The following is a 131594-nucleotide window of genomic DNA, read 5'->3' as shown; positions in this document are numbered from 1 at the left end:
CACAGTTCTGAAACTGTAGGCTGAATCTTTGGGAGATTTTTCTACTTGCATACACTTGCGTGTTCCTGGCTTCCTGCCATCAAACAGTATCTGTCAGTGCAAAGTTATGACAGTAGTCAGTGTTCTTACATAGCTGAGATCAAATCTGTCAAATATTTTGGCAAAATGTGGTTTCTTTGACTATCTCAGTAGCTGTTTCTCTCTATTGTTCCTAAAGTGTTTAAAATAAGCTTAATTCAGATCTGTATATGCTAAGATATAAAAAGCCAATCTGATTTTTTTTTTTTTGGCCAGTCCTGGGCCTTGGACTCAGGGCCTGAGCACTGTCCCTGGCTTCTTCCCGCTCAAGGCTAGCACTCTGCCACTTGAGCCACAGCGCCGCTTCTGGCCGTTTTCTGTATATGTGGTGCTGGGGAATCGAACCTAGGGCCTCGTGTATCCGAGGCAGGCACTCTTGCCACTAGGCTATATCCCCAGCCCCCCAATCTGATTTTTTAAAAATCATCAGTTTGCTATGCTTCTTGGTGTCCCGTTCCTCCTTAAGGCAGTTCCTAATGTGTAGCTACAGTGTCTCATATTACACTGGACTTTGCTTTGATTGGTTGCTAAATGGTAAGCAGTTGCATATCATGCATAATTTTTATGTAGTACGGATAAAAATTACTTAAAGTATAACATTAAAGTACATTTAGGGAAGTATATAATTTTAAAAAGCATCTAATAAATGCAGTTATAATACATTTTTCCTACAGTTTTAGCAAAACAATGAATTTATACTTCTAGGAGTCATTTAAATATATATATATATACATATATATATATTAGAATTTATCCAGATCGCAATATGTTGGTGCACCCTGGCCCTCAGCTCTCACACAAAAGACAGAGTTCATTGAACTGTTCCTCAAGTGAGCATTTAAATGTCCTTGAAGCCAGTTAAATAACTGTACATTCCATTCTCATCTGCTGATCAGAATGAAAGATCATACAGTAGTCAAAGCCACAGACTTGAGAGGCAGGTGACCCAAGAGCAAATTCATGAATATCTGTGAGTCCCTAGTTGGGAGTATGTTGCTAATGCACAAGAATAAATTAGGGCTGAGGATATGGCCTAGTGGCAAGAGTGCTTGCCTTGCATACATGAAGCCCTGGGTTCGATTCCCCAGTACCACATATACAGAAAACAGCCAGAAGTGGGTCTGTGGCTCAAGTGGCAGAGTGCTAGCCTTGAGCAAAAAGGAAGCCAGGCACAGTGCTCAGGCCCTGAGTCCAAGGCCCAGGACAGGCAAAAAAAAAAAAAGGAATAAATTATATGAGACAAAAATAATATGACTTTGTGGAATCACTGTTTCAAAAAACAATTGCCTCTGATCTGGCGAAAGGAACTAAACAACACGTCAAGCTTATGGTAAAATGCCGAAGACAACAGGATCTGTACTTACAACTGTCCCAAGATGGAGGGCGTTAGGTAGCTGACAGAAGGGGCTGTTCTCCTGGTTGGCCTTATGGACGGGGAAGGTAAGAATAGCGTCCAGCACTACTGAACACCTGAAATCACTCCCTCCCTCCCCTTGCTTAGGATATCAAAGAGGAATACTGGTTTGCTTTTCAGTAAGAGTCTTGGGTTTGAAAATCATACCTTGATACGTGTTTTATTTTCTGTTAAGAAATTTGACCTGGAGATCATTGAAGAGGTGATGTAATGACACAGCAAAATGTATGATTCTAAGTGACAGTGACATTGGCGTGAAACATTTAAAGGCTTGATGCAAACTGCAGGCCTGCTGAGAAGAACAAAACCAATGGTATTGTATCAGGCATTTCCCGGGTTACCTTAGCCAGCGATCCTAGCTGCAACTGCAAAATGCATTATGCCTGAATAAAGAAGTTCTACAAACCATCCTGAGTTTATGGGTGTCCCGGAGGGGAAGGAAACAGTTTGGAAGTCACATGGCTGAGAACCATATTGCCAGACATGCCATTTACTGGTTGAGTAGAAAAGCCTTTGCTTGCTCTGCAGACAGCAGTCCCTGAAGATACCCAGAATAAAAGTGACCAAAGCGGTTGGCAGGTGGTGGTGACTGCTTTCTTGTGCCAGCCTCCAGTTTGTGATCGCACAGATCTATCCGTTGCATTAGACTGGATCTAAACAGAGAACTCGGTTTCTCTGTTCCGTGCCATCTCTTTATGTTTGTTTGTCTTTTGTTTTTGCTGGTCCTGGGACTTGAACTCAGGACCTGGACACTGTCCTTGAACTTTATGCTCAAGGCTAGCACACTTGAGCCACAGCTCCACTTCCTTTATGTCATTTTTGAGTATTACAGCAAGATGACACAGAATTCTTAAGCATGCTTAATACTTATGAAGAGGCAAGTCCTCTACCACTTGAGTTGCACTCCCAGCCTTTTTGCTTATGTTTTGTTTATGGGATGGGGTCTTGCTACCTTTTCCCCATCATCAACAAAGGCTTTGTGCCCATTCAGCGTGGCTAGGCATGAAGACCCAGGGGTTTGGCCCCCGCTCTGCCTGTTTCAGCCCTGTATACCTTCTCTAGAACTCTCTGGACATCTACTTCCCCATTTCTAAGTTAAAAGAGCTGGGGCTGGGAATATGGCTTAGTGGCAAGAGTGCTCCCCTTGTATGCATGAAGCCCTGGGTTCGATTCCTCAGCACCACATATATAGAAAACGGCCAAAAGTGGCGCTGTGGCTCAAGTGGCAGAGTGCTAGCTTTGAGCAAAAAGAAGCCAGGGACAGTGCTCAGGCCCTGAGTTCAAGGTCCAGGACTGGCCAAAAAAAAAAAAACAAAAAACTGAACGACATGAGGAGTCACAGGCTCAAAAATTGGCAATTCATAAAAAGGAGTAAAATCATCTCCTATCTTGTCTCTGGTGGTCAATGGCCTCTTCTCCATCCTAGTGCAGCTGGGCCCGTATCTACATCATACCAGAAATCTAGACTTTCAAGGGAAAATGTTCAAATCTTAAATTAAAAAAAAAACAAAACCTGACATGTGAAATCACAGCATGACAATTACGTGGTTGTTGGGTCAACGCTTGTTGACTTGGGAATCAGAGAAGCCCTGAAATCCTTTAGAGAATTCTACAGAGAGAAGAAATGGTCCCTTTGGGCACGGAGCATACCTTCGATCTCACACTGCGAAACGACACTCAAAGCTGCTCGTCGGTTCATCTTCCCTGAGCTTTGGAAGGTCACCCTGGGAGAGTGGCCCATCCTAGTACCTGTCCAATACCCGTACGTACAGTATGATCCAGAGACCAAAGCACCCGGTGCCTCCCTGTTCCCATCATCTGCCATCGGAGCACCATGCTAGCTCCTAGCAGTTCAGAATGCCTACCATTTTCTCTCACCATTGCTTAACTCAAGCAACTCTCTAATGATAACTATGATATCCTTGAAAACAATGAATATTGCTTTTATGTGTCCTACCATGAAGAAAACTGGGGAAACCACTGAAAGGATTCAACGTTCTCAGCTTCTTTCGATCTTCATTACACCGTGTTCAGTCAGCTAAGACAATGCCATGGTGAATGTGATTTGGCCAGACTCCTAACTTGGAAGGTATCAACTTATCTTTCCTCTCTATCTTGGCTTGGCAGAAGTTCAATAGCAATTGGAAGCGATTCTGTCAAAGAGGGTACATTTCAATTAACATTCAGGTTAACCTTGTTTGAATTCTCTCACAAGATTTTTGTTGTGTTTTTTTTTTTTTGCCAGAGAGTTGTAATAAAATATACTTATTTGAGCCAATTACAACAAAAGAAAGCAAAAGAAATGTATTTGAGGGGGAAGAGAGGAATAATATTGGAAAATATTTTATCCCTATTTTGTCCTTTCAACCTTACATGACAATATATCTCTTTTTCTCCTTCCCTGAATTCAATATAATTAGCAAACAATATATTCTAAATAAGCAGGTGGCCAAGAAGAATAAATGAATGTAGTCTTTGGATGATGTGCCAGTCAAGATAAAGAATATTTGAAGGTTAGATCTTTCGAGGTTAGTAGCAAGTGTTCAAGTCCAGGCTCTGCCTTGTTCATGTTTATGGTGGCCTTGTCGAAGGCTCAGCGCTGAGAAACTCTTATGGTTCTTCTGTCATGAAACCTGAGGTTGGTGAGAAGTGCTCGAGTCTCCTTTTCCCAGGTCTAATATGCAAGTGATTCATAAAAATCTCCAGCTATTTACTCTCCCACTAGAGAGATTACTGACATCTCTGCATATGCTAAATCCTGAAACTGAAAACTTGCTCTTCCACTCTGTTAAAATGACATGTCTTCTTTTTATAGGTAAAGAATTTGTGGATACATGTCCTACAAAAATTCCAGAGCATGTTGTTTATTGAGATGCTTTACAACAATTTATTTATGTAATGTTGACCTAGGGCTATTCTTATGAGATTGTATTTAATTACAAAATAAAACTTGAGAGATATTCTAAAAAAGAGGAAAATGGAAGTAAATAATTTCAAAATCTACCACCCACAATTAACCACCATTTAATTTAATTTTTGTCCGAGACCGGGACCTGAACTCAGTATCTGATATGTTTGTTCATTGGTTGGTGTTCTACCCTCTGAGCCAAGCCTCCAACTACACAATGTTTATACGTTTGTTATAATGCCTAACCTAATACTTGGGAGATAGTAAGAACTCAAGAAGTATTAGTTAGTTGGCTTTGTCATTGTGCATTTAAACCATTTTATTTATACATGTCTTTTAAATGTCAATCACCACAGGCAAGCTGTTTCACAATCTGCCTTGAAACACATACCTCAAAATAAAAAAGTCAAAATGGGATTTGTGTTTCAAAACAATGTCCTTAGGATTCTTTCCATGACAAACATCCTGGGGGTCGGCTCCTCAGCACCAGCATGAATCGCCCGTGCATTTGAGGTGTCATTCTCTGCGAGTCAGACTCTGAGAAGATTTGAGAGCAACGAGTTTGTCGGGTGCACTCAGGACCATCACTCCAAGATGGGAGGCAGAAGAACCATGACTGGTGGAGAACAGGAGCAACTCTTCAGTCACACTATGTCATTGGAGGCCCAGCAGTGCTTCAATGGCCTTCCCACTTCATCTCCTTAAGGCACTGACAAGGGGTTACTCTTACGTAAGGGAGGAGGTCTGATTTCGAGTGAAATGGGTCTCCTCCACCCAGATTCTGTTATTATAGATTAGCAAGTAGGGTCTGAGCCGGTTAGTACTTTTTTCTGTTTTTCCTTCAAATTAAAAGCCTCCTTACCTTCTGTTGGTCACTGTACTCAAACTGTTACTTGTTCTTTCACATATCCTTTGTGGACCTATCCCTGTCCGTTGTATTTTTATTAGCACGTGTGATATTTGTACAGAGGCGTTTCATTGTAAAGTGACCACTCATTGACTCCATGTGACTAGTCCAAATTCACCCTCTCTATTATGCTTTTGTACTCCTCTCTCCATCTTAAAATTATGTGAATGGGGTTCATTATTCTATTTTTGTGCATGCATGTGTTGTATTTAAGACATATTAACGCCACCACTAATCACCCTCTCCTTTCTCAACATTCTGGATGGGGGCACTCTTTTTTTCCTCTCTCACTTTTGCTGATATCAGAGTTTGAACTTAGGGCCTCACAATGGCTTGGAGTGTGTGTGTGTGTGTATGTGTGTGTGTGTCTATGTCTGTGTGTCTGTGTGTGTTGGTCCTAGTGCATGAACTCAAAGCCTGGGCACTGTCCCTGAGCTTTTTTGTTCAGGGCTACCACTCTACCAATTGAGCCACGGCTCCACTACTGGCTTTTTTCTTCTTTGGGTAGTTAATTGGAGATAAGAGTCTGATGGACTTTCTTGCCCAGGCTGGCTTTGAACTGTGATTCTCAGATCTCAGTCTTCTGAAGAGCTAGGATTACAGGTGTGAGCCACTAATGGCAGGCAGTATCTTGAATTTTTGCTTGTTATTTTGGAGATGGAGTCTTAATGACTTTTCTGCATAGAATGGCTCCTAACCATTTTGGACCCAGCTATTCAGAAAAATGAGGCTTGAACACCCATAGAAGGGTGGTTTCCAAAGTTTCCATTCCTGGGCTGGGAATATGGCCTATTGGCAAGAGTGCTTGCCTCCTACACATGAAGCCCTCGGTTCGATTCCCCAGCACCACATATATGGAAAACGGCCAGAAGGTGCGCTGTGGCTCAGGTGGCAGAGTGCTAGCCTTGAGCGGGAAGAAGCCAGGGATGGTGCTCAGGCCCTGAGTCCAAGGCCCAGGAGTGGCCAAAAAAAAAAAAAAGTTTCCATTCCTGCACTCCACTTTTTCCTAGGGGTGCAATTGTTCTGATTTCATGTACATCAGAGTGACTGATTTTTTCTTTGTTTTGTTTTCCTGTAGAGTTAACACCAAAGGGAAAAAAAACTTCAAAAGAAAAATGAGGTGTCATTCTGAAAGATTATGAACATTGACCCTAAGGGCCAAAACTCTGAATCCTAGTGAAATGCTAAGAAAGAAAGTCTAGAAATCTTCCTAGTAGGATAAAGTATCACTAACGCGAATGAGATTGGAACCAGAGACCTGTAGTCACACTGTCTATTTAAACAGATAATGGTCATCATTTAAACAGACTTGAGAAACTGTATACTTTATCAACCTTAGTTTAGATGAATACTTGGGCCTGCCCATGCAAACCTGCTTGCTTCTCATGGTTGCTGAGCTTATCTTTTATACTTTCTCTTTATATTGGATTTTTCTCTTGGTAGATATGAAATAAAAATATGTTCAGAGGGCCAGGAAAGTGGCTTAGTGGCAGAGTGCTTGCCTAGCATGCATGAAGCCCTGGGTTTGATTCCTCAGCACCGCATAAACAGAAAAAGCCGGAAGTGGCGCTGTGCCTCAAGTGGCAGAGTGCTAGCCTTGAGCAAAAAGAAGCTCAGGGACCGTGCTCAGGCCCTGAGTTCAAGCCCCAGGACTGGCAAAAAAAAAAAAAAAATCCAGAGAAAACTAAGCTTACAGAGAACTCAGTTGAGTGAGGAAATATGATGAGCGTGTTGCAATGTGGTAATAACTCCAGGATTTGGTAACACTCTAGGATGAATAGCCTCTCCTTTGGCTCTGATCCCAGCAAGAGGCCCCCCTTTGTATGAGATGAAGCACTCATCCTCCAACAGTAAGATATACACACCCACTAATTAGGCAATCCCTGATGGACAGCAAGACATCATTTCCAGAAGCCTGGAGAAAATTCTTTCATAACCCCACTGGAAATTACCTAGATCTTCTTTAGGCACATTAATCATTTTATTCCTTCATTTCATTTCTGCTCTGACAATAAATAAACCTTTATGAAATTTACCAATCAGTCATTTTAGGAAGATTATTCAGTTTCTATTCCTTCTTGGCTCGAAGTTAAAATATCATGAGTGGTCACACAGCAATGGAAATACAACAGCCCTTCAAAGAGGTGAGGAAAAATGGCATCTTTGATGATTCTTTGGATGCTGAGGGCTCTGAAAAGTCCTTCCTCTGGGACTGATTCCGAGTGCACATTTGGATGATCCTCGCAGTAGCAGGGCAAGCGTACATTTGGTAGAATTCCATTTTATTTGATGAATTGCATAGTCCACACAGAAATCTGATTCTTAAGCGATGTTTATTCCCCAGTGAAGACTTATTCTTTTTGCTATCAATCAGGGGTATCATTTCTTGTGTTGCTAAATCCCAAACATAGTTATTAGGAAAAAAAATTGAAAGAATTTGGAGAAGCTCAAAGGAGAAATATTACTCATAGTTTCTCTACCCATAATTTGCTATATTTCCTTCTGACTACTTTTCATTGTAGAAAAAATAGTAAACTAGCAGCTTACACACAAACAACAACAAAAAAACCCACAGAAATTTGTAACGTAAAAACAGTCTAGAAGTTCATGATGAAAATTGTGCTGTGCATGTGTTTTGCAAATGGCACTGCTGCATTCTTTTCATGGCCAAATAGTATTCATTGTGTAAATATATATTTTCTTTCTTTTATTTTTTTTCAGGAACCCAGGGACTTGCTACTTGTGTCAAACCCACAGTCTTTTTGTCCCCATGACACTGAGGTTTGAACTCAGGACCTAGCACCTGCTAGAGAGATGCACTACCATTTCAGCTCCCTCCACAGCTTTTTTGCTTTAGTTCTTTTCAAATAAGGTCTCATTTTGCCTGGACTGACATGGTTGATGATCCTCCTATTTATGTTTCTCACATAGCTGGAATACAGGTGCACACCACCACACCAAGCTTTTTATTGGTTGAGATGGAGTGCCACAATTCTCCCAATCTCAGCCTCCCCAGTAGCCGTGATTACATTCTTGTTACTCATCCTAACAACCAAAAACCATTGCCCAGGATAAGCACATTATTTAGCTGCGTCTCTTAACAGTATAAGCAAATCCTATGTTCCTGTACCACAATGTTTGCTTCTTCTGAACTTTATATAAACAGAATCATATCACATGTATTCTTGTATTTGGCTACTTTTGCCCAGTATGCTTGTAAACTTTATTCCTGTAGTAACTGCCTCACTCTTATCACCATATAATATCTCATTGTGTGACTGCATCATAATTTGTGCATCTGTTCTGTTGGTGGAAATTTGAATGATCCAGTTGGTAAGTTAGTAGTAGATTCCTAACAACAACAAAATCATACATTGTAATAATTGCGGAAAGGTGTACCGATAACGATAAGTGACAGTAGTTGACAGGTTCATAAGCTAATGAGGACTGCTGGTACATTCTCATACAGGCCTCCTGGTGAGTATGCGTGTACATTTTTACAACACCTGTGTAAGGTATTGATTGCTCAGCCATCAATCATAGGGTATGCGAGAAGTCCTGTGACTCCACATCTTTGTCGATAGTTTGGCGTTGTCCATCTTTCCCAATTAGCCAGCCTGGTGGGTGGCGTGGAGATGATGCATTGTGGCTTTCTGTTCACTTGTCTTCCACATTCAAATGATGTCTCTGCTTCCTGCTGCTTTACAGAGTACTGTAGGAGCCAGCTTAGCTCTCTTCCTCTCTCAGAATGAGGGGAAAAGGACACAGTTGTCCCCAACGCTCTCTTTGTGTTCTTCACTCACCTCACATTGAACATCTTCTACTCCTGTTCCTTTTTCTCTAATTTTTCCTTTTTGTATTCTTTCCTCTCAGATTTGATCCTTTCTCTGTGCTGTTCTCCCTGGCAGCAACTCTATTCCCAGGTACCTAATGACTTACATATTCACCCCTCAGGACTCAGCCTAGACGCTGCCTCTCCCAGGAAGTGTCTCCTGACCGTTATCCTGTGCTAACACGGCACCTTTGCTTGTTAGCTTGCACCATTTCTCCTCAGGCCAAGACAATGTATGTGGTGACATCACAGATTAACAGCAGGATGAATGAATGAATGAGTGAATGAATGAATGAATGAACCCATCAGTCCGCTAATGTGAGATATTCAGAAATGTGAGCAAATTTGGAACATCCATGGGGAATTTTTGATGATGAAGAAACACCCTGGGTCTCCCGTAGCTCCATTAGCTTTAGCAGGGTTGACTCAGGAAAGCCTACCACCCATTTTTCATTTAGGACATTGAGTGTTCTAGGCTTATGCAAAAGCCATTTCCTTTCATGACAGCAGCAACTACTCATAGGACTTAGGGAAACTGACAGCAGCTGATGAATCACTGCAGTTTTTCATGAGAATGTTTGAACTCTGCCTTGAAGGCTTAGGGGGCAGAGTGGTTCCCCATCCTGGCCATTGTCTTCCCGCTAAAACCTGTTCAGTACACGTTTGGTTGCTTGGTATTTCACTCTGGGTTTCCTAAAGGGGGAAGTTCTTGTCATCCAAGAGGAGGCCACCATAGGTCACTGGATTTATCATTAAATGTCAGGCCCTGACTCACATGGAAGAATAATACACTGGCTCAGATTCAGAAGGATCGACGATGATTTACAAAGCTAGGGTCCAAAGCACCAGACACCAGTGTTGCTGGGCCAACCAGAAAGAGCCAAGCCTTCAGGAAAACTGGCTTCTCTGAATAAGAGGTCAACCAACAATTAGCTTCTGAACTAAAATGCTGAACTCTCCCCTGTCCTGGAATCCTAGACGCCAGGCCACTAACGACCTAATTTCTTGGAAGAAAGTGCTCTCTTTACTCTGAAGAATTCCAAGCTAGCATATAATGTCCCCGGCATTTTAAATATGGGCTTCAAAAGTTCAGCTGACGACTTTCTCCTAAAGCACTTGAGCAAGCGTGTGGCCGGGCCAGAACTCTGTCGTGGCTCCACGAGAGTCCACTACACTGACCGGGTGACCTTTGCAACTAGAGAAGAAAAGGAAGACAAGCATCGTTTCCATCCTGAGTGATGGCTCAGGAAAAGGGATCATAAAGATGGAAGCCAGACAAATGCAGACAAAAAATTGATGTGAAGCCCACCGAGTTCCAAGACAGCTTCTACTGTCATCTCACTTTCTTCACCCCATCCCTGACAGCATGTGTGTGTACACACTCAGACACATATACAATCACATACATACAGTCACACATACAACACTCCTATACATACAAAAATAAATACACGTACTACTGCCCTTCTACACTCCCACACTCCCATGTACACAATGAATGCACACTCAAGAAGCTTGGATTCAGGGGTAGTTACTTGTTTTTATTCTCAAATGTTTGTTTCTTGGAAACACCACTAAATAAACAACAAACAGGAGTTGATCACATGGGTTGATAGTCTAAGGAGTCTGAGATTGTAGGGGTCTCTAAGTCAATGTGTTTAGAGATTTGTCGGACTTTTTGGTTGGATTAGGGTGGGTTTTTTTTCAATGCAAAAGCATGGTTCCGTTTGGGTAATGATCATGAGAATTATTTAGGAATGGTGGCTACAGTAAGTTAGGGGTTCTCAGACCAAGGCTTGGAAGAAATCTGGGGTATAAACAGCCATCTGATGCTATCTATGGAAATATTCAATTGTTTCATGCTCATTTAAATCAGTTTCGGCTTCATATTCATTTAAATAGGTTTCTCAAGAAGTTCCTTGATAAGAAATGTACTCACCGCCTTATATATGAAACTGTAACCCCTCTGTACATCACTTTGACAATAAATAAATTAATTAATTAAAAAGAAAAATAAACAAAAAAAGTTCCTGGTGTGAACAATGAGCTCTTTGAGCAAGAGAATTTTCTTCTCCCCAATACAGAAAGTCATGAAACTGAAGTAACTACTGAATTTGATTTTGCCGCTCCACAATCTTTTTTTTTTTTTTTTTTTTTTTTGGCCAGTCCTGGGCCTTTGGACTCAGGGCCTGAGCACTGTCCCTGGCTTCTTTTTTGCTCAAGGCTAGCACTCTGCCACTTGAGCCACAGCGCCACTTCTGGCCATTTTCTGTATATGTGGTGCTGGGGAATCGAACCCTCATGTATACGAGGCAAGCACTCTTGCCACTAGGCCATATTCCCAGCCCCCCGCTCCACAATCTTGAAGCCTAGCTTGGTGATTGTTAACATTAATAAAGAACTCATTGCATTGCCAAGCAATCTTGATTTTACTGAGCGTTTTCAAGGGATGCAGGGGGAACAAAAACTTTATCTTATAGAATAAAACATGAGTGAAGATGGCGAGTGCTGGGGTAGAGGTAGACAGTCTTGAGGACAGGGAGCGGTGGAAGTGGATGGCGCTGGCTGTCACCATCAAGCTTGCCTTGGTTACAAATGGCAGAAAACACAACTCAAGCTGGGCTGTCAGAAAGATGGATTCTGATAGCCCACAATGTGCCAAGGAATCCTAGCTTAACTTCACTTTGCTGGGACTGATGCTAATACACCATGTGTTGTGGATATCTGACTGGAGAAAAATACATCCCTATAAAGTAGCATCTCTCTCCCTCTCTCACATCTACTGTCCTCTCTGCTGGCCCTTTCCTCGGGCCAACACTCCTTACCCATGGAAAACAGGAAAAATAATAGTGGGTGCTCTCATTTCAGGCAGAGAGACTGAGAAAGTCTTCTAGCAAGAGGTGTGTATGTAAGCAGCCCTATGAATACGTAAGGAACCCTTTCTTGGGAGGGAAAGTGGGGTGCAGATCCCTTCAGTCATATGGTGAGAGGGTGGGAAAATTGCAAGTAGGTCAGTGTGTCGGAAATTAGGCGAGCAAAGCAGAGAAATGAGATTAAAACGTAGGAATTGAGGGCTGAATGTAGTGGTACAGGCTGGTCATACAAGGTACTTAGGATACAGAGATAGGGTTGTGGCCTAAGGCTGTGTGTGTGTGTGTGTGTGTGTGTGTGTGTGTGTGTGTGTGTGACAGAGATGTTATCTGAAAAACAAACCAAAGCAAAAAGGACTGGGGGCATGGCTCAATTGTTAGAGTGCTAGAAAGCAGGCCATCCTAAACAAGAACACCAGTACCCAATCCCCTCAAAGCAAAGAAGGTTATGAATAAGAAATGAAAGCGGGCCCGCATCTTGAGAACTGGAGTGTGCAAGGCAGCAACACGACGACCGTGGCCACAGCAATGGCGGCGTCCAGGAGAGGCCTGGCTCAGAAGACCCGGGAGCTGGCCAACGACATGCAGGAAGCCCAGAGCGTCGACGAGATCTACAAATACAACAAGAAGCAGCAGCAGGAGATCCTGGCGGCCAAGCCCTGGACTGAGGAAAAATGAGCAAATACATCAAGAAGCTCACCTCATGATCACAGTGAACTCTTGAATGAGCAAGAAATGTAAGATGGAACAGCTGCCACTGAACTAGTTGATTGAGCTTAGGAAGCTACATTATCTGCCTTCATGTAACTGTAAAACAAAAGTAGACCTACCAGCTGGTGTTGCCGTTAGGAGCCACCATTACTTTAAGTACTGCAGAATTTCAGCCTTGGCTCTACTGAAAATGGTGATGCACGCCAGATCTGGAGGCAACCTTTGATGTTCAGAAAGGAGGCCGGTGAGACCATGATCATCACGGACAGCTTTGCTTTGCCTGTAGAGGGCACTGAAACGCCAGTGAATGCTCAGGCCCCCTACATAGAAAACGCCAAGCAGGTTGGCCACCTTGAAAATGCAATTGGCGGGTATCACAGCCACCCTGGCTATGGCTGCTGGCTTTCTGGGATTGACGTTAGTACACAGATGCTTAACCAGCAGTCCCAGGAACCATTTGTAGCAGTGGTGATTGATCCAACCAGAACAATTTTCTGCAGGAAAAGTGAATCTTGGAGCCTTTAGGACGTACCCAAAGGGCTACAAACTGCCTGATGAAGGACCTTCTGAATACCAGACTACCCCACTTAATAAAATAGAAGACGTCGATGGACACTGCAAACAATACTACGCCTTAGAAGTCTCATATTTCAAATCCTTTTTTGGATCGCAAATACGGGGTGAATACACTGAGTTCATCTAGCTTGCTTACTACTGCAGACTATACCACTGGTCAGGTATTTGACTGTCTGAAAAGCTAGAGCAATCAGAAGCCCAGCTAGGACGAGGGAGTTTCATGCTGGGTTTAGAAACGCATGACCAAAAGTCAGAAGACAAACTCGCCTAAGCTCCAAGAGACAGCTGTAAGACTACCATAGAAGCCATCCATGGAGTGACATCTCAGATCATTAAGGATAAACTATTTAATAAGATTAACATCTCTTAAATAACCACTGAGTGGTGCTTTTGCCTGAAAATTCATATGTGAAGAATACTCAACCCTCTTAAAACCGGTTACCAAAAATCTGATTAGCAGTACAAGGTGCTCTAAAGTGTCCTGGATATTACCATTCTGTAATAAAGCTCTATAAAATGAAAAAAAAAAAGAAATGAAAGCAGGACATCAGACAGGAGTTTATAGGTGATGACAAGGAAGTTGGGTTTTATTCCATGTGTAACAAGGAGACTTTGGATTGTATTTGGCAGTAAAATAATAGATACATTTTGTGTTTAAGAAATAATCAACAATAAATATATTTTTCAAAATAACACTGCTAGGTAAGAAAATTGGTCATAAAAGAACGGAAACAGGAAGTTCATGTAGAAACCACTCATTGGTGAGGGGCTTTGAACACAGAAGCTGCCGAACTTGCTAATCCATCAAATACAAAGATGAAGAAAACAAAGAGATGAAAGATGAGTCCTAGATAGCTGTATATTTATGAGGGAAGTTCACTCAGAGAGGAACAGGTTAAGAGTCAAAAACTCTGGGTGCATTTACTCTGAAATGCCTTCTAGACACCCAAAGCATGTACATGAAATAGGCCCTTGGATCTGTGAGTCAGAACTTAAGAGAGACTAAGCTGATTTTTTTTTTTCTTTTTGGAGGCAAAAGTGCAGGTGACTAGAGTATGGTTCAGAGGAGTGATCTCTAAGACATTCTGACGTATAAAGGTTGAAAAGGAGACAAAAAGTGATGGAGAAGGTAGAGACTAACCGAGTATATGGTAACTGGTTTTAGTATTAAGAGCAATGGGGAGGAATGCTGGACAATGCTGGACAATGATAACATGGATGAGGATACATTGTACTCATAAACTGACAGATTGAATTGCAGACCCTTTGTACAACTACTTGAAGATAATTTTTTTAAAGTATTTTTAAAATCAAGGGTGTAAACCGAGTCTGAGAGTTGACCCATAGAAATAAGTACTGTAAAAAGGCGAACCAATGCAACAGCAATACTTACAAGATGATGTGCTGTAAACCAAATGTACAATTGTGGGGTGTGTGTGTGTGGAGGTAGGGGAACTGGGGAGAAGGGAAGCTGGAAGAAAAATGAGGGAGGAGGTGACAAGTTTGATAAGAAATGTACCTTACATATGTAACTGTAACCCCCTCTGACACTTTGACAATTAAAACAATAAGTACTGCGCAGTTTAGATAATCAAAAACCATTTTCTGTAAATTACTGGCTTTGTGTTCTAAAGTCAATTTTCCTGTTAATTATTGCGAAAGAACACAGGATTTATTTCCTTTTTGAGGGTTTTAATTTGGGATGAACTCACTCTATCTGGGTCAAATAGTAGTTTCACAGAGAAATGTCTCATCAGGGCTTTTTCTTATGGTGCTGAGATTTGAACTTAGGGCCTCCCTCATGCTTGCCTTGCTTACTAGGCAGATGCTCTACCCCTTGAGCATGCCTTGTAAGGGAGAGCTCTACCTCAGTGCAAAGGAGGCCATTAGAAAACCACCCCTAAAGTGGATGGACCTAGAACAAATTATGTTCAGCGAGGTAAGACAAACTCAGAGAGACAAATGGTGCATGTTTTCTCTCATATACAGAAGCGAGATCTAAAATATACCAAGACATGATAAATGACACAGGACTCTAGGCATTCACATATAGTGCGACCAAATGAGGATACCATTAGGAGAGAAACAGAAAGGCACAGTTAATGCCTGTGTGCGGCTGATCATACAAAATAACATTTATCAAAATGAACTGCAGGAAATGGGAACAAGGGTTGTTTTTCTTTTTTTTTGGTGTTTTGCTTTCTCTTCTTTTGTCTGCTCGTTCATTTATATGTCCTTGGGAGTATAACAGGAGGCAGAGAAACTGAGGGACAAAGGGTGGAACAGATTCAGTAATGATACTCACTGGACAGTATGTTGAAAATGAGCTATACAACTTGTGGGTAGTGATGGGAAGGAAAAACTGGGAGAGAATGAGGGAAGGGTGGTCATCTTCTCCCAAAGAAATGTACTCTTTTCCTGACTGATGTCACTGTAACCCCCCTCTATACATCACCCTTACAATACCGACAAAGAATCCATCAACGTAAGGAAGGAATTTTAAATCAGAAAAGGGAATTTAAATTAAACTTGGGGAGGGAAACCATTAGCAAACCTGTGGGCCTCAGAATTACTGTAAGGGAGAAGGGATGAAAGCCACCAGCCACCGTGGGCCAGGGCCTCAGCCTAGGGGGTGTGAGGCATTAGATGAGGGCCAGTGTCTCCCATCTTGGTTCCTCCTGCCACACCCATGAGCGACTGTGATTCACTCTTTCACAAGCTAGAGGCCCAGCCCTGCAGAATCCAGGGGAAAGATGCCAACTGTTTTCTTTTCTTCTTCTTCATTTTTTTTTTTTTGATCTACTTTTGGCTTCTCAGGGACATCGACGTGGCACAGTCATAAGCAAATTTGTTAATAGTCACCAGCAAGAATCAACACGCAGGTGACTATCGCGAATGGATGTCTTCATCAGGGAAGTGGCTGCTAGCTGGTGTTTCTCCCTTGGGGGTGGAAGATTTGTCCACCCTGGCCAAAGGCGAAGGAGAAGAAGCAACAAAATTCCTTTCATCTTCTTTTTTCCTAGTCCTGGGGCTTGAACTCAAGGCCTATATGTTGTCTCTGAGTTTCTTTTACTCAAGGCTAGCACTCTGCCACTTCTGGCTTTCTCTGCGTGGTTTACTGGAGATAAGGGTCTCACAGACTTTTCTACTCAGGCTGGCTTTGAACCGTGATCCTCAGATCTCAGCCTCCTGACTAGCTAGGATGACAGGCGTGAGCCACTAGCACCTGGCTTTCTTCCAACTTTTGTGTGTGTGTGTGTGTGTGTGTGTGTGTGCAATATTTAGTATTTAAGTCACATAAATACATTTTATTATCTAATCTTTTCACTTAAAAATGTACACAGGAGCATATAAAAATTGAAAAAGCAAAAACAGATGGTATATAATGTAAAAAGATAAAACTCCTACTTCACTTTTCCTCTGTGGCAAAAGTTACTGTTATCAACATTTTATGTTTTTTTCCAGAAATATGTTATACATTTATAAACATATTATATAGACAGGTTCCTATTTTTCTTGTACAAAGGAGGCCATCTTTTACACACTATTTTTTTCACACCAGTCTCCCATTCATAGTTGCATGGCTTGAAGGAACAAGTATGATTTATCTTGCTTCTTCCCTCATAGTGTTCTTTTAGGTTGTTTCTAGATTTTTGATCATGCAAACACTGCCACAATTAATCATGCATCAAAGTGATTTCTCACATATCCAGCTCTATTTGAGGGCAAATAGATTTGCTGGATTACATGGCTTGTTCATTTGAAATTCTGGTTACAGATTGCCAAGTCACACAATGGTAGTAACTACGCAACCAACCACAGAGCGGGACAGGGCCTGTTTCACAACACTGTCTTTTGTACCATTCTTAAGCAATTACTCTCAACTTGGCCTCTGATTTGGGAGGTGCCACCTCCCCGGGATCCAAGCTTTAAGAGTGTAGGGAAAGAGTACTAGTCTAACATTCAAACATTCTGCTGTTGGGATCCTGGCTCTTTAGTTCCCTAGAACACTAAACAAATAACTTCTCCTATGGGGGACTTGTTTCCTCATTGGATGAGAAGGTGTTTGAGCTAGACAAATGCTCAGTCTGCAGTTCCAGATTTGTGGCATTACAAGCAGTTGGATCAGAATCTTTGCTCCAGTCATCAGGTGCTGAGTTCTGTTTTAAGTGCTCTTACAGACCCCCCAAACTAGTGACAGCATCTACCTTTTTTAATGTTTGAAAGGCACTTTAATAAGAGCCTTATTATAAATGTCTATTCGTGTCAAAAAATTCCAAGGAGAAAAGTGAGAAGGCTCTCCCTAGTCCTGATAAAGCATCTCCCTTGTTGAGGAAGAGGCGGGACAGAATTGACAGAGCAAGTGAACCACAAATGGCCGGCGTATTGGCCTGTCATATCAAGTGACACGTTCAGTGCAGGGAGGTGTGACAGTAGACACTGCCTGCCATCCAGAGGGTTCATAAAAGCAGAGCACTTACCTAAGAGGGGAAAGGTAAGTAGAAATACACACCCCACCCGATCGCGGTGGGAGAAAGGAAGCCAGGGGAACACAGGACCGGAGAAGGCAGAGCAGAGAGATGTCAAGATTGAATTAGCATCACAGAACAGAGTACAGGGGAAGGGGAAGAATCTCACCGGCGGACGACTAGTGCCCTCCCAATTGCTGAGAACAACACTGGGTTCTAAGTCCCAGTCGACAACATTCTTCCCTCCTATTTCCTGTCTCACGCCATGCCAGCTCATTTCTTTCACTGTGGTCCAACCTTCAAGCCCCCTTTGACTCTTCTTTCTTGGCCATGCCCCCTCCATCACCAAACCCCCATGGACTCCGGCTCCACAGTATACACAAGCCCAAGGTCCTCTCTCCCTTTCTCCAGAGCTCACTTGCACCGCCATCTCTCAAACAGGTACCTGGGAATATCCATTTCCACCCAGGGCCTTCCATGCTATTCCAATCATAGCATACAACTGGTGGGTCTTGGGAAGCGGGGCCACCTCTCCGGAGAGCTCTCACGTTGCCAGAGTGAGAGCCAGCATTTATAATGACCAACCAGGTCCTACAGACCTTGCCCTGCCCCAGCTGCACTGTAACCTCGTTCTTCTACCTTTCTTTCTCCTCTTGGCCACCCATCTTCTTTCCAGCCTTCGAGTCATTTCACTGAGCTCACATCCTCTGTGCTCACGGGGAGAACCCTATTTCATATTGCAACTTGCTCTGTTCTCCTCTAATTCATCTCTCCCCACTCCTGTGCTCTTCCCTTTGTGTTCTGATGTTCAGGTGTTTACCATTTATCACCATCTTCCTCCCTCTGGTGGATTGCCAGCCGCCCGAAGGCAGAGATGCTGGTCTGAGTGTTACCCTGCCTTGGAGCAAGGCTCAAACCATATTTGTTGAATGAATACATAAATAAGTGGGAGGAGGGGGTGGTTGTTGTTTTGACAGGAGGCTATGGAACAAAGTACACTGGACAGTCATTACTAAAATGGAGTGCCCTAGTTTGACTTCCGTCTGATGTTAACCAGTCCATTACGGATTAAGGGAGAGGGAAAGACACTCTAGTTCTATCCATGGTGTGGCTTCCTGAGGTCATCTACCAACTGCATCAACCTCTGCTAGCTAGGAATTACACAAAACCCTCTGGAGAGGGGAACTAAGATAATAACTTAATGGTAGCTTGTCTGCCATTTTAGACATCACCTGTGTCAAAGTCAGATAAAGGAAGCTCAGGGTCTCCTTGGGTGGGGTGGATGGCAGTCACCCCTTGGAGTCTTTGGCCATGACACCTCTCTCCAACGGTCTCCACATCATAATGGGCTCATCTTCCTCGGCAGGATGGGTTTGTGTCTCCTGCAGTCATCTCTCCTGTGACAGCTTTTGCCATCTGAGAGGGATGGGGAGTTGAGTATTGGAAGAGAGAGAGAGAGAGAGAGAGAGAGAGAGAGAGAGAGGAGGGGGAGGGAGGGCGGGAGGGAGAGAGGGAGGAAGAGGGGGAGGGAGAAGGGAGAAAGAAGGAAGGGAAAGAAAAAAGAAGTTAGAAATAAAGGAAGAAAACGAAAGAAAAGCAAAATAAAAAAGGAGGAAAAAAGAAGGAGAGGTAGGAAGGAAGGAAGGGTGAGAGGGAGGGAGGAAGGAAGAAAAAAGAGAGGGAAGGGGAGGGGAGGGGAGGGGAGGGGAGGGGAGGGGAGGGGAGGGAAGGGAGGTGCAGGCTCCAGTGAGCCCCAGCAGGTGGAGGAGGTGGGGGCTCCGCCCTGCCTGGGGAAGCTGGAGCCAGGCACCTGCCTGGGCTGCGGGGCCGCGCTGATTGGCCCGGCGCGCATGGGGCGACGTGGGGCGGGCGGCCCCGCAGCGGGAGGGGCCGGGCGGGGCCTGCGGCGTGGGGCAGCCTCACCTGTAGGGCAGCCCTGCCCAGTTCCCTTCTCCCCGGAGTGATTATTAAGCAAAGGCGTGATTAACCCAGTCCTGGCAGCTGCCAAGAGCTTGAGAAGTCCCCGGAGGAGGTGGGGAGGAGGATGGAGAAAGTGGATTTACAAAGCGTGATGGAAGGTGAGGGTCCCCTTCCCAGGGCCGCTCCTGCCTGCCTCCCCCAGCAACCCGAAGAGGGGGTGTCCTTTGACTACCTCCTAGGCGCCAGACCCCAGGTGGCGCCCTGTGTGCAATCCCACAACCACCCCGCTGTGCAGTAAGGTTGCTTGACTTCCCCTCTCTGTAGATGAGGAGACCGAGGCCTTGAGAGATGAAGCTCCATCCTCTCGCCAGACAGTAAGAGGCGACAGGACGCATCCCGGCCTATCCCTTTATCTGTGGGGGGTGGGGGGAGATGAACTTCCTGCCCTCTACTTATTTATATTCATTAAGAGGATGTAAGCTGTGATGCTTAGCTAGCAGATCTCAAGTTCCCGGCCAGCCTGGGATACATCTGAGTCCCTATCTCAAAAACAAGTTACAACCACCACCACCACCACCACCACAACAAGCTCCAGGGTGGTGGCTCACACCTGGGATCCAAACCACTCAGGAGGCTGAAATCTGAGGATAGGGGTTCAAAGCCAACACAGATGGGGAAATCTGTGAGACTCTTTATCTTTTGAGTAACCACCAAAAAAACCCACAAGGGGAGCTGTGGCTCAAGAGATAAGAGTGCTGGCTTTGAGCAAAGAAAAGCCAAGTTCAAGCCTGAGAGTTCAAGCCTCAGGACCAGCACAACACACACACACACACACACACACACACACACACACACACACACACACACACACACACACACACCTCTTAATTATCCCAGATGTCCTTGAGGACTTTAAGCCAATTTTCTTCATTGTGGGTCCACAGGAGCCCCCACGGACCCCACCTCGCCTTCTGGAAGCCTCTCCCCTCGACCACAGAGATCTCAAACACGTGGAAATGAGAACTGTGAAAACCGCGTGTGAGGTGTGGCTACTTACATGTGCCATATTGGAATTAAACCCCAAAACGTAAGACGATCCTTTAAAAACAACAGTAAACCCATTACATAGTCACAGAAACCATTTCATGTAAAGGAACTATACTTCTCATAATGAAGCGCAGTTAGAAAAATGGCTTTGCTTTACATTTTTGCGAATGGAAGCCAGCCAGATTCCTTATCTGTGTTCAGTCTGCCAAGCTCCTCCGTGATTGATTAACCTAGATAAGGCATACAAAGGTTCTAGGTTTCAAATAGTAAAAGAACATAGGTGACTCCCTAATCGAAACAAAATGGAGCCGGTACAAATATTTTTTCTGATTGTGTGCTGGTGGTTCACAGCTGTAATCTTAGCTCTATAGGAAGCTAGGATCTGAGGATCAAGGTTTGAAGCTAGCTGGGGCAGAAAAGTCCCTACGACTCTTATCTCCAATTAACTACCAAAAAGCCAGAAGAGGAGGTATAGCTCATAGAGAGAATATGAAGCCCTAAGTTCAAGCCCTAATACTAGCACAACACAAAATGCCTCTTATGCTATGCCAATTTCTCTCCTAACAGTAATAATGCTAAGAAAAAATGTGACTACTCATAATCTCATCTGCATGTATATAGAATATATCATAGATCTAGGCTAGCAGATCATAGATCTAGGCGAGCACTCAGTAGCAGAAGAGACCTTGTTGGATGGGGTTCAGGTTCAGAATCTTGATGTGGGGAAGATGTAGGAAGCGTTTTCCCAGCTGTGGGCAGAGGGCAGGGTGAGGAAAGAAGACATAACGCTGGCAACTCAGGAACCTGGACTTCCTCCAGGGCAGTAGAAAAAGCAAGTTGGGGAATTCTTCCCAAAAGGAGTTCTGTTCTTTGATAGCTTTGTCTTCACAGGTTTCACAGCACTGAGAACTATGCTGGACTTCTGGGGGACAGTACCATTCACCCCTGCCCCCCCCCCAGGTAGCCTTTGTCTACACTAGGAGCCTAGAAAGCCCAGGGGGTAACCCGCCCCCACCCCCTCCGTACTGACGCTTGCTTTCCTTCGAGATTCCTTTTGCAGTACCCAAGACTCCGGAATTCATGACCGAAGCCCTCTACCAGCCTGTATGGCCTCATTTTCTGGGCTGATCCTCGAGGGGACCCGCCATATTGCTGGTGTGTACAGCCCCTAATGCCTGCTGATAGCACCAGAATGGGTGTGAGCAGGACTTGCGTGTGAAATCTGGGGTGTTTTCACACATGCACACGAGACTGCACATGGTGTGGGGAGTTGAGGGTCAGAAGAGCAGGGGTCAGGCAAAGTGGAGTACTGGGATGCAGAGCAGAGTTGTTCCTCCTCATCTGCTTTTGTCCCTCCAGCTTAGAACTCTACAGAATCCAAGAATCTCACCCCTAAAGGCTTTAGAAACGTATATTGGTTAAGAGAAGAGAGAACATATTTCATAATAGGTTCTAAATGCTTCAATACAGAGGACTTGCAACTCCATTTGTATTGAGATCAACCTGGCATGTGCTTGAGATTCTTTCGTTTTCCTGTCCATCAAATACTTTCACACATGCGTATAAACACATTATTTTCTTTGCATTTCATTCTGACCATATTATAACTCAATTTGCTTCAGGAAGACATTTGCTTCAGCTTTGAGGGAGGGAATTCAGGACAACCGTGTTCTAAAACAGGCCTCTGTGGTACATAGATACTTGGAGTTCAAGGCACTTTGAATGTAGTAGCTTTGATTAAAAACAATCTGACTGCCTTTCACATGAAATTCCCACATGGAAGATGTTCTTATGCCCGAAGGGAAAATGGTGCTCTCATCCTCCAGGATAAGATGTTGAGGGCCAAGGGAAATCTGTACATACCAACCTTGTTTAACTAACCTTTATCTCCCTGATTACTTCTCCACCCAACTAATTACGCCAGCCCAAACCCCCTCAGTCTTGTCACATTTTTTCTACTTGTCACAATTAACTACGGTTGCACAATTCATTCTAGGTACTTGTGTGTTCTTTCCCCTGAAGATTTTCATGCCACCTAAAACATGCTTTAACTAAATCCATCAGTCTCTCTCGATGTCAGCTTATGTCTCAGACTCAACTGGAAAACTCCAAGAAAATTGAAGTCAATTTTTATTCTTTCAGTCCACGAGGCATTTAGGTGATTTCAAACCAGGTCTCTGAAGCACTTTCAGGTTATTTTAACTAATCTCTGTATTGGACATTTAGATGGTTCCATCTTTTGTCTTGCACGATTTTTATTTTTTTCAGTTCACACCAAACAGGTGGCAACAAGCTAAACAGTGACTGAAGAATAAATAGCAACATAGGACAAATCCCTTTTCTTCCAGCCTGAAAAATTCTGCAATGTGCTAAGATGCTCAAAGTCTGCTGTCAGAGAATTTTAATGACACGGAACAAATGATAGGTATGTACTGGACAAATCATGACCTGACCCTTTGTGACTTTTGCAGATCCTTGTCCCAGCCACTTTGTGACTTTAGCAAATCCTTGTCTTAGCCAGGCAGCCTTGTCAGTTCACTGTTTTTCCAACGGATTAGCTTTGGCCCAAACCCTAGAGCCAGAGTAAACAAGAACCACTGATAACACTGCAACCCCCCTTCTTGAAAATCGGTTGCTGTTGAACCTGGGCGTGAGGAACCAGAAGGAAGTTGGACCTTGTAGGGTTGCTCTTTATATTACTTTCTTCCCTCGTCCTTTCAACCGTGTGGATGCCAAAAACAGGATCATAGTGGAGGGAGGGAAGGGGACCAGCCCCAGGTCACATGGTTAGTAATGGACTAGAATGTCATGGGGGGAGAGGAAGCTGTCTGCGTCCCAAACCTGTGTCCTAACACATAGGCTGTGTGCTCCGACCTAAAGCCTGGCACTTATTTAGTAGGACCTCAGTGAATGGTTTCTAAAAGGACAGAAACCTTTAGGCTTTCTGTGGTCACACAGCATGTTAGCAGCAAGGTTGAGAAGAGAACCAGGCTTTCTGACTCCAAACCAAGGAGCTGAGGACACTAGCGAAGAACAATGAACCACAGAACAAAAGGAGTGCAATTGCATCCAACTCCAGCCTCTCGAATATGCTTTGCGAAGGTGAGTGCAGAGGGAACTCCCGCATGACTTAGGCCGCTAAATGTTAAAACAAAGCCATAGCAGCCACTGGATTCTGACTGCAGAAAACAAACAAACAACAACCCTTAATTAGGAAACACTGGTGACAAACTGATAGGTCCGACACTAAAGCAATAGAAAACAGAATAAAACATTGGTGGGACTAGAGAATGTCTGTTGCAGGGCTACGCTGCAAACTCTCTTCGGATGAGCAGCCATGCGGGTTTTTGGTTTCATAGAATCTGCCAGCTGGAGCTAGACTCTGCTGTTTGGAAAGGTTTAGCGGCTTTTGCTTGATTCCAGCAGTGTGACTGATAAAGCTTATTTCAGGTAAAAATCATTGACATATTGCCATCCCCAGTCCACTAACCTTGACCACATGAGCCGTTCAGTGTAGGTTAAGGAATCATGCTTTTGTATTCTGATGGGTCTTCTTTCAGATCCCAGCGCTGTTGTTTGTGAGCCATACTATCTTCCTTCAGCTTTGCTTGCCCCACCTGTAAAATGAGGGAAGGAAAGAACTTAAAATTATATGACACTTAATAATGCTAGTAAAAGCATTGCAACAAGTTTTCAACATGCTAGGAGAAAAGTTAAGATCCACATCCCTCAAATCATCAAGGTAGATAATAACATGTGAGACACATGTTCTGTGGACTGTTGAATGCATGCTCTGGGCCTTCACTGTAAACATAAATATCCTTATTTGCATCACCAGGTTGACATACTGTTGTATCTCTTTGGAATTCATTTCACCTAATAAAATGGGGTTGTGCCTAATCTGGTTTCAAATGCTCTTACAAATGGGGCCAGATTAAATATGTTAGGTCTTTATGTTCCTCACCCTGTGCTAGATTATCTTACTTTAAGGAAGCTAGGGGGGTTTTGTGGAAAGAGAAACCTTCACTACAAAGTCAGAGCACATGGGAAACTTTGCTCTTCTGGCTCTTTTAGGATTGATCAACTTGTTCATTACCCAGCTTTCTGCCTTGGCTCTTACTTTGATGCTGCTAATCCCAATGAGGCAGAAATTTCAGGAGTCCAATGATTCAGATTAGTCAAAGACCTTTCCTCCAGTGTAGATTTAGTTACTATTTAGGTTTGTTGGGACCACTGGACCAAGACATGTCTACCAGGTAGGGAAAAAAAAACCAGCTTGTTTTTGTTTTGTTTTGTTTTGTTTTTTGCCAGTCGGGGGGCTTGGATTCAGGGTCTGAGCACTGTCCCTGGCTTTGTTTTGCTCCAGGCTAGCACTCTACCTCTTGAGCCACAGTGCCACGTCCAGCCTTTTCTGTTTATGTGGTGCTGAGGAATCAGACCCAGGGCAAGCACTCTACCACTAAGCCATGTTTTGGTGAATTTATAGGCCAGAAAATCAACAAAGCCTTCAATGGTCATTCCCCCAAATATCTTCCATGGTGCATTTTCTTGCCATTATTGATTTCCATTTGTAAGAAGCACTATCAACATTGTAGTTACATTGAATTCATGACCTAATATGGGCCACCAAGTAATTCGACATATACTGTCTCAATTGTTCCATGAAGCATTCTGAAAGGGGAAAATTTTTATTGGTCACTAATATTCCCCGAGTGCCTAGAACAGCAGATGGCACACCAGGTGGAAGCAGTAAAGAGTAATCAAACCTATTCCCATTTTACAGATAAGTGGGAGTTTGACTTTCTCCCTCAAGCAACTTCTTAAGTCGAATTTGTCTATTGATGGTGTTAAATTCTAAATATCCAGAGACTATACAGTAACTGAATTCACATCTGAATAGCTACTAAACATCTACAGCTTGATGTCTTATAAGCAGCATAAACTCATCTCAAATAATACTCCTTAATCACCTTTGTCTAAACGTCTCTAAACTTGTGTGTGCACACGTGCACACACACACACACGTATTATCTCGGGTGATCTAACAAAAATGTATCTAGTTATTTAAATAGTCATAGCTCTTGTCATCACTGAAGTCTATTCATTTCTTCTTCCCCCTTCTTCTCCATTCTTTCTTCTCCCTTCCTCCTCCTTCTTTCTTTTCTCTTCCTTCTCCTCCCCCCTCCTTCTCCTCTTTCTTCTCCTCTTCCTCCTTCTCCTTCTCCTCCTTTTCCTTCTCTTCCTCCTTCTCCTCCTCCTCCTCCTCCTCGTCTTCCTCCTCCTCCTCCTCTTCCTCCTTTTCCTCCTCCTCCTTCTCCTCCTCCTCTTCTTCCTCCTCTTCCTCCTCTTCCTCCTCCTCTTCCTCCTCTTCCTCTTCCCCTCTCCTCCCTCTTCTTCCTCTTGTCATCTTCAACATTTATAGCATTCAATGTGTTTTCTATGACAATGAGCAATGGGCTGACAAGGTCTAGTTTCTATATGACCTTCTAGGTTCTTTTATTGCTCTTTTTTCTCCCCTGTACAATGGGGCCAGGCACCAGTGCACCCTGAGGAGGGTCTATGAGATAAGGCCGTCAGTGCCCACCCAAGCACTCTGTGCCTACTGGTGTTCTCTTCACCTCCTCCTCTGCTTTGCTACCACAGCTGCAGCACACGTGGGCCCCGCAAAGAGCTCCTGCTCTACCTAAACAAGTCCAGCCACTCACAGGAAGCCCCAGAAAGACCTGGCAGCCTTGTTCACTAGAAGCTGTCAAGCTTACTCAAGTTTCTTTTTATCTCTCAGAGTGAAGAGAGTCATATTTCAGTTCTGTGCATAGGTATTTACACAGTACCCCCACAGAAAGGCAGGGGAGCATTTGTCTCCTGTGGTGTTTCCCTTGTGCTTTTAAGCTCTGATCCGAATGGACAGAAAAGCTACAAGACCCTAGTCTGCCTCTCAATGCTTCCTCAGTGAAGCCCTTTGAAGTTGATATTGTTGAGGGCAGGCATTTCTGTATAGGAATTCCCCATAAACCCCTGGGATCCCATCCAAGAGAACACAGAATGGCATATCATGGGCCCACTCTAAACGCCCAGTGCCAGTTTGATGTGCTCGCCTTTTAGAAGTTAGCTATTTAACAAAAATAAAAATAATAATAATAGTAATAATCAATGAATGCTGGTTTGGACCGTACAAAATTTCTGGTCAAAAAGGTGTTGGTGATTTCATGTGGTTAGCCTAGGACAAAGCACAATAAGCAAATTTGCCAAATAGGAAGGGTCCAGAGCTTTCTTCCCCCATGACAGTCTTCTGCCTTCCTTGTCCTTGAGGAGTGAAGAAATAATGTGATACCGTTGGAGAAATGTTTTAAGATACATATTAATTTGTAAACACATGGAAGGCATGGTGAGTACATCATACTTCTAAATGGTGGTTCCCAATCTTTACCCATTTTCAGTTACATCTCTTAGAAATCATCCCAACTCACTCATTTGTGGGCCTTTGTTTTTCACCATTACCTATGGACATATTTGTTGTTCCCTATCTTTGGATATTATTAAACAATGTCTCACTGAATATCCTTACCCACACCCTGGGTTGTGCAAATACAGTGAGGCATAAGTCTCTGAAAGGAATTGTGTTGTTCAACTGTGAGAACTACTGACAGATTCTTCTTAAAATGGACTGTCCTAACTGGTATTTTCTCTGACTGTGTCTTCTGATCTCCACTCATCCTGCCCTGAAGTCCTACAGATCTTTTTGTGTTTGTTTGTTTTAAATCCCTGGTAGCTCATTAATTAACTAAGGCAGGTATGCTCAGAGTACTGTTGTTTGGTGTCTAACTCTCAGATTATCCCTCTTCCCCAATGACCCCTCCCCTACTTTGCTGTTTGTAGAGGCAAAGGAAGAGATAGACTAAAACTCATTTCCCAGGCTCCTTTGCCTTCTGGTTTCTAATGAGGCTTGGTCATTGGGAGCAGGGACAGAGGGGAGGCCAAGACATGGTTTCTCTCTATTTCGGGTGGCATTTCCAGATCCCTCAGGAGGTTGCTTCCTCCAAGGCCTCCCTTGCTGCAACAGTTCTGCTTTGGTTCACAGGCTCCAAGAGAATGTCCGAGACCTTGTGCTCTGGTGAATTCTACCTCTTCCCAGCCCTTGACCTGCTTACAGTGAAGCTTCTAGCTACCCATCACTTCCCTGGCCCTGTTTGCTCTTTTAGCTTTGCCACGTCGTCATGACTGGTTCTTTAATGATTTCTGTTGAGTTGTCTGATTCAGCTTTGTTTGGACCCTCTACCCTTTGAAGGCTCACCCAGGCCGGTAAGTGGGGAGACATGGAAGTGTCGTGGGCATGGGAATGGAAACTGTCGCAATGTCTTTTGGCAGGCAGTTGGTGATATGTGCCAAGAGCTTTACACATGAGTGTACCCTTGCCTTATCTTTTGGAGATGTTGAAATATTTATGAATGAAATGATCTGCTGTCTGGGATTTGCTTCCAAACCACCTAGTGGGTGGGAATAAGATGAGCCAAGAGAGTAGCAGATGCCCAAACGCTCAAGTGTTTGAACTTCTCAATCGTAAGAAGTGTTTTGCCAAAGCAAAATCTTGGACATTTTAGTCTACCTCGCAGTACCCTTAAGAAAAATGATGCACAGAAATTTTTAAAAGAGATTTGTCTTTGAAGATGTTTCTTCGCAGCTATGTTTATTACTGCTAATTTGTTAGCAATCATCTAAGTTTCTAATGGTAGGACAGCCTTTAAAAAAAATTAACATCAGGTAGGGTGGTTGTACAATGGGTTCATTTTTAAATGTCCGTTTATGTATACAGTGCATCTTGATCATGCTCTCTCTTCTACCAGTCTCCCTCCTCCACTTCCCAAAGCATTCTCAAATGTCCTTGTTACTTTTTCACACATGCACATAAAAACTATTTTGATGACATGCACCCGTCTTCCTTTTCTCCATTTGCCTGTTTCTTTCCCACTACAATCTATGTCCCCAACGTTTCCATTTTTTGCAGGACACTCATCACAATTTGACTTCAAAGAGATGGAGTTATGCTCTTTTTTCCTCGATGCTGTTTGTGCCACCTGGGTGGTTTGTTCCTCTGTAGTCATGCATGAACGCTACTTTTGAAATGCTGGCGGGGGGGGGGAGGGCAGGGGCGTATGCATTCTTTCTTGCCTGTTTCCCTTTTCAAAGACTCCTAAAAAGATGACCCACCCTCCAATAGATGAATGGATGAAAACTGTGGTACCTATACACAATGGGATTTACATGGCCATTAGAAAGAATAATATTATGCCACTTGCAGGGAAATGGATGGACTTAGAAGCCAATGGAAGGCATATGAAGTAGGTCTCAAAGTCCACCTGCAAGATCCAGCTTTGTCTCCACTTTCCTCCTGTGTCAGGAAAACTGCTCTGTTCAGGCCGGATGGGCGCAGCTCCCATGAGCCTTCGGGCAGAGGCGATTAGGGACAATCAGGCTCTGTGTTCCCATCCAGCTCCTTGGCATGGCCTATCTTGAGTCTTGTGCAGGTTTCTTAGAAAATCACTTCCTCATCTCCTCTTTTTTTTTTTTTTTTTTGGCCAGTCCTGGGCCTTGAACTCAGGGCCTGAGCACTGTCCCTGGCTTCTTTTTGCTCAAGGCTAGCACTCTGCCACTTGAGCCACAGTGCCACTTCTGGCCTTTTCTGTGTATGTGGTGCTGGGGAATCGAACCCAGGGCTTCATGCATGCTAGGCAAGTACTCTACCACTAAGTCATATTCCCAGCCCCTCCTTGTTTCCTCTCTCAGTGAATCCATCCAAGTTTTCCTTAAAGAGAGTGGGACTGGACACATGCTCCTAGACCCATTTTGTAGAGAGCAAGGTAAGTTTATAAAATAACTCATTCTGAATCACACAATTAGAAACTGAAGTCCAGCCTTGTTTTGTTCTAAAACCCATAATTTTTGCCCCCACACGATCTCTCTGCTCTTTGATTTACTCACTCATTATGTATAGAAGGGGCTCATGTGTCGGCGCTGTGGTGATGGAAGGGTAGGTTCAGCTCTGCTGTGTTATTATCCACATTTCCAGATACCTTGTGAACACTCTCCCTAGATCATCTAGCTTAAACCCTCCAGCTCTAAAACCAACCATCTCTTTTCTAGAATCTCCTCCCCACTCCAACTTCTGGACCACTCACTTAGAGAAAGCCTAATCAGTACTTTCTTGTATATTGTCACAGGCCATATTTTTTAAGAAGACATTTCAAGGTGAATGATGTATATGAGGCATTATGAAAATCCCAGGACATGGGGTTGAATTTCAGGGGATGGCTGAACTTGTACTTGGAACTGTCAACCTCAGCACTTTGATATATTGTGCTTGTTTTGCCTGAAGCAATTTAGGAGGCAGGGTGGGAAAGACGGTAGATAGGAAGGAGCCCAGGTGAGGAGTTCTGGATTCCAGCTATTCAAGCCTGCACTGGTAGAGTTGTCCGTTACCACAGGAGCAAGTGGTGCCTGAGGGAGAAGGGCCTCCTTCTGCTGAGTTGTGGATCTGGAAAGGCGGAGCGAGGTTCCCACCTCAGAGGAGCCTCAGGGAAGGTAGACGTGGTATCTTTTGGTGCCTCTTGCCTTCCTAAAAACTTTCCATCTTTTGCAATCAAGGGGAATCATACTTCAAAGAGCGTGTGTGCGTGTGCACGCACACACACACACACACACTCAAAAGTTAGCTCCTGTGTATCAAAAAGGTTCTCATGGAGAATAGTAGATAGGGGGCCAATGAGACAGATGCCAATAGAAAGTCTGCCGTGTCATCCCTCACTTTGCACTGATCTGAAAGCAGCCCTCTCCCATCTCCCAGGTGGGATTATGGTAGAAAGCTGAGCACAAATGGAAGTATCAGCTTCAAGAACTTCCTCTCTGTAAGGGTGTGCATGGGACCGATGGATCCTGTTCACAGTCAGATTTGGGCCACACAGGTCAACCCCCAATGTCTCTCTCCTCTCAGCAAGTGAGGAGTCCCTACCTTCTCAGGTGAGGGAATTTGTGAGCCACCGGATGAAGGAATCACTCTGCAGGCTCTGCCACCATGGCTTCAACATCTTGTCAAGTTCCTCAGTTAGAAAACTCCTTCTAGACAGCATTGTTGAGGGGATTCAATGAGAGAAGGGAGGGTGAGGTCATTGCCACTCAGTAGGTGGTCAGTAGATACCTGGGCACGTATTGCATTATGACAGACAAAAACACTCCTCCAGTTAAAGAATTTTCACTAGGAAAATTTTCACTTCCCTCCACAACCCACTCTTATACTGTGGATTTCAAACGGTCACCGTTGACCACCAACTATGCCTAAGGGCAGTAACATGGGGCTTTAGATTTTGACCTATTAGTCTTCCAGGAAACTAAGGCTTATCACTCCCATTGTCCCGATGTGATGACCTGTGGTCAGAAGATCCATTAATTGATCCGTAGGTTGGTTAAGGGATACTCACAGGTCAACCTCTCCCTCACATGCAGAGGACTTTACTACATTGGACAGCAAAGCTCTCCCCATTTCTGCCAGTGACTAAATCTCAAGGGAACTGGAACCAGCCGCCTCAAGGGCTAGACAGGATCTGAAGAAGCTTCCAGTAGATTTGGTGTTCCAATGTGCTTCCTCACCCCACACCAACTTTATTCAGTGACCCCAGAAGAGTTTCATCATTTCCTGTCTCCGGGATCTGCTGTGTTGAATTATAGCTGAACCTGAAGCAAGGGGATACCTCCTGGTGGCAGGGAGTCTGCAAGGTTTGTCAGCTTTCTGTCGCTGTAACACATGCATGAGTTCCACGATTTAAAAATGGGCAAGGTTTCTCTTGGCTCAGGGTGTGAGAGGTGTCAGTGGTCCCTTTGGGCCTGTGGTGGCACAGCAAGCTACGGTGACAGTGGGTGGCGGAGGAGAATGGCTCATCTCATGGCAGCCGTGAGGCAGAAAAAGCAAGAGGAAGGCTTCCTTCCCAATACTGCGAGAATTTTTAAAAACAAATTATTTTGCTGCTACTTCTTGCTTTTCAATGATGGGCTGTCCAACGCTAATATTAGGGAAATTTTTTTTAAGTTAACTGTGATGCCAGGGCATTTGCTCTGACACGTCCCTGGATGTTAAAACATTTTTACACATAAACTCACTTCTTCTGTTTTGATCTACCCTCAAAATTAATATGTAGAGAGAAAGTTCCCCAGGCCAACCCATCAGAAAGTCCTTCCGTCCTACCCTCGTATCTCCTCCTTTCTTGACTCTGCCTCTCTGCCTCTTGTAGAATTATATTTATTATCATTTTCTCCATCAGGAAGGACAGACCATCCCTTTCTGATGTGTTGTTGTGTGTCCAACACACATCCCAAGAGGAATCTGAGCTCCATAACCCATATGAATAAATGAGGAAATAATAGGCAGATGCATAGTCCATGGAAAGAACTTGACACACAGCGAGCTCAGCACCTAGTATTTCCCAACAGGCAGAGCATATCCAAGCTGAAACAGGAGTCCCAGTTAATACACCTCCATAAACACCACAGGGAAATGGGTGAAGTGTAAAGAGAAAATCTAGAGCAGGTTCTATTAGGGAACCACTGGGGAAGTCAAAGTGGGAATTATTCTTAGACATTTCCTCCACTCCTGCATGGGGGCTTGTAGGAGGAGCCACGAATTCTTTTGAAACTCAAGAGGTAGAGAAAACAAACAATGGTTAAACATATTTCTGAGAACACCCAGAGCTTTATTATCTTTGCTAGGGCAAAATAAATTTTTTTCCCCTGCTAGGGCAGGGGAAAAAAATTGTCTTGCTCTGAAATCACTCTGGTTTGTTCTGCTGGAAGACAGGTCTTGACTGCTCATGGGCTCACAGCTCTGTGGGCCACGGAAGCACACGTCGAGGTAAACATGTCCAAGCACTTGTATATAAGGTAAATTGCGTACCATAAAAACAAAAAAACTATAAAATTGTTTAAATATTTAACTGCACTTCTATAGCCCCAAAGTTTATATCTCGTGAGGAATGTGAAGAGCTTTACAACAGGCGGAGTGACAGGTGACTTTGCTTCTCTTAGCGTGGGGTGGGGGAGGGGGGGGTTCTCCGACCTCATTAGCAGGATGTGGCCTGAAACATGGTGAGGAAGAATGAACAGAAGGAGCTCCACGATTCCCCGCAGAACTCCAGGGCGATCCTCTTCTGGTTTGCCACATCCGGGTCCTCCACACACTCAGAATTTTTGATGGTCATGGTTGGGGTCACCGCTGGGCTAGAGGGGTCCCCTTTGACCTTTTCTGGCTCCCTAGGGGAGAGCTCTGCTTCCTCCTTCCTAGGCTTCACGTTACCAAGCGGGGCAGGGGATATGAGCTTGAGATTCGATTCTGGAAACTTCTTTTTGCATACCCTGGTCTTCAGGACGCTCTTGGCGTTCCCACAGATGTTTTTCTCTTTGCGCAGTGTCCTAGAAATTTGTTTCCAGTAGACTTTCTCTTTGTTGTGCCTCAAGCATTCAGTGGGGTTGCCAGCAAAGACACAAGAAAATTCCTTGTTTGTCCTAGTACATTCCACCTTCATGGTGATGCCCTGCTCTTGCTCAGACACGGCCCACCTGCAGGTGGATTGGTCTTTGGTGACAAATTTGCCGTTGGTCATAGACTTGGATGTCCTGCTCCTCTGCTTATGCTGGGCCTTTTCCAGAGGGGCTGATTGTCCCCTGTTAGACATGCTGTGCTGTGTGCTTTCGGCTCCATGTTTGCCTTTTTCTGAGAGCACCTGAGCAGCCAGGAAGAGGATGGAGAGCAGGGTGAGGCCGTGGACCCTCATGACACAGCTGGGCAACACCTGTTTGAGGAAAGGCAGAGGAATCAGGCCGACAGCATCAATGTGCCAGGCTGAAGTCTGTCATCCTTCCGATCTAAAACAAACCTACCTGTTTTAGCAGACTGAGCGTCTGGCTGGCTCCTGGAATCCCTAGCGCAGCAGACTTTCCATGCCCATTTCCATTTGATCTGAGTCTTGAGGATCTCAAAAGCCGTCCCCCTTCATCTTTTCCTTTGCCACACCCAGAGCCTTGTGAAACCCTCAGTGCGTCCAGTTACTCCTTCTCCTGCTCACTTACCCAATCTGCATTCATGCATGCAATAAGCATTAGCTGAGCACCTATCACAGGCCACCTACTAGCCTCGCTATGATGAATGAGAAAGCTGAATTGCTTAGAGGCATCTGAATAGCATTGACAAAACGGTTTGTCTGGTCTCTGCTCTCAGTTTGATCTTGAACTGGTTAGACTCCATCTCTGTTAATCAAACTCTTGGCTGAATTAATCATGAAACCCTTCAGCCTCTAAGGCTGGATTTCTTACACACACACACACACACACACACACACACACACACACACACGAAGGGAAGAGATGTTGTAAGAGTCATGAAATGTCATGAAAACCAGTGTTGACTCAGAGGTTGAATAGACACAGGGTTTGACATGCTGAGCTGGGTGCAGCTGAGGGGTGGAGAGAACATTGCAGTAGGAAGCGCTCCAGAGAAGCAAGGAGGGGAGGCTACCTTACTCGACAGAGCAAAGCAAAGCTGGGTGGGGAGGGTGCATTTCAGCTAGATCAGTCCACGGGTTAGCAGCAAGGACTGTGCCTAATTGACTGCTGGTGCTCTGGGGTGGTACAGTGCTGGGCATATAGAAAACTTTTTAAAAAATGAATTATTGAATCAAGTGGATAACACTTAAACAAACAGATCTTTTTAGGGGAAGAGGAAGAAAACCATATTTAAGAGGGGCAAGATGCCGGGCCCTGGTGACTCATGTCTATAATCCTAGCTACTCAAGAAGCTGAGATCTGAGGATCGCAGTTCAAAGCTAGCCCAAGCAGGAAAGTCTGTGATACTTCTATCTCCAACAAACTACTCAGAAAATACCAGAAATGGAGCTGTGGCTCAAGTGGAAGAGTGCTTGCCTTGAGCACAAAGAGACTCAGGCACAGTGCTCAGACCCTGAGTCCAAGCTCAGGACTGGCAAGGTGGAGGTGGGGAGATGGCCAAGAAGCCTTTTTCTACTTGACTTCTACCAGGTACATCAAATGCTGGTCCAGCATTCAATTCTTAACTTGCTTAATCATCTCTTGTGCCCCCAATCCTGTCACATAGCTATCCATATACCACCCCCAGGAAACAGATACGTAGATTGCACAAGGTTCTTGAGTGGGTAGTGACAAATGCTATGGATAACTGACCATGCTTTTCTTTATATCTCTCCTGATCACATCTTACTTCTCACCTTTACTCTTTCCTTTGGGGGCAAGTAATGAGAAAGCTATGAACTGTTGAATGTTTAGTTTGGCATAAGTCATTATAACCAAAAAAAAAAAATCACATAATTTGTGCTGTGATTTATTAGACAGACAGACAGACAGATTTTGTTTGAATAAAGGGAAATTTCTGTCCAGCATTTAGCCCATCCCTAAAACTGGAAAATAGAAAAAGCAATCACAAGCATTTGGACTACAGTAATACAGGTAGGACAGGAGGCTAGATAAGTCAGATGAAGACCCGTTTCTCATGGCCCTGAGACTCAGCTTCCCCCCCACCCCCACGGGGCTCCAAGCCCAAGGATGCCCAGGGTCTCCTGGAAGGTGAGACTCATCGAGAGCCAGCCTCTTACCTTACTGTGACAGTGCAAATGCCGAGCAATCCCAGATGAGGTGGGAGTGGGTCCTGGCTTCCGGTCCTCTCAGCTGAGTGCAAGCAGGCTTGGATATTTTATACGGGAGCCCAAGCAGGCTGGGTTTTGACAACACCCATACTTGTGGAGCTTTGTTCCAGCTCCTCCCAGCCACGCCCCCCTGGGAGCCAGTTTCTCTAAGGAAAGTTTTGTGTATATTCCAGCAAGCAGGGGCATATATATATATATATATATAATGTTATATATATATATATGCATTTGATCTGCTTATCTGGGGCAAGCCATTCCCTTGCTAGCCACAATCCAGGATAGAAGCATTGCTCAGCCTCACAAACACCCTCTTCGGTGACTTGAGCTCCCCATCAGTGACATCTGTGGAGGGTGTGAAATAATAATAACTACAGTAATTACACCTACCAAATTCGAGTCCGTATTTTCCTAAGAGTACTCCCTGCCATGCGGCGGCATGGAGCAGCACTGGCTGCCATTCCCATAGTTACAGTGTCAGGGAGAGAGGATTCTCAGAATTAAAGCTAAGATTCTCCGTATTCATGGCCTGATCTCTTCCAACCTGCTATTCCTAAGACACAATTTGGAGAATGGGCAACTGCAGTTACTGAAGGTTTTGTTTCAGGTCTCTTATTTTCACAGAGTCACCTGACATTATGGCGTAGGTGGTTGATTCTGTGGGCCTTGAGGGAGTGGTAAAAAAATGAAATTCTTCACATTGGAATTCCAGTTGCAAATAATTCACCTTCAGCTCACAGATGACCAACCTGCTGCAGATAGAGACTTACGTCAAGGTGACCTAGGTAGAGAACGCTGGCCACTGTATTTGTCTGGCTGTATGACTTCATCAAACCCTTGAAGCTCCCAGTACCTCCATTGGCCACTCACACTGTACAGAAGACAAGAATAGTGCCACACTTAGGGCTCTGTGCTGGACTCTTTCTTTCTTTCTTTCTTTCTTTCTGTCTTTCTTTCTTTCTTTCACTGCAACTGAGCAGTGCAGAACAGTTTGGGTTCATAGTGAGATTTCAAGCTATCTTCATAGCAAGCAGGTAGTATTAGATACTAGATGTTTGGTACAGTCAGTGAATGAGGCATACCCAAGTGCGGTTGGGCCTGCATGGACTGTGGAGTTGCTCGATTGGTGACACAGTAGTCTCATCATGTACCTGTGAGGTTTTCATTCATGGAAGTGACTGGCCACTCTCATGGAGGCAAATGCTATTGGAAAAGGCAGTTTATTACTTCACTTCCTAAGACATGAGGGACTGTCTAATGGTGCTGGGCTACCGCAATGGAAGTAGAGCCAGTGTGTTTTGGTTGGAGGCAGAAGGAAGATTGATGGGGAATCCAAGGCCACAGCCTTTATTTGTAGTTTCCAAGGGAACGACAAAGATGGGCAGAGTACCTGTGCAGAATGAGCTAACTTGAATACCTAAAGCAGATATTGGTGCTTAGGACCTTGCCCAGCCCAGGGAGGGTTCAGGGAAGAGAAAGTATTGCATTGCAGTGTAAAGGTTGGATAAAGGGGTGGCTGGATTGTATACAAGCAAGGTGATCTGTAGTAAGTTGTATATTATCTGTAGGAGTTAACTAACCCTGGGAGAGACTATCTTTACCAGGGTCTTTAGGACTCCCCAAAGATATCAAAATACTATAAAGTGCAAAAAATGCTCCTTGAAGCAGATTATTAATAATCACACAAATACCCAGATACATAGAGCGGGAGACACAAATGTCACCCGCCATTGAACTCTTCCACCACAGCCAGACGGCCATGGCCAAACACCAAGTTCACGGTGAACAGGTGTGCTCTTACGTGAAGCAAGAGTTGGATTTAGAAGAGCAATAATTAACTTCTCTCTAGCCAGAAAAGCAACATTCTTGGAACTGCCTAAGAGAGCACCGAAGAGCATAGAGGCTCTGTGCAGACTGGCCATTCCCAGCCCCCCCCCCCCCCAGGGGGACACCGTTCACTGGGGGACCGCCCACACTGTTCAAACTCCCCACGTTGCCCCACCCACACATTTGCACGGCAGTGATCGGAGGACAACGCGACCGCGCCAGCAGCTTCCACTTGACCTGTCTCTCCATGCAGTTCACAGCATTGCACCATGCCCACTCAGGAACAAGGTTGTCGTATTTTAGTTACTTAATGTTGTTAGCATAGATTAGCTGTCCAAGAGAGGTTTCATTGGGACACTTCCACACATGGACACCGTGTATTCCAGCCCGTCTCACCCCTTTATCACCGTCCCCACCTCACGTCTCATTCTTCAAACAATTGAGCTGCTTTCACAGCTCTATTTTCATACACACAGATAAACCACGGCTACCAAGCTTGTTGTCCTTTGCCCTGGTGAGCTCTCCCAACTCCTGCCGGTGCTCACCTGGCCTATTTTACTTTCCTGAGGTCTTCTTATTATCTCCATTGCCCAGAAGACCACCCAAAGTCCGACAGGGACTAGCTGTGACAGGGTTCCTAAACCAGAAATAGGCAAGTATTTAGTCTCCATTTCGGTCAACATGCCACAACAATGCAAATAGGAATTTGATAATACTGCTAACTGTGGTTGCGAGTTATTGCTGTAAAGCCATCTACTGTGATTTGTTGAAAACATATTGTATATTGAATTACCAGAGATGTAACTCATTTAATGCCCTTATGGGTTCCTACAACAACACACCCTTTTTTTTTTTTTTTTTTTTTGGCCAGGGCCTGAGCACTGTCCCTGGCTTCCTTTTGCTCAAGGCTAGCACTCTGCCACTTGAATCACAGCACCACTTCTGGCCATTTTCTGTATATGTGGTGCTGGGCAATCGAACCCAGGGCCTCATGTATAGGAGGCAAGCTCTCTTGCCACTAGGCCATATCCCCAGACCCAACAACACACCCTTTGAGCCCCTTTCAGTCCGATGCCCACGCCATTCTTCCTAGCCTAGGTCAGCCACTGTTATTGGTTCCTTGCAGCCACTGGCTAGAAAACTGAGCACACGTTCAAAGGACAGAAATAGACATTCCATTCTGAGGCAGGGACAAGGCATAGCAACACTCTCATTAGCTTTTTCCAGCTATGACCCGAGAGTTTGCACAGTTTCAATTCACGTGACAGTGTCACGTGAGGTCAAATGTGCAGTCTTTCTGCCTCAGCCTCCTAGTGCTGGGATTACTGTTCAACTTTTATGACAAATTATTATAGTTATATATATATATAGTTATATATGGTTATATATAGTTTATATAGCATATAAACGAGCTAGCTAGTTAGGTTTAAATCTTTCCCAGAATGACTTCAAGACTCATTTTTCAGTCTTCAGAAGCATTTGTGACTTCACCACAAAACTCGATCATGGTGGAAAGCTCATGCCTGCTGCTGGTTTGGTCAACCATTGTCAGGTGCTCGGTCTCCACTGAGAGCCAGGACAGCAGACATCTGCAGAGGGTGGCGGGGCTCTGCTCCCAAAGTGCTTCTGCTGAGAGCCCTTGATAGCATCTGTAGGCTCCAAACAACCTCCCTACTTGCCACAGACACCACAAATGCCATCGGTGGATTTGCCGGATCAGATGGGCAGATGGCAGGGGAGCTTGCAAGATATCTGGGACCCAACACAGAGCCTTCTTCTGCTCTGGGCCCCACATAAAGCTAGATGTTTAGGTCATTCAGTAGAGGGGCTATAGTAACACACTCACATGGAAATAGCATCACACTCCAGAATCCAAATAGGTCCACAGGAATTGTGTCTCTTTCTTAGCAGTAAGCAGTGAGTAGTACATGAGGCAAGATGTGGTAACTTTATAAGGGATCTACTGACATGCCCAAACCACTGAATCTCTAGAAACTCCACTGAGGAAGAAGGCCTCTGCAATTTGGGGTTTTCACCCCATGTCTGCCATGCTAATGTCTTACCAAGAGGTCCAGAGCAGTTTCAACTTACCCTTTCCAAGTCCAATCAGTATAATGTCATCAAGTAAAGGGACTAGTGTGATATGCTAAGGAAGGGAAAGGCAGTCAAGATCCCTGTGAATTAAGTTATCACATAGGGTTAGGGACTTGATGTACCTGAAGCCTATTGCTGACCTTCTCTGCTGAATACCACCTGCTTCACAGGGACCCCTTGGATAGTGATGGAGACTGTCCACTTCAGGGCTGGAGAGAAGGCCAGATCAATAGTCCCATGGCAGGTACCAGGAAATGTGTTCACTTGCTCCAGCGAGAGAAGCATACTGAACACGACAGATGTGAATGGAGCCATCCCTTGGTTAAGCTTAGACTAATCTCCTGTCACTCTCCACAATCCACCTGTCTGAACAGGAGAGGTGTATGGGGGTGTGGCCAAAGCACTACTTGTGCTCCTTGGTCTTGGTACTAATCCCCAATCCCTACTCCCTACAAACCAAGAATGGGGAGTTTCTCTGGCTGTTACTGTGTCCCAAGGCAAAGAGAGCTCTCATGGCTTGCATTTGGTCTTTTTATGAACAGTCCTCCCTGAACGGGGGAAGGAACCCACACGAGATCTCTGACAGCTGTCCAGTCTGAATATTCTAATGATGCATTCCAAGAACTGGAGAAATGACCACAAGATGTGTTCAGGGACACGAAGACCTCACAGAAAGTCAATGTCCACTCAAAGCCTACTGACCACCTGATCTTTCTCAGCACCTGCTCTGACTGGAAGGCCATAGCGACATTTTGAGTCTCCTAGAATTAAAGTCAACTCAGAGCTACTGTTCAGCGACCCTGGAAGGGTCTGATTATTTCCTTTACCCTCATGCACAGTGGGCGTGTAAAAGGCTTTCGGTCCCTTTTGGAAAGGATAGAATGAGTAAACATACGTGGTAGTGCTCTAGGGTCCTTCCTGCAGGGAACCCAGCTTCCCTCTCGTTCAAGAAGTCTGGGTCTATAAACCGCTTCAAGTCCGGAAGTTGATTGAGGGGCCACAATCCTGTTTATATGATTCAAGTCAGATTTTGTTTTCTTGATCTGAATGGTTCTTTTTCTCTGTAGATATAGTAAGAATTCAGTAGACTTCCCAGCTATTTCTATTTTAGAAGCTCCAGGGCAAAGTATTCACATCAGGGATGAACATGAGTCAGAATATCCTGATTGTTGCTTTGACTTCATTGTCCATTACGGTAATCCCAAGCTTTTGATATCTTTGCCTGTGCTTCCCTGGGACCCAATTATTCACATTCTTCCATGCTATCGACAATGGCAACCTAGTAAGATATTGTTTTTATACCCCCTTTATAGATGCCCACAGGTACAGGAGATGACCAGTTGAGATGAAGTTCAACAATGTGGATGTTTCATTCTGCGCAGCATCACTATCTCAATTCATTCCTGGATTGGGGTATGGCATTCCTGCCACTAACACAAAGGATTCCGAATTGGGAATTGAAAAAGAACTGTGGTCTGTCAGTCATTTAGAGGAACAAGAATCCCTAGTTCTAGGGCTTCCTTGGTAAGTCAACTCTATCGGTCCTCTGTCGCCCTCTGCTGGCTGTCATTAGCTTGCTGTGATATCAGCACAACTTGTCATGGAGTTGGTTGCTTTTTTGTGAGTGGGAAGTTCTGAACACAATATGAGGACAAGCTAACCAACACTTCTGACTACCTAGATCAGTGAGTTGTTACTGCATTGTACAGGACAGGGCTCTCAATGGTGGGATCATGGGCAGGACACTCGGTGGACCTCTTGTGTCCATTGTCACGCTCAGGTTGGTGGTGGTGCCCTCAAGTGGTGGAATAAACTTTTTTTTCTTTTCTTTCTTTTACATTTTTTTTTCCTCCAGTGGCCCTGGCAAGTGAATACAGGAGTCGCCATTAGCTTATCTGCGGATCAAGATATTACCATAAACTCAATAGCCAGAAGCATCTGTCTGTATAATGTGCACTTGCTTGTGTAAATAAAGATACACCCCTTCAGTGTGGGCATTATTTACCTATAGATGGTGACATAATGGGTGGGGTGAGGATTTTCCATTGTGATGGATTTTTATTTTCTTAGTCGTGCTTGGGACTGAATCCAAGGCTTTGCACATGCTAGACAAGGGTGCTACCACAGAGCTACACCCTCGGCCTTGATTGTTCTATAAATGGGTTGTGCATATTCTTTGAACAAAGATAATTTTTTTTCCGAAGAAAAACAGAAACAAAAAGTGGTAGGTATGCCAGAGCCGGCACCCACTTCCCTACTCCAGGGGCAGAGGCTTGGCCTGTGAGTGCCTCAAACATGGGAGCCCCCTGGGTACATGGTACTGCAAGCCAGATGTGGTGACTCTAACTTGCAGTCCTAACTCCATGTGAGGTAGAAATCTGGGGACCAAGGGTTGAGGCCAGCCTGGGCAAAAGGAAAGTTTGAGACTTTATGTCAAACACTTGCTAGGCCTAGTGGCGTGCACTTGTCCTTCCAAGCAGCATGGGGAACTACAAGTAGGGGGATCCCAGTCTGGGCTGGCCTAAGCATAAAGCAAGACCCTAACATGAAGATCACCTAAGCAAGACGGGGCTGGAAGCGTGACTCAAGTGATAGAGCACCTGCCTGACAAGCACAAGGCCCCGAGTTCAATCCTTGATGCTGAAATAATAACAACAAAACCAGCAGAGATCTCAGGAGTTACACAATGGAGAATCAAACTCAGTTACCATAATCATTTTTAAGGTGAGACATGAGAATTAGGAAAAACCAGTTAAGGGATGATTTTTCTTTAAATGTTATCCCTGCATGGCCTACTTTGTCCAAATTTCAAGTTGCGCATGCAAAGTTTAATGAAAATTCATTTTTACATATGTATACATGCAAGTACATGCCAGCCTGTAGAGGTTTTCTAATATGTACCTTGCAGCCTAGACTGTTACCTGAAAAATGGTAACTTCAGAGCTGAAAAACGGAGGACCTAAGAAGCCAGCTGAGTTTGAAGTAGCAAAAGGTCACTACTGGTTTTGTCCTAGCTCGGTACTGTGAGCTCTATAAAACCAGGAGCTAGTGGAAGACCGGGTAACAGATGCCCAAGCATCATCATCAGGAATTGTGAAGTCTCTGAGTCCTCTCAAGGAAGCAATGAAGACACCACATTTTCCAAATCTCCTTTTTATTGAAACAAACCAGGACTGTGATCTGCACATGAAAAACACCTGGTAAATACTGACTTTGATTCTACCAGTTCTTCATTGCTGATCACCTTTGAAAAGGTCAATCCCAACATGAAAAATGCACAGCACTGACGCTGAGATTTCCTGTGTTTTTAAGGACCAAACTCAAAGCCTTCATTCATATTGAATAGCAAATCAAGGGGTCATGACAAGATCATCTTGTTAGCATCTTCACTAAAGATGATGCTTTGCTTAATGCTTATCCCTTCACTGTGATTGGCATCTATTAAAATAACTGCAGTTTCTGATGAACAACACTGCTTTCTCTCGAGATGCCTCTCAGTGTTGGATTTGCTGGTGGAGTAACACCAGTGTCTCTACTAGCAAGAGCAGGTTCCTGACTGCATTTTGCATTCCACTTCCAAACACAACAAATCATTGACAAAGCAGATAAAAATCCAGGAGGAGGACAGTATGCCTCAGGGTTCAAGGAACAGATTATTTCCAACAGAACCAATAATCCCATTCTGGCCTGACAGTAAGCTCACTGAGAAGAAAATTTATAGCACAACTCACTTGTACTATATATATTTGTACTATGAGTTGTACATATAGTACAACTCATCTGACTGTGGTAGAAGGAATATTACAATTTACTATACACAATAAATCCTGTAAACCGGGATATGTTTAGCACACTCCACATATGGAAGTAAGTTCAGAGCCCAGCTATTACATCTGAAGAGCTGACGGACAGAAATACATCCAATGGGGGAGGGGTTGGGGGAATGACCACCTCATTTATCTTACTAAGTAGAAATTCGGTGTAGAAAAGTGAAAAAAAAATTGACAGGGGCAATGATCCTTGAACAGTGATAGAAATGAGAACCACACACATGACTGTGTTTATTCCCAACCAAGTACCACCCAGCGACCAATGGTGCTACATGCTCCATATACCCAAGCCGCCATGTTGGCCCCATACATCCCATTGCTTTGGAAAGTCCTTGTAGGCTCAGAAACTGTCACGCATCTTTGGTCCTTCCCGTTTTGACTGGCTTGGTGCTGAAACAACAACAACAACAAAAAGTCAATGTTTTAAAAAACTGGCTTTCAATCATGAAAGAAATCTAGCCTAAAAGGGTTCATTAGCCTAAAATGGTTCCTATTAGGATTCCAAGAACTACAGGAAAGACGAACTTGTTCCAGAAGCACCTGTGTTGGACCCAATGGTTTGGTTCATCTCATTATGACAACTCCACAATACTCCAGGCACACATTGGTTAGTGGCATAGAGACAAGTAGGTTACTATTTTTTTTCTATTAGTAAAAAACAAACAAACTAATTTTTTATGATATACACATGGTTACATCATTGTATCTCTCTCGCTATATAAATACATGTGGTCATATACATATATATGTCACATACAGAATCCCTGTGTTCCATATAATTAAAATCACATTGTATAATCTATACATTCATCAAGATTTCCCATTTACTGTTTTAGGATTCCCAATGTCATAGTCCTATCAATTCTCTCATATGAAAGCCTCATATTTACCTCAAGTGACTTCAGCTCCAGCTGTCAATATCGTACCCGGCTAAAACAAAAACAAAAACAAAAACATATAACTATCATACCCTGAGGAAACTGCAGTTCTATCGCCTCTGGGCTAAGCAGGATGTGAGGAAGAGGAAGAGAAAAGCATACCACACCTCAGAAGGTTTGTCAAGAAAACAATCTGCCAGGTCAAGCTCGTCCTTCTAGCTTTTGTTTGTACTGCCTTTATGAAGAGGAGGAGGAGTACAGAGTAGACAAACTATGACACAAAACTGTGCAAATTCACCATCTAAGGTTAATTGGGAGCGTTAAGGACCACCAAGAAGAGGACCACCACATTAGTGTAGCAGAAACTGGCTAGCAGTAGCCGATGGGCATCTGTCTCAGCCGGCTATCTGGAATCTACCTCGAGAGGCAGGAGGCAGAAACAAAGGGCAGCTCTGCTAGGGATCTTGTTAGAACCCTGTTACTGAGATGCCAGCCCTGGCGTGCTTCTCTGGGTTAACAATAAGCCATAGCCCTACTGTCCTCCAAAATTTCTGTATGCCCCAAGGCATTGACAACCAAAGAAGTGTGAATCGGCGAGGGAGACGGTGGCGAACTCCACCCAGACGATGAGCGTTTCCCACTCAGTCACTCTGCTGGCTGTGACACTGGGTGGATCACAGCCTCCCTGGACCTCAGGATGCCTTGGGGATGTGCCCTGGGCAGACACCTGAGGCCGGGGAGGAAGCTGGAGGAAGGACACTGAGGCCGTCATCCCACAATCATGCACTCCTCCCCCCAAAGCCAGACATGCGCAGTGCTGGCCTCGTCTTACTCTCTTCTTTGTGCTCAGTGAAGAAGCAAACTCTTGGAGGGGCTTGGGGCTCTTGGGGAAAGGAGCTAGTGAAATTGACTCAGTGGGCTGAATATTATGAACATCTCTAGGCTCTGGTGGACCTTTGACTTCTAGGACTGAGGGAATCTGGGCCTGCACCGGGGGTCGCTAGCCCATGTACCCAATCTCATCCTGGAAAAGAAGGAGGCTCTGCTGACCTCAGAACCAGGAAATGAGTGACACAAACCAATTCAACTGGGGCTCATTCTGGAGGCTTCTGGAAAGGGTAGCTACTAGCAAGTATCTTCAGGCCATGAAGAGTTGGGGCTCTGAACTCTTAACACCCAATACAATAAAAGGATTAAGGGTATGAAAGTCCAGGTCCCTTTTCTCACAGCTGAAAGCACATGATCATAGCTGGCCCTGTCAAGTCAGTCTGGATGCACCCCCAAGATCTCAGCCAACACAGGGCTTGGGGAACTAATCGTAGTGGTCATGGAACAGCAAGTGCCGCTGATCCACAAGAACAAAGGCCCCAGGGTTCAGCCTCTGAGTCCTTCTCTTACAGGAGTCCATCCCTCGCCAACCCCTGAATCGAATCACACTTTGAACATGCACGTGCCAGTCTCCAGAATGCCAAGAGAGAAGTTTCTCTGGCTCACGGGCTACCTACTTCGGAGCATTTTGTTTTTAATCGCAGCCCAGACACAACTAAGATGACAGCTTTCCTCCAACTGAATATTCAAGTGAAGACTGGTGAAATTCATGCAGTGTCCCAAGTTGTAAGTTGGGCAAAGTCTTTCAGCCTTCTGAAAGGACAAATTTCTCGCCACTTTCTATCCCTGTTCCTCTTGAAACCTGACAAAGGCACAATGCCACCTAGGGTAAAGATGTCCCTGTTTGCTCTGGGAGGTTCTAGGTGTAAACACCCGGTGGATGGCCCAAGCCAGGGGGCATCCTTCAGTGGGACTGTTGGGATTGGACATGTCCCATGTGCACCACGGGGCTTCAAACACAAGGTGGGTCCTCCTTGCCCCAGTGTGAGACTCGCTCCCTTCCTCCTGACATATCTCTGGTGAACCCAAAGCTAGCCATGGCCAGCTGTGTGGACATGAAGGAAAACCACAGCCACCCAAGCGGACACTCCCTGCGACACCCTGACTGGTCCCTGAGGCTCTCTCAGCAGAAAGTTCCCACGCTGACGTGAAGTTTCTGTGGCACCTGGGGGGGAGGAAGCGCACCTGACCCCTAATACTCAGTGTTACCTGGGAAATAGCCAGACCCATATAATCCTAGAAAACACAACTTCATAAAGACTTGGGAGAAAAAAAAAAAGTGGCAGCTCTTTTTCTGGTTGATTATAGCTAACTTATAGGGAAAAAATAAAGAAGAGAGGGAAGGTGGGAGGGAAGGGAAAAAAGAGGAAGGAAGGAAGGAAGAAAGGAAGGAAGGAAGGAAGGAAGGGATTTTGAAAATCATAACTACTTGTTTATCTGGTGCAGACAGATGCTAAATGACAGTTGTACGTGCATTAATGATCCATCATAATCCAGAATCATACATAGCATTTAAAGATGACACCAAATTTCTGTGTAATTTTGTTGCTAAGGAGTCCGTTACAAATATAAACTTGTGGCATCAAGGAATGCTATGTAGGATGTGACTGGAGGTGGCCAGTGACAGAGAATCACGCGGGGAGAATTAGGAGACACCACAGCATGCAGGAGGAGTCTCAGTGGAGGAGGACAGGAAAACAGAAATGGCTGTCTGTCACAGGACAGGCATGCATGCACTCCCAGGCTTTGCTTTACCTTGCATAACAGGATTGTGAACACCATATAAATGATCTTTATGATAACCATTATTACCATTTTCCATACTGCAACGAAAATAAATAGACCAAGAACACCATGTTATCTCTGAGATGAAATGTTTGCATCAAGGATCAAAAGACAATGTACTGGTCATGAAAACTACGTGACAACTTGTTCAGTCTGCAAAGAAGGTAAAGGCGGTGGGCACACGGATGTTTTGCTTCCTTCAAACCCAAAGACAAAAATAACTATTTTGTGGGTTCATAAATGTAACATGTAAAATGTACATGCATTCAATTATTTCCTTCCTTCCTTCCTTCCTTCCTTCCTTCCTTCCTTCCTTCCTTCCTTCCTTCCTTCCTTCCTTCCTTCCTTCCTTCCTTCCTCCTCCTTCCTCTCTCTCTCTCTCTCTCTCTCTCTCTCTCTCTCTCTCTCTCTCTCTCCTTTTCTTTTCCTCTTTTCAAGTTCCAGGGCTTGTTTGCTCAACTGGCACTCTACCACTTGAGCCATACTTCTAGCCTGCCTTCTTGCTGGTAATTTTAGAGGCGTGGCCGTTTGGATTTTTCTGCCTGGGATGGCTCTGAAGTGTGATCCTCTAGATCTCAGCCCACCGAGCAGCGGGGATTGAAGGCGTGAGCCACAAGTGCCCAGCCTAGCAGGTATATGTGCTGATCTTTCTTCTTAAGAGGCTGCAATCTATTTTAACCCAGATATACCTTCTGCTCTTAGATAATTTTAAGGCCGTGTTCATTTAACTTTGCCCATTGTAACAGCAGAACCTCCCCCAACCCCTTTATGAATGTAGTTTTTTTAAAAAAAAAAAAAAAGCTTACTTTTTCATGGGTACAGTCTCAACACTACAAAATACAAAGAGGAGATAGGGTTATTGGATTACTGATGTTTTGTTAAGCTCATTAATATATACTCTGCCCACATCCTTTCTCCAACACATAAGCTAAGAGTGCAGATGAGGAAGAAATGCTCAGAAGATGACTGAAGTGAAAATGAAACACACACAAGCATCACACAGAGGGTGAGGGGCAGGCTAGAGAGCCCACCGGAAAAGTAGTAAACAACAGTTATCATAAAGTAAAATGCCAAGTCCCTGAGGGAGAGCTGCGAACAAGAAGTAAAAGACTGGTTAAGGAAGCAGAGATTCAACAGGAGGAAAACAAAAACCACGGATAAAAAAAATGGCACAAGAAGATAACCAAACCCTCCCACCTTTACAGAAACCACCCAATGTTTGAATAAATAACTATAAAGTCAAGTTTGGTGCTAATCAAAGCTTATCTTTAGCAGCTCTCTAAAAACAGGATTGTACAGAAAATAAGGCCCCCTGCACAGAGGCTTTCCCACTTACTTGTCATAAATGTCCTCTGAATGCATTTGGCGATAGTACTTGGCCAACTTGACAGCCAAGATGAGAGCCGGGAGTAAAAGCACAGTTGCTTTTCCTATGCCAAACCAGAACAAATTCTAGGGAGGGAGAAAAAAAAGCAACAAACAATCAGGAGAATTAAATGCTTGAAGGCGGGGATGGGGGTAGAAGTGGAAGAATGTGTATGTGTTTATTTTCACGTACAGTTTTGTGGTTTTTGTCCAATCCTGAGCTCAGGGCCTGAGCACTGTCCCTGGCTTCTTTTTGCTCAAGGCTAACACTCTACCACTTGAGCCACAGCGCCATTTCTGGCTTTTTCTATGTATGTGGTGCTGAGGAATTGAACCCAGGGCGTCACATATACGAGGCAAGCACTCTACCACTAGGCCATATCCCCAGCCCTCTCTTGTAGTTCTCTAAATGAATTTCCATTGTGTATGTGTGTATGTATATATGTGCGCATGCACCTGTGTGTGTCCCTCCTGAAGCTGAAGTCAGGGCCAGGCCACTGTTCCTGAGCTTTTTTGTTCAAGGCTAGAGCTTGAGCAGATAAATGTTTCATGGACTTTCCTATCAGGCTGGCTTTGAACTGTGATTCTCAGATCTCAGCCTCCTGAGTAGCTAGGATTACAGGTGTGAGCTACGAGTGCCGGCTCACCTCACTAACTGGTGGAGTAAGGTTACCAATCAGAGCAGACCAGACTACGCACAGCATGTACGACGTACAATCTTGTGGGTCCCACGCACAGGCTGAGCACCTTACACGTCTCAGCAACACCCACACTGGCCTACTTTGCAAACCTACACCCTTCAGGCTCGGACAGAAGTTCAAGTGCGGGCCTCTGCCTTAGGGTAATATGGTGTCAACACTTGACACTAGAGCAACTCTCACCCTCCGCCACGATGCAGAACATAGCTTAAACAAACAGCAGCTGCCCAGTGTCTTGCTCCTTGGCCTCACGTCAGCTTTGCATCTGGCTGAAATTAGTGTTTGCATTCAGTGACACTTCCGGCACCTAATATCTGGAAACTTCTGTCCCATTCCCCATGTGTATTTATTCATTCGTTTGTTTATTTGTTCATCTATTTAGTGCTGGTCTAGGGCCTTGAACTCAGGGCCTAGACACTGTCCCTGTCCAGCTTTTTTGGGGTCATGAATTGGAGCTAAGAGTATCATAGTCCACCTGGGTTGACTTTGAACCATGATTCTCACATCGCAGCCTCCTGAGTAGATAGGATTACAAGCATGAGCCACCAGTGCTTCCAACTTTCTTTAATGTAGATTTCTCTGTTTCCAGCCTCATGTGGAGAGGTGTCAGAGATGAAAGTGTTGTTCCCCGCCCCCAGTCCTGTTTTGCATCCTTTGGAAACCAATAGGATAGGAAATAAAGACAGTGAGCAGCCTGTGAGAAGTCCATGCTACCGGGAAGGGGAAGCCCAGAGCACTTCCTCACTCACTACACTGTCTGCGACAAGGTTCCAAGGCTGGGGAAATCCCTAGAAGCTTCTATGTGCCCCCCTCCTTCTGCCCCCAGCTACTGACTTGCAGAGAACCATGCAGAGTCAGGCGATCTGACTGGCTGCAGTGTGGGTTGAGGATGGACTCAAGGAGAGGTCCATCTAGAGAAAAAGCAGGTGACCCCAGGACTCCCCAGACCCAGGCCAGGAGGAAGGGCAGGCAGGGAGCCAGGGGCTGGGAGCCTGCAAGGAGCCTGCCTGCCCTTGGCCACGGAGATCACACTGAGCTGACCGTCCCTGTCTTCCCCTGGAGTGATCTGTGCCAGGCCAGCTGCCTGGTGACTGGAACATGGTGGCCGGCCAGCAGGCCCTTTGCTCACAGGGTTCAGAGCCCTGGGTGTGTTGGGGGTCAGATCTCAAAGAACCACACAAATAATATTCTCAACGGTGGTAACATCTCTAGGGGAAAGGCAGTTTTAGGTGAATTGTATGTAGGGGAGGGAGCCTGGAAGTTCAGAGGATTAGAAAATCTCGGAGGTGGGGGTGGGGGGGAGAGATTTGAACTGAAACCCGAAAATGGAGTCACCAAGAAGAGCGGGCACCTTTGCCCACATCCTGACAGTGTTCAGGATTCCTCCGTTATCTCCCATTGAACCACAGATGTGGATCCATTTAGGTGACGAAGCCCAGAGAATTTCAATGATTCTTTTCAAATCACAGAGTTCAGAATACCTCTGAGTGGAACTTGAATTCTGAGTGACAAGATCTGAAATAGGGCTGGGGATATGGCCTAGTGGCAAGAGTGCTTGCTTCGTATACATGAAGCCTTGGGTTCGATTCCTCAGCACCACATATATAGAAAAGGCCAGAAGTGGCGCTGTGGCTCAAGTGGCAGAGTGCTAGCCTTGAGCAAAAAGAAGACAGGGACAGTGCTCAGGCCCTGAGTTCAAGCCCCAGGACTGGCCAAAAAAAAAAGAGGGGGAGCAGGAAGGAAGAGAGAGAGAGAGAGAGAGAGAGAGAGAGACAGACAGACAGACAGACAGACAGACAGACAGACAGACAGAAAAACAATGGAAAACCAGGAATCAGGCTCAGAGGACAGGGCATGTGCAAACGCTCTGGGGTGAAGAAACAGAAGTTCTAAGTGAAAGGGAGATAGGTTGGGCCAACAGCACAAAAGTGAGACTTGGAGAGATGGTGATCCAGTCACGTGGGCTTAGTGTAGCCCGGAAAAGGATCTGGTATTTCCTTGGGTAGCAAAGGGAGGCGCTTTCCATAGAGCAAATGAGCAAATGCGCCCATGGAGAGCCAGTGCAGAGCCAGGAGCTGAGGGTACAGCTCATGAAGCAGAACTGACCCTCCCAGCGACCAGGTCTTGGGGCTTTAAATACACAGAGCAGCAAGTTTCGTGGTGAGTTCTGGATTGCAGACAGTAAAGGCTAAGTTCCTTCCCCATGGGAGGGATTGCCACAGTAGTGGCTCTTCCTTCTCTTCCTTCTACTCTGGACGAACAGCAGTTTTCTCCATGTGTGTCTCGTGATTGCTATAAAGCATGATTTCTGTAAGGGACGGGGATGTGGAGAATCTTCCTAAGTGTTATTTTTTGTTTTGTGTTTTGGAGAGAGGATCTCATAATGTATTCCCAGGTCAGCACCGGCTGGGATTGCAGGCATGTGCTAACCATGCCTAGGTCAATATGAAGAAGTTAAGTCTGGATTCTAAAAACCAGAATGAACCCAAGCAGAAAACGGATATTATGGTGTGCATTTTAAATCTGGAGGGGGTAAACATTCAAAGATGTCTTTGTTAGGTGTCTGACCTTAAAAATATATTTATTACATCTCCTTTTTGGAAAGAGGCAGTTCTTACCAGAGGGTCCACGGTGTAGCTACACAGAAAGACGCTGATAGCAGAATCCAGGGCCCTGGTGACGGGTTTACATGATGCCATTTTCTCCGAGAGCTAGAGAGTAAGAAACACCAGCAAACTTTCAGGGAACCACACTTATAAAGATCCACACTTAGGAGTCGTTTTACCTCTGCCCTGGGGTGGAAAGGGGATCTGCATGTCTGCTGAGACACGTAGCTGACAGGGGAACTGTCCCACAGAAAATGTTATATACTTTACAGCAAGCCCCTAACTGCCTCCAAGTATGCCCAGCTCAGTGCTTCCTCCTCCTCCTCCTCCTCCTCCTCTTCCTCCTCCTCCTCCTCCTCCTCCTCCTCCTCCTCCTCCTCCTCCTCCTCCTCCTCCTCCTCCTCCTCCTCCTCCTCCTCCTCCTCCTCCTTCTTCAGACAGTACTGGGGTTTGAACTTGGGGCCTCATGCTTATTAGGCAAGTGCTCTAGACTTCAGCTACCCCACCCACCTTTTTACGTTGGTTATTTTCAAGTTAGGGTTTCGCTTTATGCCTGAGTCATCTTGAACCACTACCCTGTTTCTTCTCCCATGAGTACTCCGGAAGAGAGCCATGCACCACCCATTGTTGCAGTTGGCATCTCCCAAACGCTTGGCCAGTGCTGGGCTTGAATGACATTCCTTCAAGGAGCTAGGGTAGGAAGGAGCCACTGCACCTAACCTCACGTGACCCTTGTGTTACCTGACAGAGCAGGTGAGGAGGAAAGACCTTGTTTGACACAAAGGTTTGGAAAAGGACAAAGGGGGAGGGGACTGGCCCCGGGGGTCTTTCCACTCAAGTTCTTTCCACTTAACCTCCAACCAAAATGACCGAGGATGTGATTGTCTTTTCTTCTATTCTTCTTTTGGACTGAGACTGGGACTTGAACTCAGTACCTGATGCTTTTACTCACTGGCTGGTGCTCTACCAGCTGAACCATGCCTCCAACCCCCTGAGGAAGCAATTGTATTTCCTTTAGCTGCTACCCTAGAAAATGACTCCCCTGAGATGTAGCTCCCCGTTTCTGTTTGTGACAGATAAACCACTTACAGTGACCTCCACCCATTGCAGGTAATGTTCAAAGTATCCTGTTATTGTTCTTACAAATTGCTTCGTCTCCTAGAAAGAAGTCAAAGATTATACAAACCATTACAAAGGTGAGGACAAACTCCAGTGCTCTCTTTAATGAATGGTGGAGTGTTTATATACCCACTTACTCACATGCTCATTGAAAAAGAAAAAGAAAACTCACTTGAGCAATAATAGAGGATATATTATTTGTGATGAAGTTCTGAGCAGAATCCAATGAGAAAAGGATCTCGGCCACTTTATTCTGAAAAACACAGCAGTAGATGAGAAGAGGATCATGTAAGAAAAGGATTTAGTTGGACAATCTGCAAAGCCATCACTAGGGAGATTGGATCCAGGGCCGGCCCTCTCTCCCCCATACCAAAAGAGAATGAGCAGATGGTATGATCAGACCGTGTGATATTCTCACATGCCCTACGCATACCACTTGTGTATTTTAAATATCTCTCGACTACCATAAATGCTGTGTAAGTAGCTGTTATATTGTACTGAAAGGGAATAATGACAAGGAGTCTAGGCGTCCAATAGAGATGCGGTCTTCCCAGGGGTGCAGATTGGTAGGAGCCATGAAGGAAGACCCGTGGCTGCAGACAAAGGTAGCCATTTGCTGACTCCAGCCCACAACACCATGGCCTGGCCTGCATTTCTGAAGGTAGAAGGGATGAACCAGACACTAGGTGAGTCCTTTGATAAGAATCACCTAGCTATCCACTCAGGAAGAAAGACAAGAAGGAGGGATCTACATTCTCCTCAAAGGAAACAGTGGACTTCCTGCAAGGTTGCTAAGCTGGGAAACACAGGAGAACGCTGGGATTTCATCTGCTTATTTCATTTTCCAAAGCCGAGGCTCTGTGCCTTATTATCACCTCATATTGAGGCTACTGAGAACCGAGACAGCTTGGTACAAATAGCAAGAGGGGCTTCTTTGGCCCAGAGGACTGAGGGGAATGCAGCCAGGCAGGGGAGTGGCCACAGAGGCCTGCTCCCCATTCACTTCCTGGGCAGAGCACACTTGCAAATTTCCCCCTTAATGTCAAGGAGAAAGGATAGAAAGGATGTGCAGTCCCGACTGCGTCTCCAGTCCTTGGCCCGGAGCATACACATGCTCATGAAGGGCACTGTGGTCCAGGGGCCGGGGAATGGTTCTGGAGCAAAGTAAACCTCCACGTGTCTGGAGGAAGCATCATTCCCACTGACTGCTGAGAAAAGTGATGGGAGGAGCATTTGTACTGTGGGGTTAATACTCCACACCTCTCATGGACGTCCCATCCCATTCAGTAAATCTTTATGGAGTTGCCTGTTGCATGCACCACAGACTTCCAGCTCAGTTTCTGTGGGGGAAAGGTTTTGGCCAGAGCATCCCTTGTGGACAGTTTACTTACTGTCAAGTCATTAATATCCTGGCATGGCTTCCTGGGGTGTGGCGTATATAGTCACCTGTCCCCTCCTCCCCCTTAACCTAGGGGATTCACATTCAGGATCAATAAACCTTTTCTTGGAGGGGGTGGGGAATGATCTGATCATGCATGTCAATATTACACTAAAGGATACAGTCTAACAATTACCAGCATTGTATTTACATTGCATTGGATATTTAAGTCATCCAGAGATTCATGCTGGAAAGTATACACAAGTTATGTGCAACTATTACAACATGAACGTCAGCATCCATGGATACTGGTACCCCTAGAAGGTTCTGGAAGCAATCCTCCCCCCATACTAAAGCATGACTATATTCTCCCACTCCATGATGATGACAATGAGCATGGCCATGTGACTTTGGCCAATGGAATGTAGGTAAAGAGGTAAGGTACTGGTTCTGAGTGGTGCTTCTGACTGGCTGTGTTTTCAGGACCTGTATTTTCCTGTTCAAGCTTGTTTGTGAAGAGTCTGTCTTAATAAAGGCTCATCCAACCCCTAAAGGAATTGGATCCTGTGGGTACTAAACCCATCACTGGATTCGCCCACTAAGAGCTTGGGGAGAGGGGAAGATAGAAGAAGGATATCATTGGGGTGTGCTTTTGTAGGGTACAGATTCTCCTAAGACAGATTCTCTGTCTCTGCTTCTTGGCCACTATGGTGAGCAGCTCTCCGTCACACCCTTCTGCCATCTTTCTGTCATGCTATGGACCTAAAAGCAAGGGAGCCAAGTGACCATGGACTGAAACCATGATCCAGAGTAAATCCTCCTTCCTCCTTTACATGGATTCGCTCAGGTCTTTGTCTCAGGAATGGAATATTGGACTGAGTACACTAAGGACACAGGTAGCAGCCAGACAGGAGTGACTCCTTCAGGCTGAGTCTCTGACAGGCAAATATGTAGAGAAGTTCGTGGTCAGCCAAGCAGTGAGGATAAATGTCTGCAGTTAGAAGGGACTGAGATGGATAGTTGTTTGACATCCTGTAAAAGTGGCCAGTGTAGCCCATAAGCTTGCATCCTATACATCAGAACACAGATTTCTTCAGATTTAATGACCTGCATTTACTGAACTATTTATAGACAGGAAATGGTAGAAAAACCGTTTGGCATTTAAAATAAATAAAATAAGTTTGGCATTTAAAATAGCTAGGTAACTGAAACAAGTACCTAATAAGTCAACATCTCATATACTCTATGCATGATATTGGAGAACAAAATCCAGAAGAGCAAAATAGATCCATACCTGCAATTCATTGGTGGTGCGTTGAAGCATCTTGATGCTTTGCTGTAAAGTGCTCTGGTGAACAAACACAACAGTTCTGTCAAGATTCGATAAAGCACGTGTTCCCCTCCCCAGATCAGCCATAAATCCTGACCTTACTCTCTAATGGTTGCATGCTAGAAAACAAAACCAAACCCACAAGTAGCAATGGCACCTTACATCCCACTAGCGTGTAAGAAAACCTGAACAAGAAAATCATGATGCTTACTGGAACCTTGCAGGTGTCCTGGGATTAATTTCAATCAGTGAGACAAGCTGTATGGAATAGCTCCTACACAGTAAGTGTGATTTACCTGAATTGCTTAGGTCAGAGGTGGCAAATTCATCTGAAAAAAGGTCAGATAGTGAATGTTTTTGGCTTTGGAGACTCCAATCAGTCCCATCTACTCAACCTTGCTCTTATAACAAAAGCAGCCATAGACAGTTTGTAAATAAGTGGATATGGATGTGTCCCAATAAATACTTACAAAAATTGGCAGTGGGCTGTATCTAATCTTCAGATTGTGATACATTAGGGCCAAAGTTTGCCAAAAAACCTAGGTTAGACTATACCCTAGGTACAAAATAAATTGCCTTTGTGTGTGTGTGTGTGTGTGTGTGTGTGTGTGTGTATGTGTGTGAGAGAACAGGTTTCCCTAGCTCTGAAGAGGCCAAAGATGACTGTCTTCCTGAAGAAAAGAAGACAAGAACTTACAGAAAATGCAAAAGATACCTGATCACATATGCTAGCTACAAGCAAGGATTGTAATGTAAGTCTTAAATTGAATAGACTTATTTCATTCAATTTACTGAATGGAGTAAATTGAACAGAAAGACTCTGGGAAGCTCTAGTGATTTATCTGGAAGTCTCTCGGTGGGGGGTGAGGTGGGAGAAAGCAGACGAGGAAGAGAGGGAGGGAGATGTAGAGGGAAGAAGGAGGGGTACTCAGGTCCAGGTTTGGGGAGATGGATTTGGATTCCTCTGCACACTCCTGCAGCGGATCTAGTGACCCAGCACCTTTTCCCCTTGAGACCTCCACACATGAGACCCGAGAGCCACTCCCCCCACCCCAGATTCCTCTGAAGTCACAAGTCTTTCATTTCCATGAGCCAGATAACCACAATGTGGGGATCATTCCCACCAAGTGTGTGTTTATGCTTTTTCTTTCTATGTTTAGATGAGGAAACTGAGGAGTTCAGTGTATGTGGAGAGGCAGAAGCCCCACTTGAAAGCCAGGTCTGTCCGATTCCAAAGCCCTTCCTGTGTCTCAACTACACGCTGTGTACATAGCATGAATGGAAGAAAGCAGGAGGCTAGAAGGGTGAAGAGAGCACACACAGAGGCAGCCACGGAGCTAAGAAGACGCAGAAAGACAAGCACTTACCCTCACTTTCATATATTTCTAGGCGGAGTTTGGAGAGAAGGAATTAGAGAACACGTGAGAGAGAACCCAGAGCAAAATCATCCACACAGGGCTACGTGCCAGGCCTAGGAGGCCTGCTAAGAGCAGTGGACACTAGAACAAGGACCAGGAGAGGTGCAGCTCAAATCCCACTGGCCATGCTCACACTGAACGAGGAGAGGGCCTAAGAATGGGCTTGGCCAATTAAGCTCCGTATTCTTTAAGGCACAAATCAATTTCTGAAGCCAAGGCCAAGTGGCTGGGACCCCATGAGCGCCCTCGGTGAATGCCACAGACCGCGAATGCCATTACCAGTGACTGTTCCATGGGCAGGACTTGTTGCTGGTGAATCCTTCTAATGGTTTGTGCATCTGTTTTTAGGGACTGCCTCAAACTTCCTGAGGACTACAAAGAGAAGAAAATATAGGTCGATGCCCACATTACAGACATCAGAATGCCACAGGGGCCCCAACACGATGTAAACCCATGTTCCACACTCGGCAATCATAGCACGGGGAGTTACAGGGGCTGGCAAGGTGGACCGTGCCCAGGAGCTCAGGTTCAAATCACAGAAGTACATATTCATAGCCACCCCTCGCAGCCTGAAGCCCTTCCTGAGCACCAGAGTCTTCCCTGCTTCTCTGTCTCATCATGCTATAACCATGACTGGGTTGCTGATAGATGAGAAACCCAGTGTCCAGTGGAGAACTGTTTATTTTAAATCAACCATTCATTTCTTTCCAAGTGACTTTGTTGTTGTTTTAGAGGTGATATGCAACAGGGTTACCTTACAGACATCTGGAAATAAGTACATTTCCTTTCACATAGTGTCATCTGTTTCCACATTCTCTCCCGTTCCCTCTCCCCCATCTCCACCCTCGACTTGCATAGTTCACTTTCATCAATGTCTAGTGCAACCAGTGCGCTCCATTGCTGCACGTTTTCACTCTTTTTCCTCTGATTCTGTGCCCTTCTTCCACCCTCCCTGTGAATGTGAATATAGTGTATATATGGTAAAGAATACAGACTCAAAAAACGATTGAGATAAAAGTCCTTTGTTTCCATATCTTTACAGTTGGTTTCAGTATGTGTACTATTTTGTATACATATGAGGAGGTGCTTGGGGATTGCACCTTTGTGATTCTCTCCTAAGACTATCCTCTTTTGGTGCGACTATATATGGGTATCTAGAATTCTGTGTATTTTGTCATATTTCAGTGCCTTTTAGATCTAAGTTTCATCTACCAGGGAGAACATGCGCTCTTTGTCTCTCTGATCTTGGCTTACCTCACTTAACATAATTTTTTCTACTTTCATCCATTTTTCTGCAAATGACGTTATTTTATTCTTTCTGATGGCTGTGTAAAATTCCATTGTATCTCGGGACCACATTTTTTGGATCCATTCATCGACTGCGGGGCATCTTGGCTATTGTGAATAGCGCAGCAATGAGCATGGATGTGCAGGTGTCCTTATCATATCCTGGCTTGTAATACTCAGAATAGATGCCCAGGAGTGGTAAAGCTGCACCATAGGGAAGGTTTATGTTTACTTTTCTGAGGAACCTCTAGGCTGCCTTCCATAATGGTTGAATAGTTTACATTCCCACCAGCAGTGCAGTAGGGCTCCTTTATCCCAACATGTCCTCTAGCATTTGTTGTTAAAATTCAGAATGTCCAACCATTCATTTAAGTGGTGTTGGGAGTATCAGCTCTAAGGATTCCACAAAGTAGATACCACGGCTGCATTTTACAGATGGAGAAACTAAGGCACAGAGGGGGCAAAATACCTCCCCTAAGCTCCTGCCATTAGGCAGAGGCTAAGTTAGGAATTTAAACCTACTTCTCTCCAGAACGAGGTCCCTAGTGACCATGATGTGCTGGTTCTTGGAAGGGACCCAGAAAGGTCATGTAGGCCCCACAGCAGAACGCATGAAGGTCTGTTTATGGACTCCCATGGTGTCCTGGACTCCTGTGCCCTCTTACTATTATTATTACCAGAGCCTCAGTTATCATTCCCTACACTGTAAGAAAAAGTGTGTGTGCTGCAGTTGCCTGGTTGGAGCAAAAGCAGCTCTAAAACTGAAGAAGCAAGGGCCTTGGGAACATTCGTGTGTCCATGAACATTTTTGTGGCATCTCCTCCTATGTCCAAAGAGATGAGGTTAAAAAAAAAAGATCAGGGGGCTGGCGATATGGCCTAGTGGCAAGAGTGCTTGCCTCGTATACATGAGGCCATAGGTTCGATTCCCCAGCACCACATATACAGAAAATGGCCAGAAGTGGCGCTGTGGCTCAAGTGGCAGAGTGCTAGCCTTGAGCAAGAAGAAGCCAGGGACAGTGCTCAGGCCCTGAGTCTAAGCCCCAGGACTGGCCAAAAAAAAAAAAAAGATCAGGCTCCAGGTGCCCAGAAATCCTTCAGCAGTTTCCTGAGCAACAACTCTGACAGCAGTGAACAGGACTATCTTAACTCACCAACTTGTTTGCATCTTCTTCTAGTTTAGAGGCAAATCCTAAAAGATCCACTTTTACAGTGGATTTATTAGCCTGAAAAACAGGTAAAGAAAACTGTATTATAGATCTCTGGATTGTAAACCTTAAAATCTAATACATAGGCAACAGACTGACCAAGAACCTATAATCACAAAGTAATAAGTAAGGTTAGAAAGTCTCACACAGGGGACAACATTTACATTTTTATTTATACATTCAGTATCGATATGGTTGTTATTTCTGTTATCATTATTTGGCAATGCTAGGCAAAGCTGGTACTCTATCACTTCAGTATGTCTCGAGCTCCACACAGATATTTTTAATGAAAAGAATACTGATATAAACCTCAAAACCACATCCAGTGAAAGAAACTAGACATAAAAGGTGATAAAGTATGTGACTCTACTTATATGAGAGATCCAGAATAGTTGACTCCAGAAAGAAAGACCATGGACTGGAGTGCTTAGGAGTTTGCAGCAACAGTGAGCAAATGCTAAAGGATACGGTGTTTGCTTCGAGGTGACGAAAGTACATTACAATGAAATGTCGTAATTGTGTGACACTGTGAGTATACTAAATGGCACTAACTAATCACTTTAAATGGTTAGTTTTATGTGAACTTCCTTTTATTAAAAAAAATCCAAAAGAAATCTAGACACTCAATACACCAGTTTTCCCCCCAAAACATCGCACACGCGCGTGCACACAGACACACACACACACACACACACACTTGAGTCATACCTGAGCCAGGTAGGTGTCAAAATCTATCTGGTCTACCCCACTTGCAGCAAACTCCTGGAGATTTGTTCTTCCTGCATCATCCAGCAATGTGATGCTACCAAGCTGGAATTTCATATTTTCAAATTTGTTCACAATGTTTCCAGTATGCTGCACAAAACAAAGGGACAGAGCAATCTATTGTACTCCAAGAATGTCACATATTCCATGCTTTAAAGCACAAGGGAAGTATACAGGACAAAAAGGGATACACATGTACACATTTGACTGGTATTTCTTTTTTTTCCTTCCTTCCTTCCTCATACCCCATGGCAAGCGCTCCTCCAGGAGGGGAGACACAAAGCAAAATAAGATTCCACTTTCATCATTGGAGACCTCAAAATGAAGGGATGATGACATCATCAGGTAAGCAAACAAACCCCACCAATAGGATGTGTGTGTGTGTGTGTGTGAGAGAGAGAGAGAGAGAGAGAGAGAGAGAGAGAGAGAGAGAGAGAGAGAGAGAGAGAGAGAGAACACGCAAAGGAGACTAGGAAGATGGAGACATGGAGAAGGTGACTTCTGATCACCCAGCCTTTACATGGGGATGCTGAAAGCAAGAGGGGGAGCTTTACTTTCAGGAAAATAGTGCAAATAAAACTGGGTAGGTAGTAGGAAGACATGGAGATTATCTTCTGGGGAAGTGTTTCGTTATGGGACTGTGGTTGTTGGTTTGGAGTTGTCCTAACAGCCAGACAGTACAGCGTGGAATGCCTGAATGTCCCAAGTGGCAGTTCCAACTGCTACCCCCTGTGGCACAGGAAAAATGGCCCTTAGCATGACTGGCAAAGAAGAAGAGGAAATCTAGCTAGGATTGGATTACAATTACATCTTATTTATGGGCTCTTGTAAAGGATTTAATAGAGATAATACAAAATTCACATAGCTTTCAAATACATGTCTTCACATTTGAAACCGTAAAGCCCTCATGGTCCCATGGCTCCTCTGGTGGTCTCCCAGGATGCCCGCCTGGCTTGGGAAAAGCCCTCCCCCTTGGTATTGCTTGAGATTGCTTTCATTTTTGAAGCTCAAAAGGGGACTCCAGACATGGGGAGTTGGGGTGGTTTGGGCTAACAGCAAACCAGACCTCAACAGTGACAACTCTGCTGCTCTCTCTTCCGTGTGCCCCATTGTCCTGGGGTCACATTAAAAAAAAAAAAAGTTAAGACAGTATGGGTGATACTTCTCCTGATTCCCAATTCTGGAACCTGGCAGAAAAGGAGGGATGGTCTTGGAGGACCGAACTCTCTGAGAATACATGCCCTTAAGGAAATGAAATCTTTTTCTGGGAAGCATCCTTAAGTTGAGGAACCTTTCTGAGAGCCTACATCTACTAGAGAACAACCTCAATCTACATAACATCAGGAACTAACTACATCTCCTTTCCAAATGGCCCGCTTTATCTCCGGTAGATTGCACATTGACACTAACTAAAGAGGAAGGCCCACACGTGGCTTTCACCGTGCAGTGTGTGGGGCCCAAGGTTGGTTCTGATGGCTCACCTGCTGGATGTTGAGATGATCTCGAATGTTGAAGGTTTTCTGCAGCTTAAGTGCAGTATAAACGCCTTTATCATTTTTGCAAGCACTACAGGAACAAACAAAGAAATGAAGGCCCAGGCACGTAGCATAGCCGCTTCCACACACTGAGAAAGTATAAAGGCTCAACGCTTCTCTCTGTGACACACTAGCCTCACTAATGCACAGCCCCTGCCTGGCACCTCCAGTCCTGATTTCTTCCTCTGCTGTGTTAACCATTCTATGATGAAGACACAGACAAGAGGACTGACAAATGTCCTTCTATCTGTCTCCTTTGTGCTGTTTTCTGATGTTCCCGGGTCAAGTATTCAACCTGGGAAGAACTAAATTCTTAACAGAGGAGTCCAAAATGGCTGCTCGGTGCACTAAGAAGGGTGTGTGCAGTGGGGAGGGAGGGTCCCTGAGTTGATGGGAGGAGTCTCGGTCACCTCTTAAGACATGCATGTCCTACAAAATTAAGAAAATTGAGGTTGGTGGTGGGGTTGGGAGGGATAGAGGACAATGTTGAAAAATGCAGTGTGTTCATTAACCGCTTCGTTAAATAGCAACTCCTTTGTACAACTACCTAAAATAACAAAAAAATTTTTTTAAGACGGTCCTTGAAGTGGGTCACTATTGCCATGTATATTTTCCATTTTATTCACCAAGAGCATGCCATATTAGAGCATGTCCTCTAGTCACCTCTGGTCTTAATCTGGGTAGAAATAAAAGTGTCCCTATCGCAAAACTATCCTGCGATCTGCTGTCAAATGATCATTTAGCTACTTCCTTCTTCCTTCCCCCGGCTCTGAGTAGAGCCGGTGATCTGCTCACACAGAGCTCAGATACCTACGGCTACCGATCAGCACAACCATTTCACCATCTAGCACAGGTGTATGACGTAAAGCAAGAGTGACTCACTCTACATTTAGGGTAAAAGGAGTAACACACACACACACACACACACACACACACACACATTTCTTTGGGAAAAGCTTGAACAATGTAGACCTCATCTCCTCAGGACCTAGGGATGGGATCAAGCCACTTTTAATCTTCACAGATAACCTAGAACTTTTTAGTCTCCAGAGAGAACTCCCTTGATTTCACCTGGCTCACCTGGCTCTTTGGTGTGAGCATGGACTTGTGTGGCTGTTAAAACTCAAGACACACTTACTAACGGAGCTAAAGAGATCAGTAAGGGGAAAGTGACCCAATTAGGCAGGGGCCCACAATGGCAAACTTCTCACTGGGTGGGGGGAGGGGTGTCTTCATATAGCAAAATACATAATGCAATCGGTGGTACCTGTAAACTTGTTCAAAAGTGAGCTCAGTATCGGAGTGACCGAGTATCATGCCAGAAAGATAGTATTTCCAATCCTTATTTAGTAAGTAGGGGGTGTCCAAAACCTGGAACAAATAAAAAAAAAGTGCTCTTAAATAGGCTTATACCAACATATGTATACACCATAAATAGAATATCTATCTACCTAAATTGAATATCAATATATCTATCTATGATCTATAGAGACAGGGTATATAGATAGATACAGATAGATATACATTTATAGATATTATGTACATGTGTATATATGTATGTGTGTGTACGTGTGCATACTTGCTTTGACAGAGGGTCTCAATATATAGCTCAGGCTCAGGCTGCACTTGAAGTCTACACTGTATGTGTTTGTATTTAACATGAGAAGTAATGCGTGTGTTCTTGATAAATATAGATTGAGTGGCCTGGAACCAAAATGCTTCATGCCAGAAGTGTTGCGGATTTTTTTTCTGAGTTTGGAATAGTTGTAGATACATAAAGATATATCTTGGGAGGGCACTCAAGTATACACATGAGGTACATCTGTTTTATACACGCTTTTTATATTATAGGCCATAAGGTAAATTTATATAATATTTTTATAATTTTGTTCACATAAACAAAATTTCATGATAGGAATTTCCCACTAGTTATGTCAAGTTGGTGGTCAAAAAGCTTCATATTTTCGAATATTTTGGATTTCAGATTTTTTCTGATCAGGGTATGGTTTTAAAGAAGTTGAGCTGTGGTTCAAGTAGTAAGAGTGCCAGCCTTGAATGAGAAAGCTAAGCCACAGCATGAGGCTCTGAGTTACAGTCCGAGTATCAGTGTGCGCGCACACACACACACACACACACACACATACACAAATGGCTTCAAACAATTACTTTCAAATGATTCAGCAGTGCACAGGACATAATGAAGCCCGGCTTGATGTCTTGGATTATTTTTTTTTTCTTAAGAGATCAAACAGAGATCATTTGATCCACTGAGACTCACAATTTAATTTTTGTTGACCCACTAATCCCACTGTGAGAACTGGGTGCTTTCATAGTCATTTACCTGATTTTACAAATAGACTTGGGTTGGAAAATATAAATACAATAAAAGACAGAAATACATTTCAAAACTCAGAAATGGGAAAAAGCAGTAGGAAACGATGAAAGACAGGCACGTGGACTCAACACTTCCTCACTAATGGAAAAAAAAAAAATCAAAATGGCAGGCTGAGCCCATAGGGACTGTAGGAATCCATCCTCGAAAAAGTGAAACTCGAATTCAGTCACTAGGGACAAACTTCTGCCAGAAGGGTGCGCTTTACCAAGCTCATTCACTTCAAATGCAGGGCCCCAAACCATCTTTGTCACCCACAGGACTCTTTAAATATCAGGAACCCTAGGGTGGTAAAGGGAGATCCTGGGAATGGCTCTTCTGAGAAATGACCACTGAGGAAAATTTCATTCTCTCCCAATACTACAATTCACGTTGATGTTCAAGCCTCTGTTCTAGGTATTGATTTCACGCACACTCAAAAAGTAAGACGACTACTAGACATAGGTGGGTATGTGTGTTATTACATATAGAAACAATCTCAGTGTGTGAATTAAAATCAGATTACTCCTAATTTATCACTGCTCTTGAAATGACCCACAAGATAGAATAAAATCCAAATCTAAACAGAAATTTCAAGTCTTCCCACAATAAGAAGAAAGTCAAACGTACCTCGAAAAACTTCTTGTTTGCATAAGGTTCACAGACCAATTTTTCCATATTTGCTCCAATGACAAAAGTAAAAGTTACAAGGAACATCAATATCCAGCAAAAGAGGAAACTTAATCCAACTCCACTGGGGGAGGAAAAAAAGAAATATGAAGTTAGCCATTCCATAAGGAATTACTCAACGTTACCTACTAGCACTTGTGAATTCTACCCACTTGGTGTGTACAGTGGACTGCAGTCTTCAGCGTGTTGCACATTGAATAGATCTCCACACTAGGGAGCGAGGCGAGGAAGACCCCCCCACACACACACACTATGATCTCTCCATCCCTGGGCATGTATTTATTGTTAGGAAAATGCCAGTACCTGGCTGTCTTACAGGATGGGCAGGAGCCTAGGTACTGGAGTCAGGAGAGAACCGATCCTCACTGCCAAATGGCACAGTATAGAGAGACAGACTCCATGCCGGAAAAGCACCCTTGAGAGGCTGGAAGGAGCCGAGGTGGCTGGATCCACAGGGGTGGCAGAGGATGACGCAGCTTCAGAGGCAGGTTGGAATGCAATAAGGAGACCCCAGGAGGTAGGGGGAACGACTGAGAGGCTCAAGGTGTAGAGGAAACACCAGTGATTTCTCTCCGAGCCAGAGCCCTCTTGGCACACATACAGCGAAGAATGAATGGTTGGACCGGGCCACCCAGCAATGGGGCATGGCTGTGGGGGCTGGGGGCTTGGAAAGGTGTCCTGCTCAGGCTGCGAGTGATGGAGAGAAGCCAGTGGACGAGACAGCTATCGCATGCAGCAGGAAACCCTGACGGTCTGGGCAGGAAGAGAAGATAGGGTGGACAGTGGTCATGTGGCCAGGGAGCTACGGCGGGAGAGCTAAACGTGTGACTGGAGTGCAGGGCATACGCTAAAAAAGAAAAACAGTTCTTTGTCTCTGGGCCTGGAGAAGAAGAGGCGATGGGAGGAGGGCAAGGAACAAGGCCAAGGTGACGAGCCAGTGAGGCAGGCAGGAAGCCTAGGGATGTGAGGCTGGGGACAAAGAGAGTGTGGGAAGCAGGAGGAAATGCTCAGAGGTTGCAGCACTGCTCACCCTGGCGGCCAGAGGTGGCCACTGACCGGACAGAGGTGAAGTGACCGAAAGGAGGGCACCGCGTGGGGGTGGACTGTGCTGTTGGGGGAGAAGGGCACGCTGGCTCTGTTGAGAAGTCGGCTGAGCTGGTGGAGGAGGTAGTGTTGGTGGACGTTGTTTTGGGTCGTTAATGAAGGGAGGGAAGAGAGCCCAGGTAAGGGTGAAGAAGAAAGTTCAGGGGAGGGGAAGAGAAGGAAGGCGAGGGAGAGAGGAGGGAAGGGATCGGACCCAGAGCACTGCGGGCGGACGGTCCTAGGGTGAAATGGGACGAACCCATCTACCTCCAACAGTCTGGAGAAAAGACGGGGGGGCTTAGACGTGGGTGTGTTGGAGGTCGGGTGGTGGGAAGTGGAGGGAAGCTTTTGTTTCCCCTGTGAGGAAGGAGATGAAGCTGACTGTGGAGAAAAGGGGAAGTGGAGGAGGAAGAACGCATCAGCGTTGCGATGGTCGACCCTCTGGACCGGAGTAAATGTTTCCCCAACACTTGGACTTGGAGGCGAATGTCTTCAAAGCCAGGGCGGCCGTCCCAGCCAGCCACCGGCTTTCCACTCCCGGTGTCTCACCCCTGACCTTGTCCCTCGTTTGGGTTACCTGTCTCAATCCCACAAGTGCTGGGTCACCCAACACTGTTTGTAAATCACTTTCCGAGAGTCCCACTCCAGCGGTACTGACGACCGTATCAAGCAGGGTTCTAAGCCAGGCGCTTATCATCCTAGCTAGGAGGCTAGATCTGAGGATAGAGGTTTAAAGCCAGCCGTGGGCAGAAAAGTCTCAGAGACTCCACAGCCAGAGTGGAACTGTGGCTCAAGTGGTAGAGCATCAGCCTTGAGTGAAAGGAAGTGAGAGTTCAAGGCCCCAAGTTCAAACCCCTAGGACCCTTACAAAAACAAAACAACAGCACAAGGGTTTGATGACAGGGTTACCTCATCTTCTGGTGAATGAATGAATGAATGAATGAATGAACATGAAAGGAACAACGGAGACTCAAGAAAGTGAACTGTTCCTGATGGTTGTTTTAAAAGGGAGCTCACTCTGTATACAGAGTGTGGTTGGTACGTCACATGCAATCATCGGAACTCTCTTTTATTGGTTGTGTTTGACCCAAGCCAAAGGAAGGCAGCACCACACCAAGAAAAGGCACTTCTGCACCTCGCACCACGCATGTGCACCACGCACATGCTCAGCATGGGTTCTCTCCTCCCTCCCATGCTTCTCCCCCCACATGAGGAAGAGGAGCAAGCACTCACGTCATGAGGAAGACGCCTCCCGTGTTAGACACGCAGCCTCTGGTGGTCGGGGTGGCTTTCCTGTCATAGCCACAGACGCCACACAGCAAGCCCAGGTAATAAAACATCACGATGAGGCTCACCAGGAAGCAGATGACCAAGCTGCTCAACCACCTGATACAGACATCGAATATATTACAACCGTCGTGTGGAAGCTCCCCAGCCCAAGAGCGGTTCCTGGCCATTAAACGTCAGAGGGGGGGACAGCCTTCCGTTTAGCTTTGAGGTTCTCTCTCTCTCTCTCTTTCTCTCTCTCTCTCTCTCTCTCTCTCAAGTGGTCATGAGATTTTATTTCCTTCTCTTGAAGTGACTTCTACAGGGGCAAGTACAAGGGGATTGTAGCACTTTCTGAGTTTTTCCTCCATGAGTAAGTCCTTTTGAAATCCTTGATGCTGGAGGTTGTGGCCAGATCACCATTAGTGAATAGAGATTTAGCAGGCTCTCCTCCCTGGCTATTCTCAAACACGTTTCGTGATTGGCAGGGATGTTCTGGGGCACAATGTTCTTTACGGAACCAAAGACACTCTACACGGCAGATGCATAGGACTTTTTGAATTTCATGAGTCTTCTAAATCAAATGCCCGCAGAATGCAGATCTCAATTTTCTAATGGTCCTGCGAGCCATTTTAGGGTAATGGTTCCCCAGTTAGCTCTTCCTGGCATTCCCAGAGTGACACCATCATTTCCCAGAAACCAAGGAGCATGCAAGGTAGAAGAAATGCTTCCCAACTTTGAAGATGCTAAAAAAAAATTTTTTTTTTCTGTGCTCGGTGCCTCCCAACAAAAGCAAAAGCTTTCCATCCAATTAAGAGCAACTGGTAATTATAATAAAAGCTATCAGCTGCCAGCCTGTGGAGGGTTGTTCCAAATACTGGGGACAGAAAATTAAATAAGCCAGGGATCATGGCCTCAGCTAACTTTTAGAGTGAATAAGTCAGATCATTCCTTGAATTTCTTTTTCAAATACCCTCTGGGCAAGCGGAGGAGAAAGGGGGAATGGGGAGCAGACAGGAGATGGCTTCTCTCCCTTCTCTTTTGTGAAGCTGTGATTTCTGTTGAGCTCCTGAGGTTATTGGGAAGTGATCATCTTCATGTTTGTCCTATCCCCAAATAGAGACATGGCCAGTACATTATTGGTGCCAGAGGCACGATGACACCTCGCATAGCCAGATGGGGTTTGGCCCCAGCCCCTGCCCCCTGCTATAATGCAACCCCCTAAACCCTCTAAACCCCCAAGATCTTGTCACAAAGAAAGGACTATTGAGCCTTTGTAATCCATTTCTATGAATATCTTCCTGTGTTTCACTGTGTGAATGTCTAAAGTCTTGTGTAATTTATCATGTCCCACTGTATATAGTTTACCATCCAATGTGTTTACTTGGAGATTCATATGACTGTATAAAATAGTATTCTTCACTGGACACCAGTGGCTCACCCTTGTAAAATCCTACTAGCTCAGGAGGCTGAAATTTGAGGATCAAGGTTTGAAGGCAGATTGCGCAGGAAAGTCCCGAGACTCATTTGCAATAGACTACTTACAAAAAGCTGGAAGTGCTATGGGCTCAAGTGGTAGAGCATCAGCCTTGAGCATAAAGAGGCTCAGGAACAGCACCCAGGCCCCGAGTTCAAGTCCCAGGAAATTTAAACAAAAAGCTTTTAAAAATGTACTCCAAGAAGTGGAAATGAGATATTTTGTTGTTGATGATGATTCTGTTGTCTTTTCCTTTTGTCTCATTAGCTAGTTTGTCTTTGGGAGGGTAAGAGGGGGCACCAGAATGTTGGGATACAGGGTGAACAAATGCACCAGTGGTACTCACTAGACACTGGGTTGAAAATGAACTCTACAGCTTGTGTGTGGAGAAGGGAGGGAAAACTGGGAGAGATCGAAGAAAGGGGTGACATGGTTCAAAAAGAAATGTGCTCACTACCTGATTTACATAACCATAACCACTCCGCACATCACTTCTACAATAACAATGTAATATATTTAGAAATAATTTTTAAATAAAATTAATGAAATGAAAGGTTATGGATGGGACCAAACTCAGTGAATAATAAGTCAAATGTCATGTAAAGGGCCTGGCAGGCACAAACCGAGCCTTGATGTTAGCCAATATCATTACTCTTGTGCTCTGACCCAAGTAATAACCTGAAGATGAATGAGCTGCAGGATTCTCCATTGCCTTAGGCAGCATGGATGGTTCTAGGCCAGGTTATAAGAAGAAACTGCATCTTACATCCAACAGGATCCTCCAAATTCCTCAGGCCCAAGTCCTTCTTCCCCCCACAGGCCATGGCTACGGGAGATATCCACCAGCATTCCATTTGCTAAGCACTGGTATAGCAGCTTCTCACCTGAGCTTCAGGATACAACTAAGACCAGGCTCTTGCAGTAAAAAACATAAATCAACCTTTAGGCATTTATTGTATTAACCAATGAGTAGAGAGTATTTTTCCAAATGCCCATCTTAATTACATTTAAGCTTTAAGAATCCCATTATATGCCTGGTTTACTAATTATAAGAGATTCTAGGTATCACTAATGACATCAAAATTGCAAACTATGGTATATCTGACTCAAGAATTGCCAGTCATCAACTTCTTTTAAAAACAGAAACAAACTTATAGATCATCATTTTTTTAGAAGCTATACCAATCTTCATCATGTTGTAATTTTAGTGTATATACTACTTCTGAGAGTACTTCGACTTTTCCTTCTTTTCTTTCCCTCCCTCCCTCCCTCCCTCCCTCTCTTCCTTCCTTCTTTCCTCCCTTTTCTCCCCTCACTTCCCCTTCCCTTCCCCTCCCTTCATTTCTTTCCCTTCCCTCCCTTTCCCTTCCTTTTCCCCTCCTTCCTTCCCTCCTTTTCCCTTTTCCTTCCTTCCTTTCTTTCTTCCTTCTTTCCATCCTTCCTTTTTCTGTGGTGCCAGTACTAGGACTTGAACTCAAGGTCTAGTGATCTTGCTTAGTTTTTTCTGCTCAAAGCTGGTGCTCTCCTACTTGAGCCACACTTACAGTTATTTGATGGGTACTTGGAAATAACAGCCTCGTAGATTTGTCTGCCCAGGCTGGCTTCAAACTGAGATCCTCAAATCTCAGCCCCCACAGTAACTAGGATTTCAAACCACTAGAGCCCAGCTTTAACTAGAGTTTGTCCCTATCAGAACATTTGATTCTCATAAGGCTATCCTGGTCATCTGTCAGATTTTTATGCAGTTCCATAATCAAGCTTTACTCCCAGCTTTCCAGCACCAAGGAAGAACTCACCAGGAAGGATCATACTTTTCCATGTAGGACTTATAATGGTAGAAATGGGACTCCGCATTGTTAAGGGAATCTACGAAAGATGACAGCATGTTCTGAATAGGAAGCTGTTGGGAAACACTGTCAATGTTGTGGCCAACGGAATTCAAGACCGATTTAACATCTGAAAACAAATGGACATTCATTATGTACTTTCCAACATAAAGCGCATAAAAACTATGGTTACAACCAAACTATTAGAACCAAACAGAAACATTAGCTTGAGCAATTTGTTGTCTCCCCCAAAATATGAACATGCTTATCATAGAATATGATTCCATAGCAAGCCTGAAGGAAGCCAAGAGCCCCCAAAGGCAATGACTACATGAAACAGCAGGCTAAGGGTACAACTTCAAGAAAATACTGAGAAGTCAAGTTTGAATGTTCTTCTTCCATTATCTTATTTTAAAAAAAAAGGGGGGGGGCATAAGGGGCTAAAATGTGGAGTGTGCTGATCATGTCCCAGGCACTTTTTTTCCATGTTGCTCTGAACGAAACTTTAAACTACTGAGGCAGATCCTCTTCACCCCATTTTACTCCAGTGACTCTCAGGCCCAAGACTTAAGTATACATAGATCTTTTTTTTAGAAAGCATTGGAAATGAAACTGTAATTACTGTATATGTATATGCCTATAAAATCCTATTATGTGATTTATATAATAACAACAAGCTACTCTACCACCGAAGAAATGGCATTCAGGGATATAGTAACTGTAGGATCTATCATTTTCTTCTTTGCTTTCTTTCTTTGTTTTCCTTCCTTCCTTCCTTTAGCACCTGGCCCTGAGTTCAAGCCCCACAACCGATAAAAGAAAAAGAAGAACAATATGATTCAAAAATAATTGACTTCTTTGTGCTGGCCAATTACAGAATTCTTAACAAAGAGAAAAGCAAAATGTCCTCAAACGTGGCTCTCACCTTCTATGGCACGCGTGGTTTGGTTTTTTATCGTGTGGGGTATCTCCTCCAAGGATCTAGATCCCTAAAAAATGTTCAAAGTAAGTCCAGGTTAAGTGGGAGAGCAAATGACCAATACTCACCTTGGATCATAAAAGTAGAACAAACATACTGTATTTACCTTACATCTGAAATTATTATGGGATAGTCATCAGCCCTATAACCCCATAACAAAGCATTCTTCTTTTAATTAGATAAACCAAAGACCAAGTCAAAAAGTTTTCACCCTCGAGAAAATTCTTGAGAGAGTAACTTCAGATGGCAGGGATGTGTGGAAAATCCAAATAATGAGGACAGTACACATACAAGGATCTAAAGTGAATTTCTAAACAAGTAAAAAGGAAATCACTAAATCAAAGTACTAGAAATCCTTTGGGACTGTGAAGATGTTTTGTTAGTCTAAACATTTAAGAGGAAAAAATAAAACCCAGTAAAGTTAGTTTATTTTTTTAATAAAAAGCTTTTCAAACAGGATAGCCTCATCACAATTTAAAACCAATTTGTTTGTTCAACAGACCCTAGGAAGATTACACACAGTCTTGATATGTGTATCTATAGGAATGGTTCTCAAATAGGAGATGATTTTTTTCTTCTGGGGACATTTGGTGATACTTGGAGACATTTTTGTATCATGGTTGTAAGATGTTTCTAGCATGGTGTAAGTGCAGGCTGGTCATGCTAATATCCCACAATGCAAAGGATGGCTGTACCCAGAAAACTCTGGTTCCCAAACCAGAGGCCAGGCCCAGGGCACCCTACTGGATCATATCTATGGGGCAATGTCTATCGTGTACTCAGTATCTACTGCTAGAATAGCTACCAGGGAAAAGGTATTTCAGGCCTGTGCTCTCCTGCCTTCTTCTTGTTGTTTTTGGTGGTGGTTTGTTCTTCTTTCTTGCAGCACTAAGGATTGAACCCAAAGCCTCATGAATGCTAGGTAAGCCCTGTCTTTGCCTTTATGGAAGCTCACAGTCTAGTGGGGGAACATTTATATACAGTTATATGTAATTAGAGGCACTGAGAGAATATCTGCAGGCCTACAAGAATCTATTAAACATTATTATTTGCAGGCACGGATATATCATCATGAGAACCCTTCATTCGGCATGTACAACTTATTGTAAGTGAATTAAATGTTTTGATCTAATAAGGATACACCACATAAGGCTTTATGGGCTTTATTAAGAGAAGGTTACACAATAGAGGGCAGCTCAGTGGTAGAGCATAGGCTTCTCATGCACAAGGCCATCCCCAGCAAACACACACACACACACACACACACACACACACACACACACACACGAAGGCAATATATGATGGTTATTAAGTACTTGGAAAGGTGGGGGAGAAAGAGTGTGAGGCAGAGGGTACAGCATGTACATAAAAACAGAAAGAACGAAAATAAAGGTAGCATGACTGACTGGCCGAGGCTTTGGCAATCCCCCTCACTATTTCCTGTTTCCTCACAGACAAACCTAATCTTTATATGATATAAATAAGCTGCTATCATTTTCCAACAAAACCCAAAAACGTACCTGTGAGACTAACTCATCCAAATTGGTTTTAAGAATCTCATTCACACTGCTAAGTTTCTGATCCACAGATGGGAGCTGAAAATATATAAAACAAGATATAAGGCAAGGTTGTTACCTGAAAATTTAAACCACATTAAAAAAGGGAATATCCTATAGCCCAGGCCTGGGATGTCAATATTGTAATACACTTTTGAACTTTCTTTTGAACCATTGAGCTTTGTCTGAAGAAAGTATGATTTTCTCCAGAATGGTCCCTACAATCACTAGTATTTAAATGTTTGGAGCTTTCCAACTGCCGTCAACTCAACTTTTATTACAGATATAAGAGATTCTAAGTACTGAATATTGTTGAATAAAAGCTGGGAGTTGGTAGCTCACACTTGTAATCCTAGCTAGTCTGGTGCCTGAGAGCTAGCCTAGGCAGAAAGTCTGTAGTTAACTAACAAAAAGCTAGACATGGAGCCGTGACTCAAATAAGTGGTAGAGCTCTAGCCTTGAGCAAAAAAAAAGCCAAGCAAGAGCATGAAGTCTTGAGTTCAAGCTCCAGTACTGGCTAGCGCACACACACACACACACACACACACACACACACACACACACACACACAGCATTTTTTCTGTACTTGTATAATGATAAAAAAAATAAATAGGTGAGATGACACAGTAAGATGGAGAAAGTAGCTAAGAGCATGCCAAGAGTGGGCTGAACTTAATAACTTTTCAACATGTTTGAAGTACAATAAGAATTAAAAACCATCCTGACGAAGCCAGTAGGAAGCCTCCTCCAGCTTGCTCACACCCGCTCACCTGATCCCACTCGGGGGTGTTCTCCAGATCTCTTAGAGAGGACCTGATGCGCTCACAGGTTTCCTGGGCTTGCGCTGAAGAGCAGTCGTTGCTGTCCAGGGAGTCCTGGATGCTGTCTTTCACATTGGCCAGGCTGTTGTTAAGCAGGGAACTCCCGCTACTCAGGCTCCGCAAGCTGTTTTTCATGTCCTCCAGGGCCTCCCTGGTCTCTCTCATAGCTGTGGGAACACAGCCCACATCAGATCTGGACACCATCTACAAGGGTAGCCTTGCAGGTGAACTTGTCAATGACCTTAGGCGGTCTCAGGAGAAGCACCAGGCACCACCCCACCCCAGGTGAGCTCCTCCAACCAGCTCCACTCTCCTGCATCATCCCAGAAGGCGGGAGTTAGCTATCAGTCCAGGAACATGAGGAGGCATCTGCCATTATCTGGGCAGTGAATGTGTCACTGCCCATCCTGGAAGAGGTCAGTACAAATGAGTCCCTCCCAGGCATTCTAACCCGCATAAGAACTGACGGGATCCACAGGCTGCTTCAGAAGACTCGGGAGCTGGAATTAAATCTAAAGCAGCTGTGGAGGGCATGGTTTTGGACTCAGGCAGGCTTAGATATAGATTCCAGCTTCACTACTTCCTGTGTAACCGGAAGTAGATAATTGAGCCGCTCTTCCTCCTATCAAAATGCCAAGATCACATTTTATTGTGAGTCTGTTATACTTCAGGGCTCCATAACCTGGGAATTTCCCAATAATTGTTGGCCATCCTGATTTCGTGGGGGGAAGGAAGGTAGAACTCCAAGCAGAGACTTAAAGCACTTGAAGCATTTAAAAACTTTAAGCACTGGCTTTAAAAAGGCACAGGATTTAATTAGTGGGTATTGTGCATCTTTGAAGCAACTAAGTCTTTCTGGCCAGGTCTTTTATCTATAGCAGAACATCAAGCTGTAATTGAGTGTTGCAAGGGAAAGTGCAAATGCCCTCAAAAACTGAACATCCACACTCTTCCTGGCAACCCCATGAAACTTGAGCACTGAAACTGCAGTGCAGATAGATGCATGGATGGATGGACAGATGGACAGGCAGACACACACACACACACACACACACACACACTACTGTGCCATGGGACCTCACTAGAAGTAGCATGGAGTCTTCTCATATTTCTGCTTCTATATTTTTATGGCATATTTGGTGAACTAAATGCCCTAAAACTCATCACTCAAGAACTCCATTTCCCCATTTGCAAATCAAGGAAGTGGTGGCATTGTCTCCTGGAGACTAGGAGTCTGTCATTCTAGGCTGTGTGCTGATAGGTGTGCATGACAGAGCCCTTAGAAGGCAGGATCACCCATGCTAATGCGCCTGATTAGCAAGTGTAGCTCTGAGGGTTTACCCCCACACCTGAGAGAGGTTTCCGGAACTGGGCTGTAGGATCCCTGGTGATTCTCACTCACTCTTGAACTCTGCTTCAGTCTTTACACTTGATTTCATTCCAATCATACCCTTTTTTTTAAAACTCTGAGACCAGGACTTGAACTTGGTACCTGATACTTTTGCTCATTGGCTAGTGTTCTACCAACCCCACCAGTCATATCTTAATAATATCTAGGACCAAAGTAAAATTTAGGACCACAAAGGGCCCTTTATCAGTTTTGCCTTTCTCTCATCTACCTATCTGCATTCCTAGCAAAGCATAAAGCCTAGTACTTGTGTTATAGTAAATGCCCACTTAATATTTACCACCATCAAATGAGCAATTAGAAACAAGGTACAACCAGAAATGACAGGGGAGTGCATTGGAGCATGCTAAAATATGCTTCATACCACACATCATAAGTCTTTTGATGGTTTTCTCCCATAAACCTTCCCACTTTGACTTCATGGTAAGTCATTTTAATGCAGGCAATAAATAACAACACCTAAGAATGTCAGGTGATAAACGGAAGACCTAGGAAATGCCTTCCATCCTCCATAGATATGCTATATTATGGGTAATATTCTGTCTTGTCCCAGGAAGGACTCAGTGGTAATAAAAATCCAAAATGCCTCAAAACATTTTATACCTAGAAAATATGGATGGGGCTAAAAGTCTGGGAGTCATTCATACCTGCTCAGATCACATACATTATGAGTCTGAAGTAAGTGGAAATGAGCTTTCACGTTGTTAATTTTAGCTAATTAGCATTTTCCCAGCCCAGAGCTCATTTCCTTCATAGTTTCTGACCTGCGGCCTAAATATGATGTACTCCAAGGCTATGCGTGCTTCTGCTGTATACAAAGCCCCTAAATCACATAACACAATAACATATTTCCAGGGGAAAAAAAAGTTGCTGGAGCAGTATATTTAAGCACATTTGAAGATACTCTGGCAACAACAGAGGCTAAATCAGCCTTGACTTCTTCAGGCTGGCAATTTCAAAAAGGCAGAACTTTTCAGTAGACTGAAGGGAAAAATAAAATCCCCTTTAATTATCTTTATTTACTTACTGACTTGTGCTGGTCCTGGGGCTTGAGCTCTGTGCCTGGGGGCTGTCCCTAAGCTCCTTTTGCTCAAAGCTAGCACTCTACCACTTGAGCCACAGTGCTGTTTCTGGCTTTTTCTGAGTACTTTATTGGAGAGGAGAGTCTCACTGATTTTCCTGTCTGGGCTAGCTTTGAATTGCAATCTTCAGATCTTGGCCTCCTGAGTAGCTAGATTATAAGCGTGAGCCACTGGCACCCAGTTATCATTATTTTTTAAAATTTTTTGTGCAAGTCCTGAGCCTTGAACTCAGGGCCCAGGCACTGTCCCTGAGCTTTTGTGTTCAAAATGCTACCAAAAGAAAATAAATGGCTCTACCACTTGAGCCACGGCTCCCTTCAGTGTTTTGGTGGCTAATTGGAGATAAGAGTTGCACAGACTTCCCTGCCCAGGGTGGGATGACAGGTGTGAGCCACTGGCACCCGGGTTTTTTTTGTTTGTTTTGGTTTTTTTTTTTTTTTTTTTTTTTGCCAGTCCTGGGCCTTGGACTCAGGGCCTGAGCACTGTCCCTGGCTTCTTTTTTGCTCAAGGCTAGCACTCTGCCACTTGAGCCACAGCGCCACTTCTGGCCACTTTTTGTATATGTGGTGCTGAGGAATCGAACCCAGGGCCTCATGTATACGAGGCAAGCACTCTTGCCACTAGGCCATATGCCCAGCCCCTGGCACCCGGTTTTAATTATTCTTTATTTAGAACGTGCTATTCTTCAAATATTGAGAGTCGCTGGAACATTGAGCAAAGGGTGGAGGACACTACACCCAGCATGCCCAGTCATTCCTGAGCTTTGAGGTGGCCTTGGCCACTGCATAAGTGACCTGGAGGGGACAGGAGAAGCCACGTGGCCCAAATACAGTGGCCTGCAAAGGCTCGGGGGGTGCAGGCATGCCTGGCACCCCCCGCAGCCAGACCAATTTGAACTCAGATCTCTTGGAGGAGGGTCTTGTGGATGTTTGGTCTTCCTGTGGATGGTTGCACATGGATGTACCCGCCTCACCACGCTCCCTCATGGACTGGAGCCCATCCACGAGGGCCTGGAGAGGGGGGGCTTTTGTTTAGGATGGGGTCTGGACACCAGCTCCGCCATGTCCCAGCTACCCAACTGCGATGGATCCAAGTTTGCATCTCCCTCAAAACACGCCATGTACCCCATTCAGAGACAGTGCCTTTCAAGGTCCTACGTGTGATGTCCCAATTAGACAGGACAGGTGTCTTTATTGAGAGACACCAGAGATGGCGGTCCAAGATAGGACGTCACCCTGCCGTGAGAGGCGAGGGCAAAGCAAGCCAGCAAGGAAAGGGAGAGAGGAGGAGGAAGAAGGAAGGCGAGAGAGCGCCTACGTGACGGAAAAAGCAAAAGCAGGAAGATGGAGGGGGTGGGGCATGGCTCTTTGAGGTCACATCCCTTCTCTGTGGGTCAGGTTCTCTACCTGGACAAAGAACACCAAGACTGCCTGGTGATGAAGAGGACAGATAACTGCAGAGATCTCATGCATCAACACCAGAGGACCCACCTTCAGAGATGGGTGGAGCCTTACAGGACAAAGGAGAAGGTCAAGGGGAAGCCCTTTCCATTCATTAATATGAGTCCTAGCAACCCTGGCCTGCTCTGCATGTAGACCAAGTGGCTAACCCATGAGGAATATCTCCCACAGGGAACGAGCCTCCATGTCCAGCTTCCAACAACCCTCTCCTGTAAGGCCCATAGTCTCAGGAGCACTGAGAGCACAATTCAAGATGGCCAGATGCATTAGGCAGAGGAAGCTGGCCTCGGTGTCCAAGATCCAGCATATTTTCCTCATCATCTATAAGAGCCCGCAGTGGTTCTGTTATCACCACAACATCTGTCCGTTCATATCAGCATAGCCACTCCCATATGCCACTGACCAGGAAGGGTGTCAGACACCAGACACATGCGTATATCCTTTATATCAGAAAGCTATTCATTTTGTGGGAAGGGGGACAGAAAATAAGGAGAAAGTAAACAGTGGATTTCAAAAGACCTGAAATTTGACAGAGTACTTGTCGTCTACTGCAGAAACAATTCTTGCTTTGAAAGCCCACGTCGAGGCCAGGCCCTGTAAATGCAGATACTTGAGAAGCAGAGATAGGAAGACTGCAATTGGATACCAGCCTGGGCAAAAGGTTAGGGAGACCTTAACTCATAAACAAGCCAGATGTGGTGGCACACATCTGTAATCCTAGCGGGAAGGAAGGCAGTCTGATGCCAGCCCTCAGCATAAAAGTGCACAAAGACTCTTTCTGAAAATGAACAAAAACAAAAAGGCTCAGGGTGTGGCTTAAGTGGTAGAATACTTGCAAAGGAATCGGGAGTCCCTGAGTTCAAAGTCCAGTACTGGAGAAAGGTTCCCCCAAATCCACACAGGAATATTCTAGGCTTTGCAGGCTGTATGCTATGATACCACCACTCAACTCTGCCTCTCAGGGCACAGGAAAAGAAAAGCTGCAGAACAAACATGTCTGTGTTCTAATAAAACTGTATTTACAAAGGCATGGAGTAGACCCTGATCAAATTCTGTCACTGTGATTCCAAACGACTTTTCTCTATACAAAAAGTGTGGCATAAGGTTCAGACACTTTTGTGTCTTTATTTGGCCTGTGTAAGCACGCATTGTGACCCCCACCACCCTGGAGAACCCTCAGATAGATCCAGGACAGGCTGAGTGACCCCCAGGAAGCCCACGGACCCCCGGGCAGAGAACTTCTGCTCAGTTCCTCCACCGTGCTAACCTGTCGCCATAGCTTTGACGTTATCCAGAACCGGGACCACTTCAGGTTTCAGCTGCTCAAGAATCGCACCTCCCAGCATGGAATCAACTCCTGGATTCGAAGAAGCAGAAAGGACAGTGAAACGGTCCCCTTCTCCAAGCTTCCGCCCTCACTCACTAGCTCCCCAACACAGGACCCTTGGGGCCTGGAAAATGGCCTTCCCCTCCCTCCTCAAGCCCCATTCTCCATCCTAGACCCCACGAAGGTGTTGGCTCTGGCATGGACAGATTTTGTCACAAACCTCCTCATCCAAACCCCCCCAGTGAAAACTCAGTCGCCAGAGTTTTAGGACTGGTATGCTAGGCTCCATCGTGAGTTATCTGTACCCCCGTCTTGACCTCTGCAGCTCAACAGGGTCCCTGCGGACATTTTGGACCCTAAGTCTCTTTGGGATGGACACTACCCTGTGCGATGCCAACAGACAGCAGTACCGTTGCTCCACACCTCCCCACATTGCGCCAACGCAAATACCTCCAGATGTCACCAAATAGAGCCCCGGGGTAAGGACCGCTAAGCCAAGCTGTGTGTCAACTCCCCAGAGTCCAGCCCTGTCCCCTGGTTATTTCTGAAACCCACGTGAACAGGAATGGCCTGTAGTAGACACACAGGGAATAAAGACCCTCACAACTAGGTGAATGATGTCTATAGACATAAAATTTAAAGGATCTCGGGAAGTGGCGCTGTGGCTCAACATGGTAGAGCACTAGCCTTGAGCGAGAAAGCTCAGAGAGAGCGCCCAGGTCCTGAGTTCAAGCCCTACGACCAACTAAACTAAACCAAAATGAAAAAGAAAAATCTCAAAGTCCTTCAACCTGGAAAACAGTAGCTTGAAATCAGTGCTGGACTTTTATCAACCCAGTCCCAGTCTATAATTTGTCCGTAACGCTAGGGCTTTGTTTCTTTCTCCTGCCTTCACAGATCTCATTTCTTAGTTCCCGTGTTATGGAAGGTGCTCATGGAATCTTTTGAACCTAAGTTAGAGTATGAGGCAACTTGATACTCACTGTCCAGATCTGAGAAGGACCGGTCCCTGACGGTGGTATACTGAGCCACGATAAAGTCGATTTGCTGGAAAAGAAAATGGCATGACACCTGCCCTTCTACGGTCAAAGCACCATACAGACAATAAAAAGGAATTGAACACTAAAGGAATCTGAGTCAGGACTTTTTGTGTTGTTCTTTTTTTGTCGGGTGTGGGGCTTAGGTGCTGTCACTGAGCTTCTTTGCTCTACCACTTTGAACCACAGTTTCACTTCCAGTTTTCTAGTCGTTAATTGCAGAGAAGAGACTTAAGTACTTTCCTGCCTGGGATGGCTTCAAACCACTATCCTCAGATCTCAGCCTCCTGAGTGGGCATGTCACAGCGTTCTTAAAAAGAATGAACCGCTGAGTTCTAGAGATGTTTCTATTTTCTGACACTCTTAATATTTCCAAGCTTACTTGGGTAAAATCAAATTATTTATTATCATTTTTATGATGGTTGATTATATCATGTGTGTCTGTGTATTGATAAAGATGTCCTCTGGATCTTTCTTTGGGGGGCAGAATGGCTGAGGACAGTTTCTCCCTCCCCCAAATTAACACAAATCTTCCACATACCCCACCTAGGGCATTTGGACACAGTGGCCCAGGATCAACATCGAGGAGAAAAATGAAGAATGGAGACTGCAAGGTCTCTGAAAAATGAAGTTTGAAACTCGCCCAAGGTCGATTCTGTGGCAATATCCTCCCTTGTCTGTCAACTGCCTATTCACATTCTCTACCTAGGTTTTATAGATTGTGTGCATGGGAGAGTATGTGTACGTGTGTGTGTGTGTGTGTGTGTGTGTGTACATAGGAGTATATATGCATGGATGTGTAGGTCCTCCTGAAGGAGCCCAAAATATCTATATAGATTATCAACAAATGAGTGTTTATAAACAACAGAAATTCATTTGAAGAGTAACTAAGCAAACTACACCACCCCAAAAGAAAGTGTATTAAAAACAAACAGGAAATCCTTAAAAATTACTAACTACCTTGTAATATATACTATAAAGTTTTATCTTAATGAAACAAGCAAAAAATGTAAAGTATATGTTGTGAATTAACTTTTGCACTCTTAGGACTTGCTGGCGAGGAATTTCTTTCATCAGAAATATTAGAATGTAATCCCCATTTACTTGAATCCAGTGGGTTTCTAGAAAGTTCCAAAGCAATTGAAACACATATGGGGACTCAGAGGAATCAACAACACAAAGGCCAAGCAGGTGCACACGTTGTGGCTTTTACCTTTGGCGTTTCAGTCAGGAACGTGTGCAAGTCTTTAAAATTGCTGCTGGCCAGTCTCTCAGTATTGTTCATCCAGGTTTGGATGTGCACGTTGGCCACAAAGCCACAGAAGATGCCAAAGCTGCAGGAAGAGGAAAGGAGAGAAGGAAGAGCCTGTGTCACTATCTCCACCATGCACAGTCCAACGCAGACGCCAGGGGAAGCGGCAGCCCCGCCCTTCCCTGCTGAGACCCGCTATTGACCCCTCACCACAGTGGACGCACAAAACAGACCTCGTGAAAGAAAGCTCTATGGAGGAAAAGTATTCTACTCCAGATGACACTGCCCACAGCACGCTGGGGAGGAAGTCATGATCAAGGCTGCATGACAATGTACACCATCCAGTCCACTCTAGTCCATATCATCCTGTAGATCCCTCCCTGCACACATGTGCACATGTGAGCATGTGCACACAGGCAAACACCACACACACACACACACACACACACACACACACACCACCTGTCAGCTCCAGAGTAGATGCTAGGTAAAACATCAAAATGACCAGAGTGATTGGGGCTTTGAGTGCTTTGTTTTCTCTAACGGTCTGTTCGTTTGTGTTCTGTCCAAGCTGAAGGGAATAAAAGTTACTGAAGCATTAAAATGCCAAGCGAGAGCCTGATACAACAGTCTACTGCTGTATTTTTTCATTGCTATCAAGTACAAAACAAACAAAGTGATGGTGCTGAACTGACCGTGGCTCAAATCCAAAGGGGCAGTGAATGGCCGGGTCCTCTCCATGGGAATATTCATTTGAATATGAAAAGGGTAAAATATTTTTTTGGCCAATCCTGGGCTTGAACTCAGGGCCTGAGCACTGTCCCTGGCTTCTTTTTGCTCAAGGCTAGCACTCTGCCACTTGAGCCACAGCGCCCCTTCTGGCCGTTTTCCGTATATGTGGTGCTGGGGAATCGAACCCAGGGCTTCATGTATAAGAAGCAAGCACTCTTGCCACTAGGCCGTATTCCCAGCCCCCAGGTAAAATATTTTTTAATGAAGTTTCAGAAATGCCATATGAAAGGCATCTTACAGGAAACAGCACACAATAAGAAAACAAAAATCATTTTATGACATGTAAAATGCCCACATTTAATCATCGTAAAGGCTTTTTGTTGTTTGCTTGTGGATTGCTTTTTGTTGGTTGGTTGGTTGATTGGTGGTACTAGGGTTTGAACTCAGGGCTTTTCTCTCCCTACACAAGTATTTTACCATGTACGTTCTTCCCCCAAGCCCTATTTTATTGGGGGGATTAGTTATTTTATAGTAGTAATGGGCTTTATTATATAGTAGTTATTATATAGCAGTTACTAAATAGCAGTTATTATATAGCAGTAATGGGCCTGGACCTCAGTCCTCCTCTTTGCGTGGCTGAGACCATAGGCACACACCACTATTCAGCTTTTTTACTGTTGTTGTTGAGATGGAGCCTCGATAACATTTTGGTTGGCTGGAACAATGGTCCTCTAGTCTCTGCCTTAGTGTACCTGCCAGCATCTTGTAAGGGGTCCCAATGGTGGCTTGTTACTAATTGGTTTAACAGGAGAATGTTGGTAAGAGCAAACCAGCAAAAAGTCCTTCTGCATTTGGCCACTAGGTGGTAGCAAAGGCATCACATAAACAGCACAGTACTGCATGTGTTACCTACAGAAAGGTAAAAACCAAACAAAATTTTTAAAAACCCAAACTGTTATTTCCAATGCAAGTGTGGCTGTTTTTAGAGCAATGATTTGGAAATAGTATTTAAACCCTGGAAAAGACAAAAATAAAATAAATGCGCTGATTCTGAAATGAAAGCAATTTCTTGGGCTTTATGTGTTCATGTATTTACAGATAGAATAAGGCACTCTATTTGTGTGTGTGTGTGTGTGTGTGTGTGTGTGTGTGTGTGTATGTGTGCTGAAAAATCTCATCTCCCCAGGAAACTTCTGAGTTCTGATTAAATGGGGACATTGATCCCACTTAAACAAGCATGAGAGACGTCTGCAGGTCCTTGGTCCCAAACAAGTCAGAAAATGTCTATGCACGGGGCAAAAGTTCTTACAGCTAACAAACTGCAATGGAGGGAGAGAGAGGGAAGAACTGATATTGTCCAAAAATAAATGTACTCCTTACCTGACTTAAATAACGGTAATCCCTCTGTACATCCCCTTTACAATAACAACATTTTAAAAAAAGGAAAAGAAAAAAAATTAATTGCAGGGGATAAATACTACAGCTGAGGTGTAAGATTTGGGTCAGATTCCTCTATCCAGTCCATCTTCTGTCCACGTGGGGGAAGTCTCTATACATTAATGAGCGTCCGTTACCTCAGGACTGAAAAGGCTCATTCAGAACTGTAGACAGAATTAGGTAAATCAGGCCCAGTGTATCTTAGACTGGGCGAGTATGCCTTGAGCTGCAACAGAGAAAGCTTCTAAATGTCCACACATTCTGAGGTCTAAAAAAAAAACAAACATCTATTATTATCTTTATTGGCATGTCTCCTGATGATACCCTTCACAATGGACATGAACCATTTTATGTGCCGTTTGGAATGGCTGCCTCCTACACCATTCATTGTCCCTCCCTAATGAGCATTGGTGTTTAGGAGTCAGACGTGACACCCTACCAGAAACTGTCACGCAATGATGTCATCATGACAGAGAAGGCCAAAGGTCTGAAAATAAGGATTTGGGAGTTACGTGGAGAGGAAACACACACACACACACACACACACACACACACACACACACACACACCCCATAAACACGCACATACATTCCTGGAGCATTATTTACTAATACTCTAGGTCATGACTAATCAGGATCACCTCCTGAACAGACCTGATTAGTCACTTGGGAGCCTTGTTTTCCTTCTCGCTAGGGCCCACCCGATCTGTTCCCTACCGGAAGTCCGCAGTCTACTTCCACTTGACTAACCTGACTTCCTCCACCCTCTCCCCCGCAAGGGACCAGAGAGACCTTCCCTGCTCTGAATGTGGATGGGGCGCTCCTACTCTTAATTTGTCTTGGACTCTACCTACAGGGACAAGGCTCCTCTCAACGTTGTCTGAGAGTCTTCTCCACAGAGACTCGAGGAGAGAGGATCTAAGGACGGGCCTCACTCTGGTTTCATTCCACCTATGTAGATGTTAATCAGATGGTGAGAGTGTCTTTCAAAAACTCACCTTTGCTCCTTCATGCCAAGATCAAGATCGAAAGCAGCCAGAAAAAATGAACGGCAAATGCATTTCAGAACAACACCCACTTTTGTGCTGCGCATTTGGAAGGACCTACATCTCTCCCCAGCCATAGATCCAATCAAGACATTAAGGTCTTGATCATTTAAGCCAAAAAAAACCAAAAAACAAAAAACAAAAAATGTTTCACTAAACAGAGTTCTGCAAAGAACTCACGGAGTTTCAACACTGAGTCTCGGGCGTGATGTGTTACATGAAAGGTGAGGGGCCAGAAGAACACAGGAGGCGGGGGGGGGGGGGGATGATAAAGGGACAGCATAGGTAGACAGCCTCTCTGCAGTTCTCAAAATGCCACCCACATGCATGGTGGCCCCCGGGGTTACGGGGACAGCTGACCAGTACTTCCAGGGCTCCCTAATATCCAAAAAATGTGGATGCTGGTGTCCAATCTCCCAACTTTTAAATATCCTCAATGAATTAAAAAAAAACAAACCTTTAAAACCTATGCAAACCCATTCATGGTCTCCATTTAATTTAAACCCAAATAGTTAGACAACATAGAACAAACAAAAATTTTTAAGGATGCTTTTTCATCATTACTGGATTATACATTTTCAAGCAAAAGGAAAAATCAAAACAGTGCTTCCATATGTTCGCAGCTTCCCATTCAGCTCTGAGGGGAGAAGGCCACGGAGACAAATCCACCTCCCGCAGGAGTGAAAGCCCAAGAAACAGCCCTTCTCCCGAACTTCACATACATGTTGTCTTTAAGATGGAACAACGTGCAACAAAATACCTTAACTTCTTTTTAAATGATTGTGGCCTGGCAGTTTTGCATCTTCTACATGTTGTTATGGCGATCAATTTTCTCACACCTATACTGCATAAGTAAATACTGAAAGCTTTTAGGATAAAAGCTTTTATGAAAATGTAAACCATTACAGTTTCTAACAATTCTTTCTTAATCATTTCTACTGGTAGTGAAACTAGCCAATGAAATAAATGCTTTTATTCTGTAGCTGATCTTTCTCCCTCCTCTCCTTCCCCCCTCCCGCCCCCTTTTGTGGCTGTATTAGGGTTTTGAGTTTAAGGCCTTGGGCTGCTAAGTGGGTTGTCTACCACATGAGCCTCGCCCCCAACCCTTTTTGTTTTATTTACTTTTCAGACAAGGTCTTGTGTTGTGGGCATAGCTGGTGGATTGCAATCCTCCTATACCTCCCAGGAGTTAGGATTACATATACACACCTCCACACCCAGCTGGTTGTTTGAGATAGGGTCTTGCTCCTAACTTTTTGCCCCAGCTGACCTTAAACTAGGATATTTCTGACCTCTGCCTCCCATGATTTTTAAGTTACACTTGAAATAACCAGAGTGCACATCATTTTTTTTAAAAATCTCCGATGCTCAAGTATGCTCTGAATGAATTTGATTGATATTTTATTTTTCTGACCTCCACGCCAAGATTTGACAATCATATCCTAATACAAAATAAACCCGAAAACAGATCGTTTCCTTAAGAAAAAAAAATGTTAAGAATTCAGCTCACCGGAACAACTAGCCAGCCACAAACCTGACACTATTCAGAGACACAGAAGGATCCAGAAGTCAGACTGGGCGTTTCCCCCCCTACTTTTATGAACTTGTGATGGCAATTTTGAAAGAAAGGAGGAGAGGAGGCTGGGCTCTGTGTGGAATAGGACACAGATGTGGAGTCAGTCCGCATGGGAGGTGGGGATGACATAAACACATCCAGGCCGGGATTCTCACTTGCCTCAACCGCCTGTGGAAAGACTCAGGGGGAGAAGGAACAAGACCGCAGCAGCGCTGCGCACACTAGGCAAGCGCTTCCCTCAGCAACTGCGGCTCTCTCAGAAGAAATAAATACACATAAAAAAAAAAGATTTTAAAATCTTGGAAATAAAAAGAAGTGGAACAACAAACAGAGTAGAAGCCAAGAGTAGAAAACCATGTCGTCTCATTGTAAGATGTAGACTCCCTAAATCACTTTTCTTAAAATGGAGCCCAATAAAAGGCGAGGGGACCATTCCGATTTGTGAAAGGATCTCTTGTTTTTGCTTGTTTTCTGGGTTTTGTGCTGGTACCAGAGCTCCAACCAGTCCAGCTCTCGCTCAGTTTCTGCTCACAGCAATTGTCCAGCCAAGCCTCCGGTACCACTTTATTGTGCATAAATTCAAGATCATGTCTCAAGGACTCTCTTCCTGGGACTGCTCTGAACAATGCTCTTCCCATCTCAGCCTCTGGAAAGGCTAGGGTCACGGGTGCGAGCAAGCCATGCCTAGCTGTGAGAGAATTTTCTTTAAATCACATTAAAAAGTACTTCAACATGCTAGGTGCTAGTGGCTCACATCTGTAATTCCAGCTACTCAGGAAACTGAGATCTGAGGATTGTGGTGTGAAATCTGCTTGGGCAGAAAAGTCTCTGTGAGATTCTTATCTCCAATTAATCACAAAAAAATAAAAATAGGGCTGGGGATTTGGCCTAGTGGCAAAGAGTGCTTGCCTCCTATTCATGAAGCCCTGGGTTCAATTCCCCAGCACCATACATACAGAAAATGGCCAGAAGTGGCTCTGTGGCTCAAGTGGCAGAGTGCTAGCCTTGAGCAAAAAGAAACCAGGGACAGTGTTCAGGCCCTGAGTCCAAGCCCCAGGACTGGCAAAAAATAATAATAATAATAAAATTAAATTAAGTTAAAAAGCTAGAAGTGGAGCTGTGGAGTTTAAGTGGTAGAGCTGTGAACAAAAACAAAAACAAAAACCAGGACTGGTACCACCAATGTGTGTGTGTGTGTGTGTGTGTGTGTGTGTGTGTGTATTTCCTTCCTTCCTTCCTTCCTTCCTTCCTTCCTTCCTTCCTTCCTTTCTACAGAACTAGTGTCTTGTCAGTGCAAGCCAGAAGCCGTGCAAGGAGTATCTGAGAACTCCTCCAAGATATACTTTTATTCTGTCTCTGCCTTCTAATTGCTGATATTCTGTCCCTCTTACTTTCACCTGATTTTCACACGCTTCTTCTCCCATACTAGAAATCAAGGGTCATACAATCATACTAGAAAAATCTTCACCTCTGGTCTTTTATCTTCTAGGCTAGCTTTGGCTACTTCCAAACAATATGTAGCTCTTTTCCTAATTCATGATGTTCATGATACTTACAAACTGGTAAGGGTTTGAAAGGGAAGGCATCCAAATAGTTACGATGAATGGAAAAAGTTGGAGTCAAAGTAAATTTTAGTCTGAATTTAAAGCAAAAAAGAAAAACAAAATATCATGCATTATATACTGCCACTTACACTTCATACATTCAATAGACTCTGAAATCAAATTGGTTTTAAATTTGTCACAGTGTGTACACAGTGTGTAAATTTTGATTTAATTACACTGAAATGTAAAATTACGATGTTCAAATCTGTGTTTTACCTGACTGGAAAAAAAAACTTTGTAAGCAAATATGCAGCAGATTATAGAATCAAGGCATGCATTAAAAAAATAAATTTCCCAGCTGAAACATACTTAAAAGCAAAAATCTTAGTCAAATGTACTTAAAAGAAAAAAATAGTGAAGTCTGATCTAGCTGACTCTCGAGAATTAAAAACATTGTAATGTTCATTTTATGTGCAAATGAAAGTCAAGCCTATTACTTACTTTGTAAAATTTGGTATTTTTAAACATTATATAAATAATCAGCTTGGCGTGAACTAACTCATAATTATATGACATTCAAAGAAAAGGCAAATTTAGAAAGAGGAATCCAATACAGAATACAAGCTCCATTCAAACAAAATGAAGCTGATTGTACATATGTAAACATTTGTTCAAGTAGGCAGGCAAAATTGTTTAAATTATAGCATATATATTTTCATACACATTTACTTCAAGTTAAACTATTTAACTTGTTAAGTAAGCAATCACCCCAACCAGAAGTCATGAACACAATATCTCCAAATGACCCTTTCCTATCCGAGCCCATCTCAGAGTTTATGGGCCAGAAGAAACCTCACTGGCCAGGTCTTTAGGTGAAGGAAGCAAGCAAGTTTCCACTTGCAGGAAGGGGACCCCTGTTGAGCTCAACAGGACGTTGGGCTTTAACTGGCATTCTTCTTGTAGTGAGGGCGGATAACAATCCCCAAAGCTACCGGGTGTGTGCATTCCTGAGACCACTTCAAAGGCAAAAAAGCAAAGAGACAAAGACATCTGGAATTATCATTGGCGAGTCTGAGGATTCTAGCTCCCTTTCAAAATCCAGTGTAAAGTAACAGACTCAATTTATTTTCAAGGAGAAAAGCAGGCAGAGAGACAGTGAAGACATAGAAAGAAAAGAGACAGAGAGACAGAAACAGAGAAGCAGAAATAGCAAAAGACAGAAAAGAAAGGTAAAGAGACCAGAGATGCATGGCCACACCTCAGTCTCATAGGAGCTCCTGTCAACCAATAGCACACGAAGTTTGGAAATGGCACAGTGACACACTCCTGAAATCCCAGTTACTGGAGCGGCAGAGATAAGAAGATCACAGTTTGAGACTAGTCCTAGAAAAAGTTAGGGAGAGTCTATCTCACTAAGAAGTTAGAGGTGGTGGAGAATCCCACCACCTTCTCAAAAGGAAAATGGAGAAGGATTTTAGTCCTAGAACAGCCCAGATCAAACAAAGACCCGGAAAGGGCAATTGGTGGCTCATGCCTGTATTCCTTACCTACTCAGGAAGGAGGCTGAGATCTGAGGATTAGGGTTCAAAGACAGCCTAGGCAGAAAAGTCTGTGAGACTCTAATCTCTAGCCACAAAAAGAAAAGAAAAGAAAAGAAAAAAGCTTGGAGTGGAGCTATGGCTCCAAGTGGTAGAGAGCTAGCCTTAAACAAAGGCCCAGAGTCTGAAAACAAACTGAAAGCGCAGAAGGACTGAGGCCACAGCTCAAGGAGTGGAACTTGTCTCACAAGTTCAGGCCCCAGCTCCGTTTCACTGATGCGGCCCAGGTCCCCAGAGCTACTTCGGAGGAGGTGATACTCCAGGAGGAGGTGCTGTCTATCAGTCAAGATCTATCGGCATATCTAAGGAGGAAAACGTTCCAGGGACATCTTTATGAAACACCCCGGATAAGCATTTTTGTTCTCTTTAAGCATTTTGTACTTCTGGCTTTTTTTTTAAGCAGTACTAGGGATTGAACCCAGGGCCTGCGCATGCAAGGCGATCACTGTACTACTTGAGGCATGATTCTAGCTCTTTTGATCCGTAGTTTGTTTCAGAAACATTCTCCCTGCCTTTATTGCCTTGGCAGGCTGGAAGCTCATCATCCATCCAGCATCTGTCTCCTGAGTAGCTAGGATTACAGCCATTTTCTGTTTGTTTGTTTCTGTTGTTTTGCTTTGCTTTGAACGGATAGGTGTAGCTGGGTGTGTTGACAGACGCTTGTGATCCTAGCACTCAGGGGGGCTGATGCAGGAGGGTCTCAAGTTCAAGGTCTACATTGGCTATGTAGTGAGTTTGAGACCAGCTTAACCTACCTAGCAAGACCCTGTCTCGAAAATAAACAGACAGACAGACAAACCCGGGGGGATTTACAGTTAACAAGTGAGACATTCTCCATCATCCTCAAACACAACCAACTGTGGTCTGAGACTCTACTTGCCTGATGAGAAAACAAATCACCAACAGGGAGAGTGCAAAGCACCTCCTCTGGTAGCCTCCGCTTTCCTTCTGCCGCTGGTGCATTTCCCCCCCACATTTGCCACAGCAGCGACACATACAGAAGAAAAGCCCCACAAGAGGCATCAGAATAACAAACAGCAGGCCCAGGATCGCGCATATAATAATGCCGATTTCGTAGTAGGCAATCTGCAAGTCAAACACATAAACAAACAAAAATATCAGTGTACCAAACAACATAGCCAGTAGAGCATTCCACACTGTACCCGCTTCATTGTAGTAAATCTTTCTAGGTACATATATACTTTCTACTTTGAAAAAGAAATCTACATAGATTCTGGAAGCAGAGGAATGGGCTATTAGAATGTGGTAATGAGTGACTATCATCCTCCTTCCAATTACCAGGACAAGCAAAAACAGCAACAAAACGATCACTTAGTTTCAAACCCCAAAGGCATCTTGTTAGCTTTTAAATCGTTTTGATAAATCTTGGTGGGAACCCTTATAAAAATCAATCACCTACACCCAATCTGAAGGAAAGGATGAGTAGAAATTGTAGCAAAGATTTACGGCCATTTGGACCAATCAGTGACAAGTTGGATCAATTAGTGACAATTAGTGACAAGTTACAAGAGAATCTGGAATCCAGCAAATTTAGAATAAGGCTTGGCCTTTCTAAGTCATGTAGTATATAACACAGGTCGCTCCACTCATCCGCTAGGAAGAATACGGTAGATATTTTCAGATTATCGGGAAAATGACAGAGAGTGTACAGTTAGAGAGATGGTGCCTAATGGATTACCAAGCACAGGGAGACAGTGGGTGGCACCTGTGTGTCAGCCCATGAGGGAGAGCCCTGGGGAAGTTCTGAGCTTAGCAGCCAGTGCAGTCAGGTCCTGATGGCCAGGAATGGACCACACCCTAAATCCCTAAACACACTTTCCTTCTCTCTCCTGCCTCTATTGAGGCATAAACAAGTGGATGATAGAGTGTGATCTCGTCACCATTCTTGCATGCAGTTGCTCACATTTTTAAAGGACAACAGGCAGACTTCAGGCTGGCAACCAATGGACAAGCGTCATGGTAACAGATATTAAAGCCAAGCTGAGCAGAAGAGAATTCAACACAAACCGTGCTCCTCTGGCCAAGCCCTGAGAACAGAGCTCACGAGATCTCATGAGCACGTGCGAGTCGGGAATTCTTTTTCACCTTTACCTGATGCTCAGCTCCTACAATAACCAGGCAAAATGTGTCCTCTTATATTACCATGAGTTTGGCAACTGGCAAGGGCACATCACAGTAGCTGCCCTCTTCCAGCCTGTCTTTGGTGTGATATGTCAGGAACTGCATGTAGGCAAATTAATCAGTGACCAAAAAGAGCCTGAGAAAATAATGCTCTTTGTTCTTAAAACTGACAAAACTGGTGAGTAAGAATTTGGATCCTCTGGACACCTGAAAAGAGAAAGCAGCCACTAGTCTGGAATCTTCATGAATACTTACATAAACAACTCCTAAATCAGCTTCAGGTCAAAAGAACTTCATGACAAGTCAGTCATATGCTAGTGACTATTGGATTTCATCATCATTACCTTGCATCCAAGTGCTAAACAGACCCAGTGTGAAATCAGATGCTATCATTCAGGGGGTATGACCATAGACATTAGTCACTTCCTTGCCTTGGGACCTTGTGTCTGGATATAGGGAGCTGCCGAGTCCCTTACTTGAAAAGTAGTCCCTTAGCACCAACCCCTAAACACACGGTGAAGGGCAGGTGACTAATGACATGACTAGTAAAGTTAAAAATTCTAAAAAAAGCCGGGAATATGGTCTGGTGGTAGAGTGCTCGCCTCACAGACAGGAAGCCCCAGGTCCAATTCCTCAGTATCACATATACAGAAAAAAAAGCCCGAAGTGGTGCTGTGGCTCAAATGGCAGAGTGCTAGCCTTGAGCAAAAAGAAACCAGGGACAGTGCTCAGGCCCTGAGTCTAAGGCCCAGCACAGGCACAAAAAAACAAATACTAAAAAGAAAAAAAGAAGTCACCAAGTTTTGCCTCATTGGTCTGTTAATGCTTAGCAAACCCTTTCCATGTGCATGAGGAGTGATTACTGGCTGTCTCGAACCCTTCCCCGGAGAAGGAAAAAACCAGATAGATACTCCAAACTCCTCTGTACTTAGATATTTTGCTATTATTTCTCAGCAACCACTCTATAAATTATTTACTACACATAAAACAAAACTAAACTAATTTCTGACCTCCAGGAGACCCTAAATCCAAACCTACGAGAAGTGATCTTGAAATGTTTACAATGCATGAATTTTAATTCCAAGTACAAATTTGCAATTTACTTACAACTTCCCAGTGTTCTAATTCAATATAAGACAGAATCAGGAGCACAAATACACCATGTTAAGAGTTGAAACAGGGGCTGGGGATATAGCCTAGTGGCAAGAGTGCCTGCCTCGGATACACGAGGCCCTAGGTTCAATTCCCCAGCACCACATATACAGAAAACGGCCAGAAGCGGCGCTGTGGCTCAAGTGGCAGAGTGCTAGCCTTGAGCAGGAAGAAGCCAGGGACAGTGCTCAGGCCCTGAGTCCAAGCCCCAGGACTGGCCAAAAAAAAAAAAAAAAAGAGTTGAAACGTACCGGGCACTAATGGTTTATGCCTGCAATCCTAGCTTCTCAGGAAGCTTAGATCTGAGGATCACAGTTCAAAGCCAGCCCAGGCAGAAAAGTTTGTTGAGCCTTCTATCTCCAATCCATCAGCAAAATGCCGAAACTGGAACGATGGCTCAAGTAGTAGAGCACAGCCGTAAGCAAAAAAGCTAAGGGACAGAGCCCAGGCTCTGAGTTCAAGCCGCTGTTTTGACTTGTATGGTAAAGTCTAAATACAGTCAGAAAGGATCCTGCTATATGCTACATAGCTCAGGTTGGCATCAAACTTGAGATTCTCCTGCCTCTACCTTCCAACTTCTGGGAATATAAGCTTGTACTATCATGGCCTAGCTCCATAAATCATGTTTGATACACTGATTTCTTCAAGCACTTTGTAGATTATGCTGAAAATAAGAACAAGTAGATTAAATATGATAGACAAACATAAATCAAAGAGATAATTAAAAATCTACCACAGAGGGGACAATAAGGAAGAAAAAGAAAGTTCTGGCAAAAGCAACACTACTCACAGACTTACGACATAGCAACATGAAACAGACAACAGATGTGAACTTTACCTTTAGAACCAAGACTACATTTTCTGGCTGTGGAAGTCAAAGCAGTTGAGGAGTTTGTGTGTGGCAGAGGCCGCATGCAACAAGAAAACAGAGAAAGTCTCATGAGTGATTAACCACAACAAAGAGAACTGACAGAGAAAAATCAAGCGATAGGAGAATCAAGACAAGGAAAACCACATGTGCATGCACGTTTGAGAAGCAGTGTGCTGAGTAGAGTCAGGTTCTGGAACGCTCTTTTAGAGATGCCTGGCCTTCATGCTAATCCATTATGGAAAGGAGACTTAGAGGGGAAGTTGCAACATGTTTAACTCACTAATAATGTGAGCTTTGTTAAAAAGTAGGAAACCAGGGACTGCCTGGAGTCCAAGATCCAAGGGCAACTTCTTCCGAAGCATCCTCTCTGACATGAACTCCAGTGGAGATATTCCTTTGCTTGGGACCATTCAAAGAAGTCTTACCATTTTGAATCCATATTCCCCAATATGGATCCATATTATGAATCTTGGCTTCTTGTCCCCACTCTTCTTTACTATTCTTGGCCATTCTAGGGTGTTTGTTGTGATCCCATCAAATGTTCCCAGATAGTGCCATTTGATCTCTCCCCTCCTTGCCTAGACCCTCTTTGTTCTCTATCCTGTTAAACTCAGGTCTAAGTGTCGGTGCTGCGTCCAGCCAGCTTTAACTGAGAGGAGAGCTAAGCAAGCGGTAAGAGTGGAAATAAGATGATAACCACGAGGAAGCAAATCCAGGAAACCAAGATGGCAGGAAGGAGATGGGAGGAAAGGTTTGCTGCTATCATTTCCACACAAAAGTTCCTAAAGGTGTAAGGAATGGGTTTATGGGTTACCAATGGAAAGCAATTTCAAGTAATCTTCTAAAATTACATTCTGTGACTATGAGAAATAGGTCCTTTTACTTAATTAATTAAGCAGACACTGCTTGACAAGAGCGAGGCTGAGAGGCTTTTTCTGCAGAATCCTCGGGTGGACTGGCTGACATCTAGCTTACACTCAACTAGGGTGTGAGGAATCTGGGAAGTGGCTCATCTCCATGTTCTGTTTCACCAGGAGAATGCCTTGGATACCTGGCTGTCTGCGTCACCTGCGGATCAGCACCTCTGGTAGAAAAGGAACCCCCTTGTGAAGAATGAATGAGTTAGCAGGTATCAAAGGCGTTGGGCACCTGGCCTTGAGCATGCGCTATAGAAATGCTACAACTAAAATTCCTGTCTGAGGAAATTAGGATTGCTGGAATTACTCCTCAGATCTCTGCAGCCTCGTTTTTGCTGGTCGTCATTTATTCTCTTAGGTCTATAATTCCAAGCTTTAGTCCTCTCCTGGATTTGCCTCCACTCAATATTCCACTGAGGTACCGTAAGCTCCTTCCACGTCCTGCATGCTGTGGATGGAAATGGCTTCCCCACAAAGCTTTCCTCTCTGGCTTCACATTCACTTCTTGCTTGAATATTGTTTTGTTACAAAGGACGAATACAATGAGGCTGGGGCAAGACTACACTGCTGTCACCAGCACCACAAACACGCTCATTCAGATCTGTTGTACTGACGGTGCACGATGCGTCTTCTTGTTACCTTGTCAAGCATCCTCAGCATAAGAAAGGCAAGAGCAGCGTGCCTTACTTACCTTGCTAAGGACTAAAATACATTAAAAACTTTTTATTAACCCATGTTCAACACAACCAATATTTGTCTATGTTTCCTGGGCCCTGTACTTATACAAAATCAGAATCAAAAGGCATTCCTCTGTGGTAGTCAGTCATAGAAGCAAACACAGTTCACCCGTGGCTCCTTAATTCGGAGGTATGGACATGCAGTGGCAATGCTTCCCGTCCACTCGTGTCCCGTGATAAGTTCCCCACTCCCCCTCCTTACGCCCGGGTTAGTCCCTTTCATATCTATACTCTCACCTAGTGTTCCAGCCTGCGTTGTCAATAACCACCTGCCATGTCCAGCATTCCTTACCCTTTCTCCATCAAGCCTCTCATCCCTTCCTCTTGGAAGAGCTTCTGCTTGGGGAATATTTTTTCTGTTCCTCTGCACAGTGCTTACCGAGTGTCATCTTCCTCCTCAGCAGTTGCGGTCCAACTCAACCCAAGCAGACAGAGCAGATATGCAAGGAACACTGTCTCCGAAAACAAACCATCCTCTAAAACCAAGTCTACTCTCACTGTGTCTGGAGATTTGTCAGGTAGGTTTTCATAGAGTTCTCTCCACCCATATCTCAAACAGTCATAATATTTCATTTGGGGAAATTTTTAATTTTTAAGTAACACACAAAGCTTGAAAGGTTTTCCTTCAAAGGCTCCTTCTTACATTTCTGCTGCTAAATAGGATCTACATGGTAAGTCAGCATTCTGGAAAAGTCTTTGGCTGAAAAAGGCTACTGGAGTGACAGATTAAACAATGTTTGCTTACAGATTCTTTTTTTTTCAAGTCAGCCAAGGCCTCTCTCATATTTGTCATTGTTACTAACACATATGTTAATTTTAAAAATTACCTTCTGATAGTCAACTGAAGACTCAGATTTCTTCTCGAGGATTTCTCTGAGGTAATCTGGTGGGTAAAATAGCACAATTATTTTTTTTTATTCAAATATATATATTTAGAAAAAAAAAGGTCTGTAGGATCTTATGTACTGGCAAATGATTATATATATATATATATATGTACCATCCTTATATTTCTATTGGTTAACGTAGGATCCCAGAAACTACTTGTTTCAATTGACCTTGAACTGCAATCCTCCTGATCTTTGCCTCTCAAGTAGCTAAAATTACAGGTTTGAGCCACTAGCACCTACTTGGTAGGACTTACTATGGACTAAAAGGAAAACAGCATTGAAAACAACTATTCATGAAAGCATTTAAGCAGTCATGTTCGTAGGTCATGATCTAGGATCTTAATCTAGCTAAGAGTCAGAAGGAGGGCTGGGTTGTGTGACTCAGGTAGTAAAGTGCCACCCTAGTAATTAAGCACCAGGATTTAAGTTCAACTCCCAGTACTGCCAAAAGGGGGGGGGGGGGGAAATGCTAGGAGAGCTGGCGCTGTAGCTTGGTGGTAGCTTACTTACCTAGCATTCAGGACATACTGGCTTCGGTCCCTAAACATTGAATAGGAGGCAAGGCAGAAGGGAGGGAGCCCAGGCCCTATTACTGACTGTGGTGGAGTAACAGTAGTGAACCATCAACGGCCACCGACCCCAGGCATCCCCCTCTACAAAATGGCCTGCTCTGCGTCTTTACTCTCAAAGGGCAGCTTAGGGCTAACAGCAACGACATCTGTAAAGGAAATCCCAGAGTGGGACTCAGCCTGTACCATCGTTGTTACTAAATGAAGGGCTTGAGAAAACGAAGGTTATAGAGCATTGTATGCACAAAGCATAGTGTGGGGATGCTATTGTTGTCATGCAACATTCATTCATTTAAAAAATGAATCTTTTGCAAACGAAGCTACTTCCCTGGTTTCCCTCTCTATGTGCTCACTGTTTTTTTGTGAGGTGATTGGTTTTCAATCCTGTGTGTAGCTGAGGTCTTTTAGATACAGGATCACATCATCTGTAAATAGGGATAGTTTGGCTTCTTTCTTCCCTATTTGAATCCCTTTTATTTCTTTTTCTTGCCTTCTAGCTCTGGTTAATAATTCCAGTTCTATATTTTGAATCGGAGTAGAGAGAGTGGACATCCTTGTTCTTTTAGAGGAAAGAGACACTAATCAAGACACATTGACATGTTAAACTGAAATCCCTTTGTGCAACTACTGAAAGACAAATCAAGACAGCCCAAAAGCATCAGCTTCCTGAGGTGCTGGCGTTAGACATATGAGGAAGAGCAGAGGTGTTCTGCCCGCACCCCCTTTTGTCATGTCCCTGCCAAATATGGAAGGCCCTAAATCTGGAGAATTCTGTAGTCTATGAGGACATGGCAGAACCAGTGGCAGACCATCACCCTATCCCCTGTTCCTCTCCATTGCATTGAGCAATCAACTGTTATTGAGAATTGAACTTATTTGTTATGGCAACAGGTATTACTTACCCTGACTAGCACAACCTGTACCCCATGGAGATCCTATTATTATTACAGTGAGTAGTTGCAGTGGTAGTAGTTGTGGTAGTAGTGATAGTATCTCTCACCATGCTTCTTGCTATGGTCTGTATATGATTTGTCCTCTGGAAAACTCACATGAGGGTTTAATCTACATTATGAGAGAGAGAGAGAGAGAGAGAGAGAGAGAGAGGAGAGAGAGAGAGAGAGAGAGAGAGAGAGACAGAGAGAGAGAGAGAGATCTGGAGGAAGACCTTTAAAAGGCAGCAAAGGTTCTACCTTTATGAATATAAGAAACTGGTTTGACCAGGTCCCCCGCAGGCTGTCTACCTTGTGCAGGGAGACAGCCTGCCATCACCTCCATACTCTGCCAGAGAGAATGCCACCACAAGCTGAGACCCGAATAAACTTCTTTCCATGTAATGCATGCAGTCGGTGTATTCTGTCATTAGCAACAGAAAACACAATAAGATATCTTCTCTATCTATAGCCTATCCTGCCAGCTCTGGCCAAGCAAAGAATGAGAACCAATTCATTTCTTTTTCAGGAGAATGTACACTCATATAGGACCCATACAGATAAAGGTTTGCCCAAGACAAGAGAATGGTGCTCACATAAACTAAGATGTCAAAAAGTCATTTCCACTCAACCTCTGAATTCCTGAGCAGGCAGGCCTGATAAAAACACTTAAACCCACACCAAAAAAAATCACTTTAAAAGAAAGTACAGTATAACGCACATAAACCCTTCTGTCCTGTTTGTCAGCCACATGGTTACAAAGTTTTCATAGTCATCCACATGCCTGTTTCCTTCAGGAGTTTTGCAACCAAAACCTAAACAAAATTAAAGCTCCACTATCTACTGGATTTTCCTAATGTACAAAACATATGTTCATAACCCACTTAAACTACTGACTCAAGCAAAGCCCTCAGCATAACACTGCCCTGGAAAAATGGATCCACAGTGATTCAGGCTGATTTGGCTTAGGATTCCGGTACCATCCAAGAGTTACATGCACAAAATGGCCTGAAAGATGGGCTGGCAGCTCCCGCTTCCAGATGCAGGCAGCTGTCTTTGAGAGAGCAGCAGATGTAAATCAAGACACAGGGCCAGCTGGTGCAGATGTAAACATGTCCCTGGTCCCTGGTTCCCGCGTGGCTACCAGCCAGCCTTGCCCTGCAACTCCCCTGGTACACCAGCTGATACACACAGCCCCTTCACTGCCCCTCACGCTTGTTCTTCCTTCCTGGGCTAAGCATCCTGGGTCAGGATTTTATGCTTTAAGAGGTCCCGATTCCTCATCCTAAAACAAAAATTCCTCTCCTTTCCACAGGCAAATATGTCATTACTGCAAACACATTCAGGAATGGCTGGTGGTGCTGGATAGCTTGGCTTGGTTTGGTTTATGTCTTATCAAAAGTCAGAAGACCAGCTCATCCCATGAAAATGTTTCCGTCCATGTTGACTCAACAAAGTAGAGGTGATCTGTTCTGACAGCTAAGAGGTTACTCACAAAAAAAGAAGGAAATCAGGCTCTAGACATCTTATTGTAACATCAGACGCAAATACCACATTCACTACCTCGTGTTTGTCCTAAAACCTAATCCTTTTTCTAGTATGAGTCCCCTAGCTACAATGTCAGTATGTTAAAATAGCTTCGATGACAAAAGAAAACTACTCTTTTTTTTTTTTTTTCCTGTGCTGGTCCTAGGGCTTGAACTTGGGGTCTGGACACTGTCCCTGCGCTTCTTTTGCTCAAGGCTAGCACTCTACCACTTGAGCCACAGCGCCACTTCCAGCTTTTTTTGCTAGTTTATTGAAACTGAGTGTCATGAACTTTCTTGCGTAGGCTGGTTTGAATCTCAATCCTCAGCTCTCGGCCCCCTGGGTAGCTAGATTACAGGTATGAACCACCAGTACCCCGTTTACTACACACTTTTCTTTTTAAAGTACACTTGTGGGCTGTTCAGAGTTAGAGCCCTCACCTAGCAGAAGCAAAGTCTTGGGTTCAATCCCAAGGTCCCTAAGACTATTGTTTCTAAGAAGTTTTGTGTTAGGAAGTTTCTGTATGCATTTTGTCACAGATTTTTTTCATGAAGCCCCACACACAGGTAGGGTGAGAGAGAAATCAGAGTCTTCTTACAAAGTCAAAACACAACCTCATATGGTCACTGAACTTTAAATCCCACTGAGAGATTTACCATCAGAGAAAACCTGATTTCACTTTAGCTGTGAGTATGTGCTTCACACTTGGGTGTTTTTTTTTAATTTGGAGTCTATTTATTAAGTCTTATTTATTTATTTAGAAAAAGAAGTAAGGCCTTGAATGCAGTCATTTCTAGATACTCGGCACCCACAGGAGACGGGAGGGTAAAGGGCTCGAATGAGATGATCTAGATTCTTTCTCCTTGCAGGTCATCCCTGGTCGCTGGTATTCTCTATGGGCATGCAGAGTGATTTAAGCTCATGTGAACGAACCATATCCAAAAGTCTAAACAACAGCCAAGTGGGCGTGGAAACAGTTATCTGTGGGTGAAAGCAGTCCCTTTTTATTAGTGTCTGTGTTATCTTAGACATACTTCTTGTAAAGCGGAAGTAAATAAACATATCTAGGTTGCGTTCACCATGAGTCAAATTACAAACAATCATTCAACCATTGCTTCTCTTGGTCCACAGAGCGTAGGATACGATTGTCCCATGATATTACACACACCAGGAATCCAATGTGGAGCGAGGTTGTATTGGGAACGAATGTCTATGGACACACGCCATTCCTGGCCAGGCAGGCGTGCCTGTCAAATACGTGGTCATTCCCTCCACAGCAGAGCTGGCACATGGCACCCAACATGTCACACTGGGCTGTCCTCCTGAGGAGCCAGCTGGCCAAATCCCATGAGGCTGAGCCTCTGGGCCAGCCACGTCCCAAGAGGATATCAAAACATGCCCCAACCTCTTCTTCCCTCCCTCCCAGTAAAACCATTCACGCATAATCAGGTTCCAAGAGAGCCATCCGCTCGATTAATACACATGCCGTATTTAATCAGTATCAGTATCAGATTATAACATGTTTAAAACACCAGATTCCTACTAGAGAAATACCAGTTGCCAATACAGAGTCTCATAACCCTCCTTTTAGGTCCCACAGTCACTTAAGAACTTAAGAAGACTTTCTCTGTGTGGAATTATTTAGTAGAAGCCCTCTCTTTCTCAGGCTTCTCTACCTGCATCACCATTCTCTCAGGAAGGCCGGTGAGTTCCTTCCACCCTGGCTGCTGGCTATTGGGGAATGGGGTGGGGATGGCAGGGGGCGGGGGGGGGGCTTCTTCATCCTACCCCCCTTCTGCTACTTTTGTTGTTTGCTGCTGCTGCTTTTTGTTTTGTTTTGTTTTTTTAAGCTCAATTTGACCTGTGGGGTGGTTTTGTTGTTGTTGTTGTTTTTTAATCTTATTTACTTTCAAGATTTTATTTGCATTCTAGTGTTTGTTTAACTTATTTTTAGGGTTGTTTATATATCTGCATAGGCTTATAGAATATAAAGTAACATAAATAAGGAAGGGGAGAGGAGGAGAGGAGAGAGGGAAGAAAGGAAGGAAGGGAGGGAGGGAGGGAGGGAGGGAGGGAGGGAGGGAGGGAGGGAGGGAGGGAGGGAAGAACTCCATGTTGGCAGGGGCTCAGGGGACCCATGGCTCTGTCTGAGACAGCATGCACCCACACATCTGAAGCAAAGAGCACACTAGAGCATCCATCACTTGTGGTCACAGGTAAGCCATTGTTCTACAACTTCCCAGCAGCAGTTGTTCTATCTGGAAAAAGTGAAGACTGTGTTTGTGAAGCTGTTTCTCTGTGTTGTGCATTTTCTTCTTTTCCCGTATGCTCTCACATAAAGAAAACGCTGGAATGTAACCAACTCCTGCCTCAACAATAGCCTAACCATAACTGAAAGCCATGTTATGTTTCACATGTAATTCCAGAAGAAAAGGAAGAGCGAAGGGGAGGAAGATGGCTCCCGGAGCACGGGACAAAGCTTACGTGGATTAGAACACACAACTGATGACTTCAATATGTTTAAGTGGACTCCAATTTAGTCTTTGCCTCTGTCTTTGAAAAAGGTGACATTTTCTGGACATTCTTGGCTCATGCCTACCATTCTAGCTACTCGGGAAGCTGAGATCTGGAGGACTACAGGTTCAAACCGCCTTAGGCACAAAAGTTTGATAGATGCCACATTTAAAATAATAAGAAAAAAAAAAACAAGATTAGCGGCCTGGCTCAAGCGCTAGAGTAGCAGCTTAGCAAGGGTGAAGAGGCAGAGTTAAATGCTGCAAGAAAGAGAAAAAACAAAGAAGGAAGGAGAGAGAGAGAGAGAGGAGAGAGAAGAGAAAGAGAAAGGAGGAAGAACTGGACTCCAAAGGTGAAAGAAAAATAAAAACGAAGGCAGGACAAAGGGAAAGTTAGAACTTTTCACTTCAAAGATCACCTCAGGAGCTGGTAAAGCCCCGCTTTCATTCGAGGGTTTGTTCCTGTTCAACAGGGGAGATTTATTTAGAAAACGAGCTGTACAATAAAACTGAAGATCAAGGAGTCAGCAGAGCCACAATCCTTTGAACAGTCTAGGGAAGGTTCAGTTCTGCCTTTCTCCTGGCTTCTGGCAGGATAATCCCAGGCCCCAGAGCCGAGTGTCTATCTAAAAATTTCCCTGTCTAAAGAGGTGCCAGCCATTCTGGACACAGAGCCACCCTTCTCCAGTGTGATCTCATTCTAGCTAATTGCACCTGCAACGACCATAGAAGGTCACATCTCGGGAGCCCAGAGGTAAGACAGAATATGGATTCTGAGAGAGCAATAATTCAACCCCAAATACTGTGTCTGCTCCCAAATACCTTTCCACGCCTTAATGTACAATAGGTACAACTTTTGACACATAAGAATTGAGTCGTAAGAACTAAGTACATTAAGAAATATGAATATAAAAAGAGTATTTCCAACCTAAGTAAAGGGCTATGGGTGTGGTTTAGTGATAGAGCACTTGTTTACCATACTAGAGGATCTGAGTTTGATTCCTAGCAGCACACACATACACACACACACACACACACACACACACACACACACACACCGTCAAATTTCTATAGATTTCATAAAGCTAGTCCCAGTCACTAAGATGAAATTATCCATAGGAAAACTATAAAAAGCTCCGAGTGGTTTTGCTTTTGGTTACACTTCAAAGAAACCAAAACAAAGAAACTAAAATTATAAAGGATGTATTTTTGAGTGTGATTTATATCAGAAACACTAATTTTGAAACTTCAAACAATTAACTTATCAGCCAAACAAATTTCAAGTGCTGGCCCTACATCAAAAGATTGGGGAGTGAACGTTGAGAGCTTCTTGCTTAAAAGAACATTGCTGATTTAGCCACAATAATCAGGACAGACATAGAAAGAGAGCCACAATCCATGAAGTGAAAACTTCAAGCCAGTAGGTAAAGTATCCCATTCTTTAAGAGTTTTTAATATATTGCAGAACAAATGTCTGCCCGTTTTTGAAAGAGCTGGGCCTGCATGAATGAGTGAATTCTAGATATTGGCCATCCACACTGCCAATATTGGAAAGGGACAACCAGACAGAATCTGCCTCCTGGAGCCAAGGTTTACCGCCATCTAGAAACTGTCTTCCCGCAAGCATGAACCCCAATCTCATGTTTTACAAGTACAGTTGACTTCCCTAACCATGGAGTCTGCCCCTCTCAACTTGACCAAATGCAGATCAACCACCCATACCACACACACACACACACACACACACACACACGCACGCACACACACACACACGGCTTGGAGGAGCTGGTGATAAATAGATCTCTAGCTCTTCAGAGGCAACATGGAGAACACTGGGGAAGCCCCAAGCTTGGAGTCCCAGGACCTCCAGATCATCAGCTAGCATGGGGAGGGCCTTGACACATTCTCTCAGCCCCTGCTTCTCTGGTCACCAGCAAAATCCAAGTGGCAATGATCAGCCAAGGCTCCAAGCCAGTTGCCTGGATTGACACCCCAACTCATCCCTCCCTCACTGTGGGATCCGGCAGTTCATTCTCTCCTCTGAGCCTCAGCCCCTTCACCCATACCACCAGACATGGACAGGACCTGGTTCCTAGAGTGGATGGCTGGTCCAGATGCCCAAAAGCTGCAGGCTGACCAGGGGTGACGACACGGGGGCGGGGGGGGGGGAGAGCAATACAAAGGCACAGCTCCATTCCGTGACTGATTGGTGGCAAGGCCATTGCCAAAAAGTGTCACACGCCCTAAAAGGAACAATGCCGGGTTTGTGGGAATCAGGGACGCACTCACAGGTGTTAGGGCCCCCCCACACTGTGTGAACCCCGGCATGAGCACAGCTGTTGGGCTGGCCACCAGGCCACCCTTTGCTGGAAACTGCTTCTCCCGCTGGTATCCTATAACAAGTGGTGGCTCTCAGTGGCCCAGAACTTCGTCATGGTTACTCAGGGGGTCCATGGTTGGTGACTGGCCTGTGACTCAGAGGAAACTAGGTCCAGACTGGAAGAGGAAGAGCTCCAGGTCACGCTGAGGGAAGTTGTCCTCAGATCGATGACTTGGATGATCTGGTTCTCCACCGTTGGGGACTATGGGAGTTGGGCAGTCAGAGGTTCAGAGGAAAAGAAAGGTGTATCAAGTGTGGAAGCAGAGAGTGGAGGCAAGGGGATCCCAGAGCAAGGAGGTCCAGCCCTGGGGGTTCCTCCTTCATCCCTCTTGAATGCAGTGCAACCCAGAGGCCTGAGCTTTTCTTATCAATGCAACAGTAAGTTTCCTTAACCTCAGGGGACAGAGAGCAACACACACACACACACACACACACACACACACACACACACACATACACGGCGGGGGGGGGGGGGAGGAGAGAGAGCGCTCTTGGGCTTCCTGTACCAGCCGCAGGGCATCACTAACTCCAAGGGGAGAGATGCCCATCCTTTCTGCCCCAACCCCAGCCTCACGCACAGCAGATCCCAAGGGCTAATCAGATTAGTCAAAAATGCTCTGAGAAATAGGTCAGCCATCCTAAAAGCTAATTTCTTAAAAAAATATACCCCAACATGGTATAAGATCATTTTAGAGAATTTTATAAAACGAAAAGATGAGTTCTTTTCTGCTTGCTTCACTAGAATAGATGGACGGCAAATTTGAAAATTGTCTGTATAACAAATTTACTACCCCCACAGGAGATGGGCCCCCACCTCAGACAATCTTCTGCAGTGCCCACTTTAAATATGCAAGCACCATTAACCTTTCACACTGAGCTAAGGTGGTTCTACTTCTCTTTTTAAATTTTTTCTTTGTTCTTTGCATTTGTTTTTCCATTGTGTGTGTGTGTGTGTGTGTGTGTGTGTGTGTGTTTTAAGTTGCTTGTTCCTTTGCTTTTGTTTTGAACCTATGATGATGTCACAAGCACCACAATAAAATAAAAGAGACACAAATTACCAAAAAGGTATCTATGGGTTATGGAGTTATAACTAGTCCTAGAGACAAGAGTTCCTCAGTCTCTTGCTAGTGTGTGGTTTTTCACATGTAATCTGGTTCTAACTGACCTTTCCATTAACTATCTGTAAACAAGGGCAAAATATAGAGAAATATCTAAGTATATACTAAAATATATAAAAAGTAAACATATATAAACATGTAGTAAAAATGTGTAGAGTAAATATATAAAAATAATAGCACCAACTATGGTCATCACCCATTCCTAAGGTTTTTTGAGAAATCCAACGAGCTTATCCCAAATCAAAGAAAGGAAGAGGAAGCAAGAGCCTGTTAGATGTGTATACTCTTCCAAAGCAGTGACTGAGGTTCCATGAACAAGCAGAGCACGGAGCCCTGGCTCCTCAACCCCATTCTACTACCCAGCACCATGCCTGCCAAGCAGACACAACCCTTCCACCTCAACGCAATAAAACTGCTTTCGGGAAGGTAATTCCATAGAGCATGATCCCGAGAGGGCTGCAGTGAAGCCATTTTAATGATGCCTCTAGGAAACAACTTCATATCCCTGTGTTCCCTCCCTAACCTCGCTATCACATTTAGTTAACTCTTTCAAATACTGAAAGGATTAGTAGATACAGTCACTAAGGGGCTTGACGGGTGCCTAAGGCCCAGCTATCAACATGGGATTTTACATACATCATCTCATTTAAGTCTCCAGATCATGATTACAGTCAGAGTCCACCTAAGAGAAAAGAGCCCAGAGGTGAAATAACAGCATTGCCCACTAGGCAAAGGCAAGGGCTAAATCAAGTTCTTTGCACGTAGGGAAGGCATCCATTGGCCCCCTTCACCTTCTGCCCATTATTATCCCTTGAGACCCCTTGTGATCTATTCCACCTGCTGCCGTTAGGTTCCCCCAAACCCCAGGGGCTCTCAGAAAGCCAGGAATTTCAATAAGTGCTAGTCTAATGTGAGTCTTCCCTTGCTTCCTTGCAACTCTTCTCTCCCTAACCTTGGCCAACTTACTCTATGCACTCCTGCATCATCTACTTTTCTAAGCTGTGTCTGTATCCCATCCAACATGGCGGGCCTGCATCCGCTAATGGAATGGCATTGAGGAGGATGGGATGTGGGAAACGATGAGGTCTAGACGCTGCATAGAGGTGGAGTGCTCAAGTGGGACTTGTTCATTCATTCTCTCCTCTCTCTCTCTCTCTTTTCTCCCTTCATCCCTCCCTCCCACCCTCCCTCCCTCTAATACTAAGCCCATGTGAATGCCCAACAAGAAGACAGTGGTCTTCAAACTAGGATATGGGCCCCCAGGAGACATCAAATCACTGAGCACCTTCACCTCAGACTTTCCAGACTCCAGAATTATGAAAAATCAATGTCTGATTTTTAGCCAACCACTTGACAGAATTTTGAGATAGTATCCTGGATGAAATATGATGCTGATATCAGAAACATTGTTTTCTCCTCTCCCTACACTTCCCTCTTCCCCCTGCCAGGAAGGGCCTTCCCATGGGTATTCGGCCTTCAACAGCCTTCCTGGTTTAACCGAATGGACAAAGGATGCCTCTAAAGGTGCGGAGGGAGCTGTCTTGCTTTTGTTGCAGATGTGCATGAGACAGCCACGCCAGGTCTGAACGACTTTATTTCTTCTGCCCAAGAACTTGGCTGCACATCCTTAGCTGAAGAAAGGTCAGGTTTTTACAGGATTACAACATGGGCTTCTCTTAGCAGAGTTTCAAACTCAAAGCTTGGTAAATCATTTTGGTTGGACACAGGATATAAAATGGACAACCCCTCAGTTTGATGATAAGAATGAAAAAAAGAGTCTACACTCTGCAGTCCCTTCCTCATTCACCCCTCTACCTGTGCTAGAACCTTCCATTCAAAGCACCTCCACCCTTTCAAAGTAGAATGGACACATGCAAAATGCCTTTGATGAAAATATTATGCTATGCTTTGTTTAACATAGTAAGCTAATTAAACTAATAAATAGGAATTCCCCTTCCCTCTTTTTAAAAAAATATTTATGGAGAGGGTTGTTTTTGTTTGTTTGTTTGTTGCTCTTAGGAAGATATTGTCCCATTGTCTGTTGTCTATGGAATGTACTGGCCCCAAGTGGAAAAACCATCATTCACAATCTCAGTGTCCTATACACGGTAAAACACCCAGCAAGAACTTTGAGACTCTTCCAAAATCTAGTAACTTGGGCGAAGAGAATATTTTAAAACTGAGATGGTAGAAGAAAACCAAGGTATCATCTGTTCAATTCAATATCATACTCTTTAAGCAACTTAATATTTTTACTACCTCCCTACCCCCAAGGTAATACTATTCTGCTTTGATCTAATGGGAAAACACTGGGGAATTTCTTACAGCAAGAAAGTAAGCATTGAGGAAGGTTAAGACAGACGAGGCGAATGTTCTCACATTACACTTGATTTAAATTCTTCTGGTATTTCCTTCTACACAAACCCCTGTTGCTGAAGATCAAAACCTTAGGATATATGGTGAGATATCAGGGTATCTTGTATATCTTATAATTTAGTCATTTCTGTGAAGAATTAACACTGTGTCCCTTGGAAAGTCTGAGATGCCTTCCCACCAAATCTAGAGGCACAGCACCTAGAAAGAGATTGTGGGATTAACTAATTATGGAATATGATTTAGCTGGAGATAGGGGAAGCATCTTCCTCATCTCTGGGAAGACACTGCTATGAACTCATACTGAACAACTGAATTCTTTGCTTTGCATATATTTAAAAAGAAGACTAAAATACAAACCACTGAGAGTTACTTGTTTGATTAGTGATACTCATAATAAGTCTACAAGTAAACTAAGAGATACCTATTCAAGACATCGAAACTGTAGTCAGCATTGATAAATAAACTCAGCAGACTTTCTACTTTTGTCCTTGAGATTTCCAAGTGTAGACTTTTAACAGTGGGCACACTAGCCCAGGAGCCTCTTCAGTGACAATCTACCAGGATAATTTATTCTTTATATTGACACTTAGAAACAAAATTAACAGTCACATGGCAAATGGATGTAAAAATAAAAGTCAATACAAATGTAACTTAATGAAACTATAAACTTCTTATACTATAAATAAGTGATGAGGGTCACGAAATCGATTTTGTCTCTGTCTCTCACACACCAAATATACACATACAAACACAAATAAGCCTCTTATAAACAGCAGCTGACTACCTAAGAAAAACAATAAGGCCACTACAAATTCACTACACATTTTATAATGAATGATAGTATTCAAATCTCTGTTGTTTAAAACGCCAGCTTATGAGAGATCTAATATAAAGCAAATTCTTTGAAAATACATGGATCCCCTGTAAAAACTAATGTAAAAAAAAAAAAGTAGCTGCCAAACTCCAGTGGCAGATAGTTCCCACAGAGGATTTTTATGTTCACGGCCCTGTTCCTTTGATCACACAGTTCAGAGCGCTTCAGAGTATAGACGGGCAAGATAAAGACAAGCAAGAAGGCCAAAGTGGAAAACCATACCATGTACAAAGAACAATAACAGTGCACCCTACTATTCCAGAAGGGACTACCCCCTCCTTATACCCAAACTGTAAGCATCACAGCAACTGTATAAATCCTGTAAAGGAGAGCACAGTCCTTGCCCCAAGCAATGAGAAAAGCACAGTTTGTGGGGCGGCAGAAAAAAGAGAGCTAAATTTTTAAGTGACAACATGAGGCCAGGTAAATACTAGATAATTATTAACTCCTCATTCCACCACTTGAGAACTTTCATTTACCCCAACTTTCCCCTTTGGTATGTGCTTTCGAATAATTCACTGTTGAAAACAAAACAACACGTACGTTAAAGAATGAGAAAACTAACACTAGCCGCCGAGTTTGATTCCTTCTGTCTTAGTCAATTTCCTGCCACCCTCATTAACTTCATAGGAAGGTCTAGCTTAGTATTTTCTTCTTGTTTTCTTTTTTTTTTTTCCCTTCTCTTGTGCAAGCAATCATTTGAACCTTGTATTATGAAATGCTGAATCTATTCCATATGGACCGCACCATTCTCAGGAAACAAGGCTGTGGGTATGGCGAGACCTTGCATCTTGCCCCAGGATGGACACTTACCGACTGGGAAATCGTGGGGCTGCACCACATGAAGGAAGAGACCCACCACTTGGAAAAGGAAACTGATAGGCCCAGCTTCATAGTTGTCTTGTGTCTCATACTTGATCGGGGGCAACTCATAATCGAAAGCTCCAGGAGAGGATGTGGACACAGGCTGCCCTCCGGAAATGGTCTTTGTATAGAGCCCCAGCAGCAGTAGGATGCCAAGTAGAAGGGCCATGGCTAGCACGATCCTCCAAGCATGAGGTAGCTTCTGGAAGTCCTGAGGAAGACCAGTCTTCCTGTGTAGAGGAGGCCCTGAGGGCCCTGGACCTGCAGGTTCCTCTGCTCCCTGGTTGCTGGCTGGCAGCACAGAAGTACCTTCTCCAAGAGGGTCATTCACTCAAAGCACCATCCCTGGCAGGAAGAGAATGAAGCAAAGAGTCACTAACAGATGACCTGCTTGCACCAGGATCTGCCCTGGGGAGCAGCTTTAGAGCCAGCCCTTGGGCCTAATCCCCTAGATAAAACCAGACAGAGTCTGTCCCAGAGCTTCAGGCGAGGAGCTGAGCAGGAAGCTAGGACCCAGAGGAGCTCTTTCCGAGCACAGATCCTATCCAGGTTCAGCAAACATCTGGTAAAGTTCAGAGAGCTATATGGCTCTGTGGTCTAAGGATCTAATGCTCCCCGTGTAGTAACGATATTCCAGGCACTATTCTGTATGATTTTTAAGGCAGAATCCCACTTCACTGAGGAGAAACTTGAGACAGAAAGAATGTTGGTAACCTGCCCAGGGTTACAGATGATGAACAACGGGGCCAGAATTCAAAACAACAGCTCACCTTCAGGACCCAAGGTGTCCAGGAAACACTAGGCCCTGACTCATGACAGTACTCACGATAGCTCAGCCTTAGAGGCCCCGGGCCCTCCTACCCCCATTCTTCTGCAATGGATTAGATGCTTGTTTTCCCTCCAAATCTTGTTCTCATTCTGGGAATATATCTTTATTCTATTTATATGTTCACTGATCTCATGTCTAATAGACCTACAAAAGCCCATCACAAGGCAAGGCAAGGTACACGGTGTCTGTACTCAGCAGGTATGTGATAACTGAATATAAGGAACGAGGAAATTGAAATATCTGAAATCCTCAACGATTTCATGAGACCAGATTGATGGCTATACAACCAGAAGTCAGATCTGGAATTTGTTCCCTGGCTCTTCCTCGCTCTGTCAGGGTTCAGGAACACCTGTGATTTTTTTTTTAATAGTAGATAATTTCAAGGGAAGTAGAATATGTATGCCCTTAAAATGCACACTGTAGCGGGGCACTAGTGGCCCATGCCTGTAATCCTAGCCATCCAGGAGGCTGATATTTGAGGATTGTGGTTTGAAGGCAGCCTGAGCAAGAAAGTCCATGAGACTCTTATCTCCAAGTAACTACCAAAACAGCCAGAAGTGGAACTGTGACTCAAGTGGTAGAGGGTTAGCCTTGAGCAAAAACAGCTCAGAGGGCAGTACACAGGTCGAATTCAAGCCCTAGGACTGGCACAACACACACACACACACACACACACACACACACACACTAAGAAAATGACACATTTTACAATGAGCCAAAGGACTTACTGCCTATCTTCTAAATCAAAGGGGTTCTAGACAAGAAGAGAGATTATTCTGTGAGCTATTTCAGTGAAGATGTTAATTCATATCTAATCCCTTATGACACTACCTCCTCTTCCAAGTGCCATCCCACAGAGCTACAGAGTTAACTCTTAAACTGCCTTTTGCAGATTGTGAACTGCTCCAGCTCACCTCCTGGCTCCCTGGGTCCCATCTTAGTAACCCACTACAGTTCAGTAGAGCCTCTACCACACTCACAACATGAGCTAGGATCCTGGTGATCGGACCCAAAGGGCTCCTCTTTGGAAGGTCACCCCCATACACACACCCCACTCACACCTTAGCTAGTTCATTGCTGAAGCATAGGCAGGGAGTTAAGCAGGACCACAGCGGTCAGAAGGATTAAAGGCTCAACTGTTGAACAAGACGTGCACTTCCTGGTAAAGCTGCCAAGTCACAGGCAGTCATAGAAAGAACTATCCCTGGAGAGCTATGCATACACAAACCTCCTAATTCCCCCAGTGAGAACACAGAAGGGAAATCAACCCCAAAGGACATGAAATAGCCCTGCTCAACCATGGTCAGGGCAGAGCATCCAAAGCCTACATGGCCAAAAGAAGTGGTACGTTCAGATTTCTTTCCATCTTGCTCCAAAATACAGGTCTCTTTTAAATACTCTTTTTAAGGACATTTTGACCTAATAATAAAATCTTAAGAATTATCAAGTCCTAGATAACTGTTGAAAGGAGGAACTTTTCCTCTACATTTTAATGTCTTCCCCCAAAGAGAAGTTGTTGGAATCCCCTTTAATTCTCAGGAGCCACTGCTAGTGGCTCAAGGAGCCACCAGAATAAAATCCAGGACCACTCTAGTGACCAAAATGTCTATCTGCATACAATAGTGTTTACTTACAAGGTGAATGACTGAACTTAATTTGTGGAATGAGGCTCAGTACTCTGTATAGTTTTATTGGCATATATTAAATTACAAGTGAGGGATTTCATTATGACATCTCCATACATCCATTTGGATCCTATTACCCCCTGTACTCTTTCTTATCCATCCTTTGTCCTCTCCCTCTCTTTTCTTTTCCAGCTCCTTAGTAGTCTCCCTCGTTCTTTCATGAGCTTGGTTGCTTGTTTCGTATTGAGAGGAGACATGTGATCATTACTCTGTGGCACTGTCTTCTTTCACTTAACATGCTGCTCTCCAGTTCCATTCACTTCCCAGCAAATGTCATCATTTCACGTTCTACTCATCTCATCTGTATTTTTAAAGAAGTACTTTGGAAGTGACTGCTTCTAAAACCAGCAGACACTTGAGAAGCATCACTGCGCCTGGAATACCCACTTGGACAACTCATGTCACCTGTCCCCGACTCTCCAGGCTTCCCAGGCTAAAGCGGAAGACGGCAGATGCAAAGCAAAAGTTTCCCCCACAGTCTTCTCATACCATGTGAATCTTTCCTATTGCAGCAACCAGGGGGGCGGTGTGTGTGGGGAGAACCCTGAGTTCCTTAGTAACCCCATAGCCTAGTACATATTAGACAACTAATGTAACTGCTGAAATGAAATGAAGGAGGAAGCGGGAGGGATACTTAGTACAAAATGGTCATCTTTACCTCTGAAGTTGTGCCAAGCATTTATGAGTTAGATGGCTTCTATCCTGCCTTGGGAGCACTTGTACTGTCTCCTCAACCCAGACAGTAGATGGTCTGGCTTTCCTTGCTGGCACTCGCGGCAGGACAACTGGTTTACCATTCTGGGGAATAGGCTTTCCTCTTAAACAAGTCCTGGTCAACAAGGGCGTCTCACCGTGCTCCAGGGCTCCCCCTACCTGATGGGGGCAGCTTGACAGTTTCCATTCCAAACCCACTGAATTCAAACAGGCAAAGGGGCCCGAGAAGGTCACCTTTAAGCAAACACCTCACGTGATTCTGAATCTGCCGTTTGGAGAACCTCATCTCAGCACACACTGGCAGATCGGGTGACTGTCCAGTTTCATACTGTTTTGTCTTTTGTTGATGGGAATTTCTCAATTTTTTCTTGTTTCAAAAGGATCTCTGCGGCAGATGTTTCGTCATTTGCGGTGCTTCTTTGGGAGTATGAGAACTAACTTCCGAGTCTTGTGAGAGACAGCCCTGCCTTTCACTGTGAGGCCAGCTGGGATGCCAAATAAGTAGAGGAGGTTGTGTACCTGGCTGGATCCCTCCCATGCTTGCTACTGGGCCTGGGGCACACACTGCAGCCCGAGGGTTCTAATTGATTTAGCCATGAGGCTGGCAGTAGTCACTTCCAGTGTCCCCTGCCCCCCCCCCCACTAGCTACATACTATTGAAGGAGCCCGTGGGACACATGTCCTGGGTACCTCAGTCTGACTAAGCCCGGCTTCTGCCCCGTGGCTTTCCTGCTATGTCTGGAAGCCACGGTACCCATCTTTTCAGGAAGCCCTTCTTCTGCAAAAACAGTGTTAGCGACGTATGCAACTGTAATCCCTCTAGTCACCTTTATTACCACAATTTAAAAAATTGGGGGAAAAAAAGAGTTAGCTTGCATTATGTTTATAACAAAGCATCCTGATCCTGAAATCTCTAGAAGCCACTATTGGCTCTGGCAAAACCTATTTCCTTCCTATTTTAAGCAAAACAGTGTCTTATTTGTTTGGACATTTTTGTTATTGCTTTTCAACTTGTCCTTTAGTGAACTTGGACACTAGGACAAACAGAAATAGTCCTGTATAGGAATCATAAGGAAGTCCATAAAAACATTTATGAGACACATAAAGAAAAACAGAACTAAAGGGCACCCCGCTTGGTAGACACCAGCCCAAGCTTTGAAGACAGGGCAGGATCTCTGGTCTGGCCAAGCAACTCGGTGGGTGACAATGGCAGTTGCATACATTCTCCAGCCCCTGCTGTGTCGTCTGTCAGGTGAAGCGTTCCCCTAGCGTGGGCAGATTGGCGGGCTCACGGGGAGAGCAGGTGGCCCACAGCTTGGGGGTCCACACTGGGCTCCTAGGACAAGGAGTCAACTCACAAATAAAAAGGGGGCAGGGACGTTTGTGAGATGCGGATCCCCCAAAGCCAGAAGTTGGGGGGGGGGGCTGTTGCTCTAGTTGTAGATGGCCAGCCTTGAGTGAAAAAGCTAAGAGGGCAGTGCCCAGGCAGAGAGGGAGGGAGAGAGAGAGAGAGAGAGAGAGAGAGAGAGAGAGAGAGAGAGAGACAGACAGACAGACAGACAGACAGACAGACAGACACAGAGGGAGAGAGGAGAGAGAGATACAGAGAAAGAGAGAGAGAGAGGAGAGAGAGAGATACAGACAGAGAGAGAGAGAGAGAGAGAGAGAGAGAGAGAGAGAGAGAGAGAGAGAGATCACAATCCTGAACTCGCTTTCACAAAAGTCAACATTCGCCCCCAAGAAAGCCGGGGAACTTGGTCGGCATGGCCACGGAGAGGTCGGTGTCTTCCGCGGGTTCTGGAAGCAGCCCGTGGCCGCCGGGAGCGAGGTTGGCTTTCCCGCCAGCCCAGCGCCGGGCCCGCGCCCCCCTGACCCCGGCTCCCCCCGGCTCCCCCCCGGCTCCCCCCCGGCTCCCCCCGGCTCCCCCCGGCTCCCCGGCCTCTCCGAGCTCCGGGACACAAAAGAACGCGCGGCCCGGCGGCGGCGCGCGGGGCCCGGAGACTCCAGGCATCCGCCGCCGCCCGGGGGAGTGGGGGACCCGAGCGCGTCGGGGCCGGTTCCCTTCCCGCACACCACCCCCTCCACACCCCGCACCCCGGCTTGAGCTGGGCACGGCTGGCGGGGCGCTCCCGCCAGGGAGAAGGGGACGCGGGGCTCTGCTCCCCGCCACTCCAGCCCCGGGGACACGGATCGCGAGTCCGCGCTCCCCTTTGTGTCCAGCGCTCGGCGCGAGCGGGCTCCGTGCGCCCTGGGAGCCCCGCGTCTCCATTCCCGCCCCCCCCCCCAAAGCCTGCAGCCTCCCGAGCCGGGCAGCCAGCTCGCCGCGCGGAGACGGGGTGCTCTCCAGCCAGGGCTGCGTGCGCGCCCCAACCGCCACGGGGGGACGGTTCCCGCGGGGCCCCCCACGGCCGGGTCGGTTGCGCAGCGCATTCCACGTGGCCCTGGGCGCGCTGCGCCGTGGGGTTCGGCACCCCCGCCCCGTCCCTCCCCCCCCCACGGCCGGCCACCAAGTTGCCCTTCAGGCCCAGGAAGTTTCCCAGCCCCGGGGAGAGCCTCCCCTCGGCCCGCTGCACCCCAGCCCGCGGCCTGGGGGCGGGAGGGTGGCTTGCACGACCCACTCGAGCCACAGAACCTGGGGAGCCTCCCCCCGCCCAGCCGCGGGTCCCCAAAGACGATGGACGCAAGATCCAAGCGGCGTGGCGCGGGCCACCTCCCCGGGAAAAGTTTGTGCGCTCCAGCGGACTCTCCCACAAGATCCGGGGATCCCCTCCGTGGCGGGGCACCCGCCACCCCGCGGCTCGCCCAGCTCCCCCGGCCGCGGCCCGGGCTGCGGCGGCCACCTGCTGCGGAACCCACGGAGGAGAACGGGAGCTAGCGCCTCCGCTCCCCACAAACGGGGTGCGCGGAGCCCCCAGCTGGGGCTACTCACCGCTCGCCGCGCTCGCGCTCCGGCGCCCGCCCGCTCCCCGGCTCGGGCTCGGGAAGGATTGCACACTGGGCTTCCGAGACCACCGGGGTGGCGGCCGCAGACCCCGCCCCCGGCCCCGCCCGCCCGGACCCCGGGGCCCGGCGCTCCGGATGCCTCCCCCCCCCCCCCCCCCCCGCTCCTGGGCTGGGTGCTTTGAACGTGCCGGCGTCGGACCGCGGAGAAGCCTGCTGAGCTCGTGGCCAGAGGCCGGGGCTGGACCCAGTGAGTCATTAAACCTGCAACTCTGGAAACACTGGACGCGCGGAGCAGCTGGGCCACTGCCACCCGGACCTGGCTAGCTCATCTTCCCTGTCGTGAGACCTTCCTTCCTCCCTCCCTCCCTTCCTTCCTTCCTTCCTTCCTTCCTTCCTTCCTTCCTTCCTTCCTTCCTTCCTTCCTTCCTTCCTTCCTTCCTTCCTTCCCTCCGTCCGTCCCTCCCTCTCCCTTCTCCCTTCTCTCCTCCCTCTCCTCTCTCCTCTCTCTCTCCCCTCTCTCTTCCCTCCTCTCTCTCTCCCCTCTCTCTCTTCCCTCTTCTCTCTCTCCCCTCTGTCTCTCTCTGTCTCTCCTCCCTCTCTCTGTCTCTCTGTCTCTCTGTCTCTGTCTGTCTGTCTGTCTGTCTGTCTCTCTCTCTCTCTCTCTCTCCTCTCTCTCTCTCTCTCTCTCTCTCTCTCTGCCCCTCTTTTCCCGGCGTCTCTCTTTTGTGTTGGTCCTGGAGCTTGACCTCTGGGCTCTGTCCCTGAGATTTGGGGGTTTTCTTTTGCTCGAAGCTAGTGCTCTACCACTGGAGCCTAAGGCTCCATTCCCAGCTTCCTGTGGTCAATTGGAGACACGATTCTCAGGGATGTTCTTGCCTGGGCTGCCTTTGAACCGCGGTCCTAAGATGTGAGGCGTGAGCCACAGCACCCAGCTAAGCTCCTTTCGGGTCCCATCTGGCCTCCTTCCCCGGCCGGGCTCGGTCTGTGGACGGCAGCCACGCCCCCGACAGGGGCCGCCTGGCCCGGCTCCGGTCTCCCGCGGCCGCCTCCCAAGGCGTTGGGCTTAGAGCCCGGGGCACCGGGCAGCTCCGAGCTTGCCTGGCGCGCTTGAGGCCGGCCCTGCGCACGATCCCCAGCCCCTCTCCCTCCCCTCGCGTGCGCCAACCACAGTGCCTAGTTACTGGAATCTAAAGAAGCACTCGCTCCCATGGATACACCCTAGCATCCTTCCTGCGGGGCCTTCCCAAGACTCTGAGGAGCTTCCCGCTGGGGGCTCAGCTGAATGGTGGAAACCTGACCGAAGTAGACACCCCTTCTAACTGTCCTCACCAAGTGGTAGGGTGGAATCTACAGTTCACCAACTCCTAGCTGAAGTTGAGAATCTGGAGGCCCCTTCCATCCACCTTCATCCCTTACTCAACCAAATATCCTATGTATTGTATGAGGTACCCTAAATAATCAAGACATGGTTTAAAGGACAAGGAAGGATTACAGAGGTTGTATGTGAATATTTTGCCATTTTATAGAATTGAGACTACTTTCTGACAGGGAAATTAAAATGGGGGGGGGAAATGGGGGGGGGAGTGAAGCATATTCAGGACCCTGGCTAACTTCCAGTAATTATTCAATGAATGTGTTATGGATAGCTAGATGGACTATGGAAGGATGGAAGACAGAAGATAGGAGGACCTGTGTGCAGATGATTGGTGGGGAAGTTGCCTCTTTAGCTTCTTTTCCTTGCCACAGGATCTAGCACAAAACAAGTACCAGGCAAAGAAAAAAGCTGGGTTTGGTTTGAAGGTTTAAATTCACTATGAATGTGCATATTTCCTGGACGAGAAGTGACAGTTCTCTGAAAACTACTCCAGGACAAGGGATTTGAGTCAGATCTGCTATTTGTCCCCTGTCCAGAGGGCAGCACATCCTAACCTGTCTCAGGGTTTGATCCTGCTCCCATCTTATCACTGTGACACTGGCTGCTTGATCTCTCTGAAAACCAGCTTCTTTTATCTCCACAGTAAAGACATTAGGGTTCCTAGCTCTTTCCCTACCTAATAATATAAACGGTAGTAATAGCATAAGAAAGCAGCAACACTTAATGAGAATCGTGTCTCCAGTTGGCCACAGGAAGCTGGGAATGGAGCCCTAGGCTCCAGTGGTAGAGCAGCAGGTTGGGGGATTTGTGGTGAGCCCGTGTGACCTGCATTCAAGCCCAGAGCTGCCCTGCAGTGCCTGTGACTCCCAGTGCCCCCCGAGAACAGGAAAACCTCGGGAGCCACCACCACATCAGACTGAGATGGTTCACCCTCTGTTCGAATGCAGGGCACTAACGCTTCGACTGTTGTCATGCACTGTAATGTCTTATCCTAGCATCTAGTCCACCTGAGTCTTTGTAGGTATTCAATAAGCAAGAATGAATGAACAGAACAACAATCTTAATACCCAGTGACAAGACCTAACCATTTGTTCTGTTTCACTGTTTTCATTCATTGCAATGTCTTATCCTAACATCTATTCCCCCTGGGGCCATTGTGGATATTCAATAAGTAAAAATGAATAAACAGAACGCTATCTTAATAATCAGTGGTAGGGCATCTAGTAACAAGACCTAACAATTTGTTCTGTTTATCTTGAAGCCCTAATCCCACAGTCCTGATATTTAGCTCAACTACATTTCTATGTCATTTATTATACACAAGGCCAGTAGGAATGACATTTATTTGCATTCACACACTCAGAGCCAAAGAGGCAAAAAATGAGGTCTTCCTGAAATGCTGCCCAAACGAAGTCTACAAGTGAGTTGCCATGCCATTCCAGAAGCACACAGGACGAAGAGCTAGGAGAATCTCTCAGGTGCTGCTGCTCTCTGCCAGGGGGGTCCCTGCAGGTTCCTAATCTTCAGGTCCTCGTGAGTGCAACGCTTGTGTTCAATGACATGTTGGGACTGCTGGCAGCCGTTTAGGAAGTCACAGATAGGGGAGATTTTCATTCTTGAGTAAGAGATTTGGGACAGCATTGAGTTAACTCATATTGGATAAAACAGTCAACTATAATAGGAAAATTATTTCAGTATAGGGATAAGAAATTTAAATTTCAATACAACTTAGAAAGGTTGTATGGTTTTAGAACTGAAGCACTGGGCTTGGGATGTAGATCCAAAATATATACTTAGCATATCCAAAGTCCTGGGTTTGATCTCTAGCACACAAAAAAGAAAGAAGGAAAGAAAGGAGGAAGGGAAGAGGGAAGGAGGGAAAGAAGGAAGGAAAGAAGAAAGGATGGTGAGGGTGGCCAGACAAAAAATTTCTTATTGTTAGATTCTATAAAAGATAGTAGTTTAAATTTTGGTAAGATATTTAAATGAAGGCTTTATTTTTTTTCCAGTCACTAAGATGAAAACAAAATAGGTTCATAAGTGCTTGATTTTAGAACCTGACAATTTCTACCGTGAATTATTATGCTCAAAACATGCAATGCTGTTTTTTCTGTTTCCTATGCATTCACTTCCATGAGGGTCCTTGATAAAGTGTCGCCATGGTGAAGCTGAGTAAAGAGGCAAAGTCAAGGCTACAGCAGCTCTGCACACCCTGGGACTTTATTCCTCTCTTCATTTACCTGGGATTTGAGAGGGATGCAGATGGAATACCGGAACCTGATCTTTTGAGTCTCCACTGGAAATGAAGGATTGTTGGGTCATCTAGATTTAGAAATCATCATCAGACAGGCACAACATGGAAATACACTTAATCTGCCTAGGAGAAGGAATTGTATCTCATGCAGAAGGCCACTAATTAATTAGGATTCTTCTCCAATGTACCTAAGGCAGAGACTTATGTATGATCAACTGTAGCTCAATAGACATTTTAACAATGAAAATAATAGCAATAATGTTGTGGAGGGTTTGGAGGGTTTTTTGTTTTTTGTTTTTTGTTTTTTTGGCAGTCATGGGGTTTGAACTTGGAGTCTGGGTGCTGTCCCGAGCAATTTTGCTAAAGGCTAGCACTTTACCACTTTGAGTCATAGCACCACTTCTGGTTTCCTGGTGGTTAATTGAAGATAAGCATCTCATGAACTTTCCTGCCCAGGCTGACTTTGAACTGTGATCCTCAGATCTCAGCCACCTGAGTAGCTAGTATTGCAGCTATGAGCCACCAGCACCTGGCTGCAATAATATTTTTGGATGTCTAGCACACACAGCTGTGTGGCCCTCTCCCGAAAGAATGGCATTGTCTTAGCACTGCCAGGAAGAGAGGGAGAAAGGAAGAGAAGGGTCAGGGGAAGGTTGAACAGTTTCGTGCAAGCCAGGGTGCTCCTGTAAATGTTTCACCTCATGATTTCCTGTTCTTCTGGCTTTCACCACCCGCCACCTCTGGATTGAAATGCCAAAAACAACATTGCTTGTGTTTTAATAACCTAATGCCAACAAAACGTTCTTTTTGTTCTTTGAGCACCTTCTGGTAGGATCTGGAACTCATCCATCGAGACCATTCCACACTGATTCAAAGGCAGGGAAGGAAAATGCTATCCTGCTTAATTTGGGGGGCGGGGGGAGGAGGAAGAGCTAGATGGAACCAGACAATACAGTGAGTCAAGGTAGGATTCTGAATGTGAAAAGTTGGAGGGAAGTTGAAACACACTTAGCTCCAGTTGATGGGGCAGGTGTGAATACATTTCTGTTCAGTCTGTCTGCCATCAGTTACTGTTTGAAATGAGTGCCTTGTCTGTAGAGCTGGCTTTCATCGGAGCCATTCTTCCCCACATCATTTTTAACATGCACTAAGTCAATGGGGCTTTCTCATAGGCCTTTAGTTACCAATGGAGGAAATGAGAGCTGCAGAAAGGAAGGGAATAATAAAAAGAGAGGGCACCCCACCTTTTCACAGGAAGATGGGGCTCCCCCAAATGAGGCCTCTTCACCTAATTTTATCATTTGTGATTCAGAAAAGGTTCAGTTATCACCACTTTCAGCCAGAAACTTGTAATTCAGACACACAATAGCACAACTTCCATCTATGCTAAGCTGTGTGTCACTCTTCCCGCAATAGTTACCATGATTACCTTCTTCTAAAGAATAATTTTCTCTCCCCTTCCTCCTCCCAAAGCACTGACAAGATTTACACCTATTAAAAAGTATTCATTTCAGATTCCTGATTGCCTGTATAAATGTCTGTCCTTCAAATAACTCTTTGAACCAATCCAGTCATAATATCTGTGTGGTCTAATTTTTGTTTTTGTCTTTTACTCAATTCTTTTTTTTTTTTTTTTGGCCAGTCCTTGGACTCAGGGCCTGAGCACTGTCCCTGGCTTCTTCCCGCTCAAGGCTAGCACTCTGCCACTTGAGCCACAGCGCCACTTCTGGCCGTTTTCTGTATATGTGGTGCTGGGGAATCGAACCTAGGGCCTCATGTATCCGAGGCAGGCACTCTTGCCACTAGGCTATATCCCCAGCCCTTTTACTCAATTCTTTACACCGTTGTTCACTATATATTTGCATGGGAGTCATGATTTCAACTCCTTGGAAAATCACAGTGTAGGAGCTCAAACAGGGCTCAACATCCCCAGGGAGATAAATAGGATGTTTTAACTATTCAATGGATTCTTAAATTAAATGCAGGAAAGGTGAAATCCACAGTTACCACTAACCCTTTCAAGAGTCTTTAACATTGACCTGGAATTGGATCCGCAGGTTCTTTGCAGGAATAAAAATGCTACAAGTTACTCACAAAAGGTTTCTGCCCATTGTTCTTTTAACTCTCAAAAAAAAAAAAAAAAAAACTCCATTAAGAGCACTTTCGCTCAACTTCTAAGCAACTGCTGGAGACAAAGGGAAATATTAGGAGAGCTAGATTCCAATGAGCTCCTTTCGGTCATTGAGAATACATGATGATTTGTTATTTCTTTTTAATGAGCAAACATGAAGGGGCTTTTTGTTCTCTTTGTTTGAGATGCCAGAAACTGAACCCAGAACCATATATACATGGGATGCCCATACTCTTCCACTGAGCAACAACCCCAGATTGAGCAGGAACCTCTTAAAGACCAAGGAAAGCTGTTGGGGTTCACCCTTGGCCTTGAGGGGGAAGGGCATTGGAGAGCTCGACCGAGATGCCGCCCTTCCCCTAGCCCTGGGGAATGCGGAAGCAGGCCACATTTCTCTGGGTCCGGGACCAGAAGAACTGGCTTTTCGAACATTCCCCAAACTTTCTCGCCAGCCCATGTGCCCCCCAGTATCGTGGGTTTTCACCCCTGGCGTGGTGCTTTCCAAGTGACATTAGCGCATGAGGGGGTCCTATGGCAAGCTTGCCAGCCTATCACCCTTCTTTTGTCCCTTCCTACCATTAGCCTTTGCCCAGCCCTAATAAATCAGATTGCTCACGAAGCATCTCCGAGATCCGCGCACGCCTGGCTTTCTTCACGGGTAAGGAGGGAGGTAAAGCGATCTTGTACGGCCCCGTGCACCTGAGGCCTTTCCTGAGCCCCCCACTCCACCCTGGCCTTACCTGCAGGTCGGGTGACCAGGGGAGAGGGTGAGAAAGGGAGCTGTTAGAAGCATAGCTGAGCCTGAGTCCCCGCGCCAGGGGAGGCAACCCGAGCCCGGCAGAAAGCGACTGGAAAGCAAGTTCCAATGCTGACCAGGCAGCCACCCTGGGAATTTAAATGAAATGACCACACCCACAAAGGTCAGGGAGCATAGGAGCTGCAGGTTGACTGGAAGAAGCATATTTGTATGAAATACGACTGTGTGACCCTTTTCCATCATAAGGGCAGAATTTGAGTACAATGTCTAGAATTACATTATGGAGGGAGGGGTAATACAAGGTAAATGAGAAAATTGCTCTAGACCAGTATGTTTTAAAATCTTAGGACTCTCAGCATTGGGGCATGGAAGAATTCTTTGTTATGACAATGCCCTTCAACCCTATCAAAGGTTACTCATATATTCTCTTCTAGCTAGGACCACCAATACGGCTTAAAAACTCAAGGTTTGTTTTTAAAAAAGAAGTCACAAGTAAATGTTATTGTAATGGAACAGAAAGTGTTAAGATTCCTGATAGGAGTTAGGGCAAATGTTAGGGATGGTCATTATAACTTGAAGCAGCTCACTTGTGCCTTCAGCCCACTGCACCGATTTGTTACTTGCCTGGCCCTGTGCGCAGGTGATTTTTTTTTTCCTTCTAGTTACAGGATTTTACAGTTGATGAACACTTACTTCCTCTTGACAACCTCAAAACAAATCTGCCAAATAGGTATCCGTAGCCCTGTGATACAGATTGAAAAGCTGAGCACAGAGATCACAAGACTTACCCAACATCACAGGAGGGGCAGACCAGACCCAAAGCTGTCAGAATCCTCATGAGGACTCTTGTCACTCAGATCAACACAGAAGACAAAGTTTGCAAAGCCTTGGTGTGCAAAAGACTTAAACTACTCTCTCCATCCATGATCTGTTGCTGAAACACAGCCTACACATGGGGTCAACTATAATCAAAGGCCCTTGTGTTGTGCTATAACCTGACAGAATGGCAAGCAAGCACACAGGAGAAGGAGAGTGAGAAGAAGAGCACACTGTACAGACCTTCCTTTTCTCGCTAAGCCTTTGCAAATCCCCTCAATAATGGCATAGATCCATTCATGAGACAGGATCGCCTCAGGGAGACCCTACCTTCTACTAATGTCCCAGGGGCCATTTGGATTTGAGAGGAGCTATTAAACCACAGCAAGTACTGTAGGAAAGTCAGATTTCACTTGAGTGGCTAGCTCCATTAGTGTATCCAATACCGGGAGTAAAGAAAGCTAAGAATAAGGATGATGGCAGGGATGTACCTCACATTCGCAGCCCATCACATCCCACGATAGCATTCCATGGGTCCGTGACTGAGTGAAAGCTTTCAGGTGTGTGGAGCTCCTTGCGGATGCTTGCACCTCTACAGGGCGGCACACTATGAACGCAGGTGCAAGGGAGGCTCAGTCAGTGTAGCCCCGAACTTGAAACTCCAAATTTTACTTAAAAGCTTGACTTTGAAGTAAATCAGCACCCAAGGGGAAAAATCCTTAAGAAGGTGTTTGAAGAAATGGTTACGTCTGGCTCTAAGTCATTCATTTCTCCAAGGAGTCATTCAACAGCTACAGCGTGCTCGCCGCCAGCCCAGCACTCATTTGTGAATGCAACCATGATCCTCGCAGTAGCGTGAGAGAGAAAAACAGAACACAAACTGTAAACCAAACACAGTCGCACATCGTCCAATAGCATCTGACTCCACATCTAAAATAGATCAGGGAGGGTAGAGAAAAGATTCCTGAGCATGGTGACCTGGGGAGACCTCATGGATAAGGGGTTCCAAACTGAGATAAAAGAGGAGACCACTAAAGCAAAGCCATATCAGCAGGAGGAGCAGATCCATCCAGTCCAGAAAGTTCTCAGGACGTAAGAAGAATAAAGTAAAATTGGCAAAGATGGAAGAGGAGACCGACTTGCCCAAAGTCATCGACAATTGATGACCAATTCATTCCCAAGTTGCAATTCCTGCTTGCATGTCGGAAGCTCTTGGCATGAGAATTCAGATGGCGGAGTGCCTATCTAGAGTTGGAGGTTAAATCGAGTGGGCATCTGGTCTGTATCAGGGTGGGTCTGCCCTTGGCTCTAAAGACTCACTGGTGACTTCAATCTCATCCCAAAGAAATCCTCTTTGCTACTTATATACTGTAGCCAGTCACCTGAGCTCTATGATGGTAGTGGATAAAAAGATTAGAATGGTAAAAGAAAAATGTAGACTGAGGGTATATCTCAATGGCAGAGCATTGACCATTTGGCCCCTTTAAGCACAAAGCCCTGGGTTTATCAACACCATGCAAGAAAACCAAATAAAAATAAAGAAAACGCAAGAACAAATACTTGAGTTATCTGAAAGCAAGAAAATAATGACTGTAAAGACAGAGAATGAAAACCTTAGAAAACTGGGCTGAGATTAGAACATTCGCAGATGGATGAGGGGGAAAAAAGAACAGTGATGAACTTGAATTAGACAACATATATGTGCATTTCATTCTGCATAGTAAATCGGAGCCATTTAACGCTGCTTTTATTTTTAAAATGCATAGGTCTATAAAAAGAAGCCATTTCTCTTGAAGATACTTAATTTGAAAAGGCAAGAAAACCTCAAAGCAAGTAAAAAATTAACATAGAATTCTAAGGGAAAAAATCACCTCCTATAGAAACCCAGAGACACAAAGAATGGTCAGGAACAATGAGAGGCACATGGATATCAAATTTAGTTCACTAAAATTCTTGAAGCTGGGCCATGGGCATGTAGGGGTCCATTTCATGAAGATTTCAAGTTTTTCACCAAAGAAAGAACAGACAAAAAAAAAAAAGACAGAAAATAAGAAGTGGGCAGCTGGAGTATTGGGAAATGGCGGTGCCCAGCCCAGCAACTGATTGTGCTTCTGGGATTGTGTGGTGCCAACCAACCTGGGGCCAGAAGTATGTAGAATCCAAGATACAAGAGCAGGGGCAGCAAGCAAGGAGAGGGACTCTCCCCCCAACACTTAATAAGTAAGGGACTATTCCCTTTTGGTTAGGGAGCAGGTTGCAGCATGGTCCCTGAGTAGACGAGTCTGGTTTTAACTCTTCACTTCTTTGCCCCTTTGGGCTTCCTTTGCCTCAGCATCCACACATCAGAGAGGTCCTGGAAGAGCCAGCTCGCCTCTAATCCATTCTCCTCTGACTTTACTTAAGAAAGGATGCTGGCCCTTTCCTGAGACTCCTCCCCAGCCCACCTCCCACCCCACAGTGCTGTGGCTGGTGGGGGAAGCTGGATGAAATGGTCCACAGGTGACAGTGTCATTCAGACCCCCACCTCCAGTGGGGGGACAGCCTTCTGGTTGTCCTGTTCTGGGCTCTATGAAAGAGTTCGTACTCTTCACAGCCATCCTCACAATAACAAACAACCCACATGGGCCTACTGGCTTGCATATGCACAGAAGGGACCAGACCAGGCCCTAGAAGGGAAGCCACTTTAGTACTGTCTACCCTACTCATCTACAGGTTCAGCACTACACGGTGTACTGATCCTTTCAAGACCACGGCGCCATCCAAACCCAAATCAGAGTCCATCCATGCTTGCACTCACTCACTAATCCGATTCTCTAGGGCATTATTCTGAACCCAACTCCACTCTTCTCTAAAGAGGCAGAGATGATGGACAAGATGCGAGTTGTCAGCATCAAAATGGAATCACTTGTGTCACATAGACTCTGGCAAAATGGAATCAAGAGAGGTGACAAGGCATTAGTTCCTCTGGTCCCATTGTCTGATTATGGGAACTCTCAGGAAAGCTTTTGTCAAAGACACCACAATCTGGCACAAAGGCCACCACAACCTTGCACAAAGAGGTTTCTATGAGAAAGTCCACCTAACAACTGCCTGTTCCACCTCGGACTATCACCACCTGGTTATTGATCCAAGGCTAATTGCTTCAAAACAACTGATGCAATTCTCCTATTCTTACCTTTAAACCCCCTCCCCCCATTTGCCGTTCTGAATACACCCATAGTTCACCATGGCACATGCATTCTCACCTCAATGCCCTGCTGTCCCTGACTAAACCCATTAATCTCTAGGTAGCCTTGCCCTGTTTTCTGTTTAGATTAGCAAGTGTAACACAAAAGAATGAAACTGTTTGAGGAAGGGAAGTCACTAAGTGGCACTGAATTGTAGAGACAGCAACAGTGAGTGAGTTCAAGGTAGACATGGACTTGTAACAGGAGTACCCACTTCTACTTGAGGAAGATTAGAAAAGATTCCTTGCGGTACATCAGCAAACTCTTCCGAAAGAAAAGCTCACCAGAGGGAGGACAAAGTGAAGGGCATTCTAGGCAGCGAAGTTGGCACACAAAGCAGTGCTCCGATTCGGAGACATGGGGAGCAGGCTGGATTGTGATGTGCTGGAATGTGATACAGTCTGGTAAGATGAATAACAAGATGAATCTAGAGTAGTAGGTAGGTTGAAGACATCAGGTTGCAGAGGGGCTAAAATACCATGTCAAGGATTTCAAAGCATCTGAGGCAAGGAGGGAGCAGTTATAGTGTATCAAGTAGTGGTTCGATTTTAGAAGGAAGGCCATTTTAGGACGTTGAGGAGAAGAAAGTTATAGAAAGAGAGGAACCCGACAGGAGGCAGTGCAGGTGTGGTATGGCATGGATGTGATCATGGCATCCCATGAAGGAGCCTGGTTTTTCCTGGAGATGGAAGTACTTCAGACTTGAGAATAATCCTGACACCAAACCTCCCCTGTGCAGCTCTATCCTCCCAAATGCTGGGCATGGAAAGTACAATGATTGGACATACATAGTGAATATCTTTGGCCTTGTCTTCCTAGCTCTACAAAATAAGTGTGGTGGTTTGAATATATGAAGTGTCCATTCCAGTAGGCTTGAGAACCAGCTGGTGCTATTTGGGGAGACTCTGGAAAATTTAGGAGATAGGGCGTAGGTGGAGAGAGGTAGGACGTGGGGATGTCTTTCCCTTGGCTCCTTCCTGTGGCTGTCTTTGCTTCCTGTCTGCCATGAGATAAAGAACTCAGCCCTCTTTCCAGTTTCCTGAGGCCAAGTAATAATCATGGGTTGAACCTCTGAAACCACGAGAAAAAAAAAATCATCATTCCTCCCTTAAGTTGTTTTTGTTAGGTATTGGGGTCACTGTGATACAAATAACTAATGCAAGATTTCATTTCCCTCACGTCTCAACTAGAAAGGTGAGCTGGCCTTGACTCACCTCAGGGTACTAAGGAAAACTAGACACCCTTTCAGAGAATTGGGGGGCGTTCTGCGAATTTCCAGCAGTGGGCTTCATTTCACCCATCCTGACATCACCTACCACAATGTCTAGCAGGTTCTTAGGCTCCTACTATGACATCCACAGCCCTCAAGAATACCTGAGGAAGCCATACGCTAAACCTGCTGAGGAAGCCATACGCTAACTCTGCTGACAGAGTCCAGCCATGCCACGGGCACCTCCAGGGTATCATAGGCCCAGAGAGAGTGCTCTTCTCCTCCAAATCTAGCCTAAAGTTCAGAACTCAAAACTCCAACAAATCTTCCTGAAGCTTCCTAGGGGTTGTAGGAATGACTTCATCAGTTTGGGATCTTACCTCACGGATCTGAAGGGCTCAGATGCGCCAATCTCCTGAGGGAGAGGGCAGAGAAAAAGGTGAAGAGGTGGTGTGCCACCTTTCCATTTTCCTCAGACCCTCTTCCCTTTGTTTCCTGTCCACACAGATCTGCTAGAGAGATAGCAAGTCTCTGTTAGTGTTCAGAGCGTGTCTGCTTCTTGGAGAAAAAGATCTTTGGTCTTCATTTTGGAGTGAGAAGTTGTTACATAATGCTTTTTAAAGGCCAGGTGCTGGTGGTTCGCACCTATAGTCTTAGCTATTTAGGAGGCTGAGATTTGAAGACAGAAGTTTGAATCCAGCCCAAACAGAAAAGTCTTTAAGACTTTTTAATCTCCAGTTAAACCAAAAGGGAAGGTGGAGGCATGGCTCAAGTGTCAGAACACCAACCTTGAGCAAAAAAGCCAAGTGAGAGCAAGAGCATGAGACTCTGCGTTCAAGCTCCAGAATTGGCACATACACACAAACAAAGAAAACAGGTCTGAAAAATTTCCTCCAAGCAGCAAAGAGCCAAGGCCCAGTGTGGGTTAAGGCTGAGGGCTGGCCCGCTTTGCTGAGCTTCTACATAGCACCAGACAGAGAGTGCTCAGTCCAAGACGGCCTCACAGTCTCCAAAACGTAAGACCTCCCTCCCATTTCACCTCGGAACCCATGTCCTTTCTTTCATTTCACACCGCTGAAGTGTTAAATGACTGTGGAACGTCACGCTCAGTAGGAACAGGAGTTTTCATCTGCTGTGTTCACAGAATAGCCCGCAAGCCTAGAACTGTGGCTGGCTGAGTGTTGGGGCTGTACAAACAGAAATAAATGCTTGTTCCTGGGGAGCAGGGGTCTCGATGGGAAGACTACAGGTGGCATAAACACTTACATCAGGCCCTTCCTCCCCGGCCTCACTTCTAGTTCTACTATGTGTGAGTGGAGTTCCATAAATTCGATCACTTTCCTTTCTCACCTAAGTTTCCTTGCTGGAAATAGGCCTTACAATGCATAAACTGTTCCTCAGAAACAAAGCCAGGCATTATTTCTCTGTGAGGAACACGAAACCTGACCATATAGGGAGCTTGGCACAGAGTAGGTGCTATGTGTGCTTGTCTTGCTGTTTCCTTAGCTTCTTTCCTTGTTCCTCCCACCCTTTCTTGTACAAACATATATTGAACACTTTCCTCCTGTCCCAGATGACATCCTTAGTTCCACATCACCACAAGATCTAGACAGAAGAAGGAACTGCTTACAGTCGAGTTTGGAAGTTGAAAGGGGAAACGGAAAGAATCTACCAACAAATAAGCCAAGCAGATCATTGCAGATGTACTAAAAGGCCATGGAGATAACCACAGAGAACAAAGTAAATGGCTGAGGCAGCCATGGTAGGAGGGGCGGGGGCAGTTTTTTCTCAAAGTCGGGTCCTGATGTCAATATAAGCAGAAAGTTCTTTTGGGGGCTGGGGATATGGCCTAGTGGCAAGAGTGCTTGCCTTGTACACATGAGGCCCTGGGTTCGATTCCCCAGCACCACATATACAGAAAACGGCCAGAAGTGGCGCTGTGGCTCAAGTGGCAGAGTGCTAGCCTTGAGCAAAAAGAAGCCAGGGACAGTGCTCAGGCCCTGAGTTCAAGGCCCAGGACTGGCCAAAACAACAACAACAAAAAAACAGAAAGTTCTTTTGTCCCAGGACATGGATCAATGCTGGGTGCTAAGTGGAATCAGAGGTTGGAGCTTCTAGGCTTGACTGCACCTGCTGAGACACAGAAACCTAGTGCGCTGTTTACTACCTCTGGACTTTGGCTCTGTACCCAAGGGCAGAAGCTCTGACTGACTTCCCAGAGTCCAACTGTCTGTGATTTATTTGTTTCTCAAGGTCAGTATTATATTGAAGTAAGTTTGTGATTCATGGAGAGCTTAATATTTTAATTTACAAAATGACCGTTAAATGACTTGTTAATAGACACCGCCATGCTGTTTAGCAGTTTCATTAGTCATTTTATCCTGAGCCTCAGATTAAAGCCCAGAACCCCCCTGGCTTCACACCGTGTGAATGTCTGGGTAGCAATATGGTGCTCCTAAGAGTTTCTACTACGTTTTTTGGCTATGTCCTTCTCGGGTAGCTTCAATGCAAGCCTGGCTTTCTGTATGCCACTCAGAAATGCCCTTGGTGGGGCTGGGGATATAGCCTAGTGGCAAGAGTGCCTGCCTCGGATACACGAGGCCCTAGGTTCGATTCCCCAGCACCACATATACAGAAAACGGCCAGAAGCGGCGCTGTGGCTCAAGTGGCAGAGTGCTAGCCTTGAGCGGGAAGAAGCCAGGGACAGTGCTCAGGCCCTGAGTCCAAGGCCCAGGACTGGCCAAAAAAAAAAAAAAAAAAAGAAATGCCCTTGGTGATGTTTCAAGAATATTGTGGGTAACAGAGACCCCCGAGGGGCATGACTTTGTAACAGTAGGTCCCAGAAAGCCTTCTGCTGCTGCTGCTTCTTTCCTTTGGTTTGTGACACAACCAGGACTTGGATTCTTTTTTGTTTTCTTCTGGGGCTTGAACTCAGGGCCTGAGCACTGTCCCTGGCTTCTTTTTGCTCAAGGCTAGCCCTCTACCACTGGAGCCACACTTCCGGCTTTTTCTATAAATGTGATGCTGAGGTATCGAACCCAGGACTTCATGTATATGAGTCGAGCACTTTACCACTAGGCCATATTCCCAGCCCCCCAGGACTTGGACTCTTATTTGGCTTTTTAACTCATGACTGAAGTTCAACCACTTGAGTAGCATTGCACTGGTTAATAAAGTGGCATTTTGTTAGTTTGTTGTTTATTTCTTAGTTTTTGTGCTGGTACCAGGGCTTGAGGTAAAACAAAAAACTTGTGCTTTTACTGGGCTTTTTTTGTTTGTTTGTTTAAGGCTGGTACTTTACCATTTGAGCAATGTCTCCACATCCAGAATTTTGCTGGTTAATTGGAGATAAGAGTTTCTCAGATTAAAAAAAAATTACAGGTTAGTTTTGATGGAGTCTCACAGTTTATGCCTAGGCTGATTTCAAATAAAAACCCTCCAGGTTTCAACTTCCTGAGTAGCTGAGATTGCAGACATGAACTACCGACACCAGGCCAGAAGACTTCATGATGGGACATAAAAATCTTTTGTGAGGTCAGCTCTAAGTAAAGATAGGAAGTAAACCTAACTGGGGAATCAAGACGTTCAAGTGGAACCAACCTGGACTCGAAGTCTATGTCTGCAATGTACTGTGTGATCTTCGATTTGATATCTGACGGCTTAGAATGTCAGCTTCACCATTGACGGCAGGGTGAAAGTCATGTGTGTTTTCCTAAGTTAATAGGCAGACTTCATGAGAGGACGTGAGTAGTACCGGATGAATATTTTCCCATCTGCTCCCAGATGCTGCATGGCTTTGCTTTCCAGAGTTGATGATGTCCTGCCTACTTTCCCCATTGTCCTCCTGGTTGAAAATCTCCACCTCTTCCCCTGTTCCGCTTAGACCAACGTGGGCCCTCAACATATCCTGAGACTTTGGGTCATCTCTCTGTCCCTAGGCCTACTTTCTCAGTATTGGAAATGAGAGCCCATCAATCACCCTGCAGGACCAAAGGAGAGTCCGGGAAGCTGTGTGCTCTGAGCATTTAAACATTTCAGGAGTTGGAGCCTGTGTTCTGAAAGCTGACTCTGCACATTACAATGTATGCACCAGTGATGATTTAGCCTTTTGGTATTTCAGTCCCATAGTCTACATATTGTGATTGGCCAATATAACCTATGATTATGAGGACTAAGTGAGTTGATTCACCCTAAGAGCAGGCATAGCAGCAGACACAGAGTATGTTCAGTGACTCTTTATGAGCATCTGCACTGTGCTGATGAGGGTCCTCCCCAACATCATGGCTATGGTTCAGTATAGTTGCATGTCCCCTAGAAATCCTTGTGTAAAAAGGCTTGGTCTCCGCAATGTTAATTACTGGTATAGAATGGAACCTTCAAGAAGAAGGGTCTTGGGGTGTTGGTAATGTGCCTTGAAAAAGGATGAAAACATTTTTGGGGTTACCCCTGGATAGTTTTTACAATTAGTGGTTATACGTGGATCAAGCCAGGCACCTTCGTTCAGGTCTCTGTTTCCTGTGATGATTTGTCCCTGAATGTGCTCCTCCTGTGATGCAAGGCCGTTCACCGTCTTCACCCAAGGGCGGATCCAGGGGGACACTTGATCTTTAACTCTGCACCGCTTTTTGTTTATGCACAGCCTGCCTCCGCGGTTTCCTTAGGGCAAAGACAAGCTGGGTACTACATCTCCTGTTAGAGACCGTTGACAACGAGCGATTACACTGCAAATCTCTCAAACTTCCAGCTCTTTTTGACCCAGGATGTTACATACCTCCCA

At 45.0% G+C, this 131594-nt stretch overlaps 3 protein-coding genes and 1 pseudogene across 3 annotated transcripts; 2 read left to right on the top strand and 2 right to left on the bottom strand.

The window, feature by feature from the left end:
• The first annotated feature begins 12531 nt into the window (after positions 1-12531).
• Positions 12532-13815, top strand: LOC125364679 (annotated as a pseudogene).
• An 18706-nt stretch (positions 13816-32521) lies between these two features.
• Fgfbp1 (fibroblast growth factor binding protein 1) lies at positions 32522-35450 on the bottom strand. Its single transcript, XM_048364378.1, has 2 exons — positions 35393-35450; positions 32522-33562 (listed from the first exon to the last, which is right to left on the bottom strand). The coding sequence occupies exon 2, from the start codon at positions 33542-33544 to the stop codon at positions 32834-32836; it is 711 nt and encodes a 236-aa protein (XP_048220335.1). The 5' UTR covers positions 33545-33562; positions 35393-35450; the 3' UTR covers positions 32522-32833.
• Positions 35451-42515: 7065 nt separating this feature from the next.
• On the bottom strand, positions 42516-115088 carry Prom1 (prominin 1). The gene is made up of 28 exons (XM_048364459.1): positions 115034-115088; positions 108826-109221; positions 95664-95719; positions 89898-90103; positions 81047-81167; positions 79780-79843; positions 78737-78826; positions 73469-73686; positions 72663-72737; positions 71089-71152; positions 70134-70293; positions 66828-66980; positions 64452-64575; positions 62718-62821; positions 61397-61481; positions 59859-60005; positions 59097-59168; positions 56936-57028; positions 55203-55256; positions 52703-52783; positions 52501-52569; positions 51424-51516; positions 48079-48194; positions 47549-47572; positions 46713-46780; positions 44082-44121; positions 43135-43581; positions 42516-43097 (listed from the first exon to the last, which is right to left on the bottom strand). The coding sequence occupies exons 2-26, from the start codon at positions 109043-109045 to the stop codon at positions 44093-44095; spliced, it is 2586 nt and encodes an 861-aa protein (XP_048220416.1). The 5' UTR covers positions 109046-109221; positions 115034-115088; the 3' UTR covers positions 42516-43097; positions 43135-43581; positions 44082-44092.
• A 3493-nt stretch (positions 115089-118581) lies between these two features.
• On the top strand, positions 118582-118728 carry LOC125364535 (mitochondrial import receptor subunit TOM7 homolog). The gene has a single exon (XM_048364129.1). It carries the CDS (start codon positions 118582-118584, stop codon positions 118726-118728), a length of 147 nt encoding a protein of 48 aa, XP_048220086.1.
• Positions 118729-131594: the final 12866 nt, after the last annotated feature.

The sequence above is a fragment of the Perognathus longimembris genome, chromosome 16 (genome assembly GCF_023159225.1).
Source record: "Perognathus longimembris pacificus isolate PPM17 chromosome 16, ASM2315922v1, whole genome shotgun sequence".
NCBI classification, from domain to species: Eukaryota; Metazoa; Chordata; class Mammalia; order Rodentia; family Heteromyidae; genus Perognathus; species Perognathus longimembris.
The sequence above is the reverse complement of the archived record's forward strand: the minus strand, read 5'-3'. Positions and strand labels throughout refer to the sequence as shown.

Coding starts and splice junctions, on each gene's coding strand:
- Prom1 (XM_048364459.1), bottom strand. CDS start 109,045: ATGGCCCTTCTACTTGGCATCCTACTGCTGCTGGGGCTCTATACAAAG. Junction 52,570..52,702: donor TATCCTCTATTATTGCTCAA/GTGAGTTTTCTT, acceptor ACTTCTTTCTAG/GAGACGAAGCAATTTGTAAG. Junction 48,195..51,423: donor GCTACACCGTGGACCCTCTG/GTAAGAACTGCC, acceptor CTCCCTCCCTAG/AATTTGTTCTGGTTTGGCAT.
- Fgfbp1 (XM_048364378.1), bottom strand. CDS start 33,544: ATGAGGGTCCACGGCCTCACCCTGCTCTCCATCCTCTTCCTGGCTGCT.
- LOC125364535 (XM_048364129.1), top strand. CDS start 118,582: ATGGTGAAGCTGAGTAAAGAGGCAAAGTCAAGGCTACAGCAGCTCTGC.